Below are 144,179 nucleotides of genomic sequence, written 5' to 3' on the forward strand. Positions count from 1 at the left end.
TACACTACAAGCCTTATTTTATTTTTATTTCAAAACAGAGTCTTGCTGGGTTGATGGGGTTTCTCTACTTGCTGAGGCTGTCCTCAAACCTACAATCCTCCTATCTCAGCCTCCCAAGTACTGAGATTACAAGCATGGGCCACCATGCCTAGCTAGAAATTATTTATTTATGTACTGTCAAAGTACCTGATCGTAAAGCAATCACTATTTTAGAGAAGCAAAGAATACATTAACAGTATAGAGGACTGAAAGCTACTACTTTTTTCAGTACTGGGCATTGAATCCAGGGATGCTCTACCTCTGAGCTACACTCTCAGCACTTTCTTTTTTTAAATTTTTAAATTTTGAGATAGGGTCTTGCTAAGTTGCTGAGGTTAGCCTCAAACTTGGGAAATTCTGGCTTCAGTCTCTCAAATATGTGGGATTACAGGCTTCCATCACTGTCCAGGTGAAAAGTACCACTTTATTTTATTCATTTATTTATTTATTCATATTTTTGATACTGGGATTCAACACAGGGGCATTCTTCCTCTGAGCTACACCCCCCAGCCCTATTATTTTTATTCTTTATTTTTGAAACAGGGTCTCACTAAGTTGCAGAGGGCCTCACTAAGTAGCTGAGGCTGGCTGCAAACCTGCAATCCTCCTATCTCAGCCTCCCAAGTCCTGGGACTACAAGCATGTGCCACCATGCCCAACTGTACCAGTTTTTAAGTGCCTGTCAGGCATGGTCACATATACCTCTAATCTCAGCTACTCTGGAAGCTGAGGCAGGAGGATCCTAAGTTTGAGGCTCACCTGACAACTTAGTAGGACCTTGTCTCAGAATAAAAAAACCAAAAGGCCTGTGAGTGTAGTTTAGTGGTAGATCACCCCTAAGTTCAATACCCAGTACTAAACAAAAAGCAAATACATAAATAAAAATAAAAAGCATGTTCCCTCTGATAGGATGTAATTAGAAGACATCATTTCTCTGATATTCCTGTCAAAGATACATAACCTGAATCTACTCATGAGGAAACCTTAGACAAACCAAAATTCAGAGATTCTCTACAAAATAGCTGGCCTATTATCTTCACAAGTGTCAACATTATAACATTAATAAAAGACAGATCTGTTTTAGGTAGTAGTTTTTGTGCTTATTTCTTCTGCCAGTTTTCCAGAAGTTTGTCTTATTATCAAGTTTGAATACCCCTAAAGGTCAGTTGAGAAACTAGGGAAATGTGAGAGGATTAACAATCAATACAAAAAAAAAACCCAATCAATATAAAAATGTTGATGATTTGAAAGAATCTGCTGATGTCAAGTTCAAAACAAGAGTAGACAACACGGACAGAGGGGCTAGGGCTGTTAACTCAGTGGTAGAGCATTTGCTTAGCGTGCATCACGCCCTGGATTTATCACCAGTGCTGCAGAAGATAATAATAAGAAAATACTGGCCAAATCTTGGCGCATGTTTGTAATCCCAGGACTTGGGAGGCTGAGACAGGAGGATCACAGATTCATGACCAGCCTCAGCAACCTATTGAGACCCTGTTTAAAAATAAAAATAAAACAGGGATGAGGAGTTAGCTCAAAGGTAGAACACCCCTGGGTTCAATCCCTAGTACTACACACACTCAAAAAGAAAACATTGACAGAGTCAAAGGTTAAGGACTACATTTCCAGAAAGACGGTCATAGGTAGGCCTGTTTTACATGCCCATAATCCTAAGACTTGGGAAGCTGAGACAGGAAGATTAAAAGTTCAAGGCCAACCTCAGCAATTTAGTGATGCCCTGTATGTATGTATTTAATGATACCCAATTTAGTGCTACCCTGGGAATGTAGCTCGGTGATAGAGTGTCATTGGTTCAATCCCCATTATACCGAAAAGAGGAAATGTTATGATTTGAGTGATTACTTTTGGTTGTGGCCCTCTCTGCTGCTAGCAGTAAGTCATTATTGCAAATAAAATAAATAATAAGTTTATGTGCATAGTATACTTTGCACAAAAGCTAGGAGTTATATTTCAAGAAATAAGATTTGGGAAGCAAAATAAGTATTTAAATGAGCAGTTCTATATAGTGCTAGTAACCTTGAGTAGCAGATCAAAATGTTAATTGAATACTACCCAAAAATGTTTGCTAGCCTTTTCCTCCTTGAGTGTGGCAATATTCAATATAGGGTAGAGTTATTTGTAAAGCAGAACAAAAAACTCATCATTTAAAAAGGAAATAAGCAAAGCAAGTGTGCTGGCTGGTGCATACCTCCAATCCTAGTACTTGGGAGGCTGAGAAAGGAGGACTGTAGATTTGAAGTCAGCCTCAACAATTTAGCAAGACCCTGTTTCAAAAACAAAAAATAAAAAGGGCTGGGGATATAGCTTGGAAGCAGAATGCCCCTGGGTTCTATTCCTAGTACCAAAAAAAGGAAATAAGCACACAAGTTCCCTAAAGCCTCAAGTAAAGATGCTTTTCAGTGCATTTGGGACAATTTGCAACAGAGAATGGAAGACTTTTTTCTTATAAAGACAAGAGAATGGGATAGGAATTGGGGAAGGGCTAAATGAGGGATATGTCCATGTATGTCTCTACCATTTTGTACCCCATTAAGATGTATGAGTACAATGCACCAATAATAAAAGAGTAAAAACACTTCTTCCTGGATGCCAGGAATGAAGACAGAGTAAAAGTTTTCTGTGTGTTGTAATAGAAAAAAAATATGTTGATTTAGGGAAAAAATTATGAATAGTTCTGAGTTTCTTCTGATGCCCAAGGAGCAGAAATTGTGAGAGAATTTTGTGTAAGTGCATTACTGAGGGGGTCTCATCAGGAGAAGCAGAGTGAAGGAAGCAGGATTGAAAAAGGGGGAAATCAAGCAAGGATGGATCAGTGAGAAGGGAAGGAGCTCAACTGAGATTGCAAAACATGGATTCTTAGAATTCCAGGACCCACATAGCAAGGTTGGGGTTTGTAGCTGAAGAAATGGTTTCATGATCAGCCAAGCATGGTGATACACACCTATAATCCCAGCTGGTAGGGAAGCTGAGGCAGGAGCATAACAAGTTCCATTATAGCCTGGGAAACTTAAAGAGACTCTGTCTCCAAATAAAAATTACAAAGAACAGAGGATATGGCTCAGTGGTAGAGTGCTCCTGGGCTCAGCCCCTGTACTAGGAAAAAATATGAAGAGATTGGGAATGTGTAGCTCAATAGTAGAATATCACTGGGTTCACTAGTACCAGAAAAAAGTATACCAAGTTTTTTGGAGTAAACTTTATAATCTTAAAATTTAAACTTGGGATGTAAAATATTTTATCATTAATATAGCATTAAATTATTGAGCAGACAACAATATTGGATGGCATAGTATGCCTCTTTTTTTCCCTGTGTCAAATCCTCTAGCATTTTTGTGCATCTATATTGTGTTATGAAGTCTGGGAGAATCAGAAGTGCAAATTAATTTTTTCCATCCCCCAAATGGCCAACACATTTCCCAATACTGATGTCTAGTTTTTATTTCAGTTGTTTACTTGTGAACTCCCATACACAGCCCTCATTTGTTTTCCTTTCCTTTTTTTTTCTTTTTGCACCATGGATTGAACCCAGGGGCATTCTAACTCTGAGATACAACTCTTTTAAGAAAATCTTTTAACTGGGTTATTTGTTTTCTTAGTGCTGAGTTTCTTGAGTTCTCTGTATATTCTAGATATTAGTCCTCTATTGGAGGAATAGTTGGCAAAAATCTTCTCCCATTCTCTTGGTTCTCAGTTGAGGTTCAGCACTAAGAAAACAAATAATCCAATCAGAAAATGGGTACGTGAATTAAATAGACACTTCACAAAGGAAGAAATTCCAATGGCCAATAAATGCATGAAAAAATTCTGAACATCATTAGCAATAAGAGAGATGCAAATCAAAACTATCCTGAGATTTCACCTAACTCCAACTAGAATGGCAATCACTCAAAACACAAACAACAAATGCTGGCAAGGATGTGGAGAAGTGGGAACTCTAAAATATTGTTGGTGGGATTGCAAATTAGTGCAACCACTTTGGAAAACAGTATGGAGGATCCTCTGAAGAATGAGAATGAACCTACCAAATGATCCAGCAATACCACATGTGGGTATCTACCAAAAAGAAAGAAAACCAAACTACCAAACTAATGCATGCATATCTATGTTCATAGCTGTACAATTTGCTTTTGCCAAACTATGGAACCAGCCAAGATGTCCATCAACAGATGAATGGATTACAAAACTGTGGGATATGTACACAATGGAATTTTACTCAGCCATAAAGAAAAACACAATTACATAATTTACAGGGAAATGGATGGAACTAGAGTCCTTTATGCTAAGTGAGATTAGTCAGTCACAAAAAATATGAAATCGGATGCTCTCCCTAATATGTGAACGCTAGGGAGAAATGGGTCATAGGAGAAATTATAGATGAAGAAGGAAATTCTATAGAGGAGCAAATAAGGCAACCTGAGGGGATGGGAGAGGGGGGAAGGGAAATTCTCTAATGGTCATGATGTACATTAACAAACATATCAAAGTCAATCACTAAGCCAAACATGAGAAGGAGGGAGGGGGAGATAATGGGGTGGGAATTGGGGAGGAGCTAAATGAGTGATGTGTGCATGTATGCCTCCACCATCTTGTACTCCATTAAGATGTGTGGGCCTGGCGTTGTGGCACATGCTTGTAATCCTTGCACTTGGGAGGCAGACACAGGAGGATCACGCTGGTTCGAAGCCAGCCTTGCTGGCTTAAGAGACCCTGTTTCCAATTTAAAAAATATAAAATGGGTCTGGGAGTGTAGCCCGGAGGTAGAAGGGTTTCCAGGAACCCCAGTACCACCAAAAAATAAGTTGTATGACTACAATGCACCAATAAAAATTTTTAAAAATCTTTTATTTTGAATCATTCTAAGTTTATAAGAGTCTCACTAAGTGCTGAAGCTGACTTTGAACCTACAATACCCCTGTCTCAGCCTCTCAAGTACTGGGATTATAGCTGTGCATGACTGTACCCAGCACTCATTTTACATTAATTTGAATGATTCTTAAAATTTCTCCATTAAGTACATGGTAGAGAATAGAGGTACATTGTATCTGGAGGAAAACTGAACATCTCACATATTTTCAGGTCTATATTGTCAAAGAGCAGGACAAAGACCTAAGAATAAAAGGAAACCCCCAACGATGCAAAGTACTCAAATGTCCTTCAGCTGATGAACGGGTAAACAAAATGTGTACCTATCCATATGATTAAATATTATTCAGCCATAAAAATTAATGGTTTCAGCTATTTGGGAGGCTGAGGCAGGAGGATCACAAGTTTGTGGCCAGCCTGGGATACTTATCAAGACCCTGCTTCAAAAATAAAAATATTAAATAAATAAATAAGGCTGGGGATATAGCCTAGCATCAGAGAACCCCTGGGTTCAATTCTCAGTAACACACACACACATACACACATGCACACACAAAAAATGAAATACTGATATTTCATTGTTAGGCTATAATATGGACAAACATTTTTTTTTCTTTTTCTTTTTGGTGGTACTGTGGTTCCTGGAAACCCTTCTACCTCCAGGCTACATTCCCAGACATACATTAATACATACATACATACATACATATATATATATATATATTTTTTTTTTTTAAATGTGGAAACAGGGTCTCTTAAGCCAGAGTGGCTGGCTTCGAACCTGCGTGATCCTCCTGTCTCCACCTCCCAAGCGCGGGGCTTACAAGCATCCACCACCACGCCCGGCAATATGGATGAACTTTGATGCATGCTAAATAAAAGAAAGCAGAGACATACATATATACTATACGATTCCATTTTAAAAATATCCAGGGTTTGTAAATCTAGAGACAAAGCACAACAGAGGCTCTCAAGGGCTGAAGGATGGGAAGTTACTATTTACCAGGTAGAGTTTCTGTTTGGCATGGTGAAAAAGTTCTGGAAATGGATATGGTGATGGTCACACATCATTGTGAATGTACTCAATGCTATTGAGTTGCATACTTTAAAATTATTCAAATGGTCTATTTTACCATAAAGAAAGAAAGGTATATAGATATATAGATAGATATTTACAAATAAATAAATATGTATTTTTACTATAATTCAAACAAATAAGTTGTAGTTTTGGGGGCTTGGAGATCATTGCTGTAAGATTGCTGTTTGTGTTTTCTGCACAGGTGCCATGGATAACAGAGGCTTTCAGCAAGGAAGTTTCAGTAGCTTCCAGAGCAGCTCCAGTGATGAAGACCTGATGGACATACCAGGGACAGCTATGGATTTCTCCTTGAGAGATGATGTTCCTCCATTAGACCGAGAACTAGAAGGTATCATTACCACTTATGACAATACCTTTTTGAAAATTATTTTCATTTTATATATAGTATATTTAATTTTTTGGCACACAAATCTCTGAGGTTTCACGTCTTCCAAGATTCTTATAACCACCATGACTGACAGGATACAGAATCATTCAACTATATAAAGAATTCCATTTTGCACTGGGCATGGTTGTACACTCTTATAATGGGAAACTGAGACAGGAGGATAGCAGGTTTCGAAGCCAGCCTCAGCAACTTAGCAAGGTCTTCAGCTGAGAATCAAGTTGCTGAGCAATTTAGCAAGGCTTTCAGCTGAGAATCAAGTTGCTGAGGCTGGCCTCAAACCTAAGATCCTCCTGTCTTATCCTTCCAAGTACTGAGACTACAGGCAGGCACCACTATGCTCAGATTTTATCTTTTTCTTAATGAGTAGTATAGGCAGAATGGGATCCCTGGGTCATATGGGAAATTTATGTATATAATAAATTTCCATACCATTCTCAGAGCATCTATACCATTTTGCATCTAAATTAGCTATGTGTAAGAGTTTCACTTCCTCCATATCCTTGATACACTTGGTATTTTCTTTTTTATTTTTCTTTTGTGGTACTGGGGATTGAACCCAGGGACATTCTACTTCCAAGCTACACCCCCAACCCTAATTTTTATTCTTTTTTTGTGGTACTGGGGATGGAACATAGGGGCATTCTACCTCTAAGCTACACCCCAGCCCTATTTTTTTATTCTTTATTTTGAAATGGGGTCTCACTGAGTTGCAGAGGGCCTCATTAACTAGTAGCTGAGGCTATCATCAAACCACGATCCTCCTGTCTCAGCCTCCCAGATGCTAGGATTACAAGCATGCGCCTCTATGCCCAGCTCAGTTTTCTATTCTTTATTTTGAATCAGAGTCTCAATGAGTTGCAGAGGACCTCACTAAATAGCTGAGGCTGCCCACAAACCTGTCTCAACCTCCCGAGTACTGGGATTATAAGCATGTGCCCCCATGCCCGGCTATCCTTGGTATATTCAATAATTTTTATTTTAGCTATCCTAATAACTATTTAATATAATCTCATCCTAGTTTTAATTTAATTTCCTTAATATCTAATGATATTGAACATGATAACATGTGCTTATTTGACAGTCATATAGCCTCTTTGATGAAGTATGTGTTGATATTTTCCCTCTTATAATTGGATTTTTTTTATTAACTAGAGTACATAAAGTGAATATTCTTTTTATTGGTTATTTGATTATCTAGTTATGTCATTCTTTTTAATGACTGTGTACAATATCATGGTACCATAGGTTATTTAACTAACTTCTATTGAAGTACATTTTAGTTCTTTTCCACCTTTTGCTATTACAACCAATGCTGCAGTGATCAACCCTGTATGTATGTATGTATATATATTATATCATATGGATATATAAAGCATATGAAAACATTTTTATATCATGAGTGTATAAGAAAGAATGCCTATCCACTCAAATCTGTCTGATTCTGAATATTATATTTTAACCTTTATAATATAATAGGATAAATAATTAAATTCTATTGTATCTTAATTTTCATTTAAAAATAATTTGTATTAATAAGGTTGAACATAGTTCTATTAGGTTTACTAAACATTTAAACTTTTTGTTAGTTTTCTGTTCACATGATTTTCCTATTTTTCTAATGGACTGAATATCTTTTCTTCTTTATTTATTGGAATCTTTTATACATTATTATGAATACTTGGATGTTAATTGAATATACTGTTACTATTTCTACTCATTTTTTCTTCCTTTCTTTCTGTGTTGTTTGTTTGTTTTTCATGGTACTGGGGGTGGAACCCAGGGACTTTCTACCTCCGGGCTACACTCCCAGACCTATTTTATATTTTATTTGGAAACAAGGTCTCACTAAGTTGCTGAGAGCCTAAGTAGCTGAGGCTGGCTTCGAACCTGTGTGATCCTCCTGTCTCAGCCTTCCAAGCACTGGGATTACAAGAGTGTGCTACCACCCCTGGCTGTTTGTTTTGTTTTGTGTTGGTACTAGAGGTTGATCCCAGAGGCATTCTACTTCCAAGCTACACCTCAAACCTATATTATTTTATTTTGAAATAGGGTCTTTCAAAGTTGCTGAGGGTCTTGCTAAGTTTATGAAGCTGGCCTTGGCTTGGTTTGGCTTTCTTTTCGGGGGTGTACTAGGGATTGAACCTAGTGGCATTCTACTTCTCAGGTATACACCTAGCCTTTTTAAATTTTAAAACAGGGTCTCATTAAGTTGCTGAGGCTGACCTTGAACCTGCAATCTTCCTGTCTTGGCTTCCTGAGTACTGAGATTACAGGCTTCTGTCACCACACACACAGCTTGTTTTGTCTTTTATAATGTGCGTGTGTGTGGAGAGAGAGAGACAGACAGACAGACAGACAGACAAGACAGAGACAGACAGACTGACTGACTGACTGGGGACTGAACCCATTGGTGGTCTACCACTCAGCTACATTCCCAGCTTTCTTTAATTTTTAAAAAAATTTAATGCAATGTCTTATTGAGTTGCCTGGGCTGCCCTAAACTTGTAATCCTCCTGCCTCAGCCTCCTGAGCAGCTGAGATTATAGGCATATGCCATCATGCTTGGCTGTAATTTTTCAAATTTAAAAATGCATATCACTTTTTTGTGGTAACTTCTCAGTTTCTATTGTACTTAGAAAGGATTCTATTGCTTTAAGAATAAATTTTATAATTAGAATCTATAAAAATTTTTATAATATCTTAGAATCTGATTCTTTGAGTGGGCACGCCATTCTTAAAGTCAGAATTCATTACTTAACACATTTATACTAAAGACATACAACCTTTTAGACACTGCTAGGTTCTTGGAATTAGTAAATCTTTAAGATATTGTCCCTACCTTCATGAAATTGATTCTATCTAGCTAAGCAGCCACACAAAATACTTATGAAGGTACCTACATCTAAGAGTTGTTTTCAGGATTAAGTGAGATAATACACATAAAGTGCTTATAGTGGTAATCTGTATAGACCTAAATGCTTAATGAAGTGTTAGGTACATCTAAGCATGGTGGCACATGTCTTGTTCTAGCACTTGGAAGGCTGAACTAGGATGATTACTTGAGCCCAGGAATTTGAGGCCAATCTGGGCAATATAGCAAGAGCCCTGTTTAAGAAAAACTTAGGCACATTATTATTATTATTATTATTATTATTATCATCCTATAAATACTGTAGCTATTATAGGAACTCAGCAGAGAAATCATTTCATGTGTTTGTATCTGTGAAGAATCAGAGAAGATTCACAGAAAATGTGTATTGGAGCAGAGCCTTGAAATATTATTTGGTAGGAAGAACGTACTAGTCAGAAAGCAAGCTTTTACAACAGGTATAATACACAGAGATATTAAAGAAATAATTTAAGCCCAAATAAGTTGTAACCTTGATTGTCACGCTAAGAATTTTGAATTAACTGTATTGTTACTATGAGGGCAAATCATCATCCAGCATTCAACAAAGAGTTCTGTGGATCCCTACTATGAATAAGACATTCTTATAGACACCAATTGGGCATAGTGATGGGATTAAGAGATGCTGACCTGAAAATAGGCTGGATCTAGTGGGGGAAAATAGTAACTAGAGTTGTTTCTTGATATCTGATAGGGATTAGTTCCAGTTTCCCCTAGGATACCGAAATGTATAGATTCTCACGTCCCTTATATAAAATAGCATCATATTTGCATAGAACCTACACACAGCCTCCTTTGTACTTTAAATAATCTCTAAAGTACTTATAATACTTGGTGAAAAATAAATGTTATATAAATATTTGTTATATTATTTAGAGCATAGATTCCCAAACCTAGGAGCTTACCATCCCCTTTTCAGAAAAAAAAAAAAAAAAAACAACAACTCAGCGCCTCTCTTGTGCACTTCTACCATCACGTTATTTTTTCCAATGACCTCCAATTGTATCTAATGCTACTACTACTACTGGATCTTTTCAACACCCTCACTCTCCCACAGTATCATTAATTTTAAAAAATATATCATTACAAGAATAATGACAAAGAAAAATTCTGTATGTATTCAATAAAGGTGTAGTTTTTGTTGTTTTGTTTTTAGTACTGGGGACTAAACCAATGACTACTCTCCTTCTGAGATATACCCCAACCCTTTTCATTTTTTTATTTTGAAACAGAATATCACTAAATTGCTAAGGCTGGCCTCAAACCTGTGTTTCTCCTATGTCAGCCTCCCAAGTACTGGGATTATAGGCAGGTATCACCACATCACCACCAAGTAACACATAGCTTCTGTCCCTTTTCTCTTTCTCTCTCTCTCTCTCTCTCTCTCTCTCTCTCTCTCTCTCTGTGTGTTTTTGAGGATTGAACCCAGGGGTATTCTACTTCTGAGCCACACCCCAACCCAGTTTTTTGGAAACAAATTTTTGCTAGGTTGCTGAGAATCTCACATAGTTTCTGAGGCTGGCCTTGAACCTTCAGTCCCCCCCTGTCACAGCTTCCCAAGTATTTGTATCACAAGCATGTACCACTGTGCCCAATTAAGATACAGTTTAAAAGTGTGTGTGTGGGGGGGGGTGTTTCACTCTGCAGCTGGTTGAATCCACTGATGCAGAAGCCATGGATAAAAAGGGCCAATTATAGACGGATTTCATAGTTATTTACTCATTGTGATAAGTAATATGACAGAAATAAACTGAAATGTGATTACTGAGGAATAACACTTTAGTTAGGAATGTCAGGAAAGGCCTTTCTGAGGAGTTGACAAAATTGGCATGAACATGAAAACCACAGGTTAAAAAGGATGGCAAGAAATCTGCCTAGGATAGGTACCTCAGGAAAGTGAGTGAAGGAGATAGCCCCTGATTTTAAGTTTATAAAAGAGAGGTACTCAGAGTGTGTGTTTAATAATTATTCATATTTGATTACTTCTACAAAAAGGACCTGTATTTTCATATCACTTCCACCTGCACATATTTATTATGTCCATGGTGAGTCAAATAAAACAATCACTGGTTCTCGTAGTCAGTGTTCATAAACTGAGACTGGCTACCTTTATTTAAGCCTCTGGCTAAACCAGCCTGACCTAGTTTAGCTGTCATTATCTCTTCTAGTAGAAAATGGTCTCATCTAGCCTCACTATCACCAAAGTAATTTGTGTGCGTTCGCATTGTTCTCAGTAGATGAATCCTGTTTCATGGACTAGAAAACTGAGGCAGAATAAGACTTTTGACATTGCCTATGATTGTAAATATGTTTTTACTTGAGCAGTCCTTCAGCATTTTTATCTAGCTTTTGGGTGGTGGTGGTGGTGGTGGTGTGTGTGTGTGTGTGTATGAAAAATAGAGAGAGAGACAGACAGACAGACTGGGGATTGAAGCCAGAGGCATTTTGCTTCCAAACTATACCTCCAACCCTTTTCTTTTCTTTTCTTTGTTTTGAAACAGGGTCTTGTTAGCTTGCTAAGACTATCCTTGAACCTGAGATCCTCTTATCTCAGCCTCCCAAGTACAGGGATTACAGGTGGGAGCCGCCATGCCTGACTAGTTTTCACTTGATTTTACAGGGGAATTACTGCTTGGGGTTTACAAGGTCTCACCATAAAATAACAAGGCTGCTCTCCATGAGCTACACGCAAAATTCAGTCCACTTACTACACTCAGTAGCAGTGCAGTTTTGTTGCTTTTCTTTCTAATTGTTCTTACATTTTTTAATGTTTTCAAATAGGATTGTCTAATGAAGATATTACCAACAGAAAAAAAAAGGTCACCAAGTCCTTGCTATGTGCTGGTGAAACTGCATAAAATACAACATTTTGTACCAGGCACAATAGCACGTACTAAAAAGATTAGCTAGAAGGAGCTTGAAAGGCAGTAAAAGTGGCTCTTGTTTTCCAGATGGCTAGAGGAATTGATTTATGGGGAATGAATAAATAAATTATGCATGGCACAGCTAAATGCATCTGAGGTAGTGTTATAGGAGTCTGTAAATTAGAAGAACATAAACACAGATCTAAACGAAGTGGAGGGTGAGGGAAATAAAAAAAAAGGTTTTGAGTAACAGGAAAACATTCAGAGGCCTTCCCCTAGTCCAGCTGTTCTCACTTGTCTGACTGCAGCCTCAATCTCACTGTCAACACTTCATTCATTCGTTCGTTAATTCATTGGATATTTATGAGGGACCGAGATATGGACCCCAGCACTGTCCTATTTTAGTAATGCTCTTCGATTCCCTTTTTTCTCTCACTTTCTTCTATTTCTACACAGTGTGCCTTCACCACTGAATGAAGAGACATTCCTGGCAGAGGGAACTTCACAGGTACAGGCTCAGCAGCATGAGAGTGCCTCTTGAGTTCTAGAAACACAAACTCTTCCTGTTGGGAGTCTAAGCCTCCTGGAGTCAGGAGAGTGGTGGCAGTTGGAGAAGATGGGGAACAACAAAGGATAGGTGAGATTTCTAGCTAGAAATCCAGGCAGGATCAGAGTGTTTGCTTTGGGATCTGTTTTGTAACCCAGGTGCGATTGAATGATTTAAAAGTAGAGGAATTATATGATCAGATTTGAGTTCTTAAGAATTGGAAACATGGAGGGTAGATTGAGGGGAAATGTTTGTTGGAGACTTGAAAATCAGTAAAAATGTTATTCTTTTAAAAATCTAGCCAGATGTCATGGAACATGCTTGTAACCCCAGTACTTGGGAGACTGAGAGAGGAGGATCACAGATATGAGGCTAGTAGTGCATGGTAACTTAGCAAGACACTGTTTAAAAATAAAAATTAAAATGGACTCAAGGTGTAGCTTGAAGGTAGAACACCCTTGGGTTCCATCCACAATACAAAAAATCTAGACAAAATATTGAAAGGCTTGAATGAAGACAATGGGAATGGATATGAAGGAATAACAGGTTCTGGAGAAATTTCACAGATGAAATTGGTACCAATTAGAAATGGGAAATCATGCCAGGCGTGGTGGCACATGCTTGTAATCCCCTCGCTTGGGAGGCGGAGACAGGAGGATGGCGTGGGTTCGAAGCCAGCCGCACTGGCTTAAGAGACCCTGTTTCCAAATTTTAAAAAAAGTATAAAAATAGGTCTGGGAGTGTAGCCCAGAGGTAGAAGGGTTTCCAGGAACCTCAGTACCACAGGGAAAAAAAGAAAAGAAATGAGGAATCAGATAGAAAAAAAATCACTGATGAGTTCAAAGCCTAAGCATAGCATTGGGTAGGGTGTGTTCCACCAAACCACATCCTAACATCCAGAGCACAAAAATGTCATAATAGTTAAATGAAATAAACAGTCAATGAGAAGCATGAGGGAACTTGAAATCTAAAGCAACTTGTGAAACAGTTCAGTTTGTTCTGCCACTCTAAAAAAAGTCACTCTGCTGGGCACCCTGGTGTACACCTATAATTCCAGTACTTGGGAGGTTGAAAAAAGAGTACCAAAGATTCGAGACCTTAGGCAATTTAGAAAGAACCTGTTTCAAAAATAAATAAATAAATAAAAAGGGCTAGGGCTGTAGCTCAGTGATAAAATGCCTCTTTGGTTCAATCTCCAGTACCATAAAAAGCCAGTCTTCCTCCAGGGAGAAAGTAAAAACAAAGAAAAACACCTTAGGCTCCAGCTCTTGGAGAAACCTGCCATCATAACCTATGTTAGGCTTCCCCAGCTGCCCTTTCTTTGCGCAGTGTGTACTGTGTGCAGGGAGAAGAAAAGGTACTTTGAAATTCATCACCCTGTCTGTAATACAGAAACTTCCCAGTACACTTAGCCTGGGAGAATGTCAGTAACTACTGCTCTTTTTTTGTGTGTGGCACTGGGGACTGAACTAGAGGCATTCTGCCTCTGAGTGACACACCCAGCCCTATTTTAATTATAATTTCAAATCCAGGTCTCACTAAACTACTGAGGGCCTTGCTAAATTTCTGAGGCTGGCCTCAAACCTGTGATCCTCCTCTCTCAGCATCTCAAGCACTGAGATTACAGGCATGCACCACCATGCCTGGCAACTACTGCTGTTTGAGCTTGAGAAAAAAGTGGCCTGTATCAAAAGCTCTGTGGTTGCCGGGCATGGTGGTGCATGTTTGTTATCCCAGCATTTGGGAGGCTGAGACAGGAGGATCACAGGTTTGCAGCCAGCCTTAGGGAATTGTGGTATATAGCTTTTAATTCTCTCTGCCTTCTACTCCCTTCCTTGACTTCCACATTCACAGTCTACTTCCTAGAAATCCTGGGCCCTTTGGAGTACATTTTTCTCTTAGGTGAGAAGGGAAAGCCAGAAGGAGCTGGTGTAGGAGGAATGCCCTTCCCCCAGCTGGTTGGAGGCTCAAAGTACTTTCCCCTGGAGCATAAAGCTCTATCATGAAGAAATCTCTAGGCCTATTTCACAATGATTACTCTTCCTTCCCTTCTCTGAGCCAGGAAGGGATCTTTCTTGGATCTTGACTGTGAGAACTTGGTGAGGTTCCCAGAAGTTAAGCTTGGGCCTGGGACTCCCCTTGACCTCCAGGATTTTCTCAGCCTCACACTAGTCCACATGTGGCCTTCAACAATTCATCTAAGTTGACATTTAAGCCTTTCTCCCAGTCATGACTGCAACCTTTTGTACCCGAGGTAAGCAGATCTCAGCCATGTCTCTTTGGACAAGCTTATCTCTTTATATCTGGGGTGGCGGTTTCCTTTGCAACCTCTTTTTTCTTGTGGATCCTAGAAAGAACATTGATTTTTCAGTTTGTCTCACTTTTTCTTGTTGTAAAGGTAAGAATGATAACATTTAAGCTTAGAGGAGTTGATTAGGAAACTCTTCATTTATTTTTTAATCATTGAAATATTTTAGCCCCCTCTTGAAGGAAATAAAATATTTTAGAGGTCCTTGTTAGTACTTTAATTCCTGAGTGGATAAGGTTTCACTCCACCATGTTTTGTTTTATGACACGTGGTAGAGAAAAAGAGTTGCTGTAAGCCAGGCATGTAATTCCAGTACTTGGAAGGCTAAGACAGGAGGAAAACAGATTTGAGACCTTCAGCAACTCAGTGAGACTCTATTTCAAAATAAAAAGGGCTGGAGTGTAGCTTGGATGTAGAAAAGCCCCTGGGTTCAATCCTTAGTACCAAAACAATGTTGCCAAAATGAACTCCAGAGGTTGCCTGTTTCTGGGGTCTGCAGTTATAAGAGATACTGTAGTCATAATGGCATAGATCAAGTTAATTTATCTATATGTCAGAAATACATTAGGGGAGCTACTAGGTTTCCCAATAATTCACTAATGAACTGGGTCTTCCCTCTCTTTTCTGAGGATTGTTAGCATCATTTTATGATCCTGCCAGAAGAATTATCTCAGATAACTGTACAATCAAAATGCCATTTGGAATTCCTCAAAGATAAGGTCTTGTCAGGAGTCATTCTGTTATCATATATGAGTGACCCAATAAAAAAAATCAGTGCTAGTATAATAGAGAATTAAGTTAGAAGGAACCTTAAAAACCATACCTGCTCATATACCCTCATTTTACTGATGGCAGACCTATAAACCCATTAAGATTAAGGCAATTGTGTGCGCTACATATTCTAAACTGGGTGTAGAGGCACGTGCCTGTAATCCCAGTTCTTAGCAGACTGAAACAGAGGATTGTAGGTTCAAGGCCAACCTCAGCAATTTAGTGAGACCTTGTTTCAAATAAAAAAAATTAAAAGGGCTAGGGGTGTAGCTCGGAGGTAGAATGCCTATGAGTTCAATCTGTAGTACCCAAAACAAGAGCATATTCTATTTATGATTCTGTGACTTGCTTTATTCACATTTGATATATCTAAAAGGTTTTTCTATTTCAGTAAATATCAGTCTGCTTCTCTTCTTGAAGCATTCCCCTATTACTGGACACTTTGTTTCCACTTTTTTTTTTTTTACTACTACTACAAATAGCACTGCATTGAATAACATATGTATATTTGTGTGCATAAACATAAATATTTTAAAGGTAATTTCCAAATGCGATATATATGGTGTGTGTGTGTGTGTGTGTGTGTGTGTGTGTGTGTGTGTGTGTGTGTGTTACTAGAGATTAAACCCAAGGGCATTCTATCTCTGAGCCACATCCCCACCCTGTTTATTTATTTATTGCAGTACTGGGGATTGAACCCAGAGGCAGTCTACCTCTGTGCTACACCCCCAGCCCTATTTCCATTTTGAAATAGGGACTCGCTAAGTTTGTTGAGGCTGTTCTTGAACCCGTGATACTTCTACCTCAGCCTCCCAAGTACTGGGATTAAAATCATGTGTCACCACACCTGGCTTATATATGCCTTTTAAAACACTCATTTTTCTGTCGATGAAATCACTATTTTCCAGTGGATCCAAGAAGAGTCTATTGATTTGTATGCCCTCTTTTGAAGTTTTTCTTCCCATCTGATACTAATTGTTAATCTCTTGTCCCCAACTTTTCAGAGCTTAATAGAGAGAAACCGATGTGAACTTAATGTAGAAAAACTGGAGAATTGCTGCCTATAAAACAAGAATTATGCATTATTAGGAAAAAAATTATTAGGAAGAAGAGCAAATACTGGAGCATGGGGCTCTTTTCTTTATATGGTAGCCCTCTCAGCAGTTATGACAACCCTAGCCCCTCTTCTCCAGGTTCTACATTGGTTTCTGTGACATTCAGTGTTGGTGGGACCCTGTTAGAATCCTCCTGCTGTTGATCCTAACTCTTGTAATTAGTACCCCGGCTCTACTGGTGGGTAGAAGTAGGCTGGGAGCTTTGAGATTAGAGCAGAGGCTAGGAGTAGGAGGCATAAAAAACATACACTCCAGCTGGGCATTGGAACACATGCTTCTTATCCCAGTACTTGGAAGGCCTAGACAAGGGGATTGCAGTTCAAGGACAGCCTCAGCAAATAATGAGATTTTCATTAACCTAGCAAGAACTTGTTTCAAAATAAAAAAGAAAATAGGGCTGGGGGTGTAGCTTGAAGGTAGAATGCCCCTGGGTTCAATTTCCAGTCACACACACACACACCCAAGAAAATGTTTACAATTACGGTTATGTGGGTGTGTGGGGTTGTATCCAGTGGGCAAAAAGAAGTCAGAGGGCAGTATTCGAATCTAGATTCATGCTTATATGTAGTTTTCCCTATCCCTGTCTACCATGCCTTACCTTTCCATAATTCTCAGAAATCATTTCAGTAGTATATATCATAGTTTTATTTGTAGGGGTTTTTTTTTTGAGGAACTGGGGATTGAGCCCAGGTGTATTCTACCTCCAAGCTACACCCCCAGTTGTTGTTATGTTTTTTTTTTTATTTTTAAACATGGTCTTACTATGTTGCTGAGGTTCTCACTAAATGGCTGAGGCTGGCTTTGAGCCTACAATCCTCTTGTCTCAGCCTTCTAAGTACTGGGATTATAGGTATTTGCCACGGCACTCTGCTAGTTGTAGTGTTTGCAGTTTCATTACCCATATCCCTTAGCACTAGTTTTGTTGTCTAGCTCTCAGTAGAGTTAGGATAGAGACTTTTTTCTTCCTTGTACTTCCTGTGTCTCAAATACCTACAGGTTTTGACCTCCTGTGATCAGGAACCAAAGCAGTGTATCCCTACATGAGTGCAGGGGGGATATGCAGATCAATACCGGGCTCTGGCCAATCAGATTGGATGTCAGATAGAGCAAGGGCTTCTTGGGGTTCCAGCTGCTGGATGGAGGAAAAGTTTGGGAGTTTCTGAGGGGTGGTGAAGGGGAGTTATCAGGAAAGATATTTATCTACAACTACAGAGTTATTTTAGTATTAGTATGTAAGAACCAGTATGGCATATGGATGCATGCCAACAGAATAGTCTCCCTGAGCAAGTGTTCCAGAGTCAAACTAAGATAGTTTGTATATTAAAACATAATGTGGTCCAGCAGTATTACCCACAGTTTAGATGGGAGGGCTACTCTACCTACATATGCTTTTATAGATTTTTCCCTCCTTCCTTGCTTTCCTTCTTCTTCTCCTTCTTCCTCCCTCCCTCCCTCCCTCTTTTCCTTCCTTTTCTTCCTTTTCTGTGATACCAGGGATTGAACTCAGATATATTCGACTTCCAAGATATAACCGAAGCCCTTTTTATCTTGTTTTGAAACACAGTCTCACTAGGTTGCTATGAATCTCCACAGGCTGCTGAGGCTGTCCTCGAACCTGTGATTCTCCTGTCTCAGCCTACCAGGGATTACATGCATGTGCCTGGCCCCAACATTTGCTTTTTGTCATTGGATGTGTCTAAGTGGGAAAGAGAAGTAAATTTAAAAAATTGAAGGTACAAGTTGCTAGATAGAAGGTTCCCAAAAATATTGATGAATTTTAGTGCCTCGGTTGTAATGTATTCTCAAACACATAGGTGCAGTGGAACATGCAAAGAGTTTATGAGATATAGAACAGATGAACCAGTACAAGAATGGAGAGTGGAGGGGGGGCAGGTGTGGAAGTTAGAAGTGGTACATAATAGGCTCTTAGTATTTTCTGTTGGATGGAGGTAAAATATAAATGGCCACAGGATGAATACCTACTGATATATGCTAGTTATTGTGCTGAATTTTTTGGAGATGCGGTTCCGGCATTGCAAAAATCCAATATATCCCTTTAAAACCGAAATACGCTTCTTATACTTTTATTGCTGCATTGTAATTATACATCATAGTGAGGCTCCAAATTGTACAAACAATCATGCACACAAGTCTTGATGTGTTTTCCTTCAGGTCCCACCCCACTACCCACCTCTCCCCATACATAATAGTGAGATTGGTAATGATACCTTCATATGCGGGCACAGCATAATTTGAACTATTTCTTTCAGCAGTTCTTTCTTTTCTTCTCCCCATCGCCCTCCCCCATCCCCTTCCACTATTCTGTTGGTCACTCTCCTCAATTATTTAAGGTCCCTTTTGTTTCCTGTTTTTGTTCTAGCTTCCACATACGAGAGAAAACATTCAAAGGGCTGATTAAAGGTCCTGTGATACACGGCAATAGCCTGGCCCCATTTCTATGGGTGCCCATTTATTTCTTTCAGCTGTCGGAAAACAGTGAATCCTCTGGCCATTGTGATATTGCTAAAGCAGGACTTCAAGGTCCATGCACGCGGTTACTGTCTCTCCATTTTCTCCTTGTATTTTGTTAGTGTTTAACCAGTTCACTTAATCAGTTACTATTCACCCCCTAGGTGTATTTCTAATGGATTGTTGGTTAGGGATTGAAATAAACATCAATCTCAGAACAAAATTTGTTTTCTTGTGTTTTCAGGGGGTTTTGAGCTCTAAGCATCAGGTGATTTTTAGAAAAAAAAATAGAAAGTTGTTTCCATCACGAGGAATAGGTTAAATGTATTCATTGACATGCCTGCTCATTCAAACAGTATGTTTCTAAAGAACCACTGTTAAGTCTTTAGACCTAAGTGTAACCTACAGGAAAGGCTGTTTCAATATTGACTCTAATTTCTGACTAGTTTACTGTATTTTTTTCCTAGACTCAGGCAAGGCAAATTATCCCTTTTTGGACATTTTTTTCTGTTATTCAAGTTAAAATCGAATTGAGCCTTAAATAAAATCGAATTGAGCCTTAAATTATTTTATATATAACATCCATTGTACTTTCAAATAAGTTTTTACTTTTTTTCCTATTGGTGGCAAAAATCTAGACTCACCTTAGTAGCCTGAGCTGACATTTAGGCTCACTGTTTAATTTTGCTTTGTTTTCCTTAGAGGCATTTGTTCTCTCTCTCTCTCTCTCTCTCTCTCTCTCTCTCTCTCTCTCAATCTCTCTCTCTCCCTCCCTCCTTCCCCTTCTCTTTTGAAACAGGGTCTTGCTATGTTGCCAAGAGCCTTGCTATGTTGATGAAGCTTGCCTCTAACCTGTTATCCTCCTGTCTCAGCCTCCCAAATACTTGGATTACAGGTGTGTACCACCACACCCGACTAAAACTTAACTGTGTGTGTGGGGAGGTGTACTGGGGATTGAACCCAAGGTCATTAGACCTCTAAGCGACATCCCCAGCCCTATTTTATTTTATTTTAAACAAATTCCCTCCAAGTCAGTCGTTGAGGCTGACCTTGAACCTGCAATCCTCTTGTCTCAGCCTCCCAAGTACTGGGATTACAGGTGTGTGTCAGCTGCTTGGTTTAAAGTTTAAATTCCTTCTTTCCTTCCCTTTTTATTCCTTCCTTCTTTCCTTCCATACAGGAGATTCAATCAAGGGGCATTCTACCTCTAAGCTACACCCCCAGCTCTTTTTAAATTTATTTTAGTTTTGAAACAGGCTCTTGCTACATTCCTGAGGCTGGCCTCGATCCTCGTGTCTCAGCCTCCCAAGTAGCGAGATTACAGGTGTGTGCCACCATACACAGCTGAAGCTTAACTCAGTGCACTGATTTTTTTTGTTGTTGTTTATTTTGTTGCAACATTGGGCATTGAACCAAGGGACATTCTACCTCTAAGCTATACCTCCAGCCCTTTTTTATTCTTTCTTTCTTTCTTTCTTTCTTTCTTTCTTTCTTTCTTTCTTTCTGGTATTGGGGGTGGAACCCAGGGGCCCTCTACCTCTGGGCTACATTCCCAGACCTATTTTATATTTGAAAACAGGGTCTCAATAAGTTGCTGAGAACCTCACTAAGTAGCTGAGGCTGACTTTGAACTTTTTTGATTCTCCTGCCTCAGCCTCTCAAGTGATGGGATTACAAGTGTGCACCACTATGCCCAGCTTTTTATTCTTTATTTTATTTTATTTTATTTTATTGGTGGTACTGGGGTTCCTGGAAGCCCTTCTACCTCCGGGCTACACTCCCAGACCTATTTTATTTTTTTTTATTTGGAAACAGGGTCTCTTAAGCCAGCGAGGCTGGCTCTGAACCAGCGCGGTCCTCCTGTCCTCCTGTCTCCGCCTCCCAAGTGCAGGGAATTACAAGCATGCGCCACCACACCCGGCGCTTAGTCTATATTTTGAAAAAGGTTTTCACTAAGTATCAGAAGGCCTTACTAAGTAGCTGAGCCTGTATGCAAATCTGCAACCAACCTGTCCTCCCAAGTACTGGAATTACAAGTGTGAGCCACCACGCCCAACATGCACTGTTTTTTTGAAAATCTTTTTTGCATTTTGACTGGCTGGTCTTGCTGCCATTTTTTTTTCTGATAATGGAGATGGAACCCAGGGGCATTCTACCTCTGAGCTACACCTCCGGCCCTATTGCTTTTTATTCTAATTATTTTTGAAACAAGGTCTCACTGAGTTGCAGAGGTCCTTACTAAGTAGCTGAGGCTGGTCACAAACCGCCATCCTCCTGTCTCAGCCTCCCGATTACAAGAGTGCATCACTATGCCCAGCTTCCTGCTGCCATTTTTAACCACTAAGTTTTATGAAATTACCGGTCAAATATGACCAACAGCTTATGCTCTTTGTCCTTGAGTCCAATACAGACAACTTGGTGAAAGAGCACAAACCATTTAGTCTTTCCAATTGATGAAACCTAAAAGAGTAGGTGTCACTATCATCATTATGATTTATTTTATTCATTTATTTTTTGTGGTACTGGGATTGAAGCCAGAAGCATTCTACCTCTGAATTATCGCAGTGCTAGTTTATTTTGAAATAGGGTCTTCCTAAGTTGCAGAGGGTCCTGCTAAGTTGCTGAGGCTGGCTTTGAATCAATGATCTTCCTGTCTCAACCTCTAAGAACTGGGATTACAGGCTTGTACCACCATGCCCAGCTCGACATATTTGAGATACTTTAATTTTTTCTGTTATAAAAATTGTGATGAGTATTTTAAAATTCTTGGGCCATCCTTGTGCAAGTACCCATTAGAGGGTTTTTTTTTTAACTGGTTGTGGTAGTATATGCCTATAATCCCAGTACTCTGAGACAGTTGAATCACAGATTCAAGGCCAGCCTCAGTAAACTAGTAAGGCCCTTAGCAATTTAGCATAATCTTATTTCAAAATTAAAAAATGAAAAATAGGGCTAGAGGTATAACTCAGAGGTAGAATGTACCAGGTTCTATCCCTAGTACCAAAGCAAAACAAAAAGACTCTGTATGTGCTGAAAGTATTAGAACCATTACTGTAGGTGCTACAGATAACTTAGAATCTGAGAAATGATCTGCTCAGATCTGTATTTCAGGAAGATAACTCTGCTTGCTTTAAAATATTAACAGTATATTTCTCATAAAATACATTAAAAGTTAACAAACATTTTGTCTTAATTTCATAAAAAGATCAGTTGTCCTACACTGAGTAGTCTGCTTAATGACAATATGTTAGAAAATACAAATTTGTCAAAAAAAGGAATGGAAGGTAAAAAAGAAAAAAAGAGAAATATAGCATGTCAAACTCTGAATACTAGTGCTTCATTTATTAATCTAAATTGTAATTAAATCTTGCTTTAGTATGAAAACCACAAGCTCTGTAATACTCAAAGGAAGCAAACTTATATGAAATAAAGGCATTCCCCTAGAAGCACTGAAAATACATTTTAAATGCACCTGAATTTTCATTAAGTTATTAACATGACCGGGTAGGTAGCACATGCCTGTAATCCCAGTACTTGGGAGAATAAGACAGGAAGATCCCAGGTTCAAGGCCAGCCTCAGCAATTTGGCAAGTCCTTTCCTATCTTAGTAAGACCCTATTTCAAACTAAAAAATAAAATAGGGGCTACAGGTATAGCTCAGAGATGGAATGCCCCTGGGTTTAATTCCCAGTACAAACAAAAAAGTTATTAACATGCTCCTAGCTATATTTGATGAAGTGTGAAATAATCCAATAAGATTAGTCTTAATAGATAATGTAAGCAAAACCTGTTTGGGTCTTCAGACACTACAGGTAAAACACTATTTAATAAGTGACTTTGAAGGAAGCTATGAGGTTGGGCCTGTAATCCTTTTTGAACAAGATATTTGTAGTTTTCTAAAAGTTTAATTGTATGAGACAGTCACAGTTGGACCATAAATGATTCTTGCTTTGTTACAGTTTCATAACTCTTTGCCATTTAATATCAGTTACCAAATCATTTAAATTCTCCATATGAATGCTATATTAGTTCACCGAGAGAGTGAGATATTATAACTACAATGGCCTGAAAGCATACAGATTTCACACGCTTCACATTTCATAAGATTTTGTTGTATTAACATCTCAGGATGTATAGGGCTTTAAGATCCCATGAAAACAATAACATTTCAGAGCCCTATGCAGAGGGCTGTGGCCAGGAGCACACTGTGACCAGATTAATGTTTAACATGGTTTTGTTCTCCTGATTCACTTAGAGAGCTGGTAGATGGCAATTTTATTCTTCTTTACTGGACTGGCCTTATTGAACAATTAATTAAGGCCTGCTTTAAATTAGCTTTCAGAGTAGGGCCAGGGAGGCAAAAGCCTCGAAAACAATGGAAGCACAGCTTTGTTTGAATTTATTGGCAGAGCTGCAGCGGCTGCGTTCATGCAGGTGGGATTAACAAATGTGCCTTCTGGGGAGAGTGCTACTACTGAGAAGAAACTCATTTTCTTGATTATACTCTGAGGTTTCAAAGTGTCTAGGTACTATTAAAGAACGGATCTTATATGGTACATTCATGTGCAGTTCCATTTGTCATATTTTCTCCTCCTTTCCTCCCTTCCTCATTCCTTCCTTCCTTCCTTCCTTCGCTAAGGATTGAGCCCAGGGCCTCATGCATACTAAGCACGTGCTGTAATAAACTGAGAGCTATATCCTCAATACTCAAATTCCTTTTTTTTCCCTTGAGATAGGGTCTTTCTCTGTTGCCCACACTGGCCTCCAACTACTGAGCTCAAGCAGTCCTCCTGCCTGGCCTCTCCAGTTGCTGGGACTATAGGTGTATAGCACTGCTCACCGCTTCACATTTTCTTCAATTATGATATGTACATGGTACATGAAACACAGAACATATATGTTCACTTTTTGTGGCTGGGAATGGAACCCAGGGACATGCTACCTCCGAGCTACGCTTCCAGCCATATTTTTAATCCTTTATTTTGAAACAGAATCTCACTGAGTTGGGGGGGGGTGCTTATTCAGTTGTAGCTGAAGCTGGCCACGAACTGCCATCCTTCTGTCTCAGCCTCCCGAATGCTGGGATTACAAGTGTGTACCACCACGCCAGGCTACATATTCACTTTTAAAATGATTATAAAGTCATTGCTGAGGTGACCATCACCCAGCTCAAGGAAAATGACCAGCATTCCAAAAGCCATACCCTCACCATGTGCTTCCCACCCTTCATGTGACCTTCTCTTTTGCTCCCTTCCTTACTTGTCATTTTCTTTCTTGTTTTATTATGTTTGGGTACTAGGGATTGAACTCAAGGGCACCCTACCTCCAAGCTATGCCCACAGATCTATTTTATTTTTTAATTTGGAAACAGGGTCTCACTGAGTTGCAGAGGGCCTCACGAAGTAGCTGAGGCTGGCCACGAACCTGCATCCAGTGCATTTTGTTTTCTATCACTGAGCTAAATCCCCAGCCTTATTCTTTTATTTTAAAATAGGGTCTCACTAAATTAATGTGCAGTGACTTCAAACCTTCAAGCCTCCCATCTCAGCCTCCCCAAGTACTAGGATTACAAGCATGTGCCACTGTACCCAACTTCCAGCGAAATTTTTTTTTTAAAAAAGCCTTTTCTAGTGAGGCTCAAAGTGATGCAAACATCCATACACACATCACTTGGTATATTTCCCTCTTCATCTCACCCAGTCCCCCTTCTCCTCCCCCATACATGTTGGTGAGATGGATAGTGATGCCTTCATATATGGGGATAACATTATTTGAACTGTTCCTTCCTCAATCCTAAAAGCACAAAAAGGGGGAATGGGATTTAAGATGAATTTATAAATATTGAACAAAGACAAAGAAGATTCAATATAAATATATTATGTGACCCTGGAGACCAAAATAAATGACCAGATCAGAATTTAAAAAGTATAATTTAAGAAAACTCTTCTGAAATAAAAAGTTAAGTGAAATCACATATTGAATAACAATAACCAAAAAAAGGTCTTTTTTAGAGACCTCGTGAAAATTAAGAGACCAGAGGATAGAGAAATGGGATTGGGGGAGAGAAAAAGGGAGGGAAAGGGAAAGTAGGGAAAAGAAAACAGACCAAATAAGGTGATAAAGTGGTACACAATGCACCACTAAAAGATTAGTGTGAAAGTGTCTTTTCCATATTTACTTCTCCTTTTTTTTTTTAACTTGAGGCCCTTCTAACTCTAAATGCTTTTGAACATGTCTACTTTTTCCTTCTGGGACTTTCTGCTAAGTGAAGTCTGAGAACTGATACTGGCCCCCCCCCTTTTTTTAACTGACCTGCCTGACCCCCGTTTGGTGGCATGTGTTTAGATGAGACTACATCTTTAAGGCTTTGGTGCTCGGTTAAAAATCGTCCTTTCTCCAAGGCTGGTCCAAGGGTCTGGTCACGTGATTCCAACAGTGACATCACACTCTGACCGCCGGGGGAGCACTGGTGGCTCTTTAGGTGGCGTTTGTTGCTGTGAAAGGCAGTGAGCGAGCACAGAGAGGGCGCCTTCTCTAAAAGCGCCTCAACCTAAATGACTAAATGCGGGCTGCCAAGGTTATTTCTTCCTTGAGGCAGAGAAACAGAAAACTGTGATTGAAGGTAAGCAGACTTGAGCCCAACCCAGGACCAACGCGTGCCCCCGGGAGCAGGGGATCTGGAGAATCCAAGCAGTGTGTAGTAGAATTATAATCAGTGCCTGCCCTTTGCGAGGGGCCTGGCAATTGCGTCTCTAACAGGAGAGCGAGCAACGACAAAGAAGGATGATGCGGTGGTGCTCATGTTACCTAGTGATGTAATAGGATTCTTTCTTTCCTGCCAGGACGCTGTTGCAGATCCTCATTTTGCCTTAAGATCTTTAAAGCCGGGGGCCTCATTTGATATATAGCATAACATTTGATAGCTCCGGATGCTTTTGAAAATCAGTTTCACAAAATCCTTTCTGTTTCTTTTTATTCTTCTTCCTAAAGGAACTCTTAAACCAGAGCAAACGCAATGCAACATTAACCTGCCTTAAAAAGTCAATTTCTGATTGTGTTCATGTCAGCATTTGACTTGAGAATGGAAATAGCTTGGCCTCTCCTCTCCCCCACATGCACTTCATTCTCTGTCTGCCCTGATTTCCTAGCTGGCTTTCCCCCTTCCAAACTCTCAAACAACATACCAGCTTTCATCTTTATCAGCCTGACACTGACATGATAGGAAACGCTGGACGGGTGATTCAACAGCCATCCATTGCACAGCCAGGTAGGAGTGAAGATATGGAAAGGACTTTGGTTTGGGGTTTTAAGATTAACTTGTTCACTACCTCCATGCCACTTCCCTGTCCCACCCCCACCCTCCAGATCCTTTGGACTCAGCTGAGCTTTTCCTTTCAAATGTGTACATTTGCTAAAGTATGCTGAATTAGTACACTTCTAAAGACTTCCAATTGGTAAAACCCAGACAGCTTGGTGTGTGTATTTAAACTTGTCCCATGGTGGTGGTGAGGCTGTCTGGAAGGAGTTTCTAGAAAAGGTGGGCATGTAGAAGGGGACAGGGGGTCAGCTCAGGCCTTCTGTGCAGAGGAGTTCATTACCAAACAGTCTGGAGGGAGCCTTGTCACTGCCAAGGTGGGTGCTGCAAATATCAGCTTTGGCTGAATGAATTAGATGATGGTATTACTTTGCAATTTTTCCCTGTGTGCATCTGCATAAATTCCTCAATACTGTTTTAAATTTTTGTCTAATAGCAAAATACTGTTTCATCAGGTGATACTGCCAGAATATTTTGAACATGTATGTTAAGCATTACTAACCATGTGTGGGCACAACTACTTAATTTAAATCCTTCTCCCTCATTCATCAAATGCATTTTGGTTTTGGCTGATAATTTATCAAGTATCAGGTATGTGCCAGACACTGTGGAGAAGGCAATGGTGAATCATATATAGAGTTAACAATAAAAAGAACTTTAATCTAGAAAAGAAGATACACATCCACATAAGTAATTATAATGGCAGGTGGGCAGATGAACGTGTTTTTTTTTTCCTGTCATTTTAACACTGAGCCATGCACAATTCTCTAATCTCAACTTGTAAATCTTAGATTTTCTGGCATACTTAGAGTTGATACAAGCCCATTATATCAGGGATCAAAGTCTTCCACCAAAAGGGAAATTTGTACATTCCAGCTGGCTTAACTCTTGAGAAGGCTGACTTTCTTCCTTTGGAGTCCTCAGTCAGGCAATAGCCACCTGATAGGCATGAATTATTGCTCTATAAATGCAAAGTGATTCTTGATGTGATATGTCTGCAGAGACCTTTGCCCCCCCTTTTTTTGTGGTACTGGGAGTGGAACCCAGAGACTTTCTACCTCCGGTCTATATTCCCAGACCTATTTACTATTTTATTTGGACACAGGGTCTCACTAAGTTGCTGAGAGCCTCACTAAGTAGCTGAGGCTGGCTTGGAACCCGTGCGATCCTCCTGTCTCAGCCTCCCAAGCGCGGGGATTACAAGTGTGCGCCACCACGCCTGGCACCCTTTGGACCTTTTGCCTCTCTTTCACGAACTGAAATACCTAAGGTGCTCCAACTCCTTCCTGTTATTTTTCCACAAATCCTTTCACATTGCACATCAACTCTTGTCATTTCACATTTATACTGTCACTCTCATCCGTCCCTTTCCATTCACACTGCCTTTGAGCCCAGACAACAAACACTTGTGTGATGGAAGGCCCGCCAGGTGATCATATTGCTTTATCAGCACATCCTGTCTAGTCATTGATAAAGACTCACTTTTTGGAGGTCAGAATGAAGGTAAAATTGTTAAAAATGCCTGAAGAACTAATATGTCTATTTTCCTGTTCAATGCAGGGGACAAGTCATACAATGGTGGAGGAATAGCCTCTTCAAACAGGGTCATGGACTTCTTGGAGGAGCCGATTCCTGGCGTAGGAACCTATGATGATTTCAATACAATCGACTGGGTGAGAGAGAAGTCTCGAGACCGAGATAGGCACCGAGAGGTAAGACAAAGATGGTCCATGAGTGTTAGGAAACACCAGGGGAAGAAGTTAACATATTTTTCTATTATTTACTTTATTCATCTCTGGGTGTGACTAAATCTGGTTTCTATTGTCAATATAGGGTTTTGTTGTTAACAAATTTTTTATTTTAAATTTATTTATTTATTTATTTATTTATTTATTTATTTATTTATTTATTTACTGGAGACTGAGCCCAGGGACATTTACCTCTGAGTTACATCCCTAGCCCTATTTTTAAATTATTTTTTATTTATTTATTTTTGGTGGTACTGGGGTTCCTGGAAACCCTTCTACTTCTGAGCTATACTCCCAGACCTATTTTGTATTTTTTATTTGGAAACAGGGTCTTTTAAGCCAGCACGGCTGGCTTCGAACCTGTGGGATTCTACTGTCTCCGCCTCCCAAGCGCGGGGATTATAAGCATGCACCACTATGCCCGGCTTTATTTTTTATTTTGAAATAGGATCTCACTAAGTTGCAGAGGTCCTCACTAAGTAGCTGAGGCTGGCCATGAACCTGCAATCCTCCTGTTTCAGCCTCCCAAGTATTAAGATTACAAGCCTGCACCACCATACCCAGCTCTTTATTGTTTTATTTTTAAAAGAGTCTCACCAAATGGCTGAAGCTGGCCTCAAATCTGTGATTCTCCTGTCTCAGCCTCCTAAGTACTGGAATTATAGGCATGTGCCACCACCCCCTTCTTGAAGGCATCTTTTTTCTTGTACTGCACATAATATTTTATTCTGCCACTCAAAAGTGAGCATTTAGATATATCACTTTTTGAGAATTTTGCTATCCATAAATATATTTTTTGAAAAATTATCCTATATATGCTGGGCGTGGTGGCTCACGCTTGTAATCCCCGCGCTTGGGAGGCAGAGACAGGAGGATCGCGCAGGTTCGAAGCCAGCTGCGCACACTGGCTTAAGAGACCCTCTTTCCAAATAAAAATGTAAAAATAGGTCTGGGAGTGTAGCCCAGAGGTAGCAGGGCTTCCAGGAACCCCAGTACCACCAAAAAAAAAATTATCCTATATATGAATATACTCTCTTATATCTTACTATTAATATTATAATTGTGAAAAATTATAGGACTTGTGACATACAATAGTATTAACACCATGAACCATTACAATGTTTAAATTAAAAATTTTAAAAAATGTATGTGGTTGGCATGTTAGATAAAATGGTTCTTTTATTTTTTATTAAAATTTTATTGATGCATCATAATTGTACATGCTATCAAGATTCATAGTTATACATTCACATATGCATATAATATTATTTGATGTGTTAAAAGGATTCTTTAAAAATTATATTTAATGCCGGGCGTGGTGGCACATGCTTGTAGTCCCCGCGCTTGGGAGGCAGAAACAGGAGGATCGTGTAAGTTTGAAGCCAGCATTCGCTGGCTTAAAAGAACCCTGTTTACAAATAAAAAATATAAAATATGTCTGGGAGTGTAGACCGAGAAGGGTTCCACCCCCAGTACCACCAAGAAAACTTATATTTAATAATTTGTCTTTCTATAGTAAAAGATTGAAAAGGAACTGTACAGCCCTAGACTGGTGATAAATGCCTTTGCAGAGGTGAAATCAGTGTTGGAGGAGAGCAGCAAAGTAAATATCAAAGATCTTCCTCCTTCATTGCACCTCTGTTTTATGATTTTTCCACAGAAGCAAGTCTTTTTTGTGGTACTAGGGATTGAACCCAGGAGCATTCTACCTCCAAGCTAGATCCCAAGTCCTTTTTATTTTTTGTTATGAGAAAAGGTCTTGCTAAGTTGCTAAGGCTGGCCTCATACCTGCAATCCTCTTGTCCTAAACGACCAAGCAGTGGGATTACAGCCTTGAGCCACCAGACCCAGATCTAGAATCATTTTTTTAAAACTAAGAAAAGCATATGGGCTCTTTTTTAAAAGAATAAAAGGAAAAACTTCTTATAGCCTTATTGTTTACTGAAACATACAGGATAAACTCCTTATGATTGTAGCTTTTGTACAGCCAAAAAACCCAAGAAAATTTATGTACTCCAATGAAACCACAAGATGAACAAAATTCAGTTTAAGGACATTCATTAATTTGATAGCTAATAGATGGTACATAGGACCACGGCAAAGGTTCATTTGAATTTGGCAAGAGAAGTTACCCACTTCTCTTCAAAGTACTGTGAAACTCTCTCAGAGCAGCCTGCCAAAGTCATTTGCCTTTAACGTGTTGCCTGGTATCATTTTAATTAGGGAATCATGATTTCTAGTTTGTGTAAGGGCCACAATGAAGAGCTTATTTAAATAGTTAGGTGCCCAGCCGGGCATGGTGGCGCACACTTGTAATCCCCACGCTTGGGAGGTAGAGATAGGAGGATCACGCAGGTTTGAAGCCAGCCTCGCTGGCTTAAGAGATCCTGTTTCCAAATAAAAATAATATAAAATAGGTCTGGGAGTGTATCCCGGAGGTTGAAGGGCGTCCAGGAACCCCAGTACCACCAGAAAAAATAAGTAAATGCCGGGCGTGGTGGCGCATGCTTGTAATCCCCTCGCTTGGGAGGCAAAGACAGGAGGATCGCGCAGGTTCGAAGCCAGCCACGTGCGCTGGCTTAGGAGACCCTGTTTCCAAATGAAAATGTAAAAATAGGTCTGGGAGTGTAGCCCGGAGGTAGAAGGGCTTCCAGGAACCCCAGTACCACCAAAAATAAATAAATAAATAAATAAATAAATAAATAAATAAATAAATAAAAATTTAGGTGCCCAACCCCAGCAACTGTCAGAATCATTTCTTCAGGCCCCAGTAGGAGTAGTCTCCTCCCTTGCTTCTTCCCCTCCCCTTTCCTCCCTTCCTTCCTTCCTTCCTTTCTTGCTTCCTTCTTTCCTTCCTTCTCTCTTTCTATATTTTGGTACTGGGGATTGAACCCAGTGGCATTCTACCTCTGAGCTACATCCTCAGCCCTTTTTATTATTTTTTATTTTGAAACAAGGTCTCACTAAGTTTTTGAGACTGGCACAAACTTGTGATCCTCTTGTCTCAACCTCCTGAGTACTGTGATTACAGGTATGCACCACTATGCCTGGCTTTTTTTTTTCTCTCTAATGATTTCTGCTTGGATTCTCGATTTTCGTTTAAAAGTTTTATTTTATTGGTACATTATAATTATACATCATAATGAGGTATAGTGTGATAACATACATGCACAAAACATTTGGTGAGCTTCCCTCCAATTGCACTATACTCCCTCCCCTTCTCCATACAAGTCATTGAGATTGGTATTGATAATTTCATATATGTACATGAAATGAATTACATGAGGCATATTACATGAAACATGTAAACTGTTACCTTCATTATATCTCTATCTCCCCTCTTCACTAATCCTCTTCCATCACTCCACTGGAATCTCTACTCCTTTAAAGGTCTCTTTTGTTACCTAATTCCTCTTTAGCTACCACATGTGAAATAAAAACTCTTATACACTGTTGATGGAACTGCAAATTTAAAATTTGATTGTTAAACTGACCTTGTTTTCTCCTGAGTTCATGATTTCCTCCTCTCAGAGCCAAGAAAATCTCCTGAGCAGTCAGGTAGAATGCACTTTTCTTTTCTTTCTCAGTGCTGGGAATAGAACCCAAGCCTTGGTGAATCCCAGACAAACACTGTACCACTGAGTTCCACCCACAGCCCTCGAATTTTATTCTTAGCATTTCTCTGGTTCTAAATGGTTTTTGCACAAACACCTGAAATCCAGGACATCACGTTGCCACTGGTACAGGTTTTGAGGAAATATCTTCTTAATCCTTGGAATTGTGAAAATTACGCCGAGTTTCTTTATCACAACTCAAAAGGGCGATCTCTGTAAGACATTCTATGTTTGTCATAAGATTTCTGGAGCACACACATCCCATTTCTGTCTATCATATCATATGGATTTGTCAGGCAGCCTTTAGAACTGCCTTTATTATTTCTGCTTTCAGAGTTCAGTTTGTCATCTGTTGCATATTCAACATGTTATTCAAATTGTGAGAGTCACCTGTGCTATGACAAGGGCACATTTCTCAAAGTAATAGCTACATCTGAGGTAAATGATACCAATTACTAATCAGAACCCAAAGTGTATTTCTCACATAGTCCATGTGGATTTTTTTTAGCATTAACTGTTCATTCTCAGAAAAGAAACAATATCACAAGGAAAAATGTAACCTCATCTATTTTCAGCACTGAAATTGGAAACTTAAAGTCATAAGTCATAATGCATTTTAAAACTCCTTTTGAATTTTTCATGATTTGTTGTTATTTGTGACGTGACAGTAGAGGAAGATAAGGTAGCTAAATCAACTATTTTGTGAATAAGAAAATAGTGGTACAGAGATGGAGGAAGTACCAGTGACAAAGCAATCAGAGTGTTCTGAAAATGTGAGTCAGAGCTGGGCATGGTGGCACACATCTGTAATCCTAGTACTTGGGAGACTGAGATAGGAGAAATGCAGGTTCACGGCCAGCCTCAACAACTTAGAGAGGCCCTCCACAACTTAATGAGATCCTTTGTCAAAATAAAAGAACAAAATAGGGCTGGGGCTGTAGCTTGGAGGTAGAATATCCTAGATTTATTCCTCAGTACCACAATCAATCAATCAGTTAATCAATGTGAGGCAGGCATAGTGGCACACACTTATAATCCCTGTACTTAGAAGGCTGAGACAGGAGGATCACAGGTTTGAAAATAGCCTCAGCAATTTAGTGAAACCTTGTTTTTATTTATTTATTTATTTATTTATTTATTTATTTATTTTGCGGGTCTGGGGATGGAACCCAGGGACATTCGACCTCCGAGCTACACCCCCTGCCCTAATTTTTATTCTTTTATTTTGAAACAAGGTCTCACTGAGTTGCAAAGGGCCTCACTAAGTAGCTGAGGCTGTCTGTGAACCGCGATCCTCCGGTCTCAGCCTCCCAAATGCTGGGATTACAAGCGTGCACCACCACACCTGGGTAGTGAGACCTTGTTTTAAAATAAAAAAATAAAAAGAGCTGATGGTTCAGCTCAGGGGTGGAATGCCCTAGGGTTCAATCCCCAGTACCCATACCCAAATGTGAACACTGAGCCAAGTGTGGTGGCCTGTGCCTATAACCCCAGTACTTGGGAGGCTGAGGCAGGAGGATCACAGATTCGAGACCAGTGTGGAGCTACTTAGCAAGACCCTATTTCCAAGGGGCTGGGTGTGGTGGTGTACGCTTGTAATCCCAGCATTCGGAAGGCAAAGACCAGACCAGAGGATCACGGTTGGTGGACAGCCTCAGCTACTTAAAGCAGCCCTTCACAATTCAGTGAGACCCTGTTTTAAAAATAAAAATACTAAATAACAGGGCTAGGGGTATAGCTCAGAGTTACAATGCCCCTAGGTTCCATCCCCAGTAAAGCAAAAAAGACCCTATTTCCAAATAAAATTAGGAAGGTCTTGAATTGTGTTTCAATGGTAGAATGCACCTGTATTCCATCCCCCAGCACAACACACACACACACACACACACACACACACACACACACACACGAAATGTGGACCCATGAAGGGTTAAATTGACAAGGCTAGTACTAAAAAATAAAGTTCTGGATTCTTTTTTCTTTTTGTGGTACTGGGGATTTAAATCCAGGGGTGCTCTACAACTGAACTACGCTCTCTGCCCTATTTTGCTTTTGGTTTTTGTTTTTAAATTTTGAGACAAGATCTTGCTAAGCTCTTGAGGTCAGGCTGGCCTCAAACTTGTGATCCTCTTGCCTTAGCCTCCGTAGTAATTGGGATTACAGTTGTATACTATCTCACCCAGGTTTTCCTCATCTTCTGATAGCCTCTGATAGTGTCCTGCAGATTTCTTAAAATGAAAGAGCTGCATCACTGATGTCACTTAGTATATGTGATCAATGTACAATTAGGAGTATATGGGATTATGTCTCAGAATTTGCTTCAGCTGAATCACAGCCTTATGACATAAACCTCAAGTGGTACTTTCTTCACTCAAATATGCCGGTGTTTATTTTTTATAAGACAAAGTGATTTCTGGTAGTGCAGTGACTGTCCTTAGGATAGTAGATTTTCAGGAAAGAAAGAAATCCTTATAATGAACAGAACAGGTTGACACTCTAAGAAATTAGCAGCTAAATAGGGAATCCCTGCATAAGGTACTTGTGAGCAATATAGTACTGTGATGAAAGTGGAGTTCACTATGTCTCAAAGTTCTTAGTGCATGCCTATCATCCCTGAACTTGGGAGGCTGAGACACAAGGACTGCAGGTTCAAGACCAGCCCTAGCAAGTTAGCAAGACTCTCAACAACCTGGTGCAACCCTGTTCGAAAAATAATTAAAGGGCTAGGGGCATAGCTCAGAGGGATAATGCCCCTGGATTCAATCCCCAGTATATACGTACATACACGTGCACACGCACACACACACACACACACACACACACACACACACACACACTGTTCTTGATGAAATTGTTTTAGCTAAAGATTGTGAGAAGTAACTTTCAATTGGTCTCTCTTCCCAGATCATTCGTCGTTGTATTTCTTTACTAGGAAACTTTGAAGTGAAGGGAGGGTATGTGTAAAGTATATTGATGTTTTCTCATTTCCCCCTAGATTACCAATAAAAGCAAAGAGTCAACTTGGGCCTTAATTCACAGTGTGAGCGATGCTTTTTCTGGCTGGTTGTTGATGCTCCTCATTGGACTTCTATCAGGTATAGTAAACTCTGTCAGTCTTCAAAGCAGATCTCCCAGGACTGTATCACAGCCCTCCCCCAAATTATGAACAAGATTGAGGTCTCTGTTTTCCCACCTGAAATGCATTGCTAGGCATTTCAGCAATTTTTTTATTTTTTATTTTTTATTTTTTTAATTTTAATTTTAATTTTTATATTTTTATTGGTGCACTGTATTCATACATCATAGTAGGATACATACTTTTGTAGACATACATGCACACTTTTCCCAGTCAGCCCCCACCCAATCCCCACCCCATTCTCTCCCTATCCCTCCCTCCCATGCTTGGCTTAGTAGTTGACATCTAGTATTATGGCAATTTATCTAAAATTAAAAATGATAATCTCACATAACAGTTTCATTTGTCTGATACCAAGCTTTTGATGACTTAAAGATAACATTTCAATATTTCTTTTTGCTTTCTTTCTTACCAGAGAATATTTTTTTCTATTTTTTAGGTGAAACTATCATATATTTATATATTTATTTTTCAGAAAAAAATCTATCCTAATATGGAATATGGACTCTAGGTACCCACAACGATCTTGAAAAAGAACAAAGCTAGAAGATATATATTTTCTGATTTCAAACCATATAAAGCTACAATAATTGAAACAGTGTAGTACTATTCTAAAGGCAGATATATAAACCATTGGAGTTAAATAAAAGCCTAGAGCTAAATTCTTCCCTATATTGTCGTTATTTTTGACAAGGTTTCCACGAACATTTGGTGGTGGAAATATTAATCTTTTAACTAAATATTGTTAAAAAATAATAATTACATGGAAAAGAATAAAATTGGACCCTTACCTAATCCCATATACAAATATTAACTCAAAATAGATAATAGACCTAAATATAAATCTTAAGACTATAAACTTTTAGGAGAAAATCTGGGTCCTAAAACCTCACAACATTGAAATTGGCAGTGATTTCTTGGTTATGATTTCAATGGCACAGGCAACAGAGGAGTATACAAGCTCCCTAAAAAATAAAAAAGTTATTGTATATCCAAAGACAATGTAAACAGAGTTAACAGTTACTAATAGAATGGGAGAAAATATTTCCAAATGCTATATCTGAAGGTATATTAATATTCCAACTAGAAGTCCTAGAAATTAACAACAATAAAGGCAAACAATACCCTTTAGAGATAGGTAAAAGACTAACATAAATAATGAATCTCCACAGATAACCAATCTTAGTTGTCTGTTGGATGGAAAATCTTGTTTCTCTAGTTCTGGAATGTGTTACCTATTTCTTCTTTGTTGTTAATCTCTTTGAGTATTTTCTCTAGTGCTGGTTTTGAAGACATAAATTCCTTCAGTTTCTGTTTGTCATGGAAGCTTCTTATTTCTCCATCTAATTTGATAGAAAGTTTTGCTGGGTAGGAAATTTTTGGCTGGAAGTTGTTTTCTTTCAGAGTTTGGAATATGTTACTCCAAGCCCTTCTGGCTCTCATAACTTGGTTTGGGAAGTCTGGAGTGATTCTAATTGGTTTGCCTCTGAATGTCACTTGGTCCTTTGCTTTTGTTGCCTTTAAGATTCTCTGCTTGGCTTCCACATTGGTCATTTTGACAATTATGTGGCGTGGGGATCCTCTTCTCCGATCCTGTCTAAAGGGAGTTCTATAAGTTTCCTGGACCTGTGTATCGACCTCTTGCTCTATGTCTGGAAAATTTTCTGCTATTACTTCCTTGAAGAGATTGTTGATCCCTTTGGTTTCACTTTCTTTTCCCTCCTCTATTCCAATTATTCTTAGGTTAGCTCTCTTAAAATGGGCCCATATTTCTTCAATATCAGATTCCTGCTGTCGGATATTTTTTTCTAGATTAGAAACTATGCATTCATTTTTGGATTGCTCATCTTCTAAGAGCGAGATTCTGTTCTCCATGTGTTCTAATCGGTTGTTTGTGCTTTGAATTGAGGCCTTTACTTCATTAATTGCAACCTTTATCTCTTTTTAGCTCTCTCTGAATTCTTTTCGAAGCACCTCTATTATTTCTACAGTTATTTACCTGATTTGATCTTCTAGAAATCTCTGATTTTCAGTTTTATCGGGTTCTGATGTTGTGGGGTTGTGGGCATTTATTGCTTCAGTATTATTCCTCTTTCCCATGACTTCGGATGTTTGTGCCTTCTCTGGGTTCTTCCCTTGGGTCACTATGACTTCACTTAAGGTGTTCTGGATCTCGAATCAGTAGTATCTCAGACCCCACTACTCCTTTACTGGGTTTTATCACAGAGTCTCCGACCCATGGAGTCTATAGAGGCTGCTTTAAACTATGGGGGGGTGCCAGGTTGCACGTTCTCCTATGGTGTGATATCTCTGCCACCGCCCCTCCCCCACTGGGTCAAGACCCAGGGAGTACAGTACTGGGATTTCTCCTCTGTGGCCCGCAGTTTGACTCACTGTTCTTGAGTACGCAGATGTAGCTGTACTGGCCTCGCTGAATTCGGTGCTGCTGCCGCTGGTGGCAATATGGCGCAGCTGCTACGCCCTCGGCTGTGGGGCTGGTGTTTTTCTTCTTGGTTTTGATTTCCACTCTGAATCCCTGCAGCGTGTGCTGAGCTCGGCCACTGGGAGCTTTAGATGCTCTCTGCACAGAGAAATCCCGCCTGGCTATTCCGCAGTGGCTCACCTCAGCTTGCTGTAGCCGTCCCGTGGATTCGCTGGTGCCGCCGGCAGTATGGCGCTGCTGCCGCGTCTGCCGCATCCTCGGGCGTGAGGCCGGTTATCTCCTCTGTGGCTCTGTTCTCAGTCTGCTTTCTCTCTGGAGCCTGGTGATGTTTTGTTTCACTGGTGATGGTGTTTTCTGGCTATGAAAGGCGCTGATTTTGTGGTAATGGAGATTTGTTGTTAGCGGGGCTCTTAAGCCCTGCTTTTCTCGGTCACTATCTTCCCGGAAGTCTTTTATTTTTTTTAATTTATTTTTATTGGTGCATTGTAATCATACATCACATTGGAATACAAGACTTAAGAGGATATACAAGCACACATCATCCAATTAGCCTTCATCCATTCCCCATCCCATTCCCTCCCCCTCCCTCGATCCCATGCTTGTTTGGTGATTAACTTTGATACATTTGTTTATGTACCTCCTGTGTTTTAAAGAGGCTCCACCCTCTAATTGGGTAGCCAGGCCACTACTGGGGCCATCAAGAGTGGGATCGGTATTTGCAACGCAGCATGCACAGAGAAATATCGCAGAAAATAAAAACCAGATGCTTCCCCTAATCAGCAAAAACTAGGAGGAAAGGGGCAACAGGAAGAGTTCGAGCTATGGAAAGGGCCCTATAGCAAAGCATTTCAGCAATTTTAGAAAGGTCGATGTCCCCATCTGTAAAGGAGTACTAATACCTGCGTCACCTACCTTAAATAAAAGGGAACATGCATTTAAACACCCTATACTATGAGATACCATATCCATTTAAAGGTAATGTTAGTCCTGCATTTCAGCCCCTGTCTTGAGGAGGAAACCTTTTGTTGGAGATAATAAATTTTTTTTGAAGCAGGTTTCTTTATTCACTAGTGAAAGCTCTGCAAGCAGTGCTTCAGTCAGGTCTGAAAACTGATCATTGAACATCCAAGATCTTTTATACATTTGGTCACCTAATATTGGGAGGGGAGGGGTAGGTATGAGATGTGGATAATCGGCTTTTTAAAAACACATTCTGATTGGAGTTTAGGAGACATGAGGCAGAAGACTTCCTGAGACCCTGAGACCTTCGGTAGCTGTTTCATGTGCGCGTGTGCGTGCGTGCGTGCGTGCGTGTGTGTGTGTCTGGGAATTGAACCCAGGGGCATTCTACCTCCAAACTATACCCCAAACCCTATTTTATTTTATTTTTATTTTGAAGCAAGGTTTCACTAGGTTTCTGAGAGCCTCACTACTTGCTGAGGCTGTCCTTGAACAAGTGATCCTCCTGTCTCAGCCTCCCAAGTACTGGAAGGACAGGCATGTGTCACCAGGCCTGACTTGGTAGCTGTTTCTTAAACTTTCTTCTACTCTGATTTGATGGTACAGAAATGCATGTAAGATATGGTTCAGCCTCTCAAAGTGCTCCCCATTGAATTCTTTCAATGTGGCTAAGGATGGGATGGTTCCACTTTTTCCTATAAACTCCATTAGCCTTCTTCACTATCCCCCCAAATAATCGAGGTTGATTATTCCTCATCCAAAATGCCTGAGACCAGAAGTATTTTGGATTTCAGGGTTTTTTTCTTAAATTTTGAAGTATTTTCATCGACATAGTATGTATTTGGGGGAAGTGACCTAAATCTAAAGATTAAATTCAGTGTGTGTGTGTGTGTGTGTGTGTGTGTGTGTGTGTGTATTGTGTATTACTGGGGATTGAGCCCAGGGCCTTGTGCATGCTAAGTATGCACTTTACCACTAAGCTACACCCTTGCACCCATTCAGTTATATATACACACACCTCATGCCATGTCTATATATAAAGGCATCACTGCCAATCTCATTAACGTGTATGGGGAGGGAGGAAAGTGGGTTGGGTTGGTATGCAGAGGGAAACACACTAAGTGATGTGTGCATGTATGAATATATCATTTGGAACCTAACTACGATGTACAATTGCAGTGCATCAATAAAAGTATATTAAAAAGATAAGGCCTAGGAAGATCTGAAATAAAAGTATATCAGAAAGCTAGAGGAAATGGTATTAGATGGTAGTTCAATAGCCCAGGATCTAGGGGTTTTTTGTTTTTTGTTGTTGTTGTTGTTTTGTTTGTTGCTTTTTTTTTTTGGTGGTACTGAGGATTGAACTCAGGGGCATACCACCTCTGAGCTACATCCCCAGACAATATTTATTTATTTATTTATTTATTTATTTATTTATTTATTTATTTGAAACAGGGGCTCACTAGGTTGCAGAGGGCCTCATGAGGTAGCCAAGGTTGGCTGCAAACCTGCAATCCTCCTTTCCCAGCTTCCCAAGTACTGAGATTATAAATGCGCACCACTACACCTGGCTGGCAGCTGGGATTTGAACCCCATCCTTGCTAATTTAGTGGCTTTAATAATAGCTTTGCTGATCTGGGCATGGTGGCACACTCCTGTAATCCCACTACTGGGAAGGCTAAGACAGGAGGATTACAGATTGGAGGCCAGCCTCAGCAATTTAGCAATGCCCTGTTTTAAATTTTTTAAAAAAAAAATGAAAAGGACTGGGGGTGTAGCTCAGAGATTAAGCCCCTGAGTTTAATCTCTAATACAAAGAATTATCCTTTTTAATGTTTGTAACTTTTGGCAAGTTTCTTATTAACCATGAAACTTTTAGTTTACTGACCTGTCAAAGAAAGCTAATAAAAGTACCTATGGCAAGAATTTACTATAAGGATTAAATGGGATATGGTACTTTAGCACAGTGCCCATTCATTAATCATACTGCTGATGTTGTTACCTAGAGATAATAATTCAGCCAGGCATGATGGTGCATACTTATAACATCAGTACTGGAAAGGTTGAGACAGGAGGATCACAGGTTCATAACCAGCCTCAGCGACTAGAGATACTAATTCATGAGCCATGAAATAGAAAATAACTTCAGCAAGTAAGGAATGAATCATTCATAGCTGGGTTTTCCAAACTCATCAAGGATATAGGTCGGGAAATTTCTTCTGTAAAGGGGCCATATAAATGAGTACTTTAGGATTTCTGGACCCATTGTTCTCTGTAGCATAGCTCAATTGCTGATACGGCAGGAAAGCAGCTACAGAATAGAGGTAAACAGATGAGCTTACCTGCCACCAGGACACCTTCCCTTAAAAATAAAGGCTTTGGCCAGGAAAGGCGGCTGATGCCTGTAATCCCAGTACTTAGGAAACTTAGACAGGAAGATCACAGGTTCAAAGCCAGCCTCAGCAACTTAGCAAGGCTCTTAGCAACCTAGTGAGACCCTGTTTCCAAATAAGAGAAAATTACAAATAAAATAGGACTGAGAGGGAACCTCAGAGGTAGAACATCCCTGGGTTCAATCCCCAGCACCAAAACAAAACAAAAGCTTGAAATGGTAACAAGGGCAAGGGACAGCATTTTATACTTTGGAGCTAATTAAACTTGTACCTAAGAATGAAAGAGCTTATTGAGAGAAGTAGGAGAGGTGGAAGTAGAAGGGAAGACAGGACTGAAAGTTGCAGCATTAGGTAAAATGAGATCCACAAGGTGAGGCCACTGGTGAGGAAACCAAGCTCTAGAACATCATGTCAGTTTTGGGAATCTGGGAAATAAGAGGTAGAAGGACGAGAAGGCTGGGGGCTGTGGTGCCCAATAGAAGTGTCAAAGTGCTCAATGCGATCAGGTTATTCCAGTATGTAGATAGCCCATGCTAACACTTTCAGTACCTTCTCAAACACTCACATGGCACAGCCCCTTGCCTGCTGGAATGCAGGCATCATATCCTCCACTTGTTAATATATTTCTTGTCACTAGGTGGTCAGCGAATATTTTTCTTTCCCTCATACACAAGGGCATTTTGTGTTTAAGCACTGGAGAGCAACAATAGAAGCAGTGTGTTGGATGCAGGAACAGTCTTGAGACTTCAGGGGCTGTGAATTTTATGATGTCTTTCCTATTTCCCCGACGCACGATTCTGGGCCTTTTAATTTCTCTATGCCAGAGTTTGTTCATCTGGATGGCAAAAAATGGCGAGAAGGCCAGAATCAAAAGTACTGTAACCATCTTTAACCCTATCAGTGTGGTAGCCATAGTGCACATGTCCACAATTCATTCATTATTTCCTCCTGATTTTCTTTGAAGAATATTCCTCCTCACTGAGAAAAATTGAGAATGTTTATGGCCTAGGTTCTGGAGGATTCAACATGTCTAAAGTTTCATCTGACCTTCCATGCATATCACAGTTGTGGAACATTTTTTGTTTTTTGTCACATCAGACATTGAACCCAGGGTTGCTCTACCACCCAGCTACACCCCCAGGCCCCCTTTGTTGGTACTGGAAATTGAACCTAAGGACATTTCACCTCTGAGTTACACCTTAGTCCTTTTTATAATTTGGAACGAGATTTCACTTACGTTCCCACACACTGACCTTGAACCTATAAATTCTTCTGTTTCAGTCTCCCAATGCTGGGATTACAGGCATGTGCCACCACGCCTGGCACAGTTTGTGCTTTTTTTTTTATAAATGCAATTCCCTTTGCCTAGTATGCCTTCCTGCCATTGTGCAAGTTCCCTTGACTATGGAGCAAAAATCCTGCCATTCAGGCTTAGCCCTACTGCCCAGAATCTCTGTTGGCTCTTCTCCCCAGCCATCTCAAATAAATCCCTTTAGAATGTTTCTTCATGTGGCCGATTTGCATCTTTTCAACATTGTATATATAGTAAGAATAAAATATTCTTGAATACGCTTTACTGTTTTTAAGGATCAGTGTTAACAAATCCACAAACACTGCTTTAAAGACAAATCCACCAACATCTTGCTCCTACCCACCAGCCATTCTGCTTTCTCCTGAATCCCTCCTGTATACAAATTCTATAGACACCAGCACTCCAAAATGACATAGTAAGTGAAAACCAAGCAAAAAGCTAATCAGAGAGGTGGCAGAAGAAATGGGAAAGCATATGCTTCTCCATTATTTTTATTCTTCTTCCCCCATTTTGTTTTCTTTTGTTGCTAACGAAGTTCATTGTGATTACTGAAAAACGAATTTTCAGAAATGAAATTTAACTTTGGCCTTCTCTTCCCTCCCACCAAAATCAGGTTCACTAGCTGGGCTGATAGACATCTCTGCCCACTGGATGACAGACTTAAAAGAAGGTATATGCACAGGGGGATTCTGGTTTAACCATGAACACTGTTGCTGGAACTCAGAGCACGTCACCTTTGAAGACAGAGACAAATGCCCAGAGTGGAATAGCTGGTCCCAGCTTATCATCAGCACGGAGGAGGTAACTTGTAGAAATGATTTCCAAAATGCTAAATTTGATTTTTATGTTTATTTAATTTCTGGTACTCTAGGCGTGGCAGTTGTGGAATCTTCCCCAGTTTTTCTTTTCGCAAAAAGGAGAACCTATGCCAGCTGCCTTGTTCTTGTGGCTTAAGGTCTGCTCTATTTCCTTTTCTTCTGATGAGTGGAATTGTTGCTTATCTTTAAAATTTTGGTTTGTTGACCCAGTGTGATGGTGCTGGTGCATACCTGTCATCCTGGTACGTGGGAGGCTGAGACAGGAGGAGTGCAGGTTTGAGACCAGCCTCAGTGCCTTAGTAAGACCCCCAAAACTTATGACACCCTGTTTTAAAATAAAAAATGAAAGAATGGGGTGTAGATCAGAGTTAAAAGTACTCTGGGTTCAATCTCCCAATAACACAAAATAAAGAGAGAAAAAAGAATAGAAAATAAAGAAGACAGATTATCTTTTCATAATAATTTCAGTAGGAATTTCAGAGGCAGCCAACAGGTAACCTATTGTTTCTAATGAAGGAAGGAATGGGTTAAAATGTGTTTAGAGCTGGGTGTGGTGGCACATGCCTATAATCCCAGTACTTGGGAGTTTAAGACAAGTGGAATAGTTTCAAGGCCAGCCTCAGCAACTCAGCAAGACTCTGTTTTGAAACAAAATATAAAAAAAAAACCTCTGAGTGTAACTCAGAGGTAGAATGCTCCTGGGTTCAATACTTAGTACAAGAAAATTAAATGTTGGATATGAAAGTACATGCCTATAATCCAAGTATTCAGGCGGATGAGAGGAGTCCAGGTTTAAGCAGCTTGGTGAGACCCTCAGCAACTTAGTTAGATCTTGTTTCAAAATAAAAATATAAGAAGGGCTATGTGCTGTGTGTTGTGTACATGTCATTGTCAATATGATTTACATGATGATGTGAGACTATAATACACCAATAAAAGCACATTTTAAAAAATAGCATTTCCTGGAAATTTTTTTTTTTTTGGTGGTACTGGGGTTCCTGGAAGCCCTCCTTCCTCCGGGCTACACTCCCAGACCTATTTTATATATTTTATTTGAAACAGAGTCTCTTATGCCAGCGCGGCTGGCTTCGAACCTGCGTGATCCTCCTGTCTCCGCCTCCCAAGCGCGGGGATTACAAGCGTGCGCCACCACGCCCGGCTTTCCTGGAAATTTTAAGTGCCAACCCCTCCCCTGGCATCACCTTGAGCCAATATGTGTAAAGATTTTTGTGAGGCTATGTTCCCACAAATAGGAGCACAGCACAGAAGCCTCCGCTAAAAATAAGATGCCTAGCAAATTTCCTCCATGTTGTTCTTGCACAAGTGACTTTACTAGTGGCAGGATCCTTTTTTGCCAAAAGTAAAGACCTGGGGGTATAACTTCAAAGTAGAAGGTCCCGGGATCCCCAGTACCACTAAATAAACAACCGCTACATAAATAGAGTGAAGCCAGGCAGGGTAGAATATACCTGTAATCCCAGTACTTGGGCGGCTGAGACAGGAGGATCACAGGTTCAAGGCCAGCCTCACCAACTCACTGAAACACTCTTTCAAAATAAAAAGTAGCCGGGCGTGGTGGCACATGTTTGTAATCCCCGCATTTGGGAGGCTGACAGTTCGCAGACAGCCTCAGCTACTTAGTGAGGTCCTTTACAACTCAGTGAAACCCTGTTTCAAAATAAAGAATAAAAAATAGGCCTAGGGCATATCTCAGAGGTAGAATGCCTCTGGGTTCCATCCCCAGTACCACAAAAGAAAAAAAAATTTTAAAAGGGCTGGGAGTGTAAGTCAGAGGTAGAATGCCTGTGGGTTTAATCTCCAGTACAGAAAGAGAGAGTTAGTTTAGGGTGATGGACTGAAGTTGTGTGTGTGTGTGTGTGTGTGTGTGTGTGTGTGTGTGTGTGTGTGTTTCCTTTTTTGGGGGACAATACTTTTATTGTGAAAGTAATAACATATTCATAGGAAATGTTAAAGCGATGTACAAAGAAGTCCCCTGTACCCTTCACTCAGCCTCCCTCAATGATACAGTAGCTGTGTAGGACACTGACATAGGTACAGTCCACAGACCTTGTATCACTAGTTTTATACTCACTGATGTGTGTAAGAGAGTTAATTTTCTGTGTATCCCATATGTGAGTTTTCATAATTACTACCACAGCAAAGATACAAGATGATTCTATGACCACAGCACTCCCTTTATACTACATGTGTGTGTGTTTGTGTATCTGTGTAAGTGTACATGTGTTCAGTTATTCTCAAGCTAGAGCTTGAAATTTGCCTGAGCAACAAATTTCTCTGGCTCTCCATCTTAAAAATGTAACCCCAGCCTGGGAAAAGTCTTCTAGGTTTTATGAAGACTTCTCCTAAGCCCAGTGGAGTGATGTACAATTGTAATCCCAGTACTTGGAAGACTGAGACAGTAGGATTACAGGTTTGAGGTCAGCCTCAGCAAATTAAAACCTTGTTTTAGTATTTTAAAAATGTGGGGGTATAGCTTGGAGGTAGAACACACCTGGGTTCAATTCCCAATACCAAAGAAAGAGAAAAACTTCTTCTGCCAAGAATTTGTCCTCTTGGACTCTGTCTCTGGCCAGTTTCCATTATTTTCCCTTTTGTTCCCTTTCTCTTTGTTTCCTACCGCTGGGGTCTTCTTGCTCCCAAGCTACAGTTGAAAGGCACAGAGATACCAATTGTCTGTGCTTCTGAGGAGGTGAGGTAATGGAAAACTTGTGACAACTAAGAAAAAAACTGAATGTTCTGGTTCTCCTTGTCTAGGTCAGTGAATTATTTTAATGACTTTTTTTTCTTATACTGAGAATTGAGCCCAGGGTCTCTCTACCCCCAAGCTACATCCCCAGACTACCTTTAAAATTTTGAGTCAGAGTCTCACTAAGTTGCTGAGTGCCTCATTAAGTTATTGAAGCTGGCCTCCAACCTGCAATCTTCCTGTCTCAGTATCCCAAGTACTAGGATTATAGGCGTGCATCTAGCTTTATTAATAAATGTACACCTAGCTTTATTTATTTATTTATTTATTTATTTATTTAATTTATTGGTACTGGGAATTCAACCCACGGACATTCTACCCTAAGCTACACCCCCAGCCTTATTTTTAAATTTTGAATCAGGGTCTCACTAAGTTTCTGAGGACCTCACCGAGTTGCTGAGGCTAGGCTCAAACCTGCGTTTCTCCTATCTCAGTCTCCCAAGTACCCAGGTACTGGGTTTACACATGTGGGCCACCATGCCTAGCTATATCTAACTTTTAATAGTGCTTTGTGTTTTAAAAAGTCAAAGTCCTTTGAGTCTTATATTTCATGTAATTTGAATGACTTTTAGCTCCTAAAATTTTTACCAGCAAATATAATCTCCTGGTGTTCAAATTTGCTTTTTTTGGTAAGGCATGAATATTTTCCAACACTTTAATGTTGATAAATTCTTTTTTATTTTTTATTGGTGCATTATGTTCATACATCTTAATGGAGTACAAGATAGATATGCACATATCATGATATGCACATATCACTCATTTAGCCCTTCCCCAATTCCCATCCCACTCCCTCCCTCTCCCTCCTTCTCATGCTTGGCTTACTGATTGACTTTGATATGTTTGTGAATGTACATCATGTACATTAGGAAATTTCCCTCTTCTCCCTCCTATCCCCTTCAGGTCGCCTTATTTTTGCTCACCTATGGTTTTTCCTTCTTCATCCAGAGTTCCTCCTCTGACCCTTTTTCTCCATAGCATCTACATATTAGGGAGAACATCCAATTTCTTACATTTTGTGACTGACTAATCTCACTTAACATAATGATCTCCAGTTCCATCCATTTTCCTGTAAATGATATAATTTTGTTCTTTATGCCTGAGTAAAATTCCATTGTGTACATATCCCATAGCTTTGTAATCCATTCATCTGTTGATGGACAGCTTGGCTGGTTCCATAGTTTAGCAATTGTGAATTGTGTAGCTATGAACATAGATACACATGCATTAGTTTGGTAGTTTGGTTTCCATTCTTCTGAGTAGATACCCCAAAGCGGTATTGCTGGATCATCTGGTAGGTTCATTCTCATTCTTCTGAGGATCCTCCATACTGTTTTCCAAGTGGTTGCACTAATTTGCAATCCTACCAACAATGTTTTAGAGTTCCCATTTCTCCACATCTTTGCCAGAATTTGTTGTTGTTTGTGTTTTGAATGACTGCCATTCTAGTTGGAGTTAGGTGAACTCGCAGGGTAGCTTTGCTTTGCATCTCTCTGATTGATAATGATGTTGAACAGTTTTTCATAATTTATTGTCCATTTGAATTTCTTGCGATCAAAACTAGGTTTTTTTCTGTGACATACTTCATTATCATATAGGAATAATCTCAAAGATTATTTCCTCTCCATTAAAAAATAGTTAAAGGGGCTGAGGATATACCATGCACAAGGCCCTGGGTTTGATCTTTAGCATTGTCTCTCCCCCCAAAAATATTGCCATTTTATTTTTTGGAAACTCAGCAGACATCATCAGGACCTACAAACTTTCTACCCATATACTTGTTGCAGCATCCATGGCAGTAAAATTTTTTCAAGGATATATTTTTTATACATGGAATCTTTTTATTTTAATTTTTTAAGGTAGTACTGGGGATGGAACCCAGGGGCCTTCTACCTCTGGGCTACACTCCCAGACGTATTTTATATTTTATTTGGAAACAGAGTCTCTTAAGCCAGCTGAGCCTGGCTTTGAACCTGCACGATCCTCCTGTCTCAGCCTCCCAAGCATGGGGATTACAAGCATGCGCCACCACGCCTGTCCTTACATGGAATCTTTAAAAAAAAACAAGGTTGAATAAATACAAGCAGAGAATGGAATGGTGGTTACTAGTAGTAAAATCCAGAGGAGATGGGGAGAAAGCCAGAGGTGTGAATTTGTAGTTATATAGAATGAATAAGTCTAGGTTTCTAATATACCCCATGAAAACTATAGTTTATAATATTGTATACTGAATATTTTCTAAAATAATAAATTTCACACACTCTTGCCACACATACAAAGAAAGCTAACTGTGAGCCAGGTGCATTGGTCCATGCCTGTAACCCTAGTACTTGGGAGATTGAGACAGGAGGATCACAGGTCTGAGGCCAGCCTTAGCAACTCAGTGAGGCCCTCTGCAACTTAGTGAGACCCTGTTTCAAAACAAAAAAATGAAAAGGTCTTGGAGTGTAGCTCAGAGATAGAATGCCCCTGGGTTCAATTCCCAGTACAATATGTGTGTGTGTGTGTGTGTGTGTGTGTGTGTGTGTGTGTATTCCTACAGTACTTGAGGGTCTGAGACAGGAGGGTCACAGGTTTGTAGCAAGCCACAGCAAGTTAGTAAGGCCCTCAACACATTAGTGAGACCTTGTTTCAAAATAAAAAGAGCTGTGGGTATAGTGCAGAGATAGATTGCCCCAGGGATCAATCCCCAGGACCAGAAAAGAGAGATTGATTCTGAGCCTCCTGAGGGTTCAACTGCTTACATAAGACATTGCCAGGGTAGATCCCAAGATTCTGACCTCACAGAGTACTGGAATTGCCAACAGCATTAGAGCAGAAGAAAAACCATTTTGCTACATTTTCCAATATACAGTTTAGTCAAAAGGGAGGTGATAGTGGTTAAAACCCCATTTCTTTCTTTTCTTTCTTTTTATTTTGCAGTACTGGGGATGTAACTGAGGGGCATTTTACCTCCAAGCTACACCCCCAGCCCTATTTTTTATTCTTTCTTTTGAAACAGGGTCTCAGTGAGTTGCAGAGGGCCTCACTAAGTAGCTGAGGCTGTCTGCAAACCGTGATCCTCCAGTCTCAGCTTCCCGAATGCTGGGATTACAAGCATGTGCCGCCATGCCCAGCAAAACCCCATTTCTAAATACTTTGGGTTTAGATTGCTTCACAGTGACAGAGGCCACTGAGATTTTAGGTTCCAGAATGACCTTGCCCCTCTTTGTTAGTCATTCATTTTTACTGGAAGTTAGTGGGTATTTAAGTCTGTTTGACTGCAGAGATCAGTTCACTGTGTAGCTATGTACCAAAACATTGGGGCTGGGTGTGGCTCAGTGGCATAGTGTGTGTATGAGGCCCTGGGTTCCTTCCCCTGCACCCATAAAACAATACAACCAACAAAAGCATAACAGTATATACCTTAAACATATATAATAATAACAAAAACAGAAAAATAAAACCACTCAGGAATTTTAGACACTGTGACCTCCTGTGAGATTTTGTTACCATGGTGGCTAGCTAAAGGTAAATATAATAGAAGAAACTCTTAGTAAGCTGGAGCATGGCGGTACATGCCTGTATCCCAAAACTTGGGAGGCTGAGACAGGAGGATTGCAAGTTGGAGGACAGGCTCAACAACTTTGCAAGGCCCTCAGCAACATAGTGATCCCATTTAAAGATCCTATTTCAAAATAAAACATAAGCCAGGTGTGGTGGTTCATGCTAGTAATTCCAGTACTTGGGAGGCTGAGAGAGGAGGATCACCGGTTCAGAGCCAACCTCAGCTACTTAGTGAGGCTCTCAGCAACTTAGTGAGACCCTGTTTCCAAGTAAAGCGTAAAATAGGGCTAGGGATGTATCTCAGAGGTAGAATGCCTCTGGGTTCCATCCCCAGTACCACAAAATAAATAAAAGAAAAGAAAACATAAAATAAGACTGGGGTTATAACTCAGAGGTATAATGCCCCTGGGCTCAATCCCCAGTACCACATACACAAAAAAGGTGAATCATTATTATCTTGTTTTAGTGTTTTCAGTATGCTCTTCTGCCTTCTCCGTTCTCAAAATTCCTTGTCCATTTCCTGTGGGTCTAGCAAGGCACCTCTTTCTCAGTAGCTGTTTTGCTAAACATCTGGAAAGAAACATTTGGGCAATTTAATATCGCCCTTCTTTTTCAGCACCTTTTTCCTGAAAAATCATGACTTAGGAGAGCTGCCTGCCTCACTGAGGTAGTCTCAGCTAACACAAACTTCTCTCTTTTTTCTCCGTTGCAGGGAGCCTTTGCCTACATAGTCAATTATTTCATGTACGTCCTCTGGGCTCTGCTATTTGCTTTCCTTGCTGTGTCTCTTGTGAAGGTGTTTGCACCTTACGCCTGCGGCTCTGGAATTCCTGAGGTGAGTCTGTTAAAATGCTTTATAAATGGTAACAATATGAATCCTTTTTGGTTAAAATCATTTAATGTATATTTTAGCATGTACCACAATTTGGTGACTATTAAACAGGATCAGAACCTGAGGCCATCTTAGGCCTCTCTAGGTTTTACCTCAGGCCTCCTCCTAGCTTTGTCGACCTGGAAGTTACATGGTGGCACACACCTGTAAACCCTAGTACTTGGGAGGCTGAGACAGGAGGATGGCAGGTTCATGGCCCACCTCAGCAAAGCCCTCTGCTACTTAGTGAGACCCTGTTTCAAAATTTAAAAAGTGAGCCGGGCGTGGTGGTGCACGCTTGTAATCCCCGCGCTTGGGAGGCGGAGACAGGAGGATCGCACGGGTTTGAAGCCAGCCGCGCTGGCTTAAGAGACCCTGTTTCCAAATAAAAATATAAAATAGGTCTGGGAGTGTAGCCCGGAGGTAGAAGGGCTTCCAGGAACCCCAGTACCACCAAAAAAAGCAAAAAAATTAAAAAGTGAATAGGGCTGGGGAATGAAGCTAAGAGGTAGAATGCCTATGGGTTCAATCCACAGTTCCACAAAATAAGTAGGTAAGTAAAAATAGGAATCAGAATAAAATAGGATTGTGGGTATACCTTGGAAGTAGAATGCCTCTGGATTCAATCTCCAGTACAACAACAACAACAAAACAACAACACAAAACAATATGCTCGTGTCCAGCTTCCACTTGCCTCACCCTGCAAAAACAAGGAGTTTGAAAGCCTAAAGACCCATTCCATCTGTCTTAAGCTCCCTCTCAAACTAAGACTAATGTAAGTCAAACTGTCATGTGTCCCTTGTTCTAAAGGTATGGTTTCTATAAGGAGGCCCAAGTTGTTGCTCCTTAGTCTCATTTCACTTCCTTAGTCTGTATTCAGTCTCTCTCTGTTTGACCTGCAGATCAAAACTATCTTGAGTGGTTTCATTATTAGGGGCTACTTAGGTAAGTGGACCCTGGTGATCAAAACTATCACCTTGGTGCTGGCGGTTTCTTCTGGCTTGAGCCTGGGTAAAGAGGGGCCCCTAGTACACGTGGCTTGCTGCTGTGGGAACATCCTGTGCCACTGCTTCAACAAATACCGGAAGAATGAAGCCAAACGCAGAGAGGTAATGTATGGCAACTGGCCTTAATAGTTTCTTTTTGTATGATAGCATAAATAGTGTGGTTTTATGGGTGAAAACTGGGGATTCTACCACTGTGGATGCAAATATCCTTTGATGCATAATATCTACTTCTAGGATTTTATCCCATAGCCATCCTAACATATGTAGTCACACAGTTATCTGGGGATAGTCAGTGTGGTTTTTGTCAACACAGTAAAACTTCAAAGTCCATCAATAGGGAACTGATCAAATAAACAATGTTCTGCCCATACTATAGAATACTATGTGGCCATTAAAAAAATGAGATAGCTCTAGGTATATTGACATAGAATCATTTAGATATATGTATTCAAAAAGCTACTCTGTGACAAACGTGCATATTATAATTCAGTTCAAAAGCTAGATAAAATAGGAAATAAAAAGGGACTTTAGATAAATGGAGAGAGAAACCAGTGGAATAGTGGATGGAGATTGGAGTGGGAGGTAGGGAATGGAAAAGGGAGGATTGGGGAAAGACACAGTTCAAATAATGTCCATAGGTGAAATTATCACAGCAGTCTCACTAAACATATAGGGAGGGGGAACTGAGAGAGATGTGGAGGGAAATATACCAAGTGCATATATGAATGTATCACTTTGAATCTCACTATGATGTATAATTACAATGTGCCAATAAAAGTAGTTTAAAAAAAAGAGGTGTGCCAGGCATGGTGGCATACGCCTGTAATTCCATTACTTGGGAGGTTGAGACAAGAGGATTGCAGGTTTTAGGTTAGCCATATAGCAAGACCCTGTTTCAAAATAAAAATTTATAAAAATAGGGCTGGGGCTGTAGCTCAGAGGTAGAATAGAATCCTGGTGGGTTTGATCTCTAGTACAACAAAAAAGTTCACGTCCTATGTACTTAGAAAATATTTAGAAAGTGGTTTTACCCCAAACTCTTAAAAACCACCTACTTCTAGTGAGTGGAAAAGTATTAGAGATGGAGAAAAAAATGACTTTAAGTTTTTACTGTATATAATTCTATGCAAGTATGTGCTGTTTTTCTTACAACAGTTGTTACAAACATAACAGAATTTTTTTTTTGCAGTACTGGGGATGGAACCCAAGGACATTCTACCTTTGAGCGACACCCCAGCCTGATTTTTTATTCTTTATTTGAAAACAAGTCTAAGTTGCAGAAGGCCTTGCTAAGTAGCTGAGGCTGGCCATGAACTGTGATCTTCCTGTTTCAGCCTCCAAAGTACTGTGATTACAAGTGTATGCCACCATGCCTGGCTCCAAAAATAATAGATTTTTTAAAATTTCTTTTTATTTATTTATTTTTTTAAACAAAATTTTTTAGATTTTTAAAGAAGTTGTTTACTCCTATGCATGGGTAAATATAAATGCTGCATGTGTTTATATGATGCCAGCTCTTTTTGTCTTTTTGTCTTTCTGTATAGCACCGCATTTGAATTAATTTCTCTCTATATTGGGTCTCTCTCTGGCTCCTGCCTCAACCCAGCTCAATTAGTCCCACCGCAGTGCCCCTGCCGTTGTTCTCAATTTGATGCAGTTGTTAATGTATGCTATTTTGAGGAGGAAAAACAGTTTTTAAAATGTTCCAAGTCATTGGTTAGTTTGATCCTGCTATAATTAAGAACCTAAATAAATAATAGTTCTTGCTTTACTTTCCTTGAGTCACAAAGAAATTACACAAGGAATGGGGTCACAGATAAAGGTCATTTCATTAAAAGGGATTTTTTTCCGGCAAAACTGGAACATCGTGATGTCTGAAAACAAAAAAGATTAACCACAAGATTCGGATGGAAATGAAAGATATTGAGATTCCAAGTATGGGATAAATTTTGACAGTTCAAGGGAGAAAGTTCCTGGTACAGTTAGAAAGAAGAGACCTAGTACAAGGAAGATAGGAGCATTTGCCTCCTAATCCCCACGCTTGGGAGGCGGAGACAGGAGGATCACACATGTTTGAAGCCAGCTGTGCTGGCTTAAGAGACCCTGTTTCCAAATAAAAATATAAAATAGGTCTGGGAGTGTAGCCCAGAAGTAGAAGGGTTTCCAGGAACCCCAGTACCACACACAAAAAAGATAAGAGCATCTGAATAGATTGTTTAGCTATGTGTCATGCAGTAGAGGGATACAAAGGCCAAATTCAATTTTGGAGTTCATTAAACAAGAATGGTGTACAATGGAAGTGAAAAGTAAAAAAAAAAAAATTGTTTTAGCAGGCCAGGGGGAAGTGTTGGTTGTTGCTGGTTTTGCATGGATGGAAGTGAATTTGGAAATACAGAATGCTGGTTAATTTTTTAAAAATTTTAATTGTTGCATTATAGTCATACATCTTAATGGAGTATAATAACTTGGTGGAGGCATACATGCACACATCACTCATTTAGCCCTTCTCCAACCCTCCGCCTCCCTCCTTCTCATGTTTGGCTTAGTGATTGATTTTGATATGTTTGTGAATGTACATCATGTACATTTAAGATGCTGGTTACTTTCCTGCCATCAAATTGGCATTTTTGTTTAAGCAGTACTTTACAGAGGAAAAGGGAAATTGACTTGCCTTGTATGCATCAGTACAAATACCATATATTTCTCCAACTAGAGTCATAAATATTTGAATCTTCTATTTACTTCGCATTGCTTATTTAGACTTTTTGATTATTTTCCCTACCATTCCCACTAACACTGGCAGCTCTTTTGGGGCCTCTGACCTTGTTAAAGCAGGCAGATGATTGAGAGTAAAACAGATTGAGAGTGTAGATTTCACCCTACAGTATAAAATGAAAGCAAACCAACCAACCCATTTTTTTCTTCTTCTTCCTCACTCATCCTACACATAGTGAAACCCTCTTTCTTAAGTTGCAGGTTAGATGTCTTCATTCTTCTCGAAAGCTCTTTTAGCTCTGAATTTCAGAGTCCTGGTAGCCAATATCAAAGATGTCACACTTCCTCCTCTTTGTGTTCCTAGGCTTGCTTATACTTTTTTTTTTTTTGGTGGTACTGGGGTTCCTGGAAACCCTTCTACCTCTGGGCTACACTCCCAGACCTATTTTATATTTTTTTTATTTGGAAACAGGGTCTCTTAAGCCAGCGAGGCTGGCTTCGAACCTGCACGATCTTCCTGTCTCTGCCTCCCAAGCACGGGGATTACAAGCGTGCGCCACCACGCCCTGCCTTGCTTACACTTTTAAAGCAACCTGCCTGAATTTTTTTTTCCGCCAGGAATTGTTTTGCTCTTTAAAACCCTTAACTTTATGCTTAAACAATTTTCTCTTTCCCCCAAATCATCTCCCTCTCCACCACAACAGGAATCCAAAGGAAGGACTCTTTATCTTTCTGTTGATCCAAGTTTGATGGCCAAAACTAGTGTCTGTCATGCATTTTTATACATTCACACACATGCATGTCTACACACAGAGGTGACAGTCAACATCACTCATTTCCCTTTGCTCTCCCTTTGTCCCTTTTCTCTTCTGACAGCTTCTTCTCCCTTCTATTCCCTTTCCTTGGCATGTTTAAGCATGTCTACATCTTCTCTTCCTTTAAAGATCTAGTTACACTGGGTAAGATGATACATGCCTGTTATCCTAGTACTGGAGAGGCCAAGACAGAAAGATCAGGTTTGAGACCAGCCTCGGCAACTTAACAAGACTCTCAGAAACCTAGAGAAACCCTGTTTCCAAAAAAAAAATAAAGAGAGGCTGGGGGTATAGCTTGGAGGCACAATATCCCTGGCTTCAATCCCCAGTACCATACATACCCACAAACATCTAGTTGTCTTCCTGTTTCTCTTTCTGGGCATGGAAGACAGTGTATAGCACAGGAAACACTAAACACTCCACATATGAATAGTGAAGTTTGTGTCAGGTGTGGTGGTGCACACTTGTAATCCAAGTACTTTGGAGGCTGAGACAGGAGGATCACAGTTCGAGGACAGCCCGAGCTATGTAGTGAGTCTCTCCACAACTTAGTGAGACCCTGTTTCAAAATAAAGAATAAAAAATAGGGCTGGGGGTATAGCTTGAAGGTAGAATACCCCTGGGTTCCATCCCCAGCACTGCAAAAGAATAAAAGAACAATAAGGCTTGTGAGTAGCTGTGAGCCAGTTGTAACTTCAGTTTTGTATCATTAGAGCCATTTTAAACAGTCTCATTTTAAAAACGTTCCTTTGTAAAGTGCTATAGTAAACATCACTGGAAGTACTTCATTTAGATGGGGAATAAATAGATCTTCAAATACAAGTTCAGTTACCGAATTGGCAGCATTGCAGATCAAGGGCATAATTTAGGATAAAACACATGCTTAAATTAATCATGAAGGAAAGGCCCTCTTTCCTATTTAAGTACATTAACCAAATTTATGGGTTCAACATCCAGCATGCAATGTTTACTTTCAAAGTAAATAGAAGTGGAATTTCATTTTTGATGACCTGAAACACGTAAAGTTTTAAAAATGTTTAGTAATAGCCAGGCACAGTGGTGCATACCTGTAATCCCAGTACTCCAGAGCCTGGGACAGGAATACAGGTTTGAGGCCAGCCTTGGCGACTTACTGAACCCTGTCTTATAAACTAAAAAGGGCTAGAGATATAGCTCAGTGGTAAAATTCCTCTGAGTTCAATCCCCAGAAATCCCCCCTACACATAAACAATATCTAGTAAGAGCTAGCATTCCTTTAAAAAAACATGATTAGAAGCTGGGTGTGGTGGTACATGCTTGTAATCCCAGTACTTGGGAGGCTGAGATGGGATGATTGCAATTTTGAGGAGTCTCAGGAAATAATGAGACTCTCATTACCATAGTGAGGTAGGTCCTGTTTCAAAATAAAAGTAAAATGTAGCTTGGAGATAAAATACCCTTGGGCTCAATCCCCAGTAAGTGAGCACACCCGCATGCGCACGCGCGCGCACACACACACACACACACACACACACACACACACACACACAATGATTGACTTCAGGAAAGCAACATCAACATCATTCTGTTGTTAATTTTTGAATTTTCGATCCTAGGTCTTGTCAGCTGCAGCAGCTGCTGGTGTATCTGTAGCCTTTGGGGCACCTATCGGTGGAGTACTATTCAGCCTGGAAGAGGTAATAACTTCTGTCTATAGAGCCTGTGCATACTTTTGTGTCCAAAATTTTGAGTAATATCTATGTATATTACAGTCCCTGAGTCCTCTGCCCAACTCAGCAATTTGCCATGTGACCAGAAACCTCTGGGCATCCCCAACTCCAGTGGCGGCGGCAGTAGGATCTATCACCTGCGACAGTTTCTGTGTATTGATGGAGTTTGCTTTCCTACCTTCTCTCTTATAGGTCAGCTACTACTTTCCCCTCAAAACACTGTGGCGCTCGTTTTTTGCAGCCCTAGTGGCAGCCTTCACTCTGCGCTCCATCAATCCATTTGGGAACAGCCGCCTGGTCCTGTTTTATGTGGAATTCCATACCCCATGGCACCTCTTCGAGCTCGTGCCATTCATCCTACTGGGCATATTTGGTGGTCTGTGGGGGGCTCTATTCATCCGCACGAACATCGCCTGGTGTCGGAAGCGTAAGACTACCCAGCTGGGCAAGTATCCCGTCATAGAAGTACTCATCGTGACAGCCATCACTGCCATCCTGGCTTTCCCCAATGAATACACCCGGATGAGCACAAGCGAGCTCATTTCTGAGCTGTTCAATGACTGTGGCCTCCTGGACTCCTCTAAGCTCTGTGACTATGAGAACCGTTTTAACACAAGCAAGGGTGGGGAGCTGCCTGACAGGCCTGCTGGTGCTGGAGTCTACAGTGCCATGTGGCAGCTGGCTTTGACGCTCATCCTGAAAATCGTCATTACAATATTCACCTTTGGCATGAAGGTGAGGGTTGCTTTTGGAACTGCATGGCTTGTATGTGTGGCTTGGGGTTTGGAGGGCAAAACCAAGGCATCCTGTGGTCTTGATAGCTCCTGATAGCATTCAGCTTCCTGCAGCATGAGTCCCCCACCCTAAAGCTTCTTTCACCCCCTCTTTGTCTCATCACTTCCCAGACAGTTCTACTTCTATCTCAATTTATCCTAGCTGAGTTTGAGACCAAATGCAAACCTCAGTGGTGAGATGGTACGGAAAAATGTCTTCTTTTCGGTGGAAAGTATGTTTTGTCCCTCAAAAAGGATGGCGAGGTAATTTTTCCAGTGCCCTTTGAATCATAAAACAATATCTGACCAACTGTTAGTCCACATAGGGTGGCTTTGTAGAGTTTATTAATAAAACACAATATTAGGCCGAATTTGCTAATATTCAACCATTTTGACTGCTAAAATAACATTTTTATATATTTCAATCCAATATAGAAATAAGTATATTTTACAGTAGGCATCAATGCTCATTAGTCAACAAGTAAGGTCTATTTCACAGGTTAATATTATAATATTTAATATATCAAAAGGATCAAACATTAGCCAGGTGTGATGATGCACATCTGTAATCCCAGGACTTGGGTGGCTAAGACAAGGGATCTCAGATTTGAGGCCAGCCTCTGCAAATCAGTGAAACCCTCAGCAAAATAGCAAGATATCTCCTGCAACCTAGTGAGGCCTTGTTTCAAAATAAAAAATAAAAAAGCTAGGAGAGGAGCTCAGAGGTAGAATGCCCCTGGGTTCAGTCCCCAGTACAAAAAAAAAAGTCATCAGCATTTTATACTCATGTGGAAGCTAAAGAAAGTTGATCTCATAGAAATAGAGTAAAGTAGTGGTTGCAGAGTCTGGGAAGGACAGGGGGAATAGAGGAGATAGGCAAGAGTTGATTAACTGGTCAAAACTACAGTTAGGTAAGAGGATTACATTCTAGTGTTCTATAGCATAGCAGGGTGATTATAGTTGATAATAATTTATTACACATTTCAAGAGAGAAAAGAAGTCATTGGATGTCTCTGACACAAATAATAAATATTTAAGGTGATGGATAAGATAATTACATTTAATTCATCATTATACAGTATACACGTATTGACAGATCATATTCTATGCCATAAACATGTGCAATTATCATGTTTTTATTATTTCAAAAAACATACCTCATACTTGTGTGTGTTTTATTGCCAAAACCTATTACATTTTCCTTTTTTCACAAGACACTACAAAGGAAATTGCATTGAAGTATTCTCTCTTCCTCTGAGGTTTTTATTTTTCCTCTCTAGCACTCTGCTACTAAATGATTTCCCTTGGTTATCTAGGGAAAAGGAGATAGATCCAAACCAGAAAATAAGGAAGAGCAACTCAGTTCAGGTGACACCAAGCTGTCTGAGATGATATCATCCACCCCTCCAACCCAGAGATATAATGGAGAGCCTGCAAAGTCATGCCATGCTGCTCAAGTTGACTTCCATCACATGGCTTCATTGTTTCATTTCAAGGGAATTAATTTGTAGACCATCAGAACACCAGATTCAAAGACATTACAAAAACAAACATGGACTATTTAAAAGTCATCTGCTGTTCTGATTATTCTTACCATCATTTCCCTCTCAAAGTACAAAATATTAATAATTCACTATAGTGTCCTAAGAGTTAAGAAAAAGGACAGGGAGATAGGTTGAAGTTTCTTGTGTGCTAAGTGTATAACCATAGCCATTATTTCATTTAAAAACTTCATCTGTTTAATCTTTCCTTATACTATTGAAAAATAGACAGAAACCTCATGTGCCATCCTTTTTGTGTGTGCAAAGGGTTTGGATTCAGTAGATGAACATGGCTATGAACATTCCATTTAAATCCCAGTACCAAGCCAGTCCTGGTGGTGCACACCTGTAATCCCAGTACTAGGGAGGCTGAGACAGGAGAATTGCAGGTTTTAGGCCAGCCTCAGCAACTTGTTGAGATCCTCAGCTACTTAGCAAGACCTTGTTTCAAAATAAAAAATAAAAAGGGCTGGGGTGTATCTCAGAGGTAGGAAGGCCCTGGGTACAATTCCCAGTACCAGATAAAATATGTAAATATATAAATAAACCGGAGTACTGGTATTTACCAAATATTGACCTTGGTTAATTTACTTCACCTCTCTGAACCTGATATCATTTGTATTTGGGGAAAAATCCCACCTCTTGGGACTGCTATAAAGAATCTAAAATCTCCTGTGTAGAGCTTTCAGCATAGAACATGTAGTCAATGAATGGTAGTTGTTGTGATAAGAATTCAAAATTGGGGAAAAATGTCTGCATATATAAGAAACTCCATCTATTTTCCTTTTTCTTTGGGAAAGGCCTAATTTCTGCCTCCAGTTCTGTGTGGGTCTGGAGAGTTCAGGCTCTTGCCTGATGGATCCCGAATGAGGGTAAGCTTCTTTGCAGTCGCCCTTGCCTGCACGTCCCAGAGAACCTCTAGTCCCTGTAGTCTTACACAAATCTTTACAGCCACTTGCTAGCATAGTGCATAGTTAAATTGTCAATGGCCTGTTTGCTTTGCAGAGGGTCAGTCCTCCAACCCTAACCATTTGCCAAGCAATTGCATCATTCCTCAGTAAGCATTTCTTACTTTCTCTTTACAGATCCCTTCTGGCCTCTTTATCCCTAGCATGGCTGTTGGCGCTATAGCAGGTCGACTTTTAGGAGTAGGAATGGAACAACTGGCCTATTACCACCACGACTGGGCCATCTTTAATAGCTGGTGTAGCCAAGGAGCTGATTGCATCACCCCTGGCCTTTATGCAATGGTTGGGGCTGCGGCCTGCTTAGGTGAGTAATGTTTGCATTGATTTTAAGGAAGTCATTAGCCACGTGACATACCAAAAAAGAGTGATAATAAACACAGAATATTTTAAACGATCATCCATTTTCTTCTGCATTTACTGTCTTCCGTTTTTCTTTTTTGTACTGATGAATGAACCCAGGGACACATTACTTCTTAGTTACACCCCACCCTTTTTTTATTTTGAAATAGAGTCTCACTAAGTTGCTGAGGTTGGTCTCAAACTGTGATTTTCATGTCTCAGCCTCCCAAGTACTGGGATTACTGATGTGCCCCACCATGCTGGGCTATCTGTCTGTCTTTTTTTAAATTGGTGTATTGTAATTATGTAACATAGTGAGATTCGAAGTAATACAATCATATATGCCATGACATCATTTGGTGTGTTTCACTCCTCATACTACCCCATCCCTGTGCATGATAGATGCATACTAATACATTCACAAATTTTCTGTTTTTCAAGTGCTTTATGGAAGCTGTTTCTATTCTCGCATCAGGGAGATAATCAGAAATTTGGACAAAGATAACTGCACAAGAATGTGTATAACAGCATTATTTATAAGACCAAAATATTAGAATCAACTTAAATTTGTACAGTAAGGAACTAGTTAAATAACTTAAGGTTCACTCATATTATATGATAAGCCTTCAAATATGTTAACATGTTCAATATCTTTTAATATAATGTTAAATAAATTGTAATTATCTGTAAAATATTCCCAACATGAAATGGGGGGAAAGCGTGGCATAACTTAATGATGATATGAGCTTACTTATGTTTTTTGCATGAAAAAAACTTGAAAGTATCACTAGAATTTTTACTCTGCTTACTTATAGGCAATGAGCTTATGCATAATTATTTTCATCTTTTCTGAATTGTCTACAATGGACATATATCACTTTTATAATTAGGGTAAAGAGGCAATAGACACATGCAAAAACATCAGAAGGCATCTTGTGCTTCTGTGGATGTTATTTTGAGAAATCTGAGTCAGGTCAACTGTAACTTTACCATACTGCAGTTTCTGAGGTCTGCACAGTTATAGGTGAGACCCCACTGTAGCAATTGTTCTGTTAAGCACAATTCTCATGGATGGGGCCTGAGACAGGCCCATTGTAATGAATCCTGCATTTTGTCTGCCTTAGTAGCCTGTGTCTTTTTCTTCACAGGTGGGGTGACTCGGATGACTGTCTCTCTTGTTGTCATAATGTTTGAGCTGACCGGTGGCTTGGAATATATTGTGCCTCTGATGGCTGCAGCTATGACCAGCAAGTGGGTGGCGGATGCTCTTGGGCGGGAGGGCATCTATGATGCCCATATCCGTCTCAACGGATACCCCTTCCTGGAAGCCAAAGAAGAGTTTGCTCATAAGACCCTGGCAATAGATGTGATGAAACCCCGGAGAAATGATCCTTTGTTGACTGTCCTCACTCAGGACAGCATGACCGTGGAAGATGTGGAAACCATAATCAGTGAAACCACGTACAGCGGCTTCCCAGTGGTGGTGTCCCGGGAGTCCCAAAGACTTGTAGGTTTTGTCCTCCGAAGAGATCTCATCATTTCAATTGGTAAGGATTTCAGAAAGGAGATCGTGAATCCACTATGGAACTCCATAAATATGGGCAGAATGGGGATACATGGAGGGAAGAGGGGGCTGATTAGGGCCCAGAAAGATATATCAGAACTTCTGTTTTTAAAAAACGTTCCCCCTTTCTATTCAAATAGAAAATGCTCGAAAGAAACAGGATGGGGTTGTGAGCACTTCCATTATTTATTTTACTGAGCATTCTCCTCCGATGCCACCGTATACTCCACCCACCCTGAAGCTTCGGAACATCTTGGATCTCAGTCCCTTCACTGTGACTGACCTGACACCCATGGAGATCGTAGTGGACATCTTCCGCAAGCTGGGACTGCGGCAGTGCCTGGTTACCCACAATGGGTAAGAGCTCATGGGTGGAGGCAGACTGGACTGTGGGAAAAAGGAGATTGTGGATACAGGAAGAATCTAAATATAATAATTAGATGATGATGATGATGATGATGATGATGATGATGATGATGATGTTGTTGTTTTGGATACTAGGGTTTTGAACCCAGGGCATTCTACCTCTGACTGTACTCCCAGCCCTTTTTATGTTTTATAATTCAAACAGGGCCTTTCTAAGTTGCTGAGGGTCTCACTAATTTGCTGATATAGGCCTGGGACTTACGAGTATCTTATCTCAGCCTCCCAAGTACTGGAATTACAGGCATGTGCCATCGTGCCATGCTAGGACAATATAATTTAAATGAACATTAGTAGCATTGTAGATTATTTTGAAGTTTTGAGATGAAGGTAGATGTTTCTGATATCATTGTAATGAATAAAATAAGGAGATTCGGGGAGAAAGTGTGTTTGAAAGTGGTGCATGATTAATTTCACATTATTCATAACTCATTTCCTCTCCTAAAAAGAAAATAGCTATGTCCTCATGCACAGGCAGCACTAAAATTACAATGGCATCAGATGAGATATGTATACAGTATACAGTTATCCCCCCTTATCCTTGGGGCATACCTTCCAAGACCACCATGGGATTCCAGTATCTACAGAAAACATTGAACCCTATATATTCTGTTTTTCCTATACTACATACCCGTGAAAAGGTCAATTTATAAATCATGCATATTAAGAAATTAAGAGCAATAAATATTGTATAGTACTAGTACTGTCCTTTTGGACCATGGTTGACCATGGGTCACCAGAACCATGGGTAAGAGACTACTTTATTTGGCCCTTACAATTCCTTTGTCATTATTTGAGGACAAGAAAACCCAACTGCATTGAGGTCTAATGGTTTACACAGGAGTCCCCAGTTAATAAGTACACTTTTTTGTGGTACTGGGGATAGAACCCAATCTGACCTATATTCCCAACCCTAATTTTTTCATTGTGATTTTTTTTTTACTTTGTGCATTTTAATTTTATATTAAAATGCAATTTTGCATATTGGGGGTATAGAGTATCAGACAAGTAAATGCACACAGTTATTGATGCCCTCTATACCTGGTCCCTCTCCCTTCCTGTGCATGTCTTTGATATTGGAATTGGTAGTTTTGATACATTTGTAGCATTGCTTCAATTATTACACTCTTTATGACTTCATCTTCCTTCCCTGATCCCCCTCAGTAACTCCCCTGAAGTCTCTGCTCATCTATCTGATATTGCCCTTATTTCCAGATATCTCTCTAGTTTCCACATCCCAACCTTATTATATCATTTTATTTTGAAACAGGGTCTCACTGAGTTATGGAGGGCCTCATTAAGTTGTTGAGGCTGGCTGTGAACCTATAAACCTCCTCTCTCAGCCTCCCAAGTACTGGGATTATAAGTATGTGCCACCATGCCTAGCTGAAATAGGCTTTACACACAATCGTCTGATTCCTAAGCTCACGGTTCATTCCTTCTCAGGATCTTTCTTATTCTGTGAAAGAAGCCCTACTATATTTATTAGAAAAGAGGAGAGGTAGAGGTTTAAAATAGTGTTTTATGAATATTCTACATTTTAAAAAATTTTTGGCACTGGGGTTTGAGCTACACCACCAGACCCTTTATTTTATTTATTTATTTTTGTGGTACTAGGGATTGAACCCAGGGGCATTCTACCTCTGAACTATACCCCCAGTTCTTTTTACTTTTTATTTTGAAACAAGGTCTTACTGGGTTTCTGAGAGTCTTGCTAAGTTGCTGAGGCTGGTTTTGAACCTGTAATCCTCTATTTCTCACCTCCCAACTAGGATTACAGTGTGTCCCACCACACCCAGCTTGACCATTCTATGTTAATCCAGCAACTACTTAAGAATTTTTTCCTCCTCTAAAATTTTGAAGTGATGTATCAAATGTCTTGCAGGATTTAAATCCATACAGGGACTTTGCCTAATTGGTTCATTCAACATTTACTGAATCTCTACTTCATATAAGAAGGTATCCCACTGAATTATTGGGAGACACAAAAATGAACTGAATTCAGATGTGGTGGCCCACACCTGTAATCCTAGTACTTGGGAGGTTGGAATAGGAGGATCACAGGTTCAAAACCAGCCTCAGCAACTTAGCAAGACCCTCAGAAACTTAGGTCCCATTTCAAAATAAAAAGTAGAGTTGTGGTGTAGCTCAGAGATAGAACACGCCTGGGTTTGATTCCCAGTAACACACACACACACACACACACACACACACACACACACACAAATGAACTAGACCCTTCTCTGCCCTCAAGAAGAGCATAGTGCTATGGGAAAGGCTGGGACACACAGGGGTTACAGGAAAATATTCAAAGAGAATAAGAACTATGGAAAAGACCTGATGCTTGAAACAGGGTAAGAGTTATTGCTGGCTCCTAATATCGGGGAAGTTTCAGGTAAAGGGGCATTTGAACTGGGCTGAAGTAGGTAGGAAAGATTTATACATGTAGAAAGGGATATTTAAATAGTAGGAAATTGCAGGACCTAAAACATAGAAGAAATGTTCACATATATTTATGGATCCATGCATTGTTTTATTTGCCTGGGATACTCATCCCACTCCTGATATGTCATTGTTCTGGAAGTACAGATAGTGTTTAAAGACAAAGGTAAAAAGAATTGCTGAAGAGAACAAATATCACATTTGGAAATGCTGTTTTAACTGTGGATTTATTTTTGTTTTGTTGTACTGTTTGTCTTTTAGGCGATTGCTTGGAATCATTACCAAAAAGGACGTGTTAAAGCATATAGCACAGATGGCAAACCAAGATCCTGATTCCATTCTCTTCAACTAGAGTCATGGCATTGATCTGGATAGAAAATAGGAAGGACATTGCAGACCATGGAGATATTTTATTAACTGGGTACCCAAAACACATTTCCCTTATCTAGATGGTGACGTCATATCAGTGTGTTGTCTCTTTCCTACAAGTTGACCAGTTGCACTACATAATCTCTGGAAATTAATGTTCTCTGTAGGAGAAAGTAAAGTTAGGCTTCTGTGACATTGCATCAGGAAGATTTCATGGAAGAGCAAATGAGATTGCTATGGTTTAATTACGTTTATTTTTTAATATTTTTAATTTAAAGTATAATTGTTAGCCATTATGCAATCATTGAAAACTATGCAAGAAAAATTCCAGCCATCCTGACCTATAGCCTGCAGGAAACTCCTGAGAAAGTTAATTTTGGGGGATCTGTCATTGGTGGAAGATGAAGTGTAAACTAAGGGGCTTTACTTTTTGAACCACAGAAAGGAAAGCCAGAAGAAAAATAGTAATGGTATTTTCTAGACTGTGAAGATTCAATTCAAATGTTTATTCTTGTTCCTGTTACAATATTTAGCATTATCAGTTTGTTATGTGTTTACATGTATGTTAATTTTAATTTCTCATTATAAGACAATGCTGCTTTGGTTAATCTCCTCTAAATGAAGTTAGAGAGGTTGACTTTTATAGCTTGCTTGTTCCTGGTACTCTTGTGAAGTGCACAAAGATAAGTTATAGAACTTTCTCCTTGTCTGCAAAAAAGGTTAATTTTCCAGATGGTATTTGTTAGCTTGTGGACGCTGACTTTGCCATGAATTTGTTAGTTGCAATGAATGACTTCTTCCAGCTTCCTTGAAATGAATGATTAGTATAAAATTCCAAGCAAAGTCAATGACTAGGAATTTCACATATTATTTGTGAGGTCCTAATTAATCCTCTTACCAGATGCCACTTCCATGAATGATGGTGCTTTAGGCTTCTGGAAGGTATAGGAAGAGTAAAGGGAACTAAGTCTAGACCGCATACTGGTAAACTAGGGAAGAGTCAGGGCATCCTCATGCATTCCTATGTAAAGTCCACCAATACTGAAATAACTGGCACTCGTGCTCCACCCTCTCATGTTCCTCCCAGTGTCCAGTACGTCTAACAGGCCAGCATTGTCCCCATGAGCATGGATTGGGCTTGGGATACCTTAAGATACATTCAAGAATTTGGAACAGAATAGGCAACTGCGACTCCCTTGAGGGTCCTTAAAATTCTAAAATACAGAGCCATCCTAAGTCCCAGGAGAATGGACAAGGCCCGGTGACACCAAAGGTGCTTGTAACCAATTGAAAAGGTGCCTGTCTCAATTTCCCACCACACTTACTACAGTTTTTTTTTTTAAATCACACAGTACAGACATCGGGTGGGATTAAAAAGCAACCACCATCATTCCAACCACTATTTCATTTCTAATAATTTTACCCATATGTAATCACTCCCCTTCCATTCTGCTCCCTTTTGGACTCGTCGGTACTGAATCCTCTCAGATTTAACACGGTGCCTGGTTAATCATTCCAGATAACAAACACAATAATAACTACTAGGGCTAGTTAAATTGTAAACCGAGGCTCAGTAATCATAGGGCACATGGACTAGAGATGACACACTGCCCCCTTTTTTTGCTTTGTGGCATACCTCCATTTCTGCCCCAGATGCCCAGAGCAGCGAGACTCCATTGGGAGAGCTCGTCTTTGCTCATTTTACAAGTCCATTTCTAGTTCTTTCCTCCATCCTTTTAGCCCAGAAGCAGCGATCACTCCACACATTCCCCTGTTCCTACCACCCCTAAACACCTCATTTTACCTCATTTTAAAAGTTGTTGGTCCCCTAGTTTAGGATTTTCTTTTTATCTCTACTTCTCTTCTTTCCAAAATCTGAAATTCCTTTATTGCCCAGAGCTAGATAGCCAATGCTTAGTTTGAATTTTATATTTAAAATATCAAGGCAGCCGCCAGAGTTTTCCTTTTAAGTATATTGCTATAGCATTTTAATGAAAAAGAAAAGTGCTCTAGGGCACACAGTATCATAGTCATGGCTCGGTGACTTTATGTCTTCTTGTCCTTTCTGTGCCACTGATTCCTTCCTAGGAGATGAGACTTGTTGCTGGAGCACCCTGTATATTGTGTAGAGATCAAAGCTATTATGTGTAGTTTTATGGTTCAATACCTATCTCGTGAGCTGTCCTTCCCACTAACATTCACAAAACAGGAAATGTCCCCATTTCTTTGATGGCAAGGGAAGGTTTGGGAACATTCTCTAATGCCGCAGGAACAAGGAGGGCGTCTTGTTTGCCTCAGTATCTCTTCTAGGCTCTGTTCTTCATTTGAAACAGATAAGCCAGTGTTAACGGTGCTAATTCAGAGAATAAATTCAAGAAATCAGATAACACTGTGCCAAGGTATAATTTCTAGAAGCTCAGCACCAATTGGCCCTCTAGAGAATGACAATATCCCTTTGATACCTCACTCCTGGTAAATCTCATTCATTCATTAACCTCAGCTTCTCAGGAATCCTTGTAGCGCCTATGCTAGGAGTAGCTATAGTGTATGGTATCCGCTATATGTATGGTCCTATGGCTTGGCTCAAAAGTTGACTAATTGTGGCCAAAGCAGTCTGAAAAGCTGCTAGTTCAGAACCTTGACACTCACGGTTTCTTGCTTGAGGTAAAGGGAAAGTTTCTTCCTCCCATTACCATTTCAACAGTTAGATGTACTTAACCAAGACACAAAAATGATATAGGGAGGTCTATCATTTGCCATAGGCAAATGGCCATGCACCTCAATGGCAAAAGACTAGGTTACTCGTGATTTTTAAATAAATGAAGGGATATTAGTCTATTTTGGTATTAGAAAAGAAAATTGCCTGACACAAGGGAAGGGTTTACAAAGAAATGCCAAGAAGTGCTTCAACAGAGTTTGCATTTTCCAAGGAAAATATCTGGCAGACACCCAGCCATGAAGGGTATGCCAATCCATAGATAAATAAAATGCTAACTGGTATATTTTGTATCTTTTGATTTCTGATTTAAAAACTTAAGGATGTTGAAACTAATATATAATAAGTTAACTTAGAAGAAGTAGGGGACTTATCATTACAGAATAATGGTTATGTTAAAGATCATTCCTCTTTCGTTGTTTGATTAGAAACAGTTTGCAATTCCCTCCTCTTTCTCAGTCCAGCTGTAGAGTAGAGGTGATACAATCCACAAAAGATATCTTCTAGTGGATTATCTGTAACTGACTATACTTTGAGGTTGCCAGCTGGCAGAGCAAAGCATTAATTTGCTGGTTGAACTACAAAACAATTCAATTGCTTTAACACCAAAGGCTGGATCTAAACCCTATATAGGAAGAGAAGAGTTCTTCTAAGAAATTTCTCCTGGGAGACTGAGGCAGGATTGTAAGTTTAGGCCAGCCTCGATAACTTAGGAGAGCCTGTCTAAAAATTTTAAAGTGGATGGGGATGCAGCTCAGCGGTAGAACATTTAATACTCAGACACATACACACAAATAACCCACAACATCTAAATATGTGAGTTGAACTTAAAAGTTTGAAAACTTTTAGAAATTTCTTTTTGAACCACCTCTGGGATTGCCTGGATTCCCATTGAGGAGTAAATTGAAAGAGAGGGCAGTAGGAAATATATATACAGTGGGAAGAAAATATATGAGACATGTATGATGGCACAAGGAAAGCCATTCCATGCCCTACTTCATGCATTATGGCACTGAGATGTATAGAAACTGCTTGATCATCTGCTTCATGGGAGAAAAGGTGAAGTAATTGCTTAAAGCCAGGCTTTCTAAGGAAAATAGTCTCAAAGCAATGTTTAGCTCAAGGGCAGTTTAGCTTTATGGAGAGGGCCAGCCCAAGATATCTGGTCATGAAGGAAGGTTCTGTCTCATTGATAAGCTTTCTTTCCATTTAAATTTTTACCCTCCACACTACATCCTTCTTATGTATTAAAAAGAGAGAAGTGAGAGTTCCTCTGATCAGAGCTCAAGAGCCGTATAAATCTCAAGTTCAATCAGTGCAATAGGCCTGGGCAACCACTGGAATTTGCTCTGCTTCACTCTCGGGCCTTTGCTCCGAGGAGAGAAGTTCTGGGGAAGGGTGGGTGTTAGTGACCCGTTTACTTCCCAGACATATGCTGGCCACATTCGCTTTTCTAAACATCTGGGTCTGGGCAAAATTTGGGGTCTAGGTCTGGGAACAAAAGTTGGTTTTTCCACTATGTGGTCAGATTATCCTAATTACCCAAGAAGAAAGAAAGTGATATGCAGAATTTGCATGTCTTAGACAAGACCCATCAGGTTGTCCAACTCAATCCTGCTGTCATAAATCCTACCTCTAAGTTTCTACCAAAGGGTCTTCAGCCCCTGTGTACGCACTTATCAAATGAATGCCTTGTCTAAGGTTTGGCTTTTTGAGGAAAAGCAGCATGTAAGGGTATAAAAGTCATGAAGGTTTATCAAAAATTATCTCTGCCTCCTTTCCTTTCTCCCTCACTTGACTGCGGTTTTCTCTCTCTCTCTCTCTACCATGCCCTGAGTTCAAATTTCCCTCCATTTTTACAAGCATATTGTTTTGAATATGGACCTTGTGGAGAGAGAGAGGTTGATTCTAAGAGCAAATGAGGGAAGCTCCTCCTTAGTTAACTGGAACAATAAGCACTTTGATCCATCATAGGGAGTAAGGCCAGAGATGCTTGTCAGGAATATGGAGGGCTATAGTATCTCCAGGCAGACTATGAAGTGTTCATTGCTAAACCTCATTACTATATCCTAGTTCAAATCTGTAAGAACCCACAGGAAGTCTGGGATTTTTGGTGAGGAAAATGATGTCTGGCTAAATGGGGAAAGAGGCGGGGCTTGTAGTGATTTTTATTAGGGTGGGAATATTAAGCCTCACTATCATATCGAGGGTACCTCAGAATATACAATCCTTCAAGAATGCTCCTTTGCCCTCTGTTTCACTTTGTTTCTTCCTCCCCCTCTTTCCCCCCCTTGTCCTGCCTTTTTAGTACTCAGCTTTTTATATAAGTATTTACTTTTTTATTATATATTTGGTCCATTGGGACTGTGTGATGACTGCGAATTTATTCCATTCAAGATACGGATATGTTTAATATTTTGTTCTCTTAAACTATCTTTTGAAGCTATGCTGCTAACCAGGTACAGGCCAGAAAGGAGTTGGGCCTGACAGCATCTTGGTCACATTACCTGAGGGTGGACAGTGACAGTGATGTCATGATGGTGAATCTTTTTCATTTGACCAAGACCAGCCTCCTGCTCTTACCTCTGCCCATTCATTTCTGGCTACGAGAAATATACCAGCCAACAGGGGAATCACTGAGGCCAGCAAGATCAGAGAGACCGGGATCCAGCCTACAGGCCGCTTTGTGAATATCTCTGTAATAAGCTCATTTGTAGGGTCGGCTCCAACTGCAGTAGCCAAAGAAACCCCTGTCTGGACGTTTGAACGTTTGAATTTCTTAGAGTTGGTCAAAGTTTAGCCGAAGCTAATGTACAGACCAATCAGCAGTAGTTAGGCATCCAGAAACCGGCTTCAACCAAAGCTACCAGAGCCTGAGCTTCCATGGAAGCTTGGTGCTGAGCTGTTCAGAGAAGTTATTTCTGTGAGTGTTGCCAACGCTTCAGCCATGCTTTCTGACCTTTACCCTCACCGCTTATGTCCTTCTGCTCCCTGGTCACACATAGTGGTGTAGTACAAAAAGGAAGACATGACCGGGGAGTTAGGAGACCTGGTTTTTATTCCCTATGCTTCTACTAACTAGCCTCGAGATCTTAACCGCTCTGTGCCTCAGTGTTCCCATCTGCAGAATGGGGATAGCGTTAATTGCCCTACCTACCTCACAGGGTTGTTGTGAGGATAAACTGAGACAATGAATGGAAAAAGTACTTTGACAAGTAAGTGCTATGCAAATTGTAAGAAATGGAAACAATCATATCAAAGGCAATGGAATGGACATCGGCAGAAGGGTTAATGGGATCATCTAGCCCTTTCTCTGTGTGGCTTAAATCCGGGTCTCCATTGCTTTATACATTTTCACTTAGCACAGATTTGTAATTATGCATGTAATAAAGCACAGCCTTATCCAACCTAGTGTCTGGTATTTGTTTCTGAATACTCAAATCTTTATAGCTGCTGATGTCTGGCCATAAATGGAAACATGCCATGTGAGCAGGAGTGGGGCTTGGGGGAGGGTAGTGTAAAAAGCAACAGCAAAAGGCTGAAACAGGAAGATCACAGGTTCGAGGCCAGCATACAATAACTTAGCAAGACTCTGTTTCAAAAGAAAAAAATTTGAAAAAAGGTCTGGGTATATAGCTCAATGGTAGAATGTCCCTGGGTTCAATCCTTAGTACCACACACAACAACTGCAAACCACCACTGGAAGTCTCACTTCTTAAAAAATTAAGTACTTATTTTAATTTACAGATTTAGTAATGCTTTTTACTATAAGGAGGTAAATAAGGGGCATCTTGTGTTTTCTGAAACAATGTAAATAACTGGATACCTAATTCATTACAGCTATTAAATATTACTGTCCCATACATTGGTAACACTTTCCTAAGGGTATGAGAACAAGCTGGGACTTAACATTCTTTCTTCTTTCTTTAATCTTTTTAGTGATATAAGATTATGGGCTTCCACAGACCTCTTGTCTACAGTCACTTCAAATGAGAAGGTGATTAAAATATTCCTGCAGCCAAGGCTGGTGGTGCATGCCTGTAATCCCAGTACTTGGGAGGCCGATACAGGAGGATCATAGCTTTGGCAATTTAGCAAGACCCTGTTTCAAAATAGAAAGGGGTAGGGGTATATCCTGGAGGCAGAATACCCCTGATTTCAGTCACCTGAATCACAAAATAAATGAAAATTTTAAAAAATCAAACATTCTTTCTGTGAATAACAGTGTTGTTAGTTCCCTTTTTATGGTGTGATGAGAATATAAATGTCATCTGTGGGCAAACTCTGAAGTGATCAGATAAATGAAGCCGTTTGGGGCATGGAGAGGTGATTGCATATGCAAACATTTCCTTTTCTTGCTTCTCTGGAACATAAAAAACAAAAGGAGCCTATACTTTGAAGTGCAGATTTTTTTTTGTCAGGGGTACTAGGGATTGAACCCAAGGGCATTCTACTTCTAAGCTATACCCCCATTCCCAACATTTTTTAAAAATTTGAAACAGAGATTCATAATTCAGGCCATTCTACTTCTGAGCTACCTCCCTCTTCTGCCCTTAAAAATTTTTTTTAACAGAAACTCACTAAGTTGCCGAAGATCCAGCCATGTTGCTAAAGCTGGCCTCGAACCTGTGATCTTTCATCTCAGCCTCCCAAGAATTGGAATTACAGGTTCGTGTCTCCATGCCTGGCCTGAATGTTCTACTTTATTTTTCTCACATCTGCCTCCTCCTCTACCCTCCCTCCCTCTCTTGGTTAGCCAGACACAGCTAGTAAGGCAGGATACTATGGATCAACATTTTAATTTAAGGATTTTTGTATTTGAGTCATGTGTGTGGAGGTCCATACTTGTAATCCTGGTACTTGAAGGAGAAAATATATATATATATATATATATATATATATACATACATATACATATATACATACATCTATATATAACCTCCTGACTGAGACAGGAGGATAACAGGTTTCAGGACAGACAGTCACAGCAACATAGCAAGACTCTCAGCAACCTAGCAAGACCCTGTTTCAAAACAAAAAATAGAGCTGGGCGTGGTGGTGCACGCTTGTAATCCCCACGCGTGGGAGGCTGAGACAGGAGGATCGCACAGGTTCGAAGCCAGCCTCAGCTACGTGAGGCTCTCAGCAACTTAGTGAGACCCTGTTTCCAAATAAAGTATAAAATAGGTCTGGGAGTATAGCCCGGAGGTAGAAAGCCTCTGGGTTCCACCCCCAGTACCACAAAAATAAAAATAAAAAATAAAATAAAATTAGGTTGGGAGTATAGATTGGAGGTAGAATGCCCCTGGGTTCACTTCCCAGTACCAAAAGAAAATGTTTCTCTGTTTGATATTTGATCACATTTCTACCATTGTTGACTTGAAACTTTGCTACTACCAAGAATTTTAACACCTTTGACCTACTTGATATAATTTCAATGAAAGGACATCTCTATATAAAAATAACTACCTACCTCACAAGCCTGAAAGTCCCCCACAAATTTCAGTTCTGGATGTTAATACCATTTTCCTGTGGGCCCTTTCCATATTGTCACCTCCATGCCCCCACCATACCTCTGGAGAAAAACAAAACAATACTATCTGTTACCAGCTCTCAACAGCTTGTTATGAGTTAGGGCATAGTGTCTAGTCGCTGGAAGACTTAGATGAAAGTTGCTTTTATGGAGTATGAGATACAAATGGATTCACCATCTGGCACACACAGACCTGCCCAGAGAAAAACCTGGAAATGACCACCAGATGTCAGCGCAATCTTGAAAGTATCGCTGTGGCTATGGTTTGCTCAGAGGGGAGCTATCTAAGAGGGAGGTTGGGCAAGAAGCATTCATTCATCCCCATGAGTAGGGGCTAGGAATACTATATTCAATCACATGGTAGTTTTTAATTTATTAAACATTCTCTTTATAATGTGTAGAATAAAATTCATTCTGTTAATAAAATTCCATAACATGGTAATCTCTACCTTTAATGAGCTGAACTCTCCTGGTGTCTGAAAAAGTCTTTTCTCTTTGTACTGGGAATTGAACCTAGGGGTTCTCTACCACTGAACTGCATCCACAGCCATTTTTATTTTTATTTTGAGACAGGGTCTCACTAAGTTACCATGATCTGGCCTCAAACCTGCAATCCTCCTGCCTTAGCCTTCCAAGCACTGGGATCACTGGCATGTGCTACCTCTGTCAGCCCTTTTTTTATTTTTAATTTGTGTGTGGGGGGGGAGGAGGATTGAACCCAGTGACATTCTACCACTGAGCTAGACCCCAGATCCTTTTTTAATTTTTTGCTTTGAAACAGTGTTGCTAAATTGTCATATGCTGGCATTAAATTTGGGATCCTCCAGCCTCAGCCTCCTCAGTAGCTGGGATTATAGGCCTGTGTCACCACACCCAGTTGTTTATTTTTAAAGTAGTGTATTAAGTGCAAACAATGGGAAATTAAGGCTCTGATCCCTCCCTCATTAGGACGGCCATACCATTTATGTATAAAATTCGAACCCAGGAGCATTCTGTCTCCAAGCTACGACCTCAGCCCTATTTATTTATTTATTTATTTTGGTGGTACTGGGGTTCCTGGAAGCCCTTCTTCCTCCGGGCTACACTCCCAGACCTATTTTATATTTTTGAAACAGGGTCTCTTACACCAGCGCGGCTGGCTTCGAACCTGCGCGATCCTCCTGTCTCCGCCTCCCAAGCGCGGGGATTACAAGCGTGCGCCACCACGCCCAGCTAGCCCTATTTATTTTTAAGGAAGCTTTCTGAGTTACTGAGGGTCTCACTAATTTGGTGAGACTGTCCTTGAACCTGTGATCCTTGTGTCTTAGCTTCCCAAGTACTGGTATAAATAACAAGTAAAATAGCCGGGCATGATGGCGCACACTTGTAATCCCAGCATTTGGAAGGCTGAGACTGGAGGACTGTGGTTTGTGGACAGCCTGAGCTACTTAGTGAGGCCCTGTTTCAAAATAAAGAATAAAAATTAGGGCGGGGGTGTAGCAAAAATTATTTTTCTCAAAGTAAGTTTTGAATAGGCCTTTGAGCACAGGGCAATATTCATGGTGAGAGAAAGCATCACTTTGTGGTTCCCCTACCCCTCCTCAGTCTACCCATGTCTATACACTGCCTACTACTAGTGTCTCTAGACAATTTTAAGATCTTGAATTAGTGGCTGAAGACAGACTAATAGATCATGAGTACAAGGTAAAAAGAACTTGGAGCCAGAAGACCTGGACTTCTAGTAAAGGAATTGGTACTTTTGTACTAGGAATTGAGCCCAGGCATTCTACCCCCAAGCTACATCTCCAGCCCTATTTATTATTTATGTTGAAGCAGTTTCACTAAGTTGCTGAAGCTGGCCTTGAACCTGCTATCCTCTTGTCTCCACATCCCAATTACAGGTGTATGCCACCATGCTTGGGTTTGCTACATTTTCTCATGAAACAAAATTCAGGATCTCTAAGACTGGACTTGAAGGAAATCTCTTGAAAAGAGGCTCCTGGGCCACACAGTGTGGCTGGTGTCCCACAAACTGTCCTTGTCTTGAAGGCATTTTTCCTGGTTAACTCACTGGCCTACAGATGTGGTGATCACCTCTTTCTTTCTTTCTTTTTTCTTTTTTTGGTACTGGGGGTTGAACCCAGCAATCCTTTACCACTGAGCCATAGCCCCAGCACTTTTTATTTTTTATTTTGAAATAGAGTCTAAGCTAACATGCAGCAGCCTTGAGCCTGCGATCCTTCTGTCACAGCCTTCCAAGTGCTAGTATTACGTATGTGCACCACCGCACCTGACAGGGATTCTTATGTTTCTAGTCATCACTATATCCGTACAACCCTCTATAGGGGATAAAAGAAATTCTTATTTCAGGCTTTTCTACTGATTCACCAGGTGATTTTAGTACATGATTTGACTCATTTGTACCTAAGTTGCCTCACCTATAAAGTAGAAATGATGGGGTAGGGGGGTAGGTCAGTGGTAGAATGTGTACTTAGCATGTGCAAAGCCCTGGTTTGATCCTAGTATCACCATAAAAATAAAACAAAAAACAAAAACAAGTAGTGATGATGATAAAAATCTGTCTCATGGTACCACTGAGATGATAAATTGAAACTGGTCTGAAAACTGGACTTTACAAATTAACTTTATAAATATCATCATGAATCATTTGGTCCCAAGGGCTAAAAGATACAATTTTGAAGAATAGTCAGTTCATTCAATCAGTATTTATTGAGCACCTAGTTGGTTAGGCACTGAGGATATAATGAGAGGGAAAAAAGGCCCATCCTATGGTGACAATCCCAAATGTCACATTTGAATGGTATAATGCAGCATTCTTTTTTAAATTTTTATGGGTACATTGTAGTCATACATCTTAATGGGGTACAAAATGGTAGAGGCATACATGCACACTTCACCCAATTAGCCCTTACCCAATTTTCACCCCATTCCCTCCCCCTCCATCCTTCTCACGTTTGGCTTAGTGACTGATATGTTTGTGAGTGTTCATCATGCACATTACAGAATTTCCCTCTTCCCCCGGCCCCCCTCAGTTAAGTGGCCTTATTTGCTCATCTATGGTTTCTCCTTTTTCATCTGGAGTTCCTCCTATGACCCCCTTTCTCCCTAGATTCTGCAGATTAGGAAGAGCATCCAATTTGTTTTTACTTTTTGTGACTGACTAAACATTATGGTAAGTGATATTACTGCAGCATTCTTTTCTAGTGAAAAAATTATTTTTCCCTAAGTCTAGTGTCTATAGGCTTAGCAGCTTCAGCAACATATTAGCATAATCTCTTCCCTGTACCATAATGTTCCCCAATTATTTCTCCCTCCTAGTCTCTAAATACACCATTATATCAGGCATCCCAGGTGCACTCAACGCAATCTGTCAGTGATGGCTATCAAGAAGGATGTACTTGGCCAGGCATGGTGATGGTGCATGCCTGTAATCCCAGGATTTGGGAGGCGGAGATAGAAGGATTGAGGGTTTGAGGCCAGCCTCAACAACTTAGTGAGATTCTGTTTCAGGAAAAAAAAATAAAAAGGGCTAGGGGTATAGCTCAGAGGTGGAGCATCCCTGGGTTTCAGTTCCATCCCTACTATTGCAAAATAAATAAGTTAATTAATAGGGCTGGGTGTGTGCCTCAGTGGTAGAGCAGTACCCTGTGTGCAATGCCCAGTACTGCAAAAAATAAACTAAAATAATAAGAAAAGAAGGAAGGAAGGAAGAAAAGAAGAAAGAAAGAGTAAGCCAGGTGAGGTACCACATGCCTATAATCCCAGTACTTGGGAGGCTGAGGCAGGAAGATCGCAAGTTCAGGGACAATCTTAGCAAATTAGTGAGGCCCTTATCAACGCAATGAGGCCCTGTTTCAAAATAAAAGAATAAAATCGGGCTGGGGGTGTACCTAAGAGATAGAACACGTCTGGGTTCAATCCCTAGTACTATACATACATACATACATACATACATACATACATACATACATGAAAGAAGAAAGGAAGGAAGGAGAGAGAGAAGAAAAAAGAAAGGAAGGAAGGAAGGAGAAAGAAAGAAAGAAAGAAAGAAAGAAAGAAAGAAAGAAAGAAAGTGAGAGAGAGAGAGAGAGAGAGAGAGAGAGAGAGAGAGAGAGAGAGAGAGAGAGAAAGAAGGAAGGGAGAGAGATGCACTCACTTTGTCCCCTCATGCACTAACTCCCACTTGGCCACATCTGACACCTACAAAACCACTAAGAGAGCATTTCTCCCAGATAGCACCCAGACTTACAAGGTCAATTGTATCCTTTTTCTTTCTCCTCTGTCATCCAGCATCATTCCTCTCTGTAGTTCTAGTTACAAAACAAAACCTCTTGTCTATGAATGAATATTGGGAGTGGAAAGAATTGTCTACATTTTCAGCAGTATACTAGAAATCATTACAGAAGTACCCTTGAATTTCATTATAACTCCGTGAGATAGGTAAAATATGAGAAAAAGAAGAGGAAGACTTGGATGTTGTTTGCTCAGTATCTGGGAGGAAGGAAGTGTTGTAACAGCAATTTACAATGTGTTTTTGACCTCAAAGGCCAATGAGCTTTCTTTGTGCTATGCATCCCATGGTTCAGTGCTTCTGTTCATCTTGAATGTTTCCACTGTCTGGGAAGAAGGAAACAAGAACATATGTTGGTGAAATTGGACAACTGGCCTAGTGTTAAATTTTTACTGAGGATCAGACTCTGTATAGAGACATATAGAGATGATCAGAAACACTTCTAGGAAGGGGATCTCCATAGAGGTTTCTATCAAAATGTGAATGTGTATCCAGGTGTGGGGGTACATGCCTGTAATCTCAGAACTTGTGCGGCTGAGTCAGGAAGACCGCAGGTTCGAGACCAGCCTCAGCAATTTAGTGAGACCCTCAGCAACTTAAATCCTATTTCAAAATAAAGACATATAGCTGGGGATGTATCTCAGAGGAAGAACACCCCTGATTTCAATCTCTAGTACTAATAAATAAATAAATAAATAAATAAATAAATAAATAGGACTGGAGGTCTAGCTCAGAGAACAGAACACCCCTGGGATCAGTCACAACTCTCTCTCTCTCTCTGTCTCTCGTGTGTGTGTGTGTGTGTGTGTGTGTGTGTGTGTGTGTGTGTGTGTGTGAAAAATTTAAAAAGGACTTTATGGCTGGCTTGCTTCAGTAGTAGTGCATGCTATAATCCTGGTGACCAGGGAGGTTGAAGCAAGAGGATTGTATGTGTGATATTATACTGGACAACTTAGCAAAACCTTATCTCAAAATTTAAAAATATATAATAAAATATTGAAGGATGGGCATGGTGGTACATGTCTGTAATCTCAGTATTTGGGAGGCTGTGACAGGAAGATTGCAGGCTCAAGCCCAGCCTTAGTAATTTAGTGAAACCCTCAGCATCTTAGCAAAACCCTTTTTTTAATCAGTGCATTGTATTTATACATCATAATGGGGTAAAAGACTTGCATAGACATAAATGCACACATCACCCAGCCAGCCCCCTCCCAGTCCCCACCTCACACCCTCCCCATCCCTCCCTCCCAGGCTTGGCTTAGTGGTTGACTATGATATGAATAAGTACATTGTGTGCTTTAAAGAGTTTCCTTCTCCCCTCCTCCCATCCCCACAGTTAGGATGCCTTATTTGCTCCTCTATAGGATCTCCTTTTTCACCTGGAGTTCCTCCTATGACCCCTTTCACCTTAGCTTTCACATATTAGGGAAAGCATCTGTTTTTTATTAGTTTTTGCGACTGACTAATCTCGCTTAGCATAATGTCTTCTAGTTCCATCCATTTCCCTGTAAATGCTGCAATTGTATTTTTTTAATGGCTGAGTAAAATTCCGTTGTGTACATATCCCACAGTTTTGTAATCCATTCATCTGTTGATGGACATCTTGGCTGGTTCCATAGTTTGGCTATGGTGAACTAGAATATACAAAGAACTCAAGAAACTCAACACTAAAAAACACAAGTAATCCAATCAAAAAATGGGCAAGCGAACTAAATAGACACTTCACGAAAGAAGAAATTCAAATGGCCAATAAATGCATGAAAAAATGTCAACGTCATTGGCAATCAGAGAGATGCAAATCAGAACTACCCCTTTTTTTTTTGCAGTACTGGGGATGGAACCCAGGAGCATTCTATCTCCGAGCTACACACCCAGCCCTATTTTTTAGTCCTTTTATCTTTGAAACAGGGTCTCACTGAGTTGCGAAGGGCTTCACTAAGTAGCTGAGGATATCTACGAACCATGATCCTCCAGTCTCTGCCTCCAGAAAACTACCCTTAAAAAAAAAGGCAAGCCGAGTGTGGTGGCACATGCTTGTAATCCCAGGATTTGGGAGGCTGAGACGGGAAGATTGTGGTTCTTGGACAGCTTCAGCTACTGATGGAGGTTCTTTGCAACTCAGTGAGACCCTGTTTTATTTTATTTATTTATTTATTTTGGTGGTACTGGGGGTGGAATCCAGAGGCTTTCTACCTCCGGGCTATACTCCCAGACCTTTTTAAAATTTTATTTGGAAACAGGGTCTCAGTAAGTTGCTGAGAGCCTCACTAAGTAGCTGAGGCTGGCTTCGAACCTGTGCAATCCTCCTGTCTCAGCCTCCGAAGCGCGGGGATTACAAGCGTGCGCCACCACGCCCGGCTGAGACCCTGTTTTAAAATAAAGAATAAAATATAGGGTTGGGGGTGGAGCTTGAAGGTAGAATGCTCCTGGGTTACATCACCAGTACTGCAAACAAACAAAAAAGGCTAGGGGTGTAACTCAAAGGTAAAACAACCCTGGGTTCAATCCCTAGTACTATTAACAAAAGAACTGAGGATGCAGTGGTAGAGCACCTGTGGAGTCAATCCCCCCAGTTCCACAAAAATAGACAGATAGATGAATAAATAAATGTGTGTGTGTGTGTGTGTGTGTGTGTGTGTGTGTGTGTGTGTGAATAAATCAAACTGGGAATGCTGAAGGGTTAGGGCACAATGTCTGGGGTCCTATATTTACTAATTTACTTCCTTTGGTATTGTTTGAAGTTTTACCCAGAGACTGTATTGCATTGATAATTTTTGTGTGTGTGTGGTACTGGGGGTGGAACCCAGGGGCTTTCTACCTTTGGGCTACACTCCCAGACCTATTTTATATTATAAAATTATTTGGAAAAAGGGTCTCACTAAGTTGTTGACAGCCTCACTAAGTAGCAGCTGAGGCTGGCTTCAAACCTGTGTGATCCTACGTAACTGAGACTGGCTTTGAACCTGTGCGATCCTGTCTCAGCCTCCCAAGCGCAGGGATTACAAGTATGTGCCACCATGCCTGGCACACACTGATAATTTTTAAAGTGAACATCCAAGAAAGAAAACAATATTGTTATATGTGGGCATAAGGATGTATTCATCTCATCAATTGCAAGCTAAATTTGTTTTTCCTGTGAACTAATGGTGAACAGTGAGCACTCTAGCCTCAGGTCCAGTAAGTGACTGTTATGCCGAGAACCGCCCTCTGTCTGTCGCTGGGGAGCCATATGACTCATAATCAAACACAGCAGCCAGTATGATCTTTTCAAAACCAATCAGATCATGTCACTCATCTGATTTGAAAGCCTTTAGTGACTTTCCATTACATCGAGAGCAAGCTCATCCTGTTCCCCCCATCTCTGAGGCTTTTTATGACCTTCATTTGACCTATCTTGCTGACCTCATGTTATGCATTGAATTCGGCCCTCTGAAAATTCCTGTTAAATTCCTAACCCCCTGTACCTCAAAAAAGTGGGCCTTTATTTGTTGCAGAGATGATTAAGTCAGAATGATGTCATGGTGGAGTAGTTCAGCCCCTAATCCAATAGGACCATTTCCTTAGATGAAGAGGACATTTAGACACAGGTGCACACACACAGAAATTACAATGTGTAGAAGGCAGAGTTTGGGGTGCTGCTTCTGCAAGCCAAGGAATCTGAAGGTTGCTGGCAAACCTGCAGAAGCAAGGGGGAGGCCTGCCGATAGATACTTCCAGCTCTCACAAGGCACCAACCCTGCTGACACTTTGTTTTAGGTAGTGGAGACTGGACCCAGGGGCAGTATACCTCTGAGATACACCCCAATCCTATTTTATTTATTTTTTTAATTCTGAAATAAGATCTCACTAGGTTGCTGAGAATCTTGCTAAGTTGCTGAGGGTCTCAGAAAGTTGCTGAGACTGGCCTCAAACCTGCAATCATCCATTCTCAGCGTAGTAAGTACTGGGATTACAGGCATGTATCACCATGAATAGCTATGACTTTATGCTTCTTATCATTCAGTTTAACTGTCTAAATAAATAATAAATTAATGAATAAATAAATCTCTTTTCTGGAAGCCTTCCCTGACTTCTCAGTCATTCTTAATTGCATCATGATTTTTTTTTAACTTTTGCTTTGGAGAAGTCAACCCTCTGGTGTTTTCTTGTCTGTTTAGAATATAACTCTCCAATTATAAAGTGAGTTATTGTAGGGCTTTTTTCTGCTGTTGTTATTAACATATCAACTCTACCTTGACATTTCTGGCATTCTAGAGATATTAAATATTTTTCAAATATATGAATGAAAAGAGTCATTGAGTGACTTGTTCCTTTATTTATTTATTTTCTTTATTTTTGGTATTGAGGATTGAGCCCAGGGGCATACTACCTCTGAGCTACACCCCCATGTTATGCATTGAATTTCATTTTTATTTTGAAACAGGGTCTTGCTAGGTTAAAGAGAGTTTCACTACTTGCCAAGGCTGTCCTCGAACCTGCTGATCCTCCTGTCTCAGCCTTCCAAATACTGGCATTATAAGTGTACACCACCATGCCTGGCTGATAGACTCATTTATTAGACATGTAATTAGTCTGTACTATTTGATAGCCACTGGGATAGAATTTGAGGTATGATACCAAATAGGGGCCCTGCCCTTGGCCTTTGGCTCTGGCTACTGGCAGATCTTGATGGTATAGTAGAAAGAGCATGGGGTTGAGAACTAAGACAGGGTTGCTTGGTTCAGATTCTACTAAGGCATGGCAGAGGACCTGGGAACAGGAGAGATTAAAGAAGGCAATCTGCAGCCAGGCATGGTGGCACATGTTGTGATCCAAGCATTTGGGAGGCTGAGACTGGAGGATCGCGGTTCGCGGACAGCCTCAGCTACTTAGTGAGGCCCTCTGCAACTCAGTGTGAACTGGTTTCAAAATAAAGAATAAAAAATAGGGCAGAAGGTATAGCTCGGAGGTAGAATGCCCCTAGGTTCCATCCCCAGACCCGAAAAAAATATATAAAAATTAAAAAAGAAGGCAATCTGCATCGCCTTCTATGAAGTGGGGGGAGGTGAGCATGGAGATGAAGGACCATGGGCTCCACAAGACCACCATCCCACATGAGAACAATTCAAAATATGAATTGAAATTGGACAAAAGACATTGGTTCCTCCAAACCCAATTCTGACCAATCATAAAAGAGCAGATGGGGCACTTCAGTAAGGTTTAAAAGCCTACCTCCCAAGTGCTGTGGGGCTACTCTCTTCCTCTCTTTTAAGGACCCCTCCCCCCGTGTGGAGAGCTGTTTTTGTCTTCTATATTTCCTTGACTTGAAATAAGCTTTCACATTTCTATACCTTTCCTTAGTCTTTGGACTTCACTCATTGAAATCCACTGGACCCTTTAAGAGGAGACACCCCATTTTACTACCGCTACCACTTACTCTCTGTTGGGTATTAAGTTATCTCAGTTATCTCTGTATCTCAGTTATCTCTTCTGTCATATTGAGATATTACTGTCTGACCTATTTTTTTTTATTCTTCATTCTGAAACCGGGTCTCACTGAGTTGCAGAGGGCCTCACTAAGTAGCTGAGGCTGTCCGCGAACTGTGATCCTCCAGGTCTCAGCCTCCCGAATGCTGGGATTACAAGCGTGCACCACCACGCCCGGCTGACCTAGAGCATTATTGTAAAACATAACTAAGATGAGTAGTGTGCAGAAAAATTCCACTGGGTGCTCAAAAGATGGTGTTTCCACTTCTACTTGACTCTAGTGAAGTAACTCGAGCTCCTCTGTTCACAGCTATTTGCCTTTCTTTGGGGGAGTTCGAAATTCACCAGGACAGCAGTACAAATCACTCAGCTGAAAGGGAGACCCTGGGCAACCTCAGTGCTCTGCGTAGGCTTCTCTGAGGAACTGTTCATTTTGAGGAGCAGCCTGCTGGAAGGAAGCACCAGATGTACTCCTTGTGCCCACCGCAGTCCCTTTTCTGTTGTTAGAATACCCAAGACTGGTCGGGCGTGGTGGCACACGCTTGTAATCCCTATGCTTAGGAGGCGGAGACAGGAGGATTGCACAAGTTCAAAGCCAGCCTCTCTGGTTTAAGAGACCCTGTTTCCAAATAGAAATATAAAATAGGTCTGGGAGTGTAGCCCAGAGGTAGAAGGGTTTCCAGGAACCCCAGTACCACACACACAAAAAAAAGAATAAAAAAAAAAAGGAATACCCGAGACTGGATACTTTTTTTGTTTGTTGTTCTGAGGATTGAACCCAGGGGCATTGTACCCTGAGCCCTTTTTATTTTTTATTTTGAAGGCTCTCACTAAGTAGCTGAGGCTGGCTTCCAACCTGCACTCCTCCGTCTCAGCCTCCCAAGTACTGAGATTACAGGCATGTGCCACTGTGCCCAATTGCAGTTCTACTTTTAAAGGAAACTTGGTGGAGGGTAGGTATGGGAAAGTATGCGAGGATGACATTAGTCTGGTAATCACAAGATGGTTTATGGTGGTCTGGTGATTTTCCGAATTGTTGAAATGATCTCCATTGTCTAATCAGTAGATACTGCTGAAATTCTTCCATTAAATAGGTTCCTTAAGGTATCTCTCTTCTTTAAACTATTTGGAGAGGATAACTGAACAGTGAATAATAAACGAATAAATTTTGGTTAACTTTAAGATTTACAGATTTCCCAGAATTTAGGAGTGACAGGCCTAGGAGAGAGACTGATGTCTTCAGAGATAGCTTAGGGACAGAGCTCCTAAATTCACTAAAGAGTCTATTGTTTGTGAGTTTCACACACCTGTGATCTCTTGAAAGGGCTCTTTGTGTGACTGAATGTCCTCTGATTCTTTCATCTTTCTGAGGTTTTAACAAAAGGTGGTACAATCACACACTCAGATTTTCCTCTATGTCATACATTCCTAATCGCACTCCCAAGTCATTTCTTAATTTTAGCAGCTATTGTTATCTAGAGAGGCTGAGAATTATCAAGTAAGGGCCCCTTTTGGTTGAGCAGTTTTTCCCACTCTGAAAACCCTAAATGGATTGCTCTTCAATTTTACTATAAGCATCAAGAAAAGAAACACCTTCAACACTGCTTGGAAATCGTGTGTGTGTGTGTGTGTGTGTGTGTGTGTGTGTGTGTGTGTGTTTGTGTGTGTGTGTGTGCGCGCGCGCGCAAAGGATTGAACCCAGGGGCCTTCTACCTCCCTACTACACCCATAGCCCTTTTTAAAATTTTGAAACAGGATCTCACTGTGTTGCTGATGGTCTTGTGAAATTGCTAAGGCTGTTTTTAAATCTACAATCCTCCTGTCTCAGCCTCCCAAGTACTAGTATTACAAGCGTGGGCCACTATGTCTGGCTGCTTGGAAATTTTAACTATACTCATCACTTAAATGTTATACTTTCCACATAACTGCAGTCAACAATTCTAATAAACTTTCTTCTACTATATAACATGTGTTTCTCATATCATGTGCCTGCCACTTAGTAAGACTATAATAAAGTTTTACTGTTGCTATTATAATATATACAGTGGAATAAACAGCACCTGTCTCCAGGTCGTTGTGAGAATTTCATGATAGTATATGTAAAACTTCCAGGCATATTGTGGATATATGGATCCCTTCTCTTTCCTTCTGTCATGGCCTGAATGTTTTTGGCCTCCCCCAATTCAAATGGCGAAGCCTTAATGGCCAGTGTGGATGTACTTGGAGTAAGGAAATTGTTGCCTATTAAGTCCTAAGATTTCAATTCTAGAATTATTTCAATAAATGTTACACAGCTGAAATAAAATAGGGCAGAAATCATAGTCTAGAGCTTACATATCATTATATATTCATATACACGTGGAATCATATATCTATATACATATGTATATTTTTGTTACTGGGAATTTAACCCAGGGGCATTCTACCTCCAAGCTACACACCCAGTGCAACTTTTTTTTTTTTTTTTTGGTTGTGGTACTGGGGTTCCTGGAAGCCCTTCTACCTCCGGGCTTCTCTCTCTCTCTCTCTCTCTCTCTCTCTTACACACACACACACACACACACACACACGTATGTATATATATATATATATATATATATATATATATATATTTTTTTTTTTTTTTTAATTTGGAAACAGGGTCACTTAAACCAACGAGGCTGGCTTCAAACCTGAGCAATCCCCCTGTCTCCGCCTCCCAAGCATGGGGATTACAAGCGTGCGCCACCACGCCCAACCCAGTGCAACTTTTTTATATCTTATTTGGAAACAGGGCCTTACTAGAATGCTGAATGCCTTGCTAAGTTGCCAAGGCTGACTTTAAACCTGCGATCTTTCTGTCTCAGCCTCCCAAGTACTGGATTACAAGTGTTCACTATACACTTGGATGAAATTATATATTTTAATTGTTGTCATTATTCACCTATTACGTGTCTACAAAGAATAGTACTTTAAAATACAATATTTAGCCAGGCGTGGTGGCGCACGCTTGTAATCCCCGCGCTTGGGAGGCAGAGACAGGAGGATCGCGCAGGTTCGAAGCCAGCCGCGCGCGCGCTGGCTTAGGAGACCCTGTTTCCAAATAAAAATGTAAAAATAGGTCTGGGAGTGTAGTCCGGAGATAGAAGGGCTTCCAGGAACCCCAGTACCACCAAAAAAAAAATAAAATAAAATAAAATACAATATTTAGAACATGATCTTTATATAATGGAATTTGCTTTTTGTTGTTTTTGCTGTTGTTGTTGTTACTGGGGATTGAACTCAGAGGCATTCTAACTCGAGCCACACACCCCAGCCCTATTTTATTTTTCATTTTGAAACAGGGCCTCTCTAAGGTGCAGAGGCTGGCCTAAACCCCATAATCCTCCTGTCTCGGCCTCCAAAGTACCGGGATACAGATGTGTACCACCATGCCCAGCTTTGATTTAATGAAAGTAGAAGCCCTATTAGAAGACACACATGTGCCCACTCCTGTATTCTACCTCTCACTTTCTTTTATTCTTTTCTTTTCTTTTCTTTTTTAGGTACTGGGATTTGAGCCCAGGGGCATTCTACCTCCAAGCTATACCCCCAGCCCTATTTTTTTTTTTTTTTTGGTGATACTGGGTGTGGAACCCAAAGGCTTTCTACCTCTGGGCTATACTCCCAGACCTATTTTTTAATATTTTATTTGGAAACGGTCTCACTAAGTTGCTGAGAGCCTCACTAAGTATCTGAGGGTGGCTTCAAACCTGTGCGATCCTCCTGTCTCGGTCTCCCAAGCGCGGGGATTAAAAGCATGCACTGCCACACCTGGCCCTAGCCCTATTTTTTATTCTTTATTTTGAAACAGGGTCTCACTGAGATGCGGAGGGCCTAAGTAGCTGAGGCTGTTCACGAACCGCGATCCTTCTGTCTCAACCTCCTGAATGCTAGGATTACAAGCGCCTACCACCACGCCCGGCTTTTATTCTATGAAGTCCATGTGAAGACACAGTAAGAAGGGGACTGCCTAAAAATCAAGAGCTCAAAACCAGCTTGCCTCTATAAAAATAGAACAAAAATAAAAAATAAACCAGGCTGGCCTCGAACTTGCTATCCTCCTGCCTCAATTATCCAAGTAGCTGGGAGTACAGACATGTACTGCTACACCTGGCTGTAAACACCTGCCTTTAAAAACAACAGCATTTGTCTTTCTGTTATTATAAAATAAATATTTATTGTAAAACAATTAGAACATTTTTTTTGGTAGTACTGGGGTTCCTGGAAACCCTTCTACCTCTGGGCTACACTCCCAGACCTATTTTATACTTTTTTTATTTTGGAAACAGGGTCTCTTAAGCCAGTGCGGCTGGCTTCGAACCTGCGCAATCCTCCTCTCTCTGCCTCCCAAGTGCGGGGATTACAAGCGTGTGCCACCACGCCCAGTCAATTAGAACATTTTTATAAAATTTTCAAAAAATTAGAAAATCATTAAGAAAGCAAAATCGCTTACAATTCCTTGATTCAAAAATACCACTGCTAAGTTCGAAGTGGGTTTGTTTTTATTATTCTATATCTGACAGTTCATACCATGAAGTTTTTCTAAAGAAGCCACATCCATATTAAAGACTTCACAAAGGGCTTAGCCTTGACCAACCAGAACATATCAATTGCAGAGGGAAGGAATGTTACCTTGGGCTCTCTTGGGCATCTTTAATAGCCAATTACTTAAACTTCATTTTTATCTTATCTAACCTTCTCATAACTGAAACATAAGCTTCCCAGAAAGTATTACTAAGCTAAGCAGATGTCTAGCCTCTACTATGATAATATCTGAGACCTATGGAAAATCCCCTGCCTATCTAATGCTCCCTTTTGCCAGTGTAATTGTCAAGTGTATTGATTTATGACTTTTATTTTGTTCTGTGACTATAAAAGTTCATGTAACCTCTTCCACAATGGAACATGTCATTCAGGTAACTTGAATCCCTGCTCCCTGGCCTTGGTCAGTGTAATGGTTTGGATTTAGAATGTCCCCCTAGCGGTTAGGCCAGTGCCGGGGCCAGCGGCTGGCATCGGAGCCTTCCGTGAAGCAAGGCCGCTACTGAGGCCTCCGAGGCCTGGATCGGAGCCTGCCGAGGGGTTAGGCCGATGCCGGGGCCATCGGCTAGCATCGGAGCCTGCTGTGAGGAAGGCCGGTGCTGGGGCCTCTGAGGCCGGGATCAGAGCCAGCTGAGGGGTTAGGCCAGTGTCGGGGCCAGCGAGACCAGAATCGGGGCCTCCTATGAGGCAAGGCCGCTGCTTGAGCCAGCGAGGTCTGGATCAGTCCACCAGGTAGCCAGGCCACAACTGGGGCTGTCAAGAGTGGGATCGGTACTTGCAAAGCGGCATGCACAGAGAAACATCGCAGAAAATTAAAACCAGATGCTTCCTCTAATCAGCAATAACTAGGAGGAAAGGGGCAACAGGAAGAGGTCAAGCTATAGAAAGGGCCCTATAGTGAAGCAATTAAGGTGACCAATCAGAGGGTATGGAATAGGGGAGGATGGAGCCTCTTTAAAAAGCAGGAGGTACATAAACATATGTATCAAAGTTAATCACCAAACAAGCATGGGATCGAGGGAAGGGGAGGGAATGGGATGGGGACTGGATGAGGGCTAATTGGATGATGTGTGCTTGTATATCCTCTTAAGTATTGTATTCCAATGTAATGTATGATTACAATGCACCAATAAAAATAAATTTTAAAAAATTACCTTTATGAAAAAGAAAAAAAAAAGAATGTCCCCCTAGCCCTCATAGAAACCAGGAAACCTTGGTGGAGGTGGGGCTTGGTTGCCAAGGAGGGGTCACTGGGGCTGTGGCCTTGGTGATTAAGGTTCCTCCTTCCCTTGCTCTCTTTCTTGTTTTGGGCTTTCAAGATGTGTGAGCAGAGCTTTACTTACCTTACTCTTGCCCTCTTTCTGCTTTTTACTGCCAGGCCCTGAGCTCTGCAGACCCAGCCTGACATGAATTGAAACCCTGAAGTCTCCAGAACTGTTAGAAAATAACTATATATTCCTCTAAGTATGTAGTGGTCTGGTATTTGTATCTCATAAGGGAAAATGTTGACTGAGACAACCGCTCATATTTGGTTCAGAATAAACTATTTTCATATTTTATTTTTTGGTTTTGGTACTGGGTATTGAAACCAGAAGCATTCTAACTCTGGGACATACCCCCAGCCCTTTATATTTTTATTTTGAAACAGAGTCTTGCTAAGTTGCTGAGGCTGGCCTCGAACCTGCAATCTACCTATCTCAGCTTCCCAAGTACTGGGTTTACAGGCATGTGCCACCGTGTCCATTTGGCTTCCTTTCTTTTCTCTGTGTCTTTCTTTTTTGTGTGTGATACTGGGGATTGAACCCAGGAACATTCTACCTCTGAGCTATACCCCCAGCTCCAATTATTTTTAGTTTGAAACAGGGTCTCACTAAGTTACAGAGGGCCTCACCCCATTCTCAGCCTCCCAAGTACTGGGATTACAGACATGTGCTACCATACCTGGTTCTTACATCTTTTAAAGCAGAGTCATAATGTTATATTCAAAGTACATACAAACACGTGTGTATGCACGTACACACACAAATAGAATTGGAATAATGCTGATCCACGTGACTTTATATTCTTTTTTCCTCCCACTTAACATTTATTGAAGCAGATTGCTCTCCACAGATGTCTTTTCCTTCAGAATGATTTCTCTCCTGGGCTTTTGACTTCCTGATCTCTAGGATCCTGGGCCAGTTCCAGCTTGTTTTGGGCCCTGGCTCCAAGCCCAGAGGAGCTTTGCCCCTATAGACCTACCTCAGGCCACGTGATTTCTCAGCAACTATGTTTTCATGTGCAACCTCCCAGCGGAGAAGGGGATGATATGATGGCTCTGGGAACAGGTTAAAGAAGCAGACCAGAACCTGTAAATCCCTTAAGTCACAGATTCAGTCCTCCTTTACTAAATTAAAGCACAGCAACAGAATCCAAACCATAGGCTAGGATTTGTGCCTATGGGGCAAAGGAATGTAAAATGTGTCCTGTGTTAACAAGAATATCCCAGGGTTAGCTCAGCACAGTGGCATATACCTGCAGTCCCAGAACTTGGAAGGCTAAGACAGAAGGATCACATGTTCAAGGCCAGCCTCAGCCACTTACCGAGACCCTTGCCAACTTAGTGAGACCCTGTTTCTATTTTGTAAATTTAAAAAAGGGGATTGGTGTAGCTCAGAGGCAGAATGTCCTGGGTTCAATCTACGGTACAAAAAAAAAAGCCCAGAATTATTAATGATCCAATGATAAATGTCATCCCACAGCTGTGCCTTCAACATTAGCCAAAACACGCATGTATTTCACAAAGGAGAGTCTGTAATACTGTAAACATCTTGAGGAATGGCTACATTAACATTCCACTGCATTTGCCATTTTGTTACATAATTTTTAAAAGATAACCTCTCTTCGCATTAAAAACGGCAGGAAATATATTAAAGAAAAAAGAATATCTCAAACAAGTAATGCAATTAAACCTCCACTAGTTGGAGGAATAATTTGTGCCTTGGTTCAAGCTTGAGCTGCCTAGAGGGAACTGATAATGGGGTGCTTCCAAATGCTAGTGGCAGGGGAGTAGGGGACGGCAAAGAACATAAACAGGCAAATCATGGAATCAATATGAACAGCCAATAGCGCAACACCACATTTGGTCTCGTTTGTAATCAAAGAAGTATAAATTAATATTGAAAAACATTGCTGTCCAGGAATGGAAAGAGCAAAAGGGGCACCTCCAATAGCAGGTGGATATGGTCTTTAGAGGAGCCATCTGGAGCCCAGAGCTATGGTACATACCACTGAACCTGTAATCCCAGTACTTGGGAGGCTGGAACAGGAGGATCACAGGTTTGAGGCTAGCCTCAGCTACTTAGTGAGACCCTGTTTCCAAATTAATAAGACTGGGGGTAAATCTCAGAGATAGAGTATCCCTGAGTTCAGTCAGTACAAAAAATACCATGTCTAAAGAGGATGGTAAGTGGTCCAAAATTAGCATCTGTGATTACTTCATAGCAAAAAGGAGCATGATGGGACATGTCATATAACAACCATGTCACTCACTCTGAATCGGAATTGTTCAGATACTAAGAATTCTGGAAAGGAGATCCAGAATTCTTGTGTTTTTTTGGGTTCGCTGCTAGTCAAATCCTACTAATTGGAATCTTCCATTGTCACCTTGCACATGCTCACTATGGAAGGGTCGGGCTTCCAGGCTCAGATATCCACCGAGAGTAAAGCCCCTCCAAATAATTCTGTCTGTTCAACAAATAGATATAGGATTCTCTTCCTCCCTTTTTCTTCCCTATTCAAAGAGCCAGGTACAAAGGCCTAAGCATTCTTAATTCACAACATTTTGCCATCTGGTTCTTCCTTTGTTCGTATATACCCTGCCTCTCTCCTGTATGGCAGCAGTTCCCTCTCTCTCCCCAACCCTACTGATATCTCCACAATAAACACTTCTGCCTACTTTAAAAAATATTTCTAATATTAGATCCAGGGACATTCTGCCTTCATGCTACACCCAGGCCCCCTTCTTTTGCTACTGGGGATTGAACCCAGGGGCATTCTACCTCTGAGCTACACCCTCCCGACCATTTTTTTTTTTTTGGTGGTACTGGGGTTCCTGGAAGGCCTTCTACCTCCGGGCTACACTCCCAGACATATTTTATATTTTTATTTGGAAACAGGGTCTCCTAAGCCAGCGCACACAGCTGGCTTCGAACCTGCGCGATCCTCCTGTCTCCGCCTCCCAAGCGCAGGAATTACAAGAGTGTGCCACCACACCCGGCCATTTTTTTATACTTCATTTTGAAACAGGGTCTTGCTAAGTTGCAGAGAGCCTCACTAAGTAGCTGAGGCTGGTCTCAAGCCTGCAATCCTCCTGTCTCAGCCTCCTAAGTACTGAGATTAACGAGCATGTTCCACCATGCCCAGCTACCCCCATCCCTTTTTATCTTTTTCTTTTTTGCGGTACAGGGGATGGAACCCAGGGGCATTCAACTTCCATGCTACACCCCCAGCCCTATTTGTTATTCTTTATTTTGAAACAGGGTCTCACTGAGTTCCAAAGGGCCTCACTAAGTAGCTGAGCCTGTCCTTGAACTGCGATCTTCCTGTCTCAGCCTCCCAAATGCTAGGATTACAAGCGTGCACCACCATGCCCGGCCCCTTTTTATCTTTTATTTTTAAATATGGCTTTGCTAAGTTGCTGATGGTCTCACTAAGTTGCTGAGCCTAGCCTCCACCATGTGCTCCTCCTGTCATAGCCTCCCAAGCACTGGGATGCCTGGCTTTGCCCACTCTAAACAATGATTTTCGCCTCAGATACCTCCATTTCCCCCACTGCTCCAATGCTTTTGCACAATCACTCTATCCCCATTGCCTGCACGAATGAACTTCCCACTTCTCATCAGGTATCACTGTTGTCTTTATAAATCATCTCAATTCCAGAACCATGCTTTCCACTCAAAATACACTACCTCTCCCAGGAAAGGCGATAGTAATAGCCTAGTAGTTACTAGTAATTGAGTCCTTCCTCTATATTAGCTCTGTGTCCAGCACTTTGCATAGATTATTACTTGTTACAGTGGCCCTATGAGTTAGATATGTCCGCTTATTTTATATTTATCCCCATTGATATGAGAAACTGCAACTCTAAAAATTTGTAACTGTCTGCCTCTAGAAATGTAGACTCCATTGTTGCCTTTTATTCTTTATTATTTTCTTTTATTATGTATTATTTACTTATTATTATTATTATCTCTAGAGAGCATCTCTAGATTTGTAGACTCCATTGTTGTCATTTTTCTTTGTTGGAGGGGAGAGAGTGGGGATTGGAGTCAAACCTTGGAGTGTTCCAACTCTGTACTACATCTTCAGCCTTTTTAACATTCTTATTAATTAATTATTTTATTTATTCATTGGTACTGGGGATTGATTCCAGGGGCATTCTACCTCTGATATACTTCCCCAACCCTATTTTACTTTTATTTGGAAATAGTGTTTTGATAAATTGCTGAGGCTATCCTTGAACCTGCAATCTGTTTCAGTCTCCCAAGTACTGGAATTGGAAGCATGTGCCACCCCGCCTGGTTCTGAAGGATTTTGAAGCCACATTGCTTAGCCATTTTCTTTGCAGTATTTTTTTACTATGTCTTTGCTCAACAAACTCTTTCTTCCTCAGTCATGTCTCTCTCACAGGCACCCAAATACCAACTGAGAGGGATCGAAACGAGTGCTGGATATTCTTGTATCCAACACACTATAACACATGGACACTCAACATAGCTTCCGCAGCTCTAAGGAGACAAGTAGGGCCATGGGGTTTAGAAGAAGAGAGTCTTTCCCTTTTATACCTGCTCTACTTTCAACTTGTTTGAGCTTTCTTTTCACAGTGAGTGTTATTCGTTGCTTGAGTAAGGAAAAACAATACATTTGTTAATTTTTTTTTTTTTTTGGTACTGGGGATCGAATCCAGGGGCCTCCACGCTATACTCTCAGCCTTTTTATTTTCTATTTTGAAACAGGGCCTTGCCAAGTTGATGTCAGTCTAAGTTGCTGAGGCTGTCATTGAACCTGTGATCCTCCTGTCTCAGCATTCCAAATACTTAGATTACAGGCATATGCCACCATGCCCAGCTGGTATAGGTTCTTTGGAGGCAATTTTGCAATGTGCATCAGTACCACACATTTATCTTTGATCCAATAATACTGCTGCTATAAACTTGTTTAATGGATATATACCCAAAAGTAAGTCATGGTGTAAGTATAAGAGGATGTTTACTGCAGAATTTCTTTTTAATGTTATTTTAATATCACTTTATTGGTGCTCTGTGAGGTTCAATGTAATACAAATATACACGTGCAGAGCACTTGGCATGGTTCCTTCCAGATTCCACCCACTACCCCGTCTTCCCCTACATGTTAGGGAGACTGGTAGACCTTCAAATATGAACATAGGATTCTTTGTTTTTTATTATTTATTTATTTATTTTTAAATTTTTTATTGGTGCATTATATTCATACATCATAGTGGGGTAAAAAACTTGTGTGTACAGACATGTACACATCACTGATTTAACCCTTACCCAATTCCCACCCCATTCCCTCCGCGTCCGTCCTTCCCTTGCTCGGCTTAAGTGGTTGACTTCGATATGTTTTAAGTATATTGTGTGTTTTAGAGATTTTCCTCTTCCCCCCTCCTTTCTCCTCCTTTAGGTTGTCTTGTTTGCTCCTCTATAGGATTTCCTTTCTCATCTAGAGTTCCTCTTATAACCCATTTCTCCCTAGCTCTCACATATTAGGGAAAACATCTGATTTCTTATTTTTTGTGACAGACTAATCTCACTTAGCATACTGTCCTTTAATTGTGAACACAGGATTATTTAAACTGTCTTCTTCATCAAACCTTTTTCCCCTCCCCAAAGCCCTCTTTCTTTTGTTTCCTACTTTTTTTCTAGCTTTCCACATATGAGAGAAAATATATGACCCTTGACTTTCTGACTGATTTCATTTAGCATAATATTCTCTAGTTTTATCCATTTTTCTACAAATCCTGTAATTTTGTTCTTTTGTGGGTGATTAAAATTCCATTGTATATACATACAATATTTTTCTTATCCATTCATCTGTTGGATACCTAGATTAATTCTCTAATTTGGTTATTATTGGACTGCTATAAGCATAGATATGCATGTATCTATTTTCTGACTTTAATTTTTTGGAAAATACTTAGAAGTGGTGATAGCTGGTTCATATGGTGGCTCTATTCCTTAAATTTGAGGAACCTATATATTGAAGTGGTTGTCCCACCAAAAGTGTGAAAAAGTTTCTATTTCCCCACATCCTTGCCAGCTTGTATTACTGTTTGTGTTCTTGATAGTTGTCATTCTAACTAAACCTTGGTGTGGTTTTGATTTGCATTTCCCTGATTGCTAATGATATTAAGATTTTTTCATATATCTATTGGCTATTTGTATTTCTTCTTATGAGAAATGTCTGTTCAGTTCAATTTGCACATTTTGTTGGGTTATTTGTTCTTTTCAGTTTTTTTTAATTCTCTGTGTATTCTCAATATTATTTCTCAGAGGAGTAGCTGTCAAAGATTTTCTCCAATTTTGTAGGCTCTCTCTTCAGAATCTTGGTTGTTTCTTTTGCTATGCGGGAGCTTCTTAATTTGATGCTAGCAGAATTTCTTTATAATGGCAAAAATAAATGTCTATCATTAAAGTATGGATAAATAAACTGCTTTTCATCTATTAATATTAAGAATAGTAAGCAGGCATTTAAAAACAATAAGGTAGGCTGGGCGTGGTGGCGCACGCTTGTAATCCCCAAACTTGGGAGGCGGAGACAGGAGGATCGCACAGGTTCGAAGCCAGCTGCGCTGGCGTAAGAGACCCTGTTTCCAAATAAAAAGTATAAAAATAGGTCTGGGAGTGTAACCCGGAGGTAGAAGGGTTTCCAGGATCCCCAGTACCACCATAAAACCAAAAAATAAAATAAAAACACTAAGGTAGAGTGTAGTATTGAGATGGCAAGGAACTGAATATAACATGCTGCTATTTGTGTCTTTCTTTTATCCTAGGAGAATACCAAAAGATTTTTTGAAAGTCAGTTGGGCACAGTAGTAGTTCCAGTACTTGGGAGGCTGGGACAGAAGAATCAGCAGGTTCGTGGCCAGCCTCAGCTACTTAGTGAGGCCATCCACAATTTAGTGAGATCCTGTTTCAAATAAAGAATAAAAAAGGGCTGGAGATGTAGCTCAGAAGTAGAATGAATTTTAAGTAAAACTGAATTAGGATAAATGGATTAGAGTTCTGGGACCAGGTAATATTTATTTTATTGGTTCTTTTCTCATTTTAAATTAATTTTTCTTTTTTTCTTTCTTTTTTTGTGGTACCGGGGATGGAAACCATAGGCTTTCTACCTCCAGGCTACACTCTCAGACCTATTTTGTATTTTATTTATTGAAAACTAACAGGGTCTCACTAAGTTGCTGGGAGCTTCACTAAGTAGCTGAGGCTGGCATTGAACCTGCGCGATCCTCCCAAGTACTGAGCTTACAAATATGCACCACCATGCCTGGCTCATTTTAAATTAATTTTTTAATTGGAACATACAATTTGAATATATTTATGTGGTACCATGTGATGTTTTCATACATTTATACATTATGTAGTACTCAGATCATGGCAAACATACCTTCCTCCTCAAACCTTGATTCTCTCATATGTGGAAGTCAGAGAAAAATTCGGAAACAAAAGAGAATTCAGAACTCTTAATTTTAAATTTAAACCCCTCACTTTACAAATATTTCATCACCTTTGTGAATAGCTAATAAACAAACATGAAAATACCATCCTAAAATGTCAATAAGAGACTTCTGGGAAGTCTCTGGGCCCTATTGCTGTAAAAATAAATCTTGACAAGAGAAAGAAAACAGCATAAAACTGAACAGAGCAACGATGATTGAAAGGCGTCAGAAATAAAAATAAAAGGCAGAACATTGATAGTACTGAAAATCTGGTCTGTGGACTTTGGGTTCAAGACTCTTATCTTGGATCTGGCACAGTAGCATATGCCTCAGTAGCATATGCCTCTCAGTACCTGGGAGGGTGAGACATAAGGATCCAGGTTCGAGGCCAGCCTCAGCAACTTAGCAAGACCTGTTTAAAAATGAAAAATAAAAAGGGTGGGCTGGGGATGTGGATCAGAGATAGAAGGCCACTGGGTTCAATACCCAGTACCACAAAACCACACCAAATAAATCTCTCCTCTTGGTCACAGAACTTGCCCAAACATCCAACATTCCATGTCTTCATTCTAGTAGTTCCTCAAGATCAAAGGCTGTATGGAGATGCTGGTGGCATTGTATGTACCTTGGAAAAGTGCCCTTAGCAAGCATGTCCCTGCATATTGCACACAAGCCATGTGAGTGTTAGAATATTCGGGGATGGCTTTACCTGGTTAACTCCAGTTTTATTCTCTTTCTTGACTTAAATTTTTCCAGCTTTACTAAGGTATAATTGACCAGTAAAAATTCTATATACCTAGGGTATAAGACATGATATTTTGATACATTGTGAAATGATTACTATCATGTTAATGAACGCACCCATTACTTCACAAGGGTGGCCTTGCTCTTTCTGTAATGGGAACACTTAAGATGCGCCCTCTCATCAAACTGTATTATTTGTGGTCCTAGGGATTGAAATCAGGGACATTCCACCTTTGAGCTACACCTCCAGCCCTTTTTATTGTTTTTTAAACAGGGTCTCGCTAGATTGCTGAGTGTCTCACTATGTTGCTAAGGCTGTCCTCCTATCTCAGCCTCCTAAATATTGGGATTTCAGGCACAAGCATGCCCTTCTCTGGTAGCTTTACAGTCTCTGGTCTAACTTCCAGGTCTTTGATCCATCTCAAGTTGATTCCTGTGCAAAGGTGACAGGTAAGGAGAAATAGAAACTATTCTACACTGTTGGTGGAATTGCAAACTATGTTAGCTGCTATGGAGATCAATGTGCAGATTCCTGAGAAAACTAGGAATGGATCCATCATATGATCCAGCTACCATTCCTGCACATCTTTGCAAAGAGGCTGAAATCAGAGAAATACAGTAATATACGCATACCCATATTCATAGCAGCACAATTCACAATAGTCAAATTATGGAACCAAACAGAATTCATCTGTTTATCAACAGATGAATAGATTACAAAATTATGAGGAATACATACAATGGAATTCTACTCAGCAATAAAGAACAAAATTATGTCACTTGCAAGAAAATGGAACCCCCCCACACGGAAGGCCCCAGAGGTCCGGGCTGCATGGCCCCAACCCCGGGAGGGTGGGCGGGTGCGGGTGGGGCTCCCTTAGGCCACACCCCACCTGGAAGGCCCCGGAGGTCCAGGCCACGATGCCCCAACCTCGGGCGGGGGCACCCTTAGGAGACCCCCCTCCCACCCGGAAAGAAAAAAAAATTTTTTCATCGCTACCAAGTGCCTGATCTCACATCCTCCACCAAACCACAATACTCTCTTTTCTTATTAAAAAAAAAGGGAAACAAAAAAAGAAAAATAGTCAAGAGGGGTTAAGATGGCCCTGGCGGCAACTAGAATATTGGAGATGCAGACAAAACATATCCATCTGAACTGGAATTTTTGGAAAAATTCCCCACGAAGGAGGACTGCTGCTTCGCTACATCATTAAGAATCCTGGACATCACCTGTAAGGAGAAATTCTAGCGGAGAACTAGGAGGAAGGCGGTGGCAGCAGCAGTGGCTGAGATGGTGGTGGAGACTTGGATTTGGGAGAGGCAGACATCTGATCCAACCCACCCTGATCCTCTGAAGAAACTACCCCAAAGGTCGAATGCTACTGTCGCACATGCTTAGGAACACTGGACATTATGCGGTATGGGAAAAGAGCTTGGGAAAGATTTGAAATGGTGGAGGCAGTCGCATTGGCAGTGGCAGGTACTCAGGGGAGGCAGAGATCTGACGTAATATACCTGGAACTTTTGAAGAAATTACCTCAGAGGCAGAATACTACCACCATGCACCCTAGGGAATGTGGGACAACCTGCTGGGTGAAGAGGGTGCTTGGATCAGATTGGAGCCTGCCGAGGGGTGAGGCCGGTGCCTGGGCCAGTGAGGCTGGGATCAGAGCCTGCTGTGAGGCAAGGCCGATACTGAGGCCTCCGAGGCCGGGATCGGAGCCTGTCGAAAGTTTGGGCAGGTGCCGGGGCAAGCGAGGCGGGAATCGGAAACTGCTGTGAGGCAAGGATGGAGCTGGGACTTGTGAGACCAGGATAGGAGCCTGCTGAGGGGTTAGGCCAGTGCCAGGGTCAGCGAGGCCGGGATCAGAGCCTGTCGTGAGGCTAGGCCGGTGCTGGGGACTCTGAGGCTGGGAGAGGAGCCAGCCAAGGGGTTAGTTCAGTGCGGGGGCCAGCAAGGCCAGGATCAGGGCCTCCCATGAGGCAAGGCCTGTGCTGGAGCCAGCGAGGTCAGGATCAGAGTCCTCCAGGTGGCCAGGCCACTACTCGGGCCGTCGAGAGTGGAATCGGAACTTGCAATGCAGCATGCACAGAGAAATAGCACAGAAAATAAAATCCAGATGCTTCTCCTAATTAGCAAGAACTAGGAGGAAAGGGGTAACAGGAGGAGGTTGAGTAGTAGAAAGGGCCCTATTGAGAAGCAATTAAGGTGACCAATAAGAGGGGAGGGGATGGGGGAGGATAGAATCTCTTTAAAACTCATGAGGTGTGTAAACAATTATATCAAAGATAATCACCAATTAAGCATGGGATCGAGGGATGGGGAGGGAATGGGTTGGGGATTGGATGAGGGCTTATTGGATGATATGTGCTTGTATATCCTCTCAAGTCTTGTATTCCAAAGTGATGTATGATTACAAAAAACAATAAAAAAAGAAGAAAAAAAGAAGAAAAAAAGAAGAAAAAAAGAAAATGGAACAACCTGGAGAACATATTAAGTGAGATTAGCCAGTCACGGAAAGTGAAGGGTCATATGTTTTCTCTAATCTGCACAAATTAAGGAGTAATTGGGATATGAGGGGGCCTCTAGATAATGGAGGAGAAACCTCAGTGGAACCAGGGAGGTGTTCTAAAAGAAGGGGAGGGAGAAGCCTGAAATTCATGGAACTTTCAATGGAAATACTACCATCTATTGTGTGTACATATGTCAATATACCAATGTCAATCTCACTGATTTGTATTGAGAAGGGGGAACTGGGGAGCTGGGGGGCACCAAGTGATGTGTGAGTGTATGTCACTCTCCACATGATTTACATTTTGATGTGAGACTATAATACATCAATAAAAGAATATTATAAAAATAAAATACATCAAAACATAAAAAGAAAAAAAATGGAGCCAGGCTTGGTGGCTGATGCCTATAATCCCAGTACTTGTGTTATAGAGCAACCACCAGAGAAAACCACTCAGACTTATTTAAGCCGAATAGAAAATCTTTATTCGCTGGCCAGCGACTACACTGCAGGGTGGTAAGTCCTGAGTGCAGCCCTGAGCTGTTTCTCAGTGCTCCATAAGTCAAAATCACAAGCTCAGTAGTAAAAGTTTAAGTTTTCACAGATATGGACAATTCCCAACAGTGTTTTTCAGCATTGTGCAGGAGCTCAACAAACCATGTCTGTCCCTTATATTGTCCACCCTTTGATTATTTTATGGATAGAAAGTCCCTAACAGCCTTTGTTTCTCTGCAGGTGCATGCTAAGCAGTAGTTACAGAAGCCAAACAGGTAGTTATGCGTGACTAGCAAGGGACCTGGTGACGAACATTAGTTCTCAGGCTGATGAACATTAGTGCCTTGGGGTCACCTAAGGTAACATTGTGGCATTGCTGAAGCTAAGGGCTAGGCTCACTTTATCACACTTGGGAGGTTGAGACAGGAGGTTCGAGGACAGCCTCAGCAAATAGACTCTAGCCAACCTAATCAGACCCTGTTTCAAAATAAAAAATGGCTGGGGATGTAGCTCAGAAGTAGAATGCCCTTGGATTCAAACTCCAATATAATGACAGAAAAAAAGAGCCGGGCATGGTGGTGCATGCTCGTAATCCCTGTGCTTGGGAGGCTGAGACAGGAGGATTGCTCAGGTTCAACCCTGTTTCCAAATAAAAAATATAAAATAGGTCTGGGAGTGTAGCCCGGAGGTAGAAGGCCCCTGGGATCCATCCCCAGTACCACCAAAAAAAAAAAAGTATTCATCACTACAGAGAATCTCCTTGTGCTGCCTCTTAATAATTACATATGTCCTGCCCTCATGTTTTGAAGTGTGCCAGCGACTGACCCCAGGGATGCTCTATACTCTTCAGTTTTTTTTTTTTTATTTTAAGATAGAATCTCACTAGTTTGCCCACGCTGGCACAAACTTGCCATCCTCCTGCCTCAACCTCCCAAGTAGCTGGTACTATGGGAATGCTTCACCATATTCAACTTCGCTATTTGTTTTTAGATGTATTCCTTTCTCCAGTTTTGTCATGTGGAAAATGTTTTACAAGTGAACTACTGAGTATGTAACCTTTGAAGATTAGTTTTCTATCATTTAGAAAAATTATTTGGAGATCTACTCAAGTTGTTGCCTGCATTAATAGTTTGTTCCTGGCAGGGTGTGGGGGCACGTGACTGTAATCCCAGCCCTTGGGAAGCTGAGACAGAGGATGACAGTTTGGAGACCAGCCTCAGAAATTTAGCGAGACTCTCAGCAATCCAGAAAGACACAGTTTCAAAACAACAAAAATAAAATGTAAAAAAGGGCTGGAGGTGTAGCTCAGAGATAAAATGCCCCTAGGTTCCATCCCCAGTACCACACATACAAAGAAAGTTTGCTCCTTGTTATTGCTGAGTAGTAATTCATTGCTGCTCTGCAATTTGTTTAACCACTCACCCATTGAAATATGTGTTGTTTCCGGTTTTTGACCATTATGCATAAAGCTGCTATGAATATTCATGTGTTGCGTTTTTGTGTGAACATAAATAAGTTTGCAATTCTCTAGAGAACATTTCTCCAGGAGTATAATTGCTGGGTCATATGGAAAGAAATCACCAGACTGTTTTCTAGACTAACTGGACCATTTTTCATTCTTAACAGAAATGTATGAGAGTTGTAGTCATTCAATTTTGTGGTCAGCACTTGGTGTCAGTATTTTTCATGTTAACAATTCTAATGAGTATATAGTGATATATCACTGTGCTTTTAATTTGCATTTCACAAGTAGCTAGTGACATTGAATGCTTTTTCATGTGTTTTAGATTTTTATTATCATTTTGGATGAAGCATTTATTCAAATCTTTTACTAATTTTCTAACTGCATTGCTTTCTATTGATTGAAGGGGTTACTAGGCATTGAACCCAGGGGCATTCTACCTCTGAGCTATACCCTCAGCCCTATTTTGTTTTGAAAGAGGATCTTATTAAATCGATGAGGGTTTTACTAAATTGCTGAGGCTGGCCTCAAACTTATTATTCTGCTGTCTTAACCTCCCAAGTACTGGGATTACTGGCATGTGCCATGGTGTCTGACTTCTAACTGTTGAATTGAAAGCATTATTTTTTGTGGTATTGGGGATTGAACACAGGGGCATTCTACCTTTGAGCTACACTCGCAGCCTTAGTTTATTTTTTATTTTAAAACAAAGTTTCACTAAGTTGCAGAGGATCTTACTATATGTTGTTGAGGCTGTCCTTAAACTTGTGATTTTCCTCTCTCGGCCTCTCAAGTCTAAGAAGTCCTGGGATTGCAGGCATGCACTACTACTCCTGGCTTAAAACATTCTTTATATATTCTGTGTACCAGGGAATCCTGTGTCAGATCTAGGATTTGCAAATATTTTCTCCTAGTCAATAGCTTGTCTTGTCATCCTTATCCTTTTGTTTTGTTTTGTTTTTTAACCATACTGGGAATGGAACTCAGAGGCATTCTACCTCTAAGCTATACCCCAGCCCTATTTTTTATTCTTTATTTTTTTTTGCAGGTCTGGGGGTGGAAACCAGGGGCATTCGACCTCTGAGCTACACCCCCTGCCATACTTTTTATTCTTTATTTTGAAACCGAGTCTCACTGAGTTGCAGAGGCCCTCACTAAGTAGCTAAGGCTGTCTGCGAACCGCGATCCTCCGGTCTCAGCCTCCTGAATGTTGGGATTACAAGCATGCGCCACCACGCCCAACTATTCTTTATTTTGAAACTGAGTCTCACTGAGTTGAAAAGGGCCTCACTAAGTAGCTGAGGCTATCCGAGAACCATGATCCACCTGTCTCAGCCTCCCAAATGCTGGGACTACAAGCATGCACCATCATGCCCGGTCTTCTTGTCATCCTCTTAACAAGGTCTTTCTCACAGAGTGAAAATTTTATATTAATTCAATTTTTTCTTTATGGAGAATTCACTGGGGTAGGTTACTGGAGGTGTGACCTTGGGAACTATATCTGCCCCTCATCTTTCTCTCTTTCTCTTTCTCTCCTTCCCTGCTGCTGAGCACTGAGCAGCTTTCTGCTACAATGCACCACCTTGGAGCCAGCTGACCATGGACTGAACTCTAAAACTATGAACCCAAATAAACTTTTCCTCCTCTGAGTTGTTCTTGTCAGATATTTTGGTCACAGAAATGAAAAAGATAACTAAAATAGCCACCTGTCACATACTCTAGGTGAAAACTCTTCAGAGAATAGTAGAAGTTCTAACAGGGGGCATGGTCAATAATACCATGTTCTCTCTGATGTATAACCTACTTCTGTTCATGTGATATCAGTTAAGTGAAATTATGGACTTATACATTTTACTTTAAAAATTAATACTCACAAAATAGAAATATGCTTTAGAAAGATACCTACAAAGAAACTACAGATTAAAAATAAAATAATGTAAACACATGCAAAGCAAAAGAAAACACAACAAACCCAACAACCAAGCATAGCCGAGATTACAGTTCATTCCAAATAAGAAAATTTTTAGCATTTGGGAAGCTGAGACATGAGGATCACAGTACATGGACAGCCTCAGCTACTTAGTGAGGCCCTTTGCAACTCAGTGAGACCCTGTTTCAAAATAAAGAATGTAAAATAGGGCTAGGGCTGTAGTTCTGAAGTAGAATATTTCTGAGTTTCATCCACAGTATCGCAAAAAAGAGAATTTTTATCTGTCATACTAAAAGTCAAGGGCTTTGATAATCTAATGAGCTCTGATAGGACATTGGCTCTCACATTAAGCATTTTTAAGATGTTTTGAAATCTTGATGTAAACTCATGATCATTAGAAATAAACATTGTCCTAAGTGTGTGTGTTTTGATGAGATATCAGCTACTGAGCATATGACACTATCATGATAATGAAGACCTTTAAAAATAATTTTAATTTTATTGTGAAATTCTATTTACAATGTTAATAATACATTTGTCATGTGGTAGGTGTGCTCAATTTATTTCTCATTATTTTAGGTTTTACTGGTGTGATATGATTATATATTATAGTGAGATTTAAAGTGATACCTACATATATGTATAAAACATCTCTTACTGTGGTTTTCTCCTAACCCTATCTTGCTACCTTGCTCCTCCCTTCTATAATGCTAATAAAGTTGGTAGTGATACCTTCACATGGAAGTTTAAAGAAGGAAATAGACCACATAATATTGTTTCTTTTTTTTTCTTTTTAGTACTTGAGACTAAATCCAGGAGCATTCTACCTATGAACTACACCCCAGCCCAATTATATATATATTTTTTCTTTTGAAACAGGGTCTCCAGCCTCAGCAACTTAGTGAGACTCTCCAGAAACTTAGCCAGATCCTGTTTCAAAGCAAAAAATAATTTTCAAAAAGGGCTGGGGGTGTAGTTAGGAGGTAGAATGTCCCTGGGTTCAATCTCCAGTACCACAAAAACAAAACAAGGCAAAACCAAAGGTCAGGATCTCACTAAATTGCTGAGAGTCTTACTGAGTTTCTGAGCCTGGCCTCAAACTTCTGATTTTTCTCTCAGACTCCCAAGTACTGGGATTAGAAGTGTGTAACACCATACCTGGCTTGTTGTTCTTTTTTTTTTTTTTTTGTGGTACTGGGGATGGAACCCTCCTACCTCCCGGGCTACACTCCCAGACCCATTTTATATTTTTTTTGGAAACAGGGTCTCTTAAAGCCAGGGAGGCAGCCTTCAAACCTGCGCGATCCTCCTGTCTCAGCCTTCCAAGCACGGGGATTACAAGCGTGCACCACCACACCTGCCTTGTTGTTCATTTTTGAAAACTGATTGCATTTGGAGATCATTGGTACAGAGATGAGCACAAATATTGAAATCACAAGGATCTGAATTCAAGATCTGTCCACTATTATGCATGACTACAATTAAATAAACCAAGATCATTTCCCTCTTGGAATAATACAGTAGCCACCTAATTGTTCTTCTTGACTTCCCACTTATTCCCTTACACCAAGGCGATGATGTTACTAAGGGCCACCATTCACACACAGGGCAATGTGTACTGCCCCTGGAACCCTGTACCCAGAATCAGCTTTCTAAACTACTGACTCATATCACTCTTTGGATTAGAAGCCTTCAGTGTTTTCCCATTGCTCTGAACCAAGGGTGTCTTTAAATATAGTCCAAGAGTCCCTGGGGGTCCTCGAGATTCCATTCTAGCCAGTTTTCAAAGAAAAATAAGGATTCAAGTACATTAAGTAACTGGAAAACTCTGGATTGGTCAGGAAACCAGAGAAACTTTGTCTCCAAAAATGACGCCCTCCTGAGCATCTCTAAGTGAAGCACTATTGCTGCTCTGGGTAGGCAAACATAGTTGACTTCAGCACCAATGCCAAACCCAGTGCATCATTCCAATACCCCTTATTAGCCCTGCCTGGGAAAGCTGCCTGTCTTTCCCACTACATATCCAGAGTGGATTCTGATCCTCTTTCCTGCCATTCTCTTTCAGGTTGAATTATTTCCCAAATCACAATTGAGGTCATCCATTTGGTAGACTCTAAGTCATATGCTTATAACCCCAGTGGCAAGGGAAGCTGGGAAGGCAGGGTACTGGTTTCTACTTTGAGGAAATGTGGACTTCTAAGGTAGACTTGGTGCCTAGACAAAGAAAAAGGGCCCAAAGTTGTCACAAAATGTGAATTTTCACTCCAGGGACAATATACTCTGACTCTCATGGGGTCCCCCCCAGTACCGGGGATTGAACCCAGGGGCATTCTACTTCCAAGCTACACTCCCAGCCCTATTTTTTTTCAGTATTGGGGATTGAACCCAGGGACATTCTACCTCCGAGCTATACCCTCAGCCTTATTTTTTATTCTTTATTTTGAAACAAGGTCTCACTAAGTTGCAGAGGGCCTCACTAAATAACTGAGACTGGCCGCAAGCCTGCGATCTTCCTGTCTCAGCCTCCCAAGTGCTGGGATTACAAGCGTGTGCCACCATACCTGGCTTTACGCTTTATTTTGAAACAGGGTTTTACTAAGTTTCCGAGGGCCTCACTACTGACCAGAACTGGGGCCAGTCAGTGATGGAAAAGAGTATGGTTCTTCTCCCAATGCTGGCTCACATTCCCTGAGCTCAAGAGATTTCTGTTGGACACTTAATCACTGTTAGAGTTCTCTTAGCAGGAAGATAGCAGAATGCCTGCCCAAAGTGTTTATTGCAGACCAGGAGTTCAAGGAGAATATAGAGTTTGTGTGGTTTACTCCATCTCATTCTGGCATTCTTCACCTTGTAGGCCTTCTCATCCAGTTCTTAATTTCTATCCTTAGTCCTCCTGTTGCTTAGTGTCAGTGTTGGACACTTTGTGGCTTCTAGCTCACTTCCTAGAGAAGTGTGTCCGATACCCTGCAGCTCTGGTTTGAGGGATGTGCATGATAAAGGTAGGTTAAGTAAGGAATTTCAAGGCACTTTTTGCATTACTGCCTACCTTTTTGCAAGCAGAAGTAGATAGAAATTATCTCATACACTTGGCCACATAGCATAGAGTATGAGCAAGCCTCCAGAGATATACTTCCTGCATTCAAACTCTACTGTAGTGGCATAATCCTGTAATCCAAGTACTTGGGAGGCTGAGATAGGAGGATTACAGATTCAAGGACAGCCTCAGCAAGTAGAGAGACTCTCATAAACCTAATGAGACCTTGTTTCAAAACAAAAGTAAAATAGTGCTGGGGGTAAAGCTTGGAGGTAAAAAAAATGCCTCTGGGTTCAATACCCAATACCACACACAAAAAACCCCTGTAATGTCAAGAGTTGGTATTTATGGTAACTTTGGGCAAGTAACTTAAACTTTCCATGTCTCAAAGCATAGGTTTTACTAAGGATGTTATGACAATTAATGTACCTCATAGGGTTATTTTAGGTATTAAATATTAGATACTATGAGATATTAAATGTTATGAGATAATAAGTACAAAATCCTTAGTGTAATGCTTACAAATACTAAGTAGTCATTAAATATCACCAATTATTACTGTGACTTATTCATGCTACTTGAAAATTCTGAAAGGCTACAATGCTTAGATCTAAATGGTAGATTTCAGGGGGTTTTAAAATGTTTTTCCTTACACTGTTTTGTATTTCTCCAATGTCTTATAGCAAACATTAATTTGACACTCAGGATATAATGCAAATAGTTGTGTTGAAAATAAAATTAATATTCACACTTCAACATAGCCATGAAACTCAAGAATGGTCTTAAATGGGGATATCTGAAGTAGTAAAAAATTGTTTACCTATTACTGACTGTCAGAATAACTGCAGAGTGGACCAGTCACTATACCTCTCAGACTCCACTTAAGCAAAACAAATTTTGGGGCAATAACTCACAGAATTCCTGGAACAAATGATGAAACCGTGAATGGAAAAATATGTTTCAAAACTGAAAGCATATATGGATGGAGATGATCATAACAACTAGCCTCGGATCCCTTATATTTACGCAGGCCAAAGGGGACTAGGCTGCTAACCACTGAGATTTCTGAATGGGCAGGACCTGGGTAGAGATTTATCAGGCTGGAGGCCAGTTGAGCAATTTGAGGTACAGTGTCTTACTCTGAACAGAACAGGGCTGAGGCTTAGATAAATGACAGTACTAGGGCGACTGACTTCAAGGTATAAGGAAGGAATCTATTTCTGAGGCACTTGAAACTGTCAGTTACTTTATATGTAATCTCAAGGAACTTAAATACCCACATGAGAAACAGCAGAGGGACTTCCTTTTATTGCAGTTTGGCCTTAAGGCCTCAAGTCCACCTGGAAATCCCATTAAACCACTTCTAATATCCATCTCACATATTTTCTAAGTTAAGCAGGTGGCGGGCTTGGGAGGTTTTGAACGATTGGTCCTTTCACAGGATAGCCTGGGAAAATGGAAACAGGATTATTTCTACTGGAGATGAATTTGTTGAAAGTCAGATAGGGGATCAGAGGCCAGCTCAGAGTCCTGAATACAATTCCAAGAGGACCCCAGTCCTGGCAAACTGCAATAGAGTGGATAAACAGAGGCAAAACTGGGCCATTGCAGTAAGTTGATGCCTGGGGACTGGAGAGAATTGCAGAAGAAAGGAAAATAAGAATAATTACAACTTAAAGGGCAGTTTCAGTTCTCTTGGGAAGAATAAGGTAAGGAGGAAGCTAAAAGATTTTTAGTAGCCTCACATATTCATTTAATGTAATCAATAGGAACAGAGATACACGGGGACTGCACTTTTCTGTAGTTAAGAGGTAACCTGAATCTACTTCTTTCTTCTCTTCCCTCTTACTCCCCTCCTCTCTACATAAGAAAAGCCAGACCATACTCTGGATTCTCACCAACCCATGCAGAGGCAGAGCTCCAGGGTACCAGAGAAAGGTGGGCAGAGGTGAATGAGGAGTGCCCCTCACGTGCATGATGGTGTTCATCTCAGTGCTTGCAAAGGAAGTGGAAAAATAAATCCTGATGGTGACAGATAGGGAACAAAGGTGGAAGAGTGGTATAGAAAACACCATTTTGAATTCCTTTCTGAGTCCTCTGTGACCTTAGATTGACCGAAAAAGGGAAGGGATGTCAAGCCAATTCAGTTAATGGTCCCATTCACTGCCAACAATAATCAAAGTTCTCAGGAGCAAAAACCATGGAAGCATCAATGTCCATAGAAACAGAGTGTTTCTGTGCCTATGAGCTGAGGCCAACCAGAGTTAACTTTACAGGAATTTGCTTTTGAATACTTTAAAGAAGAGAACAGAACAGGAGGGAGTGGGGAAAAATGCAATTGTATATGTGTATATTTATATGTACATACTATATAAATATATCTGGTTAGTGTTCATCAACATCCTACATCCTCAGAGCTTTGGTTAACATCTGATGTCTTAATTAAGAATACACATTCCCCAGGCTAGTTATTTGAAGAATTCCACAAGCTAGAGTGTTTCCCAAGCACTTAAGTTACATGCAGTTGACACCAGTGCACTGGAGACTGGGAAAGAACATAATGAGAATCACAAGTGATTTTTCATTGGTGAAATGAATGATGCTCCAGTTATGGTGTTCCAAACATGTGGATTAGCTAGAAATATTATACAGGCACTTTAACTTTTATATGCAGAGGCTACAAGAACCCAGCCAGCCCGGAGTCATCCTGTGGAATGATTCTTTTCTGCTTAGGCCTTCCAACCAGTACAAGCTTCAAAGACTTACTGCAGAATATTTTTCCTGATCGCTACCATTTAAATGTATCACATACAGTTGGGTATAGTGGTAAATGCCTGCAATCCCAGTACTTGGAGACTGAGACAGAAAGGTCACAGGTTCTAGGCCAGCCTCGATTACTTAGTGAGACCCTGTTTCAAAATAAAATAAAATAAAATAGGGCAAGGGACCAATAAAAAAGGGCTAGGGGTATAGCTTGGACTACTCTTGGATTCAACCCCCAGTACTCCCCAAATACATTACATGCAAAATGCTATGGCGATACCTGTTAGGAGCATGGACCTGGGATTCACTGAATGTACAGAAGAAACCATATTTTGTGCTTGTTCGCTTTCTCCCTCAGCATTACTTAATATCTCTGTTCTGTCAGCAAGTTCTGATGTTTTGTCTTCAAAATATTTATCTAGAATTCAACCAATTTTCACCATGTCTGTGGCTATTGCTTTGGTACAAGTCACTGTGAATCACCTTTAACTGGACTGCACTCGCTGTTGTTTCCTTCACTTCTTTTAGTCTTTTTCTTCATACAGCCCTAGAATGTTCCTTTTTAAATACGATTCATGAAGCCAGGTGCAGTGGCACACACCTGTAATCCCAGTACCTGGAAGGCTGAGACAGAAGGATCACAGGTTCAAGGATAGCCTCAGCAACTTGGTGAGACCCTGTTTCAAAATAAAATAGACATACAGGGCTGGGGGTATAGCTCAGAGGGAGAATGCCCCTGGGTCCAATCCCAAGTACCCAAGAAAAAACAAAAGAATCACTGAGTTAAGCTGTTCCCAGATTCCTAAGCTATATGAGATAATAAATATTTAGTATTACTTTAAGTCACTAACTTTGGAGATATTTTCCAATGGTGATTGGCCTTTTTATGTCTTTCCTAGATTGTCGATCACTCCTGAATAGAATACAAGCTCTAGAGGGCAGAAACCTCATCTGTTTTTCCCATTACTCTATTTCCAGAGTACAGACAAAGGCCTTGAACAAGCAGCTGTCCAATAAATACCAATAGAATGAATAAATTAACTTATATCAATGTTGAAAAAACAAATATAAAACCATCCCTATTTGTTAGGAACATGATTATTTACATAAATTCAAGACAATTAATGAGAACCCATTAGAACGAATAAAAATAATTCAGCCAAGTGGCAAAATACAAGAACAACATAAAAAAGCAATCATATTTTTATATACCAGCAAAAATCCACTAGAAAACGCAACCAAAAAAACAATCCCAGCCATAAGAACTCCCAGAATTATAAATTGCCTAGGGAAAATCTAACAATAAATGCACAAAATCCAGGCAAAGAAAATTGTAAAACTTTACTGAAAGACATAAAAGAATAACTGAATGAAGTGATAGATATGTCATACTCTAGTATAGTAAAACTCAATATTGTAAAGATGTCAACTACTTTTAAAAATCTATAAATTTAACACCAATAAAAAACCTTAATAGTATTTTTTATAGAAGCCAACAAATTGATTCTAAAAATGACTTGGAAGAGAAAATGTACAAAAACAGCTGGGACGATTTTTAAAAGAACAGTGGAAGAAGACTTGTCCTACCAGATACCAAAATCTAGCATAGAGGTATGAAATTAAAATAATGTGGTAATGGAGTGATATTTTTTTGTGTGTGGTGCTGAGAATTGAACCCACGGACATTCTACATCCTAGCTGCACACCCAGCCTAATTTTTTATTCTTTATTTTAAAACAGGGTCTCACTAAGTTATGGAGGGCCTCACTAAATAGCTAAACTCTTCTCGAACCCTGATCCTCCCGTCTCCGCCTCCCAAGTACTGGAATTACAAGTGTGCACCACAATACCTGGCTATGGAGCGACTCTTGGTGAACAGATAAGTGGATCACAATAGAATGCAAAATAGATCCCAATATACACAAGCAATCCAGTTTTTGACAAAGGAAAAAAGATGAAGTAGTTAATAAATGGCAAAGGAAAGCCAACTACCCATTTGGAAAAAATAAAGTTAGATCTTTACATAATGAATTTCATGAAAGCATGTTTTAGATAGATTTAGGGAATGAACATAAAATATAAAATTATAAAAGCAAAAAAAAGAAATATGGGAGAGTGCTTTTTTTATTGGTCCTAGGGATTGACCCAAAGACATTCTACCTTCGAGTTATGATCCCTAGCCCTTTGTATTTTTATTTTTTGGCAGTATCGGGGTTGGAATGCAGCTGCATTCTACCTCTGAGCTATGCCCCAGCCCTATTTTTTATTCTTTATTTTGAAACAGGGTCTCACTGAGTTGCAAAGGGCCTCACTAAGTAGCTGAGGCTGTCCGTGAACCTGGATCCTCCTGTCTCAGCCTCCCAAGTACTGGGGTTACAAGCCTGCGCCACCATGCACGGCACAAGGTCTCACTAAATTGCTAAACCTGGCTGCAAACTTTCAATCCTTCTCTGTCAGCCCCCTCCCCCAAGTATTGGGATTACAGGTACGCACCACCATGCCTAGCTGAAGAGTGTTTTAAACCCTGGAGTAGGCTAGGTATAAAACATAAAAGCCTGGCATGGTGGTGCACTTTTGTAATCCCAGCATTCGGAAGGCTGAGACGGGAGGATTGCTGTTTGCAGACAGCCTCAGCTACTTAGTGAGGCTCTCTGCAACTCGGTAAGAACTTGTTTCAAAATAAAGAATAAAAAATAGGGCTTGGGGGTGTAGCTTGGGAGTAGAATGTCCCTGGGTTCCATCCCCAGTACCACAAAAAAAAGAAAAAGAAAAAATATAAAAAATACATTTGAGCACAAAAAAAAAATATCTATAAGGCAAAAACATGAAAACAAAATATCTCAGGTGGTGAACTATCAGATTACCTAATTTTTATAAGTTGAATATTAAAAATAATTTTGGCAGATTTATTTTGTATATTGCAATGAAAACACAAGTTTTGCCTTTTTAATGGACTTTTTAAAAAGAGTTTTAAGTTCGCAGCAAAATCGACTTTCCTTATTGCCTCATGTTTTCAGGCTGCACTGCCTCTTTATTTTGGGACTATTTGAAAATTACAGTATCCATATTCATGGAGAGGGAATCTTGTATGGCAATTAACAAACAATTGTAGGGACTGTCAGAATGACTGAATGAGGGGTTCTTCCAAAAATACAAAACTTGAAAAATTCTATTTAAAGGACACTAGAAATGTGTCTAAATCATACATCTAATCGAGTCATATTTATTAAAAAGAAACAGAAGGCCTAGTGCATGGTGCATGCCTATGATCCCAGTACTTAGCAGGCTGAGAGAGGAGTATCATAAATTCAAGGTCAGCCTCAACCACGTAGTGAAACCCTGTTTCAAAATAAAAAATAAAGCCGGCGTGGTGGCGCACGCTTGTAATCCCCATGCTAGGAAGGCTGAGACAGGAGGATTGCGCAGGTTCGAAGCCAGCCTCAGCTGGCTTAAGAGACCCTGTTTCCAAATAAAAAATATAAAATGGGTCTGGTAGTGTAGCCTGGAGGAAGATGGCCCCTGGGCTCCATCCCCAGTACTGCCAAAAATAAATAAGTAAATAAAATAAAAAATAAAAAGGGCTGGGAGTGTAGCTCAGATGTAGAACACTCCTCGGGTCAATCCCCAGTACAAAAAAGATGTTTAATATCAATACTAATCAGGAAAAGTCATATCAAAGCAATGAGCTTTCCCATTAGATTTTTAATAAGATTTTTGATACCAACGTTTTGATTTGAGCCAAGCATGGTGGCACATCCCTCTAATCCCAATATTTGGGATACTAAGACAGGAGGATCACAGGTTTGAGGACAGCCTCAACAATTTAGTGAGACTCTCGGCAACCCAGCAAGACCCTGTTTCAAAACAAGAAATAATAAATCTGTTGAGGGTATAACTTGAAGGAAGAATTCCCCTGGTACTAATCTCCAACACACACACACACACACACACACACACACACACACACACACAAATTATTTGTGAGGGAAAATGGACTTGAATACTATATCATGCATTGCTCATTAGTATCTAAGTTAGAAACACCGAGGAGAAACTTGTCAGGAACTATTATTTATTTATTTATTTGTATGTGTGTGTGTGTGTGTGTGTGTGTGTGTTACTAGGGATTGAACTCAATTTGCATCCTATCTCTGGGCTACATCCCTGGATTTTTAAATTTTTATTTTGAAATAGGGTCTCATTGGCCGGGTTTGTAGCCTGCTGTGAGGCAAGGCTGGTGCTGGGGCCTCCGAGGCCAGGATCCAAGCCTGCCGAGGAGTGAGGCCAGTGTCAAGGCCAGCGAGGCCGGGATTGGAGCCAGACATAAGGCAAGGCCAGTGCTGGGGCCTCCGAGGCCTGGATTGGAGCCTGCCGAGGGGTGAGGCCGGTGCCAGGGCCAGTGAGGCCAGGATCAGAGCCCGCCGTAAGGCAAGGCCGGTGCTGGGGCTTCCACGGCCGGGATTAGAGCCTGCCGAGGGGTTAGGCTGGTGCTGGAACCAGCAAGGTCGGGATCGGAGCCTGCTGTGAGGCAAGGCCAGTGCTGGGGCTTCTGAGGCCAGGATTGGAACCTGCTTAGGGGTTAGGCTGGTGCTGGGGCCAGCGAGGCTGGGATCTGAGTCTGCCATGAGGCAAGGCTGGTGCCGGGGCCAGCGAGGCCGAGATTGGAGCCTGCCATGAGGTGAGGCTGGTGCTGGGGCCTCCAAGGCTGGGATCGGAGCCTGCTGAGGGGTGAGGCTTGTGCTGGGGCCAGTGAGGCCAGGATCAGAGCCCGCCATGAGGCAAGGCCGGTGCTGGGGCCTCTAAAGCCGGGATCAGAGACTGCCATGAGGCAAGGCCGGTGCTGCGGCCTCTGAGGCCGGGATTGGAGCTGGCCGAGGGGTGAAGTCGATGCTGGGGCCAGCAAGGACGGAATTGGGGCCTGCCATGAAGCAAGGGCGGTGCTAGAGTCAGTGAGGTTGGGATCAGAGTCTGCCGGGTGGCCAGGCCAGAGCCGAGGCTGTCAAGCATAGGATCAGAACTTGCAATGTGGAATATACAGATAAATATCACAGAAAATAAAAAACCAGATGCTTTCCCAAATATGCAAAAACTATGAAGAAATGGGTAATAGGAGGAGATCTAGTTGAAGAATAGGCCCTATAGAGGAGCAATTAAGGTGACCAATCATAGGGGATGGGGTGGGGGAGGATGGAATCTCTTTAAAACTCATGATGTATGTAAACAAATGTATCAAAGTTAATCACCAATCAAGCATTGGATCGAGGGAAGGGGAGGGAATGGGATGGGGATTGGATAAGGGCTAATTGGATGATGTGTGCTTGTATATCCTCACAAGTCTTGTATTCCATTGTGATGTAGGACTACAATGTACCAATAAAAATACATATTTAATAAAAAAAGAAATAGGGTCTCATTAAGTTGCAGAGAGTCTCACTAAGTTGCTGAGGCTGGCCTTGAACCTGTGATCCTCCTGTTTCAGCATCCCCAGTACTGGAATTACAGGCATGCACTGGTATGCCTGGCTCAGAAACTATTATTATTAACGAGAATATATTTATGCATCACATATAGAAATAACTGTTTGGGTGCTAAGGATTACAGGTCTGTGCAGCTATGCCTGGCTGAAAATAGCAACTTTTAAAAATAAAGAGCCTAAGCCTGTTGTGGTAGCGTACGCTTGTAATCCCAGCATTCGGGAGGCTGAGACCGGAGGATCGCAGTTTGCGGACAGCCTCAGCTACTTAGTGAGGCCCTCCACAACTTAGTGAGTCCCTATTTCAAAATAAAGAATAAAAAATGGTGTCTCTCAGAGTTAGAATGCCCCTGTGTTCTATCCCCAGTACTGCAAAAAAAATAAAAAATAAATAAAAAAGATCCTAATCTTTGTTGCTCCAAACCACATGACTTCAGTGATAGGTTTAATAATATAGTCTTAGCTCTGAGATAAGTCAGTTAGCTTCTAGCTGTCACTTGGCAAGAGTGACTTAGAAGTGATTATAGATATACCCTTGTCCAATCTCAGAACTTTTGCTGATAAGTCTTAGTGGGACACAGATCCTCTCTTCTACCATGAAGAAGGGAATGTGTGCTTGGGAGATGCTAGGAACTATTTTAGGGTCACCAGAGACATAGGGTCACACTATTCCTGAGAACGGGCCTGATATGGAGAAAGCAAAGGCTTGACAAGCCTTGTCTGAAACCAGCGTTAGTTGCCTCCACTCTTGTTAGCCATGTAAGCCAATAAAGGTTCTGCTCTAATGAAACCAGTTTGAGTTGTTTTGTTACTTACAATTGGAAGCATCTCAACTGATACTATAGTCCTTGGTCAATCTCTGATTAAGGCCTGTAACAGATCCTACAGAGCGACTCATTCAGTGTCCTTCCTGACTTCTTTATTGTGCTCCTTCCTGTATTTCAGGGGCTGAAAAGCTCAAACCTGTATTTCCCACACTTCCCTCCAGCCGAGGGATTTGGAAGGACTTATGGTCTAATCAGAACTAGCGAAAGACTTGATTTTGAATGTGAGTTACATGGGATGGAGGCAGGACTTAAGGCCAAATATTTACTGGTGCTCACAGTGGCACAGAGGGTGTGATTGGGAACCAATGTCTATGGTGGTGGCTCACCAGTGTGGCAGCTTCCTGATCTTGTAGGAGTCGCTGCTGCCTGGGTGGTCTGTGTGTATTGTGTGGATCTGGAAGCCTTCTTGGAAACTCTGCCTACATCCTTTTTTCTCTATTTGTACCACTTAAATATCATAAATCCCCTTCTGCTTTATTTTCTTTGAAAATAAACTCTGGTCATTTAGAAACCTTCAAGCCATTGACACTCTGCTCTGGGTTGTGAGAGCCAGACTCTGCAAGCAGAAATATCCCAAAAAGCTTTTAGAAAACATGTGCCTACTTAGTTCTAGACATTCACAGTTATTCCTACCCCACTACCTAAAACTAAGATTTTTTTTTTACATGTCTTGTCTAGGAAAGTCCTAAACTGGTCTGGTATCTTAGGAATAAGCTTCTATACAGTCCTAAAGTTATTTTCCTTTTGTTTATATTCCTCAACTCCACCCTCAATAACAGGTTTCTTAACTGAAAGACATTTATGAATTTTTGTTACCTGCAAGGAGTATGATGAAGACAACAGTTCAAATAGTGCTATGTACAAATAAAAATGATCAAAATCAATCTCAATGACATGTACAGGGAAAGGGAAGGAGTGGAGTAGGATGCAGAGGGAAACACAGCAAGTACTGTGTGCATGTATGTTCTTAGCACTCTGAAGATCATAACGATGTATAATTCCAATGCACCAATAAAAGCATATTTTAAAAAAGAATTATGGAGGCCAAAGGAACCCAGTAAGATGCCTTGGAAGCTTGAATGTTCCCAAGCATTGATCACTCTCAGATTTCAGCTGTTTGACTAGAAAATATTATGCCAAACAGTAATTTCCAGGAACCATCGATGCAGAAGCCTTAGTAAATGCTTCCCACAGACCAGTTTTTCCCTGCCAGAAAGTCAGCATTTGATTATGCTTTCAATTTAGATTTACTTCTTTGTACTCCAGACACAGGTCAGGGCATGCACTGGACAGTCGATAAATATGTCCTAGAGGAATGAATTTTGTACCAGCTCTAGATTCTAAGATAATGGGTTACGCAGAAAACAAATGGTGTTAGCTGAACAGAGCAAGCCCCAAGATTAAGCCAATATACCAATCTTAAAATGCAGTGTCAAGGAGGCTATGAGGGTGGGGTGACATTGATAGATGGTCCCCATAAAAGCCCCATCATTCATTCAACAAACATTTACCAAGTGCCAACCACAAAGTGCTGTTGATGCAGAAATGACCAAGGCACAATTTTCACTAGGAGCTGATTACAATGTTGTGAGAAACACAAAACATCTGATTGGGGCACTCAACCTCCAGGCTTATCCCTCCTACATTTTTAGAACAGAGTCTCACTAAGTTGCTGAGTTGTCCTTGAATCTGATCCTCCTGTCTCAGATTTCCAAGTGCTGGAATTACAGGTGTGCACCACTGCACCAGGCACATTTATCTGATTGCATTTCATTGTAATCAACAATGGGAATCACAATGTGCAGTGGGTAGTAACTGATCAAAATTCTTTGCTTGGAGGGCCATGCGTGGTGGTACACACTTGTAATCCCCGCGCTTGGGAGGTGGAGACAGGAGGATCGTGTAGGTTCGAAGCCAGCTGCGTTGGCTTAAGAGACCCTATTTCCAAATAAGAAAAAGTATAAAAATAGGTCTGTGAGTGTAGCCCAGAGGTAGAAGGGTTTGCAGGAACCCCAGTACCACGCACGCGCGCGCGCGCGCGCACACACACACACACACACACACACACACACACACACAAACATTCTTTGCTTGGCCAAACTTTTAAGCAGACTTCAGAATCTTCTGGTAGGCCCACCTGTGCATTTCCCTATAAAATCCAGTTTTAGTAAAGAACTCTGCTGAATCAGTTTAGTAAGAAGATGCCATCCTGAATATCTGACCCCTTTCAGTAGACAATGTTATTCCTCATCCTGCAAAACCCTCAGGTGATGTTTGGAACACTGGCTTGCCTTCACTGAGAATCATATGAGAAGCCAGGCATGGTGGTACATGCCTTTAATCCCAGTACTTGGGAAGCTGAGACAGAATGAAAAGTTTTAGGTTTAAGGGCAGCCTCAGCAGCATAGCAGGACTCTTGGCAACCTACCAAGACCCTGTTTCAAAACAGAAAATAAAATGGAGTTAGGAGTGTATCTTGGGCTCAAACCCCAGTACCAGAGAGACAGAGAAAGAGAGAATCCTATTAGATCACTTTAGCCAGAATCCCTCTTACCCATGATGTTTCATGTTATAAATGTCTCTATTCAGCCAGGCGTGGTGGCACACGCTTGTAATCCCTGTATTTGGGAGGCTGAGACAAGAGGATTGAGGTTCATGGACAGCCTCAGCTACTTAGTGAGACACTGCAACTCAGTGAGACCCTGTTTCAAAATAAAAAAAGAATAAAATATAGGGCTAGGGGTGTAGCTCAGAGGTAGAATGCTCCTGGATTCCATCTCTAGTACTGCAAAAAAAAAAAAAAACAGAAGTGTTTCCATTTCCATTCTATTGAGACTAGAGTTGCCTCCTGACAGCACTTGTCCTGGTGTGCTAGACTTCTCCATTCACTGGTGAGGGCAGTAAGTCAGTAAGTGACTCCCATTAGTGCCCAAATTAGAAGCATGCCCTACCATGGACCCTAGAAAGTTTGTGTTGGCCTCTTTTCTCATGCCCATCAGGGGGTTGGTACCTGCCATAGGATGTTGAAAATCCTTTTCTCTTTTAACATAATAGAATAAAGTAAACAAAAGGGACTTCAGGTACAAACTAGACTTTGCTTATCTATCTACAAATCCAGCAGACAGTACAAATATAAATTCAGAAAAAATTCCATTCAGTCTATTTATTAACTTCTCTTTGCTATTGTTGGGGAAATGGATTATTTATTTAGCGTTGGGAAAATGAAAAGATCCTATCTGTTAAATGTCATACACACCTTGTACACAATTCTGCTAAAAACAGATGTGCTTCGCTTACCTGTAAAATTAAAACTTTCATAATGAAAGTCTTGGGTCACTATTTGATGTCTTTCAAAACATGCAGAAAGCACAAAATGAGATTTTTTTTTCTTATAGAAATAGGAGACAGTTTTCTTAGACTTGTTTCTACAAGATTATCCATCACTGTCGCCAGTGAGGAAAAAAATGTTAAAATGTCAGCAGGTCATAAAAATCAGAATTTCGAAGTGTGCAAAGAGAAGAATGTCTCTCTAATTTGGAAATATATGGAGAACTAGAGTGGAGAAAAGAATTACAGTAAAACATAAGTTTATTGGCTATTCCTCTAAAACTGAAGACCTTTGAAGAGGATGTAGGGAGCTTAGAAAAGAACAGACTGACTACCCCATGCTATTCCATGTTATGTGAAGATTACAATGATAAAAACGAAAATATTTGGCAAAATAACTAATTTGTGGGAAATAAGACTGCTTTCAAACAAAAAACAGATATAGGAAAAGATAGCAATATTAATGATTTCTTCAATAAAACTAACTCAATTGGAATCCAATCTTAACTTTGCAAAACCAATTTCCCTCTGCACATTCAGAACCATTTTCCCTAAGAAAGATAGGTTTAACTTGTGATGATATTCAATATGCTTTGGAGTATTAAGAAGCGTGTGAAGACATGGATAATCTATATGATGAAATTATGGATGCAGTAGGCCTGATTGACAGACAGCTAGTCTATCAAATAATCCTGTAAGTGCAAAGTTGTTGGATATTCTTATAAGTCTAAGTTGTTGCTAGTATACAAGTCACAAGTATTCAAAGCTCAAACCTCGTTATTGAGAGGCTATTTAGCCTTGTGTTATCACCTTAGACTGACACTAGGAATCAATATAATGAGGGCTTGATAAGAGCAGATCAACAGGTCAAAGTAAATTTTACATTTGATTGTATATACCTTTAGCATGATGAAAAAGAAAAAAACTGAGCCAGGCATGGTGGTGCACACTTGTACTCCCAGTACTTGGGAGGCTGATACAGGAGGATCACAGGTTCATGGCCAGCATCAGCTATTTAGTGAGGCTCTCCATAACTTAGTGAGACCCTGTTTCAAAATAAAGAACAAAAATAGGATTGGGGGTGTAGCTTGGAGGTAGAATTCCCCTGGGTTCAATCCTCAGTACTGCACAAAAAGAAAGAAGGAAAGCAAGCAAGCAAGCAAGAAAGAAAGGTCTCTGTCCTGAAGTCTGAAGGCAATTTAGAGTACTATCATAAAAAAACCCAGAAAGAGTAAAAAATCTTACATCATCATGGGACCAAAAGAAACATGTCAATAGTATTTTTAAAAACAAAGCAAATACAGCAAGAGGTATCACAATACGTGACTTCAAATTATACTAGAGTTATAGTAATAAAGATAGCATGGAATTGGCACAAAACCAGACACACAGACCAATGAAACAGAATAGAAGACACAAAAACAAATCTACACACTTGTAGCCAGTTGATTTTTTACAAAAATGCCAAAAACATACATTGGAGAAAAGACAGCCTTTTCAACAAATGGTGCTGGGCAAATAGGTAATTCATTTTTATTAAATTGAAATTAAAATTATACCTCTCACCCTGCACAAGAGTCTATTCAAGATGGATCAAAGAACTGGAATTTAGGCCAGAGATTTTAAAGATACTTAAAAGGGCATAGGTCCAACACTCCAATATACAGGCACAGGTAGAAACTTCTTCAGGAATACCCCCAAAGCTCAAGAAATTAAAACAAGAATAAATGTCATGGCATAAAACTAAAAAGTTTCTGTTCATTAAATTAAGCCATCAAGACTCTAAAAAGAGAGCCTACAGAATTGGAGAAGATTGTTGCCAGCTAGTCTTCTGACAGAAGACTGATATCTAGAATATATAAAGTACTTAGGAGACTTACCACTAAATCAAACAAATAACCCAACCAAGAAAAGGGCAACTGAACTAAATAGACACTTTACAAAAGAATAAATACAAATGGTCAATAAATATATTAAAAATGTTCAACATCATTAGCAATCAGGAAGATGCAAACCAAAACTACATGGAGGTTTCCTCTGACCCCAATTAAAATTGCTATCACCAAAAAGTGAAACAACATAAATGATGGTAGGAATGTAGGAAATAGAAACTCTTCTACAATGTCGGTTAGATTGCAAATTAGTACAGTTGCTATGAAGATCAATGTGGAAACTCCTTAGAAAACAAGGAATTGACCAGCTATACTATTCCCGGGTATATTTCCAAAGGTACTGAAATCATAATATTATAGTGATACATGCATATTCATGTTCATAGCAGCACAATTCACAATAGCCGAATTTGGAACCAACCTAGGTGTCCATCAACAGATGAATGGATTACAAAATTATGGTATAGACACACAGTGAAATTCTACTCTGCAATAAAGAAGAACAAAATGATGTCATGTACAGGAAAATGGATAGACCTGGAGAACATTCTGTTGAGTGAGATTAGCCAGTCACAGAGAGTGAAGGGTCATATATTTTCTCTCAGATGCAGAAGCTAGGGAGGAATCAGGATACAGGAGGGATGTTAGATAATAAAGGATACATTCCAGTGGAGTAAGGGAGGTGGTCTAATGGGAAGGGGAGGGGAAAGAAGAAGAATCAATGAAGGAATGACTTCCATGGACATTATGTACATATGTGAGAATCCAACGCCAATCTCAATATACTGTATGGGGAAGAGGGGATGGGGAGAGAGCTAGGGGAAAGCCCACCAAGTTGCTGTACGATTGTATGTCACTATCACTCTAAACTACATTATAATATGAGACTATAATGCATAATAGAAGTATAAAAATAAGCCGGGCGTGGTGGCGCACGCTTGTAATCCCCGTGCTTGGGAGGCAGAGACAGGAGGATCGCACAGGTTTGAAGCCAGCCTCAGCTGGTTTAAGAGACCCTGTTTCCAAATAAAAATATAAAAAATAGGTGTCTGGGAGTGTAGCCCTGAGGTAGAAGGGTTTCTGGGAACCTCAGTACCACCAAAAAAAAAGAAGTATAAAAATTAAAATATCAAATACAGGTAATATCTGTTTAATCACTCCTATTGTGTTTGTTTTCCTTTAAAAAATGTCATGCCAGTATGATGGCAGACACCTGTATTCTCTGTACATGGAAGGCTGAGATAAGAGGATTGAAGGCTCAAAACCAGCCTCAGCCACTTAAGGAGGTCCTCAGCAATTTACTGAGACCCTGTTTCAAAATAAAAATAAAAGAGTTAGCTAGGGTGGTGTCACATGCTTATATTCTCATCATTTGGGAGGCTGAGACAGGAGGACTGCAGTTCACAGAGAGCCCTTTGCAACTCAGTGAGACCCTGTTTCAAAATAAAGAATAAAAAAAAATAGGACTGGGGGTGTAGCTCAGAGATAGAATGCCCCTGGGTTCCATCCTTGGTACTTAAAAAAAAAGCTGGGGTGTAGCTTGGAGGTAGAATGTCCCTTGGTTCAATCCAGTGTCACACACACACACACACACACACACACACACACACACACACATCTTATATTCATGTACAAAGGGAAATACACCAAGTGACGTGTGCATGTATGTTTGTATCACTTGGTTTTTGTTTTTGTTTTGTTTTTTTACCCATCTGGGGATGGAACCCAGGGGCATTTGACCTCTGAGCTACATCCCCTGTCCTATTTTTTATTCTTTATTTTGAAACAGGGTCTCACTAAGTTGTGGAGGGCCTCACTAAGTTCCTGAGGCGGTCTGAGAACCATGATCCTCAGTTCTCACCCTCCCAAATGCTGGGATTACGAGCATGCGCCACCACACCCGGCTATTTGTATCACTTTGAATCTCACTATGATATCAAGTTACATTGCACCAATAAAAGTATAAAAAAGGAATACTGAGCCGGGTGTGGTGGTGCACGCTTGTAATCCCAGCATTCAGGAGGCTGAGACCGGAGGATAGTGGTTTGCGGACAGCCTCAGCTACTTAGTGAGGCCCTTTGCAACTCAGTGAGATCCTGTTTTAAAAATAGAAAGACTAAAAACTAGGGCTGGGGGTGTAGCTCGGAGGTACAATGCCCCTGGGTTCCATCCCCGGTACCACACACACACACACACACACACACACACACACAAGAATACTGAATAATTAGTTGGTTGTGGTGGCACATGCCTGTAATTCCAGTACTTTGAAGTCTAAGACAGAAAGATTGTAGTTTTGAGGCCAGCTTCAGCAACTTAGTGAGGCCCTCAGCAACTTAGCACAACCTTGTTTCAAAATTTTTAAAAATGGTAAAATAGTTTGGCTGGGCGTGGTGATCCCTGCTCTTGGGAGGCTGAGACAGGAGGATCACACAGGTTTCAAGCCAGCCTCAGCTACTGAGTGAGGCTCTCAGCAACTTAGTGAGACCCTGTTTCCAAATAAATGATATAAAATAGGTCTGGAAGTATAGCCCGGAGGTAGAAAGCCTCTGGGTTCCACCCCCAGCACCAACAATTTAAAAAAAAGGTGGTTTGGAGGTAGAATGCCCAGGGTTCAATCCCCAGTGCAAATAAAAAATAAAAATTAAAAAATAAAATTAAAAAGAAAGGAAGGAAGGAAGGAGAACATCTAGGATACTGTTGATGTTTTGTTGCCCAGGAATAATGATTTCCTCTGTTCTCTGTGGCAAACAGTGAGGTAGAAAGGGAGCTGGTAGCAGGGAAGACATGAGACTAAGATTTTCACTCACTTGTTTCCAACTCACACCTATCTTCCTTCTATATCTGTCTCACCAAGAGGCATATCTTCAAACAGACTGATAGCACACACCTCTCCACGTTGTGGAAAGGATTAGCTTCAAGCATATGTGTAGTGCCCACACATTGTATACCCTATGCCTATTGGCTGGATAGGAATCAATACTGCTAGAATGAGGCCCTTCAACACCCAGATCTTTGCCTTTCTTGCCTTTTGCAATAAACAGCAGTTGATACCACTTTACATATATTAACACATTTTAACCATCTCCACAATCTTAGGAGTTAGGCAGTATGGTGTCCATTTACAGGGAATCCCTAAGCCTAGTGTGATGGCACACACCTGTAATCTAGTACTTGAGAGGCTGAGACAGGAGGATCACAGGTTTGAGGCTGGCCTCAGCTACCTTAGTGAGGACCTCAACAACATAGTGAGTCTCTGTTTCAAAATAAAAATAAAATAAAATAGGGTCGGGTATATAGCTCAGTAATAGAATGCCTCTGGGTTCAATCCTCAGTAGGATAAATACATATATGTACATAAAAAGGGCTGAGGTGTAGCTCAGATGTAGAACATGTTTGGGTTCAATTCTCAGTACCAAAACAAACAAACTAGGCAACCCATTATGTATTACCTGAGGCACAGAGAGGTAAAGTGACCTTACTGGAGCCATACAACTTGTGATGGAGTGGCTGTTGGAGCTTTAGCAGTCTGGCTGCAGTCTGTTCTCTGGGATAAATGCCCAATATGCTCAGAATTCACTCCTAGGATATAGTAGAATTGGTCATTGCTCCCACTTCAGGAGCAGAAGCATAAGACTGCTCAGAGGTCCCCCAGTGTCATGTTAGTCTTTTCTAGGCCCATGGGTTTGGTTCCACTGCCACTGCTGCCCATTGCCTAGACCATGGTTAAGTTTGGGGCCCTGCACCTGCTGGGAGGGAGAGAGCCTCAGAGCATCAGTCCTTTACAGCGAGAAGTGTGGAGGGAATGAGACTATGGCTGGGGAAAATGAGACCAAGACTGAGAAGATGAGCTGTTGGAAGTGCCAGATCCTTCCTAGGGTGCCTGGGGTCTGCCCTTCAGTGTTACAGCTCCCCTCACCTGAGCAATGAACACAGAAATAGATGAAGATGCCAGTGCCAGAGGCTATCTTGCAGCACTTATATGGCTTTGGTCACAGTGACACACCCTACAGAGTTACAGGGCTTCACTCACCCCCTTGGGCCCTGGAGCTGCCCCTTCCTGGTCTTTAGCAGTGTCCAGCCTGTGGGCAGGGGAATCTTTGCTGTGGGACCAGAAATACTGCTGGCAGCCTGGCCAGGGCTGGGGTGGGGATAGGCCCTGAATGGGCCTCTGAGAGTTGCTAGGCAAAACTGTGCCTAGACAGTGAGTGTAAACTCTTTCCGGGCCTACACATCTTTCTACGTGCACAGAAGTTGGCCGGGATATTTAGCTCAGGAGAATGTGTGTGTGTGTGTGTGTGTGTGTGTGTGTGTGTGTGTGTGTGTGTGTAAGGGTATGGAGTTTGGCAAAATTATGTCAACCCAAAGACCTGATATTATCAGGCACATAATGAGGCTTTCTTCAGAAAGAGAGCCATTTACCCAGCATAGTGGCCCAGGCTTGTAATCCCATCACTTGGAAGGCTGAGACAGGAGGATTGAGCAAGTTTGAAGCCAGCCCCAGCTACTTAGGGAGGCTATCAGAAACTTAGTGAGACTCTGTTTTCCAAATATAAAATAGGTCTGGGAGTGTATCCCCAGGGGTCAAAAGCCCCTGGGTTCTGTCCCAGTACAGAGTACAGAGAGAGAGAGAGAGAGAGAGAGAGAGAGAGAGAGAGAGAGAGAGAGAGAGAGAGAGAGATTTAATAAAGTCTGTGTACTAGCTGGCCATGGAGGTGCATGCCTGTAATCCTTAGTACTTGGGAGGCTGAGATAAGAGGATGGCAGGTTCATCTCCAACCTCAGCAATGTATTAAGAAACCCAGCAACCCAGAAATAAAAATGTACTGTGGGTGTAGCTTGGAGGTAGAATACCTCTGGGTTCAAATCCTAGTATCACAAAAAAGTCTACACAAGTCAAATAATTTTCAACAACTGCTTGGGGTAGCGCAGTGAGCCAGTTAGACAGTTGTAGCCTCTACTTGGCCTGGAAATCTCTCCATGAGCTTTTAAAAGTCTTTCTAAAAGTTCAGAAGCCAGACTGAATCCTTTCCCCACACCTCCAGCTCTGTCTAAAAGAGCTTTCTGCCTCATTAAACTATAATCTCCATGCCAAGATCTTCTTTGTACATTTATTTACAGGTAATTTCAGACAAATGATGGGAAAAATAATAAAGGATTTGTGTCTCAAGTATATAAGGAACTTTCACAACTCAATAATAAGAAGACAAATAACCTCATTAAAACAAACAAAGAATGTGAATATACAATTCTCCAAATAAGATATGTGTATGGCTAGTAAGCACATGAGAAGATACTTGGGCAACATTAGCCACCAAGGAAATCCTGCATATTAAAACTACTTCATACCCATCAGGATGACTGGAATCAAAAATTGTGGTGATTGTGTATATATATATATACACACACATATATATGATATATATGTATATATATGATATATATGTATATATATATGTGTGTATATATGTGTGTATATATAATATATATAATATATATATTAAACCTAGCAAACCGAGCATATTTTTGTGGCACTAGCGACTGAATCCAGGAACACTGTACCCTGAGCCACATTCCCAACCAGTTTTAAATTTTATTTTGAGTCTGGGTCTTGCTAAGTTGCCCAAGCTGATCATGAACTCTTGTTCTTCCTGTCTCAGGCTCCTGAGTTACAGGAATTATAGGCTTGGGCCACTACGTCCGGCTTGAATTGCACACTTTAGACAGTCACATGTTCTGTGAATGATATATCAATAAAATAATTTTTAAAATCAGGGATAAGATAAATGAAAAATATTTAACTTAATCCAAATAAAAATGAGTAGTAGGTCATTTTTGACCATCTGAGCACATGTATCACACACACACACACACACACACACACACACACACACACTGCTCTTCCCACTCTCCTGTGTCACCTACTCTAAGTCCCAGCATATATAGTAGGTGCTCAAAAATGTTTGTCGAATTAATGTGAATTAATAAATATAATTTATACCTAAGAATGAGTATGTTGGGGTAGGCAAAACGGGTAATATCATAACCAGAGGCTGTCTACTGGGGGAGGGGAGAGCAGGCGGCCATAGATGGAACATGGAGTGTGCGGGCTTGTCTCAAGGTCTTTCTCTGCATATACTTTATCAGCCTGGCAGACAACTGCTTTCCTGAAATCCAGGGAAATGCTCCCATTTTCGGTTTGCCTCCACCTAGATTCAGTTACCACTTCCTCTCCAGTCAAATCCCTTTCCTTATTAATTGATCATTCTATGTTCCTCCTAAGGTCTGGTCCAATATATTTTCCTCTTTTAATCCCACTAGCTGGATGATTACAGTCCCACCAGGCCAGAGCAGCTCCTAAAGCTCATTGTGAGGTAACCACCTTCAAGCCCCAGATGTATTTAAGCAGAGAATGAGATCTACTACTGGAGATTTTGGAGAGAAAATTTCTGTATAAGATCCCATCATATACTTTACATAGTCAACCCTTTTTCCTTTACAAAGTTTCGGTTTCCTCCTCTGTAAAATGGGTATATGCATGTGCACATATGCCTCACAAATTTTCTCCCAAGTCTCAGTTCAAAGAGTCACTATTTGGAGGCGACCCCCTTTCCACCCGGAAGGATCCTGTGGTCCAGGCCTCTGGTCCCGACCCTGGGCGGGTGGGCAGGCGCTGGCGGGGCACCCTTCGGCGACCCCCTTTCCACCCAGAAGGACCCTGTGGTCCGGGCCTCTGGCCCCGACCCTGGGCGGGTGGGCAGGCGCTGGCGGGGCACCCTTAGGCGACCCCCTCTCCACCCGGAAGGACCCTGGGCGGGTGGGCAGGTGCTGGCGGGGTACCCCTAGGCTACCCCCTTTCCACCCAGAAGGACCCTGTGGTCCGGGTCTCTGGCCCCAAACCTGGGTGGGTGGGCAGGCGCTGGTGGGGTACCCTTAGGCGACCCCCTCCCCACCTGGAAGGACCCTGTAAAAAAGGGAAATAAAAGAAAAAAGGAAATATCGGAGAGGGGTCAAGGAGGCTGTGGCAGATGCCAGAATACTGGAGATGCAGACAAAACTTATCCAAATGAACTGGAATTATTGGAAAAATTCCCCGCTAAAGAGGACTGCTTCTTCTCTACATTGTTAAGAATCTTGGACATCACCTGTAAGGAGAGAGACTTTAGCGAAGACCAAGGAGAAAGGTGGTGCTGAAAGCGGTCTCCACATTGGCGGTGGAGACTTGTATCCAAGAGAAGCAGAAATCGGAGCCTACCAACCTTATTTTTTTTTTTTTTGAGAAATTACACCAAAATTTGAATGCTACTGCCGTGCATGCTTAGGAACACTGGACAACATTCAGAGTGGAAAAAGAGCTTGGGAAAGATTTGAAATGGTAGAGACAGTGGCAATGGCAGTGGCCAGTACTCAGGGGAGGCAGAGATCAGATGCATTACACCTGGAACCTTTGAAGTAATGACCCCAGAGGCAGAATGCTACCACCACGCACCCTCGAGAACATGGGACAAATGGTTGGGTGAAGAGGGTGCTCAGATTAGAGCCTGCCGAGGGGTGAGGCCAGTGATGGACACAGCAAAGCTGGGATTGGAGCCTGTCGTGAGACAAGGCCAGTGCTGGAGCCTCTGAGGCCGGGATCAGAGCCTGCCGAGTGGTTAGACCGGTGCTGGGGCCAGTGAAGCCAGGATAGGATCATGCCGTGAGGCAAGGCCGGTGCTGGGGCCTTCGAGGCCAGGATCGGAGCCTGCTGAGGGGTTAGGCCAGTGCCGGGGCCAACAAGCCCGGGATTGGAGCCTGCCATGAGGCAAGGCCGGTACTTGGGCCTCCGAGGCTGCAATCGGAGCCTGCCGAGGGGTTAGGCCGGTGCTGGGGCCAGTGAGGCCAGAATCAGAGCCTCCTGTGAGGCAAGGCCGGTTCTGGGGCCTTAGAGGCCGGGGTCGGAGCCTGCCGAGGGGTTAGGCCGGTCCCGGGGCCAGCAAGGCCGGGATTGGAGTTTACCGTGAGGCAAGGCCGGTGCTGGGGCCAGCATGGCTGGGATCAGATCCTGCTGTGAGGCAAGGCTGGTGCGCTGGCCAGTGTGGCCGGGATCAGAGCCTGCTGAGGGGTTAGGCTGGTGCCGGGGCCAAGAGCCGGCATCGGAGCCTTCCGTGAGGCAAGGCTGCTATTGAGGCTTCTGAGGCCAGGATCGGAGCCTGCCAAGGGGTTAGGCCAGTGCTGGGGCCAGTGAGGCCGGGATCAGAGCCTGCCGTGGGGCAAGACTGCTACTGAGGCCTCTGAGGCCAGGATCGGAGCCTGCCGAGGGGTCAGGCCGTTGCCAGGGCAGCATGGCCGGGATCGGAGCCTACCGTGAGGCAAGGATGGTGCTGGGGTCTCCAAGGACGGGATCAGAGCCTGCCGAGGGGTCAGGCCGGTGCTAGGGCCAGCAGCCGGCATCAGAGCCTTCTGTGAGGCAAGGCCACTATTGAGGCCTCCGAGGCCGGGTTCGGAGCCTGCCGAGGGGTTATGCCTGTGCTGGAGCTAGCGAGACCGGCATTGGAGCCTGCCGTGAGACAAGGCCGGTGCTGGGGCCTCTGAGGCCGGGATCGGAGCCTGCCGAGGGGTTAGGCCGGTGCTGGGACCAGCGGCCGGTATCAGAGCCTTCCGTGAGGCAAGGATACTATTGAGGCCTCCAAGGCCAGGATCGGAGCCTGCCGAGGGGTTAGGCCGGTGCTGGGGCTAACGAGGCTGGGATCTGAGCCCGCCAAGAGGCAAGGCCGGTGCCGGGGTCTCAGAGGATGCGATCAGAGCCTGCTGAGGGGTTAGGCCAGTGCCGGGGCCAGTAGCCAGCATCGGAGCCTTCCGTGAAGCAAGGTCGCTACTGAGGCCTCCGAGGCCTGGATCGGAGCCTTCCAAGGGGTTAGGCCAATGCCGGGGCCATCGGCTAGCATCGGAGCCTGCCGTGAGGAAGGCCAGTGCTGGGGCCTCCGAGGCCGGGGTCGGAGCCAGCTGAGGGGTTAGGGCAGTGTCGGGGCCAGCAAGACCAGAATTGGGGCCTCCCATGAGGCAAGGCCACTGCTTGAGCCAGCGAGGTCTGGATCAGTCCACGGGGTAGCCAGGCCACAACTGGGGCCATCAAGAGTGGGATCGGTACTTGCAACGCGGCATGCATAGAGAAATATCGCAGAAAATTAAAACCAGATGCTTCCCTAATCAGCAATAACTAGGAGGAAAGGGGCAACAGGAAGAGGTCGAGCTATAGAAAGGGCCCTATAGTGATGCAATTAAGGTGACCAATCAGAGGGTATGGAATAGGGGAGGATGGAGCCTCTTTAAAAAGCAGGAGGTAGCCGGGTGTGGTGGCGCACACTTGTAATCCCCGCGCTTGGGAGGCAGAGACAGGAGGATCGCCCTGGTTTGGAGCCAGCCTCGCTGGCTTAAGAGACCCTGTTTCCACATAAAAATAGTAAAAAATAGGTCTGGGAGTGTAGCCCATAGGAGTGTATCCTGGAGGTAGAAGGGCTTCCAGGAACCCCAGTACCACAAAAAAAAGCAGGAGGTACATAAACATATGTATCAAAGTTAATCACCAAACAAGCATGGGATTGAGGAAGGGGGAGGGAATGGAATGGGGACTGGATGAAGGCTAATTGGATGATGTGTGCTTGTATATTCTCTCAAGTCTTGTATTCCAATGTGATGTGTGATTACAATGCACCAATAAAAATAAATTAAAAAAGAGTCACTATTTGGAATATACCTACAATATGAAACTTTGTATTTTCAAGTCAATAATATATCAAAGATTCAGAAAGGATGTGGAACTAAAAAAATGAATAAACAGAGCCAGGTGTGATGGTGCATGCTTGTAATACCACTATTTGGGAGGCTGAGACAGGACACAACCAATCTTCCCTACTCAGTGAAGCCCTCCACAACTTAGTGAGACCATGTTTCAAAATAAAGAATAAAAATAGGGCAAGTGGTGTAGCTTGGAGGTTGAATGCCCCTGGGTCCCATCCTCAGACCTGAAAAGAGAGAGAGAGAGAGAGAGAGAGAGAGAGAGAGAGAGAGAGAGAGAGACTGTTTCAAAAAAAATAGGACTGGGGATATATAGTTCAGAGGTAGAGTGCCCCTTGGCTAAATCCCCAGAACTAAAAAAAAGTATTGGATTACAATTCAAGTTATAAAATTCATGAATCCATGCTGATATGAATATTTTATTTTAGTTTTTGTGGTATAGGAATTGAACCTAGAGGCATTCTACCTCTCAGCTACACCCCAACCGTATTTTATTTTTTATTTTGGAACAGGGTCTCAATAGATTGTAGAGGACATCCCTAAGTTGCTGAAGCTGGCTTTGAACCTGCAATCCTCCTGTCTTAGCCTCCCTCCCAAGTCCTAGAATTACAGGTGTACACCAGCTCATCTGACATATTTTTTATTTATTTTATTTTTTGGTACTGGGTATTGAACTCAGGGGCACTCTACCTCTATACTATAGCCCTAACTATATTTTACTTTTAATTTGAAATAGAGTGCTGTTGACAATCCCAGTATATTGCTGAGGCTGGCCTTAAACCTGTGATCATCCTGTCTCACGCTCCTCAGTACTGTGATTACAGGCATAGACCATTGTGCCAAGTTACAAATATTTGATTTTTTGTAGAGCTGAATATAAAACCCAAGACTTGATACATGCTAGGTAAATGATCAGTCTACTGACCTATATCCCCAACCTTTAAATAAAGAATTTAAAAAGTCAATGAGAAAGAAGGAAAAAACATACCCTACAAAATGATTCCAATTTACATCATATATGATTCCTTCTGGAAAGTAGAGTTGAATGATCTTCTCCTTGAGTGTGGGCAGGACATAATACCTTGCTTTAAACTAATAACCCTCTAGAATAGAAATGTGTGTAAGAATGTAAACAAATAACTATGGTAGAGGTACCTTGGTTAGGTATTTGCAGTTTATAAGTAACGAGGATATCATATATCCCCAATGCTATGTGTTGAGATGGGCAATTGACCTCTGTGACATTCTTTTCCCAAACCCATAACCACAGTCTAGCTATGAGGAAAATATCAGACAAACTCTAATTGAAAGGTTCTACCAAACAGCTGTCAAGTTCTCTTCAAAATTACCAAAGAGATGAGAACCAGGGGAAAACTTGAGAAACTGACAAACCAGAGGAGACTAAAGAGACATGCTGACTAAATGCAGTGTAGTATTCTGGATTGAGTTCTGAGACAGAAGAAGGCCTTTGATAGAAAAGTGATAAAATATGCCGGGGCCAGCAAAGCCAGGATTGGAGCCTGCCATGAGGCGAGGCAAGGCCAGTGCAGGGGCCTTCGAGGCTGGGATTGGAGCCTGCTGGGGGGTTAGGCCAGTGCTAGGGCCAGCGAGGCCAAGACTGGGGCCTGCCTTGAGGCAAGGCCGGTACAGGGGCCTTCGAGGCCGGGATTGGAGCCTGCTGAGAAGTTAGGCCGGTGCCGGTGCCAACAAGGCTGGGATCGGAGCCTGCTGTGAGGCATGGCCGGTTCTGGGGCCTCAGGCTGGGATCAGAGCCCACTGAGGGGTGAGGCTGGTGCTAGGGCCACTGAAGCTGGGATCAGAGCCTGCCGTGAGGCAAGGCCAGTGCTGATGCCTCCGAGGCCGTGATCAGAGCCTGCTGAGGAGTAAGGCCGGTGCTGGGGCCAGTGAAGCCGGGATCGGGGCCTGCTGTGAGGCAAGGCCAGTACAGGGGCCTTCGAGGCCGGGATCGGAGCCTACCGAGGGGTTAGGCCGGTGCCAGGGCCAGCAAGGCCGGGACTGGGGCCTGCCGTGAGGCATGGCCAGTGTTGGGGCCTCCGAGGCAAGGATCGGAGCCTGCCAAGGGATGAGGCCGGTGCTGGGGCTAGCAAGGCCGGGACTGGGGCCTGCCATGAGGCATGGCCAGTTATGAGGCCTCCGAGGCTTGGATCAGAGCCTGCCGATGGGTGAGGCTGGAGACTGGGCCAGCATGACAGGATTGAAGCCTGCCATGAGGCAAGGCCAGTGTTGGGGCCTCGGAGGCCGGGAATGGAGCCAGCTGAGGGGTGAGGCCAATCCCAGGGCCAGAGAGTCTGGGATTAGAGCCTGCCATGAGTCAAGGCTGGTGCTGGGGCCCCTGAAGAAGGGATCGGAGCCTCCCAAGGGTCAGTGAGGCTGGAACCGGGGTCAGTGGGGCAAGGATTGGGGCCTACCATGAGTCAAGGCCGTTGCTGGGGCCAGCAAGGCCAGGATCAGAGTTTGCCAAGGGGCAAGGCCGGCGGCGGGGCCTTCAGGAGCAGGAATGGAACTTGCAATATGGCATACACAGAGAAACATCACAGAAAATAGAAAATCAGATGCTTTCCCTGATATTCAAAAACTAGGAAGAAATGGGTAATGGGAGGAGAGCTAGTTGAAGAAAGGGCCCCATGGTAGAGCAGTCAAGGTGACCAATCAGAGGGGATGGGATGGGGGAAGATGGAATCTCTTTAAAACACATGATGTACATAAACAAATGTATCAAAGTTAATCACCAAATCAAGCTTGGGATTGAGGGAAGGGGGGGGAATTTTGACAGGGACTGGATAAGGGCTAATTGGATGATATAGGCTTGTATACCCTCACAAGTCTTGCATTCCACTGTGATGTTTGACTACAATGCACCAATAAAAATATATTAAAAAAAGAAAAGTGATAAAATATAAATAAAATCTATAGTATAATTAACAATAATGTCCAATGTAGATCACTCAATTTTTATAACTAGTGTTAACATCAGAGAAAACTGAATGAAGGCAGAGGTGAATTCTCAGTACTATCTCTGCAACTTCTAGGCCAAACTAAAATTATTTCAAAATAAGTTAATTAAAAACTAAAAAAGAGCCAGGCATGGCGACACATGCCTGTAATCCCAGTACTTGGGAGGCTGAGACAGGAGGATCAAGGTTCGAAACCAGCCTCAGAAACCTAGGGAGAGCTTCATCAACCTAGCAAAACCCTGTTTCAAAATAAAGAATAAAATAGGGCTGGGGTGTGTAGCTCCTGGGTTCAATCTCCAGTACCACAAAAATAAATAAATAAATAAATAAAGCAAATAAAGCAAATAAAAGGAATAATCTCAAGATTTAAGAAACCTAATTGGGGGGGGGGTAATAGGGATTGAACCCGGAGGTATTCTACTTCTAAACTATACCCCCAGCCTGATTTTATTTCTTATTTGGAAATAGTATCTCAGTAGGTTGCTGAGAGCCTAAATTGTCAAGCTGGCTTTGAACCTTCAATCCTCCTGTCTCAGTCTCCCAATTAGTGGTATACAAGCATGTGCCACCATACCCGGATTAAGAAATTTAATTTTAATCATCCATCCAAGATTTTTGTAGCAGTTAAGAATGGAAACTCAGCTCTGTTGCTTACTCATGTAGGACATGAGTTAAGTGACTTAACCCTTTTGTGTTTGATCTTACTTTAAAATGAAGGTAACACAGCATGTTCCCAAGGTGTATGGCTGGTGTGGCCATGGGATCTCCAACTGCATGCAAGAGTAACCTGAAGAGACTTTGACAGCTTGGGTTAGCACAACACCTGCAGCTGCCACTCGCCTGTCCTATAATGTTAGTAGAAAAAAAATATAAATAATATGAAGGTAATAGTAGCAATCACCATCCAGGCCTGATAACCCATTCTTGTAATCTCAGTACTTGAGAGGCTGATACAGGAGGATTGCAGAATCAAGGCCAGCCTGGGAAAATTAGGGAGACCCTGTCTCAAAAAAAATAGAGCTGGAGATGTAAATCAGAGGCAAAGACCCCTGGATTCAATCCCTACTACCCCTCACACACACACACACAAAAAAAAATTGGTAGCAACTACTTCATGAGTCAGTACAAATTTAGCGCTTGTTAATGGGTTAATATTTTAAAGTGCTTATAACAATGTCCAGCAACTTTATTTTTTTGAAACAGGATCCCACTAAGTTGTTGAGGCTGGTCTCAAACTTGCAATTTTCCAGTCTTAGCCTCCCAAGTACTAGGATTAGAGGTGTGTGCCACCAGGCCCAGTTTAACTAGCAATTTAAATGCCATGTATTACAGTTTGTATCTTAAATGTTCTCCAAAGGCCCATATGCTAAAGGGTTGATTGCCAGCCTTTGGCACTATTGGGAGGTGGTGTACCCTTTAAGAGGAGGGACCTAGTGGACGGAAGTTATGTCATATGGGGAATGGTTTTAAGGGACGTTGGGACCTGAGCCCCTAGCTCTTTCTTTGCTTCCTCACCATGAGATGAGCAGTTTTGTTCCACCCTGTTATCCTCACCATGATCTTTCAAACCATAGGCCCTAAAACAACAGAGCTAAAGTGATCATGGAAGAAGCCTCCAAAATCATGAATACCTAGGGGCATTCTACCTCTGAGATGCACCTCCAGCCCTATTTTTTATTCTTTATTTTGAAACAGGGTCTCACTGAGTTGCAGAGGTCCTAAGTAGCTGAGGCAGGCCACGAACTGCGATCCTCCTGTCTCAGCCTCCAAAATGCTGGGATTACAAGTGCGCACCACCACGACGGCTTCCTCTTTTTAAGTGAGTTATCTTAGGTACTTTGTCATGGTGATGGAAAGCTAACTAATACAGTGTTTGTTAAATAAAATATCAAGTTATACTGCTATAGTAAACCCTGGACAGGTCTTAGGTATGTAGCAGAACATCATAAACCTCCATCAGAACACCTCCCCAGTGGACTCAGGTGACATATCCATAATACAATTTAGAGCTAGTATAAAACTAGTATCGTGTTGGGCAGGTGGCACATGCCTGTAATCTTGTACCTGGGAGGCTGAGACAGGAGGAACACAGGTTTCAGGCCAACCTCAGCAACTTAGACCCTGTTTCAAAAAAACATGAAAAGGGCTGGAGGTGTAGCTCAAAGGTCAAAGCCCCCTAGTTTCAATCCCCAGCACCAAAAAGAAAAAAGTAAAGAAAAGAAACTAGTATCCTTCACAACTCCAATCTGGTGATCAGAGGCTCTACTTGGGGTGTTTACGTCCTAACCCTACCCTGTTCCCCTTCACCCTCCCCATATATGTTGGTGAGATTGAGAGTGATACCTTCATATATGGATATGACACTATTTGATCTGTTTCCTTCCTTGACCCTCCTTTTCTCCCCTCCCTGGAGGCTCCTTGCGCTGTTCTCTGGTTTCTCTCCAGAGGAGCTACTTTTTTTTTTGGTGGTACTGGGGTTCCTAGAAACTCTTCTATCTCCAGGCTACACTCCCAGATCTATTTTATATTTTTATTTGGAAACAGGGTCTCTTAAGCCAGCAAGGCTGGCTTCGAACCAGAGTGATCCTCCTGTCTCCACCTCCCAAGCGCAGGGATTACAAGCGTGCTCCACCACGCCTAGCTGAGGAGCTACTTTTGAATAGCAGATTCCCTTGGGGACCCCGGTGATAGCCTGTAAAATCACTGTAGATAATGGTATGTGAGAGAGAAACCTACTAGACACTGGCATGCCCACAGAAGTATTTCTATTCCTTCCTACACATATTTTCTCAAGTTTCTTTCATTCTCCAGTATGTTTCTTTTTTACCTACGATTGAGACTTTTCCCTTTTAGCACCTGGGCCTACCCCAGTCTTTCATCTGGACTCCAACCAAGCTCTTGCTCATCTTACCTCTACAATATGCTGCTTTCTACTTTTCTTTATCTCCTTAGAGCAGGCACTGCCCTTATAACCCTCAGAAGCCCGAGCTTCTCTTGCCGCAGCAAGAGGAAAACCAACAATTAAATGTTCAAGCTAGAATATAAAAGCCCACTTCTCATTTAATTCATCAAATGCTTCCTAAACCCTGTGCTGGGATGGGGAAACTGGAGGAAGAAAGAGTTGAGTCATTGCCTTAGGAAACCTACAATCCTGAATCAAATTCATGACATTTTCCTTTGGTGGTAGGAGGAAAAATGGATCCAGGAAAGAAACAATTAAGACTTTGATCTTATCAGTAATGTTTTCCTTTTTTGTTGCAACAGATTGAACCCAGGAACACTCTATCCATGAGTTACACCACCAGCCATCTGACAGGGGGTGGGGGGAGAGGTAGGTTCGTTCTGCCTCTGCGCTACACCTGCAGTTCTTTTTATTTTTTTATTTATAAACAGAGACTCACTGAGTTTCTGAGGCTCACCTATAATATGTGAACTTCCTGTCTCCGCCTCCCAAGTACTGGGATTACAGGTGTGCATCACTTCAGTAAGTAATGTTCTTTTACACATAATTTAATTATCTGAGAAAAATGATAAAAAGTCTTCAGACAGCATAAATGTGAAGCAAAAGTATGTGTGAGGGGGAATGTTGTTAGAAGAACAGAGGGGGGAGCTGGGCGTGCTGGCGCATGTTTGTAATCCCAGCGCTTGGGAGGCTGAGACAGGAGGATCGCACAGGTTTGCAGCCAGCCTCAGCTACTTAGTGAGGTTCTCAGCAACTTAGTGAGACCCTGTTTCCAAATAAAATATAAAATAGGTCTGGGAATATAGCCCGGAGGTAGAAAAGTCCCTGAGTTCCACCCCCAGTACCACCACCACCAACAAAAAAAGAACAGAGGAGGGAAAGGAAGGAAGGAAGGGAGGATGGAAGGGGGGAAGGAAGGGAGGAAGGAAGGAAGGGTGGGTAGGTGTGTGGAGCCTAGAGAAACCAGAACATAGGGCTGGGGAAAGAAAGAAATAGTAAGAGAGAGAAAGATAAAACATTCATCCTTTCCCAAATTTCTCCATTTTTAGTAGATTCTAGTCTCTCTCTCTCTCTCTCTCTCTCTCTCTCTCTCTCTCTCTCTCGTAGAATGGGGGTGGGAACCCTGTGGCATTTTAAAACTGAGCTACGCCCCCAGCCCTCTTTTTTATTTATTTTGAAACAGGATCTCATTAAGTTGCTGAGGGCCTCACTAAGTAGCTGAGGCTGGCAGCAAACCTGTGATCCCCGTCTCAGCCTCCCAAGTACTGATATTACAAGTGTGTGCCACCAGGCCCAGCTCCCATCTCAAATTTTTGTTTGTGTGTGGTACTGGGGGTGGAACCCAGGGGCTTTCTACCTTCAGGTTATACTCTCAGACCTATTTTATATTTTTATTTGGAAACAGGGTCTCACTAAGTTGCTGAGAGCCTCACTAAGTAGCTGAGGCTGGCTGCAAACCTATGCGATCCTCCTGTCTCAGCCTCCCAAGCACGGGGAGGACAAGCATGCACCACCACACCCAGCTTCAAATATTTTTAAGTAAAAGCTTAGATGTATTATATTGCTCATGGAATACAAAGAAAGACATGTAATTAAAAAAATGAGTATGATTGGAGCCTGCCAAGGGGTTAGGCTGGTGTCGGGGCCAGGGAGGCCAGGATCGGAGCCTGCCAAGGGGTTAGGCTGGTTCCAGGGCCAGCAAGGCTGGGATTGGAGCCTGCCGAGGGGTTAGGCCTGTGCCAGCACCAGTGAAGCCGGGATCGGAGCCTGCCGTGAGGCAAGGCCAGTGCTGGGGCTTCTGAGGCCAGGATCGGAGCCTGCCGAGGGGTGAGGCAGGTGCTGGGGCCAGCGAAGCCAGGATCAAAGCCTGCCATGAGGCAAGGCCAGTACTGGAGTCAGCGAGGTCGGGATCAGAGTCCTCCAGGTGGCCAGGCCAGTGCCAGGGCTGTCAAGAGTGGGATCGGAACTTGCAATGCGGCATACACAGAGAAATATAACAGAAATTTTTAAAAAACAGATGCTTTCCCTAATATGCAAAAACTAGGAAGAAATGGGTAATAGGAGGAAGTCTAGTTGAAGAAAGGGCCCTATAGAGGAGCAATTAAGGTGACCAATCAGAAGGGATGGGATGGGGGAGGATGCAATCTCTTTGAGACTCATGATGTACATAAACAAATGTATCAAAGATAATCACTAATCAAGCATGGGATCAAGGGAGGGAGAGGGAATGGGATGGGAATTGGATGGGGGCTAATTGGATGATGTCTGCTTGTATACCCTCACAAGTCTTGTATTCCAATGTGATGTATGATTACAATGCACCAAATATATATATATATATATATATATATATATATATATATATATATATATATATATATATGGAGAGAGAGAGAGAGAGAGAAAGAGCGAGAGTGCCAAGGGAAGTTACTGGGAATTGAAACCAGGGACATTTTACCTCCAAACTAAACCCCAGCCCTTTTATTTATTTAGAAACATGATCCTACTAAGTTGCTGAAGCTGACCTCAAACCTGCCATTTTCCAATCTCAGCCTCCCAGATTCTGGGATTGTCAGCGTACACCCAGCTATTCAAGAGTTTTAAGCAGAGCTATGCCATGGTATACTGTATACTTCAGAATAAGAACCCAGATGGCAATGGGAAGGGTGGATTGGGACAGAACTCAGCCCCCCGGGGTTGCTTCGCATAATTATTCAGGTTGTATGTGGTATAAGGGCTGAAACACAGCCCACATTCCACTTATGCTGCCCAACACCCAATAAAACACGGCCAGTTCAGAGAAAGTAAGCCGTTCCCAGTTAGTCAGCCCCAAGGCAGTTTCTTTTTTCTAACTGTCACAAAGATGCTCTATGTGCTTGCAATAGCACTGAAGGTACAAACCACAGTCCTCAATTTACATGGGGAACATCACATCTCTTTAAAAAATCAAAGTAAATTCCAATTTTGAGGTCCCTAATGTTTCAGCCTGGAGGGAAGATTAACCTCAGTTAATTTTTGTGATCTCTCACTCTGAATTGGGCCTGAGTTTGAGGATTTTATATGTACCAGAGTATGGCCCTACAACTGTCAGGAAATCTACTCACACTGACTGGTGCTTAAATTAAAAAAAAAAATATATATATATATATATAATATATATATATATATATATATATATATATATATATATATCCCTAGCAATTATTTATTTATTTACTTATTTATTGCCTCACTAAGTTGCCGAGTCTAGCCTTGAACCTGCAATCCTTCTGCCTCAGCCTCCCAAGTACTGGGATTACACGTGTGCACCGCCATGCCTAGATCCTGACTATTAAAAGAAACCTTTGTGTATTGCCCCAACTTCCTAAGTACTCTGCCTCACCATTTCTCCCTGGGGCCTTGCTGCCTTCTAGGCACACTGCCCAGAAGCCAGGTGAAGCTCTGTTACTCTGAAACTACTTCTCCCTTCATATTTTGGAAATATGTATTTTCAATCTGAGAAACCCCTTTTTCCTCTATGTTTCTTCCAAGATTTTTTCCCTTACTGGCAAATTCCTCTCCCTACAAGGCTCAAGAGAACTGTGAACAAAAGTCAGCCTTCTGCCCTGCTACTAATACCCTGGAGATCAAGAGGGCAAGAAAAAGCTACCTGCTTGACTGAAGGAAAATAAAGAATGCATGAGGAGAAAAAATATGAACATGTATTAATTCATTAAGGTATTATCCAGTTATAGAACTATAGGAATTCTTACATATCACTAATGGAAATGTGAGTTGGTACAAATGATTTGAGAGAGTTTGGCAGTATCTACTTAAGTTGAACATGTATATATGGGAAATATTATTTGTAGGTATACACCCAGTATAAATGAGTTATGACCACCAAAAGACATGTATAGGGATATTCATAGCAGCACTATTCTTTTTTATTTTTCTGGTACTGGGGATTGAACCAGGGGCATTATACCTCTAAGCTATGCTTCTAGCCCTTTTTATTTTGAAAACAGAATCTTACTAAAATGCTGAAGGTCTTCTAAATTTCTGAGGCTGGTCTCAAACCTGTGATTCTCCTGTCTCAGCTTCCCAAGTACTGGGATTATAGGCATGCATCACCATGCCCCAGCTAGGACTATTCTTCTTCTTCTTCTTCTTTTTTTTTTTTTTTTTTTTTGCAGGTCTGGGGATGGAACCCAGGGGTATTCTACCTCCGAGCTACACCCCCTGCCCTAATTTTTATTCTTTATTTTTTGAAACAGGGTCTCACTAAGTTGCAGAGGGCCTCACTAAGTAGCTGAGGCTGTCCCCGAACAGCAATCCTCTGGTCTCAGCCTCCCGAATGCTGGGATTACAAGTGTGTGCCACCACGCCCGGCTAGGACTATTCTTAATAAGCCCAAACTGGAAACAAAGCAATTGCCCATCAACCATAAAGCATATGACAAATCTTACACTAAATTATTATATAGCAGTGATAATAAAACAATAACATGGTCGAATCTCACAAACATAATGTTGAACTAAGAAGCTAGGTTAAGCAAACCAGTCACAAAATCATCCAGTATGACTCTCTCTCTCTCTCTCTCAAGCTGTGGTGTTGAGGGTCAGTGTTGTGGTCACACACATGGAGAGGGAAGGGGTAGTGTTGAAGAGAAAGCATAAAAGGGGCTTTTGGAGGCTCAGATTGTTCTGTATCTTGACCATGAGTGAGTTGTGATAGTTCATTGATAATCAATATTTCAAGCTTATAACTTTGTGGAGTTTTCTATATAGAGTTAATAAAATTATAAAATATAAAATTGAAAAAAATATTATCCAGTCATACATATTAGCTTATTGTTACAAAAACAAAAATGAGAAAGAATAAAGGATAAAGGCCTGGAAAGTTTTAGACATTAGAAAGAAGCCTGGTGTGATGGAGCATGCATATAATCCCAGTCCCTGGGAAGCTGAGACAGAAGGGTCATAGGATCAAGGCCAGCCTCAGCAACTTAGCCAAACCCTCAGCAGCTTAGCAAGACTCTGTTTCAAAAAAAATTTAAAAGGGGTGGGGTGTAGCTCAGAAGTAGAACACCCCCACCCAGGTTCAATCCTCAGCACCAAAATTTTTTTCTTAAAGGAGAAATGGGAACAAGGATTAAATGAACAATTGCAATTGGATGTAGATATTAAGATGTGTCCAAGACAATGCCCAGGAAATGAATTATCAGCAAGCATATCTGAGAATAACACTAGACTTAAAGGAATCACTCAACTGATGGTGAGTTTGCTTTTTCTTTCTTGGCGGTAGTGGGGATGGAATCCAGGGGTATGGGTATGCTACCTCTGAGCTACACCCCCAGCCCTATTTTTTACTCTTTATTTTAAAGCAAGGTCTCACCAAGTTGCAGAAGGCCTCACTAAGCAGCTGAGACTGTCTGTGATGCTCCTGCCTCAGCTTCCCAAGTACTGGGATTACAGGCATATTCCACCATGCCGGGCATAGGGAGTTTACTATTTTTGATCCTTCAGTGTCTCCTAGCAGGAAGTCACATAACCTGGATACTAGAAGCAAACTCTGTAGTGTAGACAGATCTAGGAGAAACCCTCTACTTCTGGATTGAGGAGCAGAAAAAGAGAGTGGAGAAAACACTCGGGTGCCTTTATTTTTTTCTACCTTCCCAAGGCCAGGTCATCAGGCAGTCCCTTAGTTGGGTAGGTGTGGTAATGGCAGAGAAAACCAGAAATAGGAAAATGCAGAAGACCAAATCCTAAAGAACTTCCTTTAGAGTTTAATGGAGCTACAGCTGTAAAAGGGAGGGAACTTCTGGTTTTTATTTTGTGCCAGTCTCTGTCTCCTCGAAACTCGAACCTACTTCCTCCCACGTGGTCCAAACACTATGCATCCCCGGATGTTATTTATTTCCGGCCCGGACCACCAAAGACGGAAGCACAGAGAACCGGAAACCACTGGGAAGATAACGGAAATTGAGAAGCTCAAGAAAATGGCGCCCCGGACTTCTGTTGATGAAGTCTTGAGTTTACCTTTGACCTCTGGTCTGTTTTCTGATCCTAATTAGCATAACAGCCACTGGGAACTGTATTCAACAGTCCTCCTCATGGATCCAACAGACCACTGGTTGGTCACGTGACAAAATGGATTTTCAACAGTTCAGAAAAACTGTTGAAAACTAAACTACCCCTATAAACATAGTCTTGGGGGAGGGGGTCAGCAAAGGAGTGCTTTTGGAATCATGGAACTCTTCGGTATCCTGACTGTTGCATGAAATTATACATGTGTCAATGTACCAATAAAAAAATTAAAGAAACTATACATGTGTTAATGTTTATAGAAATGTAAACCAGAAGAAGAAAAAACAATTTTAATAATAAAAAAGGATGGCATTTTTAGGGCTGAGGATACAGCTTAGCATTAAAGCACTTGCCTAGCATGCATGAGGCTCTAGGTTTGATCCAAATACTACACATACAATAAAAGAAAGAAAAAGGAAAAAAAATTAAATATGCCAGCTCTAGAGCCTTACTTTTGAGGCTGCCTGGATTTGAATTGAGGTACCACTGCCAGGCAGGGTGGTGCATACCTGTAATCTCAGTACTTGCGAGGCTGAGACATGATAATTACAAGTTGGAGGCCAGCCTTAGCAGCTTAGCAAAATACTGTTTTAAAATAAAAAATTAAAAGTGGTGGAAGTATAGCTCAGAGGCCCTGGGTTCAATCATAGTAAAATTATATATATCAAGTTCTCTGGGATCCAGATGCTATCAATTTTCTCCACCAACCCAGGAGAATGTTAGCAGGTTGAGGTGTTTCCCTTGCCCCCAACCCTTGCCAAATTCAGGGATAGGATTTACAATTTCTGAGAGGTGTTGTGTGAAACCATTTCATAGTTAGAGAAAACACATCCTTTTGCCATCTGTGGTCAGGAAGAGTAGGGAGTTTGTAGTCTACTGTTTCTGGCAGCTGGTGGGAGTGAGAGGAGGTACAGTCCTAGGGAAGGAAAGTGAAAATCTGCCACCTTCCCCTTCACCAATTGTGTCAAGTGACGATTTCCAGCCAGTCCTAAAGGACACATGTCATTCATCCTCCCCCACCTGCCTTTAAAGAGGTGTGTTGCCCCAGGTGTGGAGAAATCCTTTTAACCTTCAGTAAAATCCAGTATCTTAAGAAAAGCAAATGCAGTCCAACTGGCAATGTACTCCACCAAGCACTTGGGAGGCTAAGACAGAAGGATCACAGATACAAGGCTAGCCTCAGCAACTTAGCAAGGCCCTCTACAAGTTAGTGAGACCCTTTTTCAAAATAAAAAAATAAGACGGGTGTGAGGGTGCATGCTTGTAATCCCAGTACTTGGGAGGCTAAGACAAGAGGATCACAGATTCGCAGCCAGCTTCAGCTACTTAGGGAGGCCCTCCATAACTTAGACCCTACTTCAAAATGAATAAAAAATAGCCCTGGGAGTGAGACTTGGAGGTAGAATGCCCCTGGGTTCAATTTCTAGTAATGCAAAAATAAATAAAAATAGGGCTGAGAATGTAGCTCAGAGGAAGAATGCTCTTAGATTCGATCCTTAGTACCATGAAAAAAATGATAAATGCTTGAGAGGCTAAGACAGGGGTAACTTAGGTTCAAGGACAGCTTCAGCAATCTAGTGAGACTCAGCAACCTAGCAAGACATTGCTTCAAATAAAAAAAATAAAATTGAGCTAAGGGTATAGTTTGGAGGTAGAATGCTTCTGG

The 144,179-nt window shown here is 41.4% G+C and overlaps 1 protein-coding gene across 1 annotated transcript; it reads left to right on the forward strand.

Moving 5' to 3' along the window:
- Positions 1–6,208: 6,208 nt before the first annotated feature.
- CLCN5 (chloride voltage-gated channel 5) lies at positions 6,209–64,963 on the forward strand (the record flags this gene model as incomplete). The annotated part of the gene is made up of 12 exons (XM_080718295.1): positions 6,209–6,350; positions 28,268–28,419; positions 35,065–35,164; positions 42,927–43,114; positions 50,157–50,279; positions 51,218–51,424; positions 56,448–56,528; positions 56,754–57,296; positions 59,961–60,147; positions 61,331–61,729; positions 61,887–62,103; positions 64,873–64,963. The coding sequence occupies 12 exons, from the start codon at positions 6,209–6,211 to the stop codon at positions 64,961–64,963; spliced, it is 2,430 nt and encodes an 809-aa protein (XP_080574421.1).
- Between the last annotated feature and the right edge of the window lie 79,216 nt (positions 64,964–144,179).

The sequence above is a fragment of the Muscardinus avellanarius genome, assembly GCF_963383645.1.
Source record: "Muscardinus avellanarius genome assembly, chromosome: X".
Lineage (NCBI taxonomy): Eukaryota > Metazoa > Chordata > Mammalia > Rodentia > Gliridae > Muscardinus > Muscardinus avellanarius.